The sequence below is a fragment of the Pongo pygmaeus genome, chromosome 8 (assembly GCF_028885625.2).
Source record: "Pongo pygmaeus isolate AG05252 chromosome 8, NHGRI_mPonPyg2-v2.0_pri, whole genome shotgun sequence".
Taxonomy (NCBI): Eukaryota; Metazoa; Chordata; class Mammalia; order Primates; family Hominidae; genus Pongo; species Pongo pygmaeus.
The window spans coordinates 96532329-96676507 of record NC_072381.2 but is presented as its reverse complement, the minus strand read 5'-3'; the positions used below and the strand labels follow the sequence as shown (position 1 = coordinate 96676507).

At 37.5% G+C, this 144179-nt stretch overlaps 1 protein-coding gene across 3 annotated transcripts; it reads right to left on the bottom strand.

Moving 5' to 3' along the window:
- Positions 1–27211: 27211 nt before the first annotated feature.
- Positions 27212–126477, bottom strand: HECTD2 (HECT domain E3 ubiquitin protein ligase 2). Of its 3 annotated transcripts, none has more exons than XM_063669983.1 (21): positions 126335–126477; positions 110213–110342; positions 77004–77142; positions 76201–76303; positions 75369–75458; positions 57299–57363; positions 54424–54469; positions 52490–52599; positions 50912–51060; positions 50263–50386; positions 47793–47889; positions 44581–44688; positions 43398–43530; positions 42361–42449; positions 39504–39671; positions 37714–37788; positions 36941–37028; positions 36750–36856; positions 35288–35403; positions 34571–34714; positions 27212–29698 (listed from the first exon to the last, which is right to left on the bottom strand). In XM_063669983.1, the coding sequence occupies exons 3-21, from the start codon at positions 77087–77089 to the stop codon at positions 29578–29580; spliced, it is 2019 nt and encodes a 672-aa protein (XP_063526053.1). In that variant the 5' UTR covers positions 77090–77142; positions 110213–110342; positions 126335–126477; the 3' UTR covers positions 27212–29577. The 3 variants fall into 3 exon arrangements, with proteins under 3 accessions (XP_063526053.1, XP_054291570.1, XP_054291571.1); XM_054435595.2 differs by lacking the exon at positions 126335–126477 and adding an exon at positions 125154–125459; XM_054435596.2 differs by lacking the exon at positions 126335–126477 and adding an exon at positions 125154–125459 and having other exon boundaries at positions 39504–39662.
- Positions 126478–144179: the final 17702 nt, after the last annotated feature.

Below are 144179 nucleotides of genomic sequence, written 5' to 3'. Positions count from 1 at the left end.
CCTACGTGTGACCTCTCTGTGTGGCTTGGGCTTCCTCATAGCATGGCAGCCTCAGGGTAGTTGGACTTCTTACATGGCTGGAACTGTTCCAGTAGCAAGACAGAAGCTGCATCACTTTTTATGACTCAGCCCCAGATGTCACACCAGTCATTTCCTGCCATACTCTATTAGTCAAAGCAGTTCCAGGGCCACTGAGATTCAAAGGGAAGGGAAACTGACACTGCCTCCCGATGGGGTCATGGCAAGGTCACATTGTAGAAGAGAATGTAGGATGGGTGATATTTTTGTAGCCATCTTTGGAAAATACAATCTGGCCCACTCCCTCAAGCTTCACTTGCTGATAGGTGGGTAACCAACTTCTATGTGTCGGACACTGGGGGATGAGACATTCAAATCACCTAAATCACCTGCAGTCAAGGTAATGCCAGGCTCATTCTGAATCTCTGTGGGGTGTGGGGAGGGTTATGTTTTTCTTTTCAAGAAAGAGTCCCTGTCTTTTTCTTCTTAATCATGATTGATTTTGGCTTAGAAAATGATGTTTTTAATGCAAATACGTAGGCAAGATGAAACCAATATTTCCTACCTGTGTTATTTACTAAGACTTTAATAAATGTACTGATATGGTTTGGCTGTGTCCCAACCCAAATCTCATCTTGAATTGTAACTCCACAATTCCCACGTGTTGTGGGAGGAACCCAGTGGGAGGTGATTGCTTTATGGGCGCGGGTCTTTGCTGCACTGTTCTTGTGATAGTGAATGAGTCTCACAAGATCTGGTGGTTTTAAAAATGGGAGTTTCCTTGCACAAGCTCTGTCTTTGCCTGCTACTATCCATGTAAGACATGACTTGCCACTCCTTGTCTTCCACTGTGATTGTGAGGCCTCCCCAGCCACTTGAAACTATAAGTCCATTAAGCCTCTTTCTTTTGTAAATTGCCCAGTCTCGGGTATGTCTTTATCAGCAGCACGAAAACAGACTAATATATGCACCTTAGGGACAAAGGGTAAAAAGTTTGGAAAAAGTTTTATAAATGATACTTTCCCCTTAGAAATTAATGCACATTATTATCATGAAGACTCTAAGAATTCTGTCAGTAAAGAAATCTTTCAATTTTATTTAATTTGGGCACCTACTGGGTGGTCAACAAAATATTTATTTCCACCCCTGGCATGATCCCTGATGAATTGGGGCTTTCTGGGCCTTGATTTCTTCATCTATAAGGTGTGATTTGAATGTCTCTTTAGAATAACGTCACTTGTAAAAGATGCCCAGTAAATGGTAGCTCTTATTAGCATTATTAAGCTGTTCTGGCTTCTTTTTGCAGGAAATCAACTGCCCCTTCATTCTTCCCCAGGCCTTCACAATGAACAGAAAGCTGCAGTTTCCTCCTCTGTATTCTTTCTCCACTCCCACTCGCCTCATGTACCCCACTGACCCAGGTATGAGAAACCCAGCCTGCACCTTCTATAGCACCACATGCCTAGACTCAGGAAAGATCCACAAATGCCACTTTTCTTCAAATAGCCTACCTTCACGAAGTCTTACCAAGTAAGTGGGACCATTTTGTGAAGACAAGATACCTAATGAAAGGAAATTGTGGAGTGGAAGGTGCTTAATTCCATCTGCTTCACATCCTCCCACACCTACTCCTCAGGCCCCAGAGCACTTTCCCCACCTCCTCCGAGCAGGAGCTGCAGCCTCGCTATGCTCTGTCACAGCTGGGTTCATCCCCATCAAGGGGCCTTGGTTTTCCAGGGAAACAGGCAACCAGGGAGACTGCCACACATACAAACAATATGGCGGGGTGAGAGGAGGGTCTGCAGGGCACACCTGGAGCTGAGCTTTAAGGCTCGAGCTGATACATGGGGCAGGAGTAACCGGGCAGGAGAAAGAACACAAATCTGGCCCAGGATACCTGGATACCTGTCCAACTTTGCCCCTTCCTGGGTGTTGACCCAGGGCAAGTCACCTGCCCTCACTGGACCTCAGTTTTCCTCACCTTAAAATAGTGCTGGGGCAAGACTTTGACACACAGATGATGGATTAGTTTAACTTTTGAAAATAGTGTGGTATTACCTCGTAAAGATGGGGTGAGCATCTGCACACCCCATGACTCAGAAATTCCAAAAGACACCTACAAGAATGTGCAGAGCAGCACTTTTGTAATAGCACCAGACTGGAAATTACCTGAATGTCCATTTACTGTGAATGGATAAATATGTTGTACTATATTCAGACAGTGAAATGCTATGTAACAATGAAAAAGCTATGAGCTACAATTATATGCAAGATCACTGGAAGAATCTCACAGTTGAGAAAAAAGTACAAATATTAATACTACATGATTCCATTTATATAAAGATCCAAACACAGAAAAATACGTCAATTTCAGACGTGAGAAATAAGGACGGTAGTTATCTTCAGGGTCTAGCATCTGCAAGGAGGTATAGTGGTGCTTCTAGGGTGATGTTCTGTTTCTTGATATGGGTGCAGGTTACTTAAACTTTATTAAAAATTTACCAAACAAAAATGTTCTGGGTGATGTAGTGATTTAGTGGGAAAATCTCAGAAGTGGAAATTAGAGACCAGAGTCCTGTTCCCAGCTCTGCACTGACCATCTCATGACCTTGGTCAAGTTGCTTCCCTTCTTTGGGCCTCATTTTCTAACATTTGTAAAGTGAGAGAGTTGAGTTAAATGACATCAAAGGTCTGGTGGTCTCCACGGCAGCTGTCAGTTCCCTAAAACAACCCCAAATCAACCCGCAGCAGCATGTTTGTCATGCATACCACACATCAAGACAATTCCCCTTCTAGATCACTGACCCTAAGCAACACCAATTTAGAAGACCTAGAGTGGTCACTGAAGGTCCATTTACTCTTGCCCATCAGTCACATGAGGTTGTTGTGAGGAACCAATGTGACAGTGTGTGGCAAAGATGCTGTGTAAACTAGACAAAGATGATTTATTATTGTGTTACCATAACAGCTCTAAGGCAAGGTCATAGTCTAACTTGTCTTTAGCATGATTGAGTTGAGGAGTGGGTGTACTATTGATGATACCATTGATTACTTGAACTTGTAAACAGTCTTTTGGGAAGAAAATTTTAGACAAACAGGCTGGAATTCATGGGATGGAGATGGGTGTTGAAATCAGTTCAGCAAACAGAAATTTCCACAAAACCTTTGCAACATTGCGCAGAATATTCTCCCGATGAAAGGGAGCAGATAGTTGTGGCTGTCCTGTCTGTGGTCCCTATGAGACCCTTATCTTGTGACCCCACATAGAACATTTGGGATTTGGCCAGTGAGTGACACCTGCCAGTCAGCCCAGGCTGTGTGAGCTCCCATGCAGTGACAGTTGCCAATGTTTATTAAGTGCTTACTAAATGTCAGGGCCTATGCTAATGTCTTACAAGCTTGTTCCATTTAGCCCTCCTAATGGCCCTCTGAGTTGGGTCCTATTATCATTCCCATTGTATAGGTGAAGAAACTGAAGTTCAGAAAGGGCATATACTTTGCTAAGATTTGAATCCACATCTTCTGACTCCACAGCTCATGTCCTAGATCCTCCTGTAGCCCTTGGCCTCAGAGAGTTTACACTGTTGCCTCCACCATGGAAATAATGCCTATTGAGCATCCACAAGGAGGCAAGCACAAAATGCACAATCCCTAGATCTTCAGGCCCTGTGAGGTTCAGGTGGGTATTGTTATCCTTGCTTTATAGGTGAAACTGGGTCCAGAGATGTTAACAAGTACAAAGTCACACACAGGAAGTGAACATTTTAAATCTGCTTGGCCTAGCCCAGGAGTCCTTGCTCTTCATCCCTCTGCCCTCCTGATCCTCCCTGAGCCTTCACTTAGAAATGATTCCTCCCTTCTTGGGCTCTGTGACTCTTTTAGTCTCTCCTACAGGGCATACAGCCATGAACTGTATGTAAACCAGTGCATATAAATTCTATCTTCCTACTAGGTGGAGAGCTTTGAAAGGGTAAGGCTAGGGTTATTTCATCTTTGTGTTTTCTTTGTCCCCAGGCCAAGGGAGCAGAGAAGACATGCTAAGTTGCATGGGGTTCAGAGCTGGACTATAGAGAACCTGGTTGTAGAGTTCTTGGGAAGAATTTTGGGGGTTGAGACTACCAAGAAGGATCCTGAGATCTTATTGGCAGAGGGTAATGAATTGGGACAAAGATCTCTGTCGGAGGGAGGGCAGTAGGAATTCTAGTGCTTTGGGGATTAACTGCCTGGACAAGCACTTTGGAAGAAATAGGGAAAAGTAGTAGGGATGGGGGTGCAGGGAAAAGACATGGAAGAGGCTCGAACAGTTGATGCCAACCAATAGTCACAGTGTGAGGTGCTTCGTAGAGACCCATCACTCTCACATTCTTTTCTCTTTGGACTGCCCTTTCAGAGACACCAGGAAGACCGTGGCTTCACCCCACTGTCACTCCTCTGTCCACATGGTTTTCCCTCAGTGCTGTGCAGAGGCTTGGCTGGAGGCTTCAGGCACACTGAGCAGAGGCAGAAGGTGGATCATGGAGAAAGAAAAGGCAGAGGCCATCCTAATCACGTGATGCAGCGCTGGCCACCCTACACTGAGGAGCCAGGGCTGCAAAGCCATCTGGCACACTGTCTCGGGCCAGTAATGATACAACTGCAGGCCAAGCTGTTGCAAGTTGACATGGCTCCAAGAGATCTTGAAAAGAGGAAAAGCAGCTTTTTAAAATTTTATTTTATTTTTATTTTTTAAATACTCAACAAATTTAATCATCTGGGAAATGCAAATCAAAACCACAATGAGACATCACATCACAACTCTCAGATTGGCTATTATTATGTATATTTCAAAACAGCTAAAAAAGAGAGGATTTTAAATGTTCTCACTACAAAGAAATGACAAATATTTGAGATGATGGATATGCTAATTACCCTGATATGATCAATTCACAATGTATACATGTATCAAAATGTAATATTGTACCCCATTAATATATACAATTATCATTTATCACTTAAAAATAAAATAAAACTTTAAGAATCGTGAGGTTAAATACACCTTATACATTACTAGAGGAGCATAAAGCATACTTACATTGGTTAAGGATTTGCTCATGTCCTTAACATCTTTTCTTTAATTTATATATATACTTTTTATTATACTTAAAGTTCTAGGGTACATGTGCACAACGTGCAGGTTTGTTACATATGTATACATGTGCCATGTTGGTGTGCTGCACCCATTAACTCGTCATTGACATTAGGTATATCTCCTAATGCTATCCCTCCCCACTCCCCCCACCCCACAACAGGCCCTGGTGTGTGATGTTCCCCTTCCTGTGTCCAAGTGTTCTCATTGTTCAATTCCCACCTGTGAGTGAGAACATGTGGTGTTTGGTTTTTTGTCCTTGCTATAGTTTGCTGAGAATGATGGTTTCCAGTTTCATCCATGTCCCTACAAAGGACATGAACTTATCATTTTTTATGGCTGCATAGTATTCCATGGTGTATATGTGCCACATTTTCTTAATCCAGTCTGTCACTGTTGGACATTTGGGTTGGTTCCAAGTCTTTGCTATTGTGAATAGTGCCGCAATAAACATACGTGTGCATGTGTCTTTATAGCAGCATGATTTAAAATCCTTTGGGTATATACCCAGTAATGGGATGGCTGGGTCAAATGGTATTTCTAGTTCTAGATCCCTGAGGAATCACCACACTGACTTCCACAATGGTTGAACTAGTTTACAGTCCCACCAACAGTGTAAAAGTGTTCCTATTTCCTCACAGCCTCTCCAGCACCTGTTGTTTCCTGACTTTTTAATGATTGCCATTCTAACTGGTGTGAGATGATATCTCATTGTGGTTTTGATTTGCATTTCTCTGATGGCCAGTGATGATGAGCATTTTTTCATGTGTCTGTTGGCTGCATAAATGTCTTTTTTTGAGAAGTGTCTGTTCATATCCTTTGTCCACTTTTTGATGGGTTTGTTTGTTTTTTTCTTGTAAATGTGTTTGAGTTCTTTGTAGATTCTGGATATGGGCCCTTTGTCAGATGAGTAGATTGCAAAAATTTTATCCCATTCTGTTGGTTGCCTGTTCACTCTGATGGTAGTTTCTTTTGCTGTGCAGAAGCTCTTGAGTTTACTTAGATCCCATTTGTCAATTTTGGCTTTTTGTTGCCATTGCTTTTGGTGTTTTAGCCATGAAGTCCTTGCCCATGCCTATGTCCTGAATGGTATTGTCTAGGTTTTCTTCTAGGGTTTTTATGGTTTTAGGTCTAACATTTAAGTCTTTAATCCACCTTGAATTAATTTTTGTGTAAGGTGTAAGGAAGGGATCCAGTTTCAGCTTTCTACATATGGCTAGCCAGTTTTCCCAGCACCATTTGTTAAATAGGGAATCTTTTCCCCATTTCTTGTTTTTGTCAGGTTTGTCAAAGATCAAATAGTTGTAGATGTGTAGTATTATTTCCGAGGGCTCTGTTCTGTTCCATTGGTCTATATCTCTGTTTTGGTACTAGTACCATGCTGTTTTGGTTACTGTAGCCTTGTAGTATAGTTTGAAGTCAGGTAGTGTGATGCCTCCAGCTTTGTTCTTTTGGCTTAGGATTGACTTGGCAACGTGGGCTCTTTTTTGGTTCCATATGAACTTTAAAGTAGTTTTTTTCCAATTCTGTGAAGAGTCATTGGTAGCTTGACGGGATGGCATTGAATCTATAAATTGCCTTGGGCAGTATGGCCATTTTCACGATATTGATTCTTCCTATACATGAGCATGGAATGTTCTTGCATTTCTTTGTGTCCTCTTTTATTTCATTGAGCAGTGGTTTGTAGTTCTCCTTGAAGAGGTCCTTCACATCCCTTGTAAGTTGGATTCCTATGTATTTTATTCTCTTTGAAGCAATTGTGAATGGGAGTTCACTCATGATTTGGCTCTCTGTTTGTCTGTTATTGGTGTATAAGAATGCTTGTGATTTTTGCACATTGATTTTGTATCCTGAGACTTTGCTGAAGTTGCCTATCAGCTTAAGGAGATTTTGAGCTGAGACGATGGGGTTTTCTAAATATACAATCATGTCATCTGCAAACAGGGACAATTTGACTTCCTCTTTTCCTAATTGAATACCCTTTATTTCTTTCTCCTGCCTGATTGCCCCGGCCAGAACTTCCAACACTATGTTGAATAGGAGAGGTAGGGAGGGCGTCCCTGTCTTGTGCCAATTTTCAAAGGGAATGCTTCCAATTTTTGCCCATTCAGTATGATATTGGCTGTGGGTTTGTCATAAATAGCTCTTATTATTTTGAGATACGTCGCATCAATACCTAATTTATTGAGAGTTTTTAGCCTGAAGGGCTGTTGAATTTTGTCAAAGGCCTTTTCTGCATCTATTGAGATAATCATGTGGTTTTTGTCTTTGGTTCTGTTTATATGCTGGGTTACGTTTATTGATTTGCGTATGTTGAACCAGCCTTGCATCCCAGGGATGAAGCCCACTTGATCATGGTGGATAAGCTTTTTGATGTGCTGCTGGATTCACTTTGCCAGTATTTTATTGAGGATTTTTGCATCGATGTTCATCAGGGATATTGGTCTAAAATTCTCTTTTTTTGTTGTGTCTCTGCCAGGCTTTGGTATCAGGATGATGCTGGCCTCATAAAATGAGTTAGGGAAGATTCCCTCTTTTCCTATTGATTGGAATAATTTCAGAAGGAATGGTACCAGCTCCTCCTTGTACCTCTGGTAGAATTCAGCTGTGAATCCATCTGGTCCTGGACTTTTTTTGGTTGGTAAGCTATTATTGTCTCAATTTCAGAGCCTGTTATTGGTCTATTCAGAGTTTCAACTTCTTCCTGGTTTAGTCTTGGGAGGGTGTATGTGTCCAGGAATTTATCCATTTCTTCTAGATTTTCTAGTTTATTTGCGTGGAGGTGTTTATAGTATTCTCTGATGGTAGTTTATATTTCTGTGGGATCGGTGGTGATATCCCCTTTATCATTTTTTATTGCATCTATTTGATTCTTCTCTCTTTTCTTCTTTATTAGTCTTGCTAGCGGTCTATCAATTTTGTTGATCTTTTCAAAAAACCAGCTCCTGGATTCATTGATTTTTTGAAGGGTTTTTTGTGTCTCTATCTCCTTCAGTTCTGCTCTGATCTTAGTTATTTCTTGCCTTCTGCTAGCTTTTGAATGTGTTTGCTCTTGCTTCTCTAGTTCATTTAATTGTGATGTTAGGGTGTCAATTTTAGATCTTTCCTGCTTTCTCTTGTGGGAATTTAGTGCTATAAATTTCCCTCTACACACTGCTTTAAATGTGCCCCAGAGATCTGGTATGTTGTGTCTTTGTTTTCATTGATTTCAAAGAACATCTTTATTTCTGCCTTCATTTCGTTATGTACCCAGTAGTCATTCAGGAGCAGGTTGTTCAGTTTCCATGTAGTTGAGCGGTTTTGAGTGAGTTTTTTGATCCTGAGTTCTAGTTTGATTGCACTGTGGTCTGAGAGACAGTTTGTTATAATTTCTGTTCTTTTATGTTTGCTGAGGAGTGCTTTACTTTCAACTGTGTGGTCAGTTTTGGAAGAGGTGCGGTGTGGTGCTAAGAAGAATGTATATTCTGTTGATTTGGGGTGGAGAGTTCTGTAGATGTCTATTAGGTCCACTTGGTGCAGAGCTGAATTCAATTCCTGGATATCCTTGTTAACTTTCTGTCTCATTGATCTGTCTAATGTTGACAGTGAGGTGTTAAAGTCTCCCATTATTATTGTGTGGGAGTCTAAGTCTCTTTGTAGGTCTCTAAGGACTTGCTTTATGAATCTGAGTACTCCTGTATTGGGTGCATATATATTTAGGATAGTTAGCTCTTCTTGTTGAATTGATCCCTTTACCATTATGTAATGGCCTTCTTTGTCTCTTTTGATATTTGTTGGTTTAAAGTCTGTTTTATCAGAGACTAGGATTGCAAGCCCTGCCTTTTTTTGTTTTCCATTTGCTTGGTAGATCTTCCTCCATCCCTTTATTTTGAGCCTATGTGTGTCTGTGCATGTGAGATGGGTCTCCTGAATACAGCACACCGATGGATCTTGACTCTTTATCCAATTTGCCAGTCTGTGTCTTTTAATTGGAGCATTTAGCCCATTTACATTTAAGGTTAATATTGTTATGTGTGAATTTGATCCTGTCGTTATGATGTTAGCTGGTTATTTTGCTTGTTAGTTGATGCAGTTTCTTCCTAACATCGATGGTCTTTACAATTTGGCATGTTTTTGCAGTGGCTGGTACCGGTTGTTCCTTTCCATGTTTAGTGCTTCCTTCAGGAGCTCTTGTAGGGCAGTCCTGGTGGTGACAAAATCTCCCAGCATTTGCTTATCTGTAAAGTATTTTATTTCTCCTTCACTTACAAAGCTTATTTTGGCTGGATATGAAATTCTGGGTTGAAAATTCTTTTCTTTAAGAACGTTGAATATTGGCCCCTACTCTCTTCTGGCTTGTAGAGTTTCTGCTGAGAGATCAGCTGTTAGTCTGATGGGCTTCCCTTTGTGGGTAACCCAACCTTTCTCTCTGGCTGCCCTTAACATTTTTTTCTTTCATTTCAACTTTGGTGAATCTGACAATTATGTGTCTTGGAGTTGCTCTTCTCGAGGAGTATCTTTGTGGTGTTCTCTGTATTTCCTGAATTTGAATGTTGGCCTGCCTTGCTAGATTGGGCAAGTTCTCCTGTATAATATCCTGCAGAGTGTTTTCCAACTTGGTTCCATTCGAGGAAGAGCAGCTTTGTAAAGGTCAAGCTTCCTGGGGAAACAGGGTGGAGCCTAGTGCGGCCCTTGCCAGGTGTGTGATGGGGCAGGTCATGCTCTCCTCCCCTTAGGCTCCTCCTGCAGCCTCACAATGAGGAGTTGGATTAGATGGGGGACTTTTTCTACTTATTAGGGCTCTAGAAGCTCTGAAGTTCTGCAAAGAGGCCATGAGAGAAGTGAGAAGCTGGGTGGTAGGAGCCCTGAAACCCTCACCCTCATTTCAATGAAGCAGCCCCTCTCCCACCTGCTTTCTGTGCTTAGCTGATCACGGTCCCAGAAAGACTCTTCCTGCCTGTGTCATCCATAAAACTGACGTGAGGGCTGAGCAAACTTCCTCTCTCTTCTCCCTCTGTGGATAGTGCATGTACACACAAAATCACAAGGAAAATTCACTCAGTTCTCTACTGTAGGCTCGCAGTGATGTATCAGAAAGTTCAGCCACATACAGTGGCTCACGCCTGTAATCCTAGCACTTTGGGAGGCTGAGGTGGGTGGATCACTTGAGGTCAGGAGTTTGAGACCAGCCCGGCCAACATGGTGAAACCCCATCTCCCTAAAAATACAAAAATCAACCAGGCGTGGTGGCCCGTGCTTATAATCCCAGCTACTTGGGAGGCTGAGACAGAATAATCACTTGAACCCGGGAGGCGGAGGTTGCAGTGAGCCAAGATCATACCATTGCACTCCAGCCTGGGCAACAAGAGCAAAACTCCATCTCAAAAAAAAAAAAAAAGAGAATTCAGACTACAGAAAGGAATGAAAGGCTCTTTGTCTAGAGGCCTCATTTGAGGGCAGTTCCATCAGCATGGGGCCTGAGGCATGACATGCCTCAGGTGAGTCAGTCAAGCAGTGTTCCCCAGGCTCCCGCTTCTCTTCTACACACCCTTCTCTGCACCTACTCAGGGCCCTGGACTAGTTTAGTTCACCCCGTAGTCCACTCCCCTAGACCAGGTCATCTTCAAACCTTGGGAAGGGAAGAGAAGAGAATGCTGTGATGCTTCATCCCACTCCAGGGCTGGAGAGGGAGGGGGAAGGCTGGCAAGGTGGCTGGGACCCAGGGAACCACTTGCCTTTTTGTGTTTTCTCACATATCCTGGATGGCAAATGGAAAATCTGGTGCAGCAAAAGCAGTTACTCTCCTGAAAAGGTGACCAAATCTTTATGGGCTTTATTTACCCTAAGATCATCCATCTCCTTTGCAGTCTTGCTTACAAAGTTTCCAGTGGTGTGAATGTTCCCTCCTGGGTGGTCCCTGAGTTCTAACTCAGCCTAGAGGGTCTCTGGTTCTATGGGTTCCATCCTTCCTTGAAGCCAGCCACAGTAAGAGGCAAGAAAGAGAAGGCCTTCAACAAATCAACTTTCAGTGGCACAAAAATGACTTCGGCATAGCCCCTTTGCATCTGCATATAGAAGCTCAGAAGGAACACAGTCCTTCCACTGGAAAATAACACCTCCTGAAGTCCCAGACCTGGTCTTGTATCCTCCCAACACTCCAACGCTGCCATTGCAAATAGGATTTTAGGTTGAAGACCTGGGTGGGGACTGTCTCCCCGTTTATCAAAACTGGCTTTTTAGCCAGTGAGGCAGTGGGAGGCCTCCTTTTCCAAGGCCTTCTCTGTGCTCTTGGGTGGGATGGAAGGACTAGCTCTTTGGTACAGAGATGATCTGATTGTTCCCCCCATCGTTTTGTCCTTGAAAGGTGGAACTGATGAGAGCAAAACTCTAGACAGCTCTGGAGGAGGTGCTTTGGTTGTGAGAGGAGGCTGAATCTGAATAGGTGCTCTGGTTCTTATTCATTTCACCCCTGTAGAAGAAAGCACATGCTTCCAGCTTTCAAGAGAATGAATCAGTGCAGTGGCTGGATCCATATGGTGTCACTGGGATTCGAGTTCATTGGAGACAAAGCTTGATGACTTCCTGGGGACAGACTTTGTTCATAGGTAGTGAAAGCCTGTTTTTTTCCTGGCCCCTTGGGGTGTCACACAGAAGCAATACTGTGCTGCTCACTAATGCTGTATGTCCCCATCATCCTGTGCTGGATGCCCTTTCATGGTTGGGGGAGAGTATGGTGGCTGCACCAACACCAGCAAAGGGTATGATAAAGTGCCAGGGTGGTGCCTCCAGGCTGGTTACCAGCTGGACTGCCTTTCTGCACAGACTCCAGGTCTTTGTGAGCCCCAGGCAAATGACCTCTCCTGAGACACTGGGTGGATCTCGGGCTTTTTATGTGACCCTTCCAGCTCACCTGGTGCTGGGTGGGTGAAGTAAACAACCTCAGTGATTTGTCTGCACCCACGTTCTCATTGGCCAGAACCATTCTGAGGTCCATGAATCATATCACATTCAGTTCTGTCAGGAGAAAGGCCTGGTTGTAAAACTTTAGGGAACCAAGGCTCCCTAAGAAATTGTCAAGACTACAGCGTTAACAAAGATGAAGTGGCTTTGCAGTGGTAACAGCCCAGCCCCTCAAACTTTTGATCCATTTGTTACACATGCATCTCTGAGCTAACTGCTAAATGCTCCCCATCACTCCCCACGATCCTCAGTGTCCCAGCCCAAGGTGAAGAGAGGCATGAGCGGGCCATTACTGCACATCTGGGTCCAGCAAACTCTGAGGAGTCCAGATTGGAATCCCAGTAAGGATCTTATTCAGCAGTTGACCACAGAATAGCCGAGTGGGAAGAATGTGACTTTGGGAGTCCCAGGCATCTGCCTTGAATCCAAGCTCTGCTGCTTGCTAGCTGGTGACCTAGTTCTGGGCCTCTGGGTATGACAACGGAGGCTTATGTTCAGTGACCTCCAGGGTCCCTCCCTCTTGAAAGCTCAGGGGTTCTGCCCCGAGGAGTAGGAACTGACCTATTTTACCCGTATGTACTGAGTGTTTTCCAAAACAAAGTCTGGTTACTAATTACCTGACCTACATTCCTTGTGATTGCAATGGCAGGTGGCATATCTGCACATTTCTAAGGAGGAACTGGAAAGGAGCTAATAGGAAGCACTCAGAGGCGAGGCCCTAAGGCTCGTATTGGTTGGGCAGAATTCTGAAATTCTGGTTGATGCTATTCTCCATCAACAAAAAGGGGATTTTGGAAGATCTCCTTAGTCTTTAAACACAGAGAAGCACTGTCCTAATATTTTCCTAGTTATAAAAAATAATATGAGCTTATTCTATATATTACATCACAGGCATGATGGCTCAGGAAGCCTACTGCTGCCTTCCCCCTGCTTCCTTAGCCCCCGGAATAATGTGGTTAACAGTTTGGCTTATATTCTTGTGGGTATTTTCTCCATAGAAACAAACATATAAATCTATTATCTTATGAAGATGAGATCACAGTACACATGCTGATTTGCAGGTTGCTTTTTATACTTAACTATGTATTTTGGACATTCTTCCATGTCTGTACATGAGATCTATTTTATTCCTTTTAATGAGACATCTTCACCTCTGCCTGGCCGCCGCGTCTGGGAGGTGAGGAGCGCCTCTGCCTGGCCGCCACCCGGTCTGGGAGAAAGTGAGGAGCGCCTCTGCCTGGCTGCCCCGTCTGGGAAGTGAGGAGCGCCTCTGCCCGGGCGCCCTATCTGGGAGGTGAGGAGCGCCTCTGCCTGGCTGCCACCCCGTCTGGGAGGAAGTGAGGAGCGCTTCTGCCCGGCTGCCCCGTCTGGGAGGTGAGGAGCGTCTCTGCGCGGCCGCCCCGTCTGGGAAGTGAGGAGCGCCTCTGCCCGGCCGCCCCGTCTGGGAAGTGAGGAGCACTTCTGCCTGGCCGCCCCGTCTGGGAGGAGAAATTCTTCTGCCTTGGGATGCTGTTGATCTATGGCCTTGCCCCCAGCCCCGTGCTCTCTGAAGCATGTGCTGTGTCAATTCAGGGTTAAATGGATTAAGGGCGGTGCAAGAGGTGCTTTGTTAAACAGATGCTTGAAGGCAGCGTGCTCTTTAAGAGTCATCACCACTCCCTAATCTCAAGTACCCAGGGACACAAACACTGCGGAAGGCCGCAGGGACCTCTGCCTAGGAAAACCAGAGACCTTTGTTCATGTGTTTATCTGCTGACCTTCTCTCCACTATTATCCTATGACCCTGCCATATCCCCCTCTTAACACCCAAGAATGATCAATAAATACTTAATTAAAAAAAAATTCGATATGGCATCTTCTCATATCAGTAAACCATTCATAACGTGATTATTAATGGCTATATAATATTCCACTATATAATTGTTATGGTTTGGATGTGTCCCCAAAGTTCATGTGTTGGAAACTTAATCCCCAAAGCAAGAATGTTGAGATGTGGGACCTTTCCAAGGTGATTAGATCATAAAGCCTATGCCCTCCTGTATGGATTAATGCCATTATTTTGGGAGTGGGTTGGTTCATGGGGTGGGTTCCTGATAAAATGTATGAGTTCCACCCCCTTACTCTCTTATGTATATGCTCTCTTGCCATGTGATGCCTCCTGCCATGTTATGAGGCAGCAAGAAGGCCCTCATCAGATGCAGCCCCTCAGTCTTGGACTTCCCAGTCTCCAGAACCATGTGCCAATGAATTTCTGTTTATTATTAAAAAAAAAAAAAAAAGAAAAGAAAGATAAAGTGATAGACTTAAAAAAAAAAAAGACATCTTAATGCATTGGGAAATCTAGAAAAGGGAAGAAACCATGAAGCATATAAAGCTTTTCTTTCATTTTAAATATTATTTCTGTATTGGGAAGAGCAGAATATCTGAAATTGTTTTCAAATACTTTAAATAGCATTTACATTTTAAAAATCACAAGAATGATAGTTGTACTGTTGTAGAAAATCAGTGAATACATGGGAAAGACTCAGTATGCCATTCTGACCATCCCTTATTATTATGTTCATTTTGTCTTCCATTCAACTATTCAGATAATACAAAACTTTCTGTAGTAGGCAAAATACTGGCCCCCAAAGATGTTCATGCCCCAGTCTCAGGAAGCTGTGAATGTTACCTTACATGGCAAGTGGGACTTTGCCAGTAAGATTGAATGAAGGATTTTGAGATGGGTAAATGATTCTGGATTATCTGAGTGGGCCCCAGGTAATCACAGAGGCCCTTGTGAGTGAAAGAGGGAGGCAGGAGAGTTGATGACACCCTGTGGCTTTGAAGATGAGGAAAGGGGTAACCAGCCAAGGCCAGTGGACAGCATCTGGAAGCTGGAAAAGTCAGGAAGCTGTTTCTCCCCTAGAGCCTCCAAAAGGGACGCAGCCCTTCTGACACCTTGATTTTAGCCCAGTAAGACCTATTCTGAACTTTTCATCTCCAGAACTGTGGGATAATAAATTTGTATGGTTTTAAGCCTCTGAATTTGTGGTAATTTGTTATAGCAGCCATAGGAAACAAGCCCACCTTCATTCATTTGTTTGGCATGCTTACAAATGCTGCGTCTGAAACCATGAAACCACGACACATCTTGTGATTCTGGGTGACCAGGAACTAACTAACCCAGTTCTCCATATAACATGGTCCTCTGGGGGAACCAAAGTTGGTGTGTGGAAATCTTTTTAGGTTATTGAAATCAAAAAGAAAAACGACAGGAAAAGCTATTGACTTCCAGGAGGATGTACACAGACCCTGGAAGCCCATGGACTCAAGGATTTAAAGTGCCAGAAAGGAGGTAGACTAGATATACTCACCCTACTTAATGGATGAATCATGGAGGCTCTGTGAGGTCACTTGTCCAAGGTCAAGAGTGAGCTAGGGCCTGAGCAAAAGATGGTCTTCTCTCTCCAGTTCTGTGATGGTTCCTTTGATCTTTAACGGGAACATGCTGGGGCTTGCCACAGGGCCATCAGCATCTTCTGTCAGCCATCCACTCTCTGCCAGGCTTCCACTGAGGGGTGGCAGGCAGAAGATGGGTGGGCCCAGATTTGCCCATCCTGGGGGGACTTCCTTTGCAACCTGCTTGCTCCTCATCCACCTCAGCTGGCAGCCTGCCAAGCTCCCTGCTCAGAATCACCAGTGTGGGATTTGGTACCCCAATCTTGGTCCCTTGTGGTTCTAGATAACAGAGTGATAACCCAGGCAGTCTCCCTGGGTGGCCACGATTTGTGTTTGGTTTGAATTTCCCAATGCCCTCCTTTGAAGGGTCAGAGCAGGGAGAGCTTGGCAACTGCATCCTCAGCTGTGACGTGCACAGAGAGCTTCCCAAATTTTCATTTGACCACTGGAACCTCAGAGGTGACAGTTGAGAAAGAAAGTAGGTCACTTGGTACAAAGTGGGAGATTTATTCCTAGATCTCCTTGGACCAGGAAAGTGATCGTAGGCTCTCGGCACCTCAGAGGTCAATGCATAATAAACAAGGGCAGTTGTGTAACTTTTACTTAATAAATCACTGAGCACTGATTAGGTGGGCTCTGGTTGGGGCTGTTCATACCCTCAAAGAAGCCCAATTCGGCAACAAAATCTGGAGACAGAAGCCACGTTGATCAGGCACCTTCTGTCTAGGCACTTCACAGGCAGTGTTGCTAGGGTTAGGTATCTGGCATCCATCACCCCTGCTGTGCGCAGGGTTCTAATAGATGGAGTCAACACAAGGCTAACTGAAGAGCAAACTGTCTTCTATAGCATTCAACTCCCAAGTACAGGGCTCTTTTGTCAAATCAGCTTGGAGAAGATCTTGCCTGACTGCTAGCTGTCACTCAAATCTCTTTCCCCTCCTCTTAGATACACAGCTGGACTAATTTTCCAGACTCCTTCACAGTGAGGTGTAGCTGTGTGTGGTAGGCGTGCAGGTATGCCTCCAGATGGGCCTTGCTGCAGCAAGTGCAGTCGGTAGACAGTCTCCTGCCATCACCTCCGTCAGGGCTGGCCTCAGCTACAGAGCCTCATCCACTTTGCCTAATGTCACACCCTTCCAGGAGCCTCCTACCTCTGGGGACCACATGAGGCACAGCTATTTTGGCCCAATAAAGGACACCTCCAATGGGTAGCATCCACTGTAGAGGTCCCCACTGGGTTGGCCGTTGGTTTGTCAGGACTGTGTCATGGCTTGACTTCTCCTTCTGCCCAATTCGGTTTCTTCTCTCTTTCCATTCACAAGTATTGACTCCTAATACTTGGAGTGAATCCATCTTGCTTTCTCCTTCAGCCCGCTGAATATGGACTCCAACGGTGCCCTAGGGGATGGTGGAGCTGCCAGATGGAAGTAGCCTGGTGATCCTGAGAAGGAGAGATGCCTCGCTGACCTGAACATCTTTCCAGAACTGTTAAGTGAGTTAGAAATGAACTTCTACTATACAAAGCTGCTGAAATTTGGACATCTGTTACTTTAGTTGGCCTACTGAAGCTTCTCTCCTCTCCTCACTTACCTCTCCAGATGCAATGGCAGGTCTTTCGGGGTGGGGGTGGGGCATTGATCAGAACTGCCTGGAAGCTCAAGTAGCCGCTATACCTAGGCTCAAGTAGGCCAGAGATTCCCAGAGAACAAGAGAGAAGAAGGCGGCTTGAGGTGCCTTTTCTGTGCAGAGATCCATACTTCATCAAAATGTGGCCAATTGCTACCAGGCTCTCCTCAGTAAAGAAGCAACTGCCCTCCCTTGGGGGCAGCAGTCAGAGTGGAGAGAAAATAAGTTCTCATTCTAACTCTCCTTGAGGGAGAGGAAAATCAAAGTCCTGTGTTTTCTGTAGGAAGGTTGGTATGCAGCAAGAGGAGCCATTTTCCCAAGAATGGGAAAATTCAATTCTTTCAACAATTTATAAAGAGATACATAATGTGGATGGATAGATGGTATATATCAATAGATAGATTATACATAGGTAATAGAGATGGTAGACAGATAAGGATGATAGAGACAGATAAATGATAGGTTGATATGTAGACAGATGATAGGTTGGTAGCTGGATAAGTAAGTAGGTAGGAAATCAAGGCTCAGAGATATTGAGGTAGGTTCTTATGGTCATATAACTAGTATGTGACAGAGGAGGATTCAACTTTAGGTTTAGTTTGACTCAGAAGTGGGATTCAGGCTGGGCGTGGTGGCTTGCTCCTGTAATCCCAGCACTTTGGGAGGCCGAGGCGGGTGGACCATTTGAGGTCAGGAGTTTGAGACTAGCCTGGCCAACATGCTGAAACACCATCTCTACTAAAAATACAAAAAAATTAGCCAGGTGTGGTGGCACATATCTGTAGTCCCAGCTACTTGGGAGGCTGAAGCAGGAGAATTGCTTGACCCTGGGAGGCGGAGGTTGCAGTGAGCTTAGATTGCACCACTGCACCCCAGCCTGGGCTACAGAGCCAGATTCCGTCTCAAAAAAAAAAAAAAAAAAAAAAAAAAGTGGGCAGGTATGCAAAACCCAGCTCCACATCCTTTCTTCTGCTGAGGATGGCAAAGAACGTGTTTCCTTCGCTTCATACACAGGGTTTCATTTGCCCGACATGATGTTTTGTTTGCTTTTGTTCTATTTTATTATGTTAAGAATTCATCTACTTGTAGCTTGAATTTTGTCATCTAGTAGGTTTTGTTTGTTTGTTTGTTTGTTTTAGGTGGGCATTTAAGGGCTGCATTCTCTAAATTCATGCATGTTCAAACATATTTTTTACTTTTTTGTTTGAAGGACAACTCAGGTTAGTGCACAATTTCTTAGTAACCCCTTTTCTCAGAACTCTTGTCATGGGTTTATGACAAGCTTTTGTGCTGTTTGGAAAAATTATGGAATATCTGAAGGAAATGCATGAGAGCTAAGGTTGAACAAATTGGGTTGAACAATTGAAAGCCTTTAATCCCTGGCCAATGTGTTTTGACTTGCTGTTCTTGGCAATAGACAGCCATTGAGAGTTTCTTTTCTTTTCTTTTCATATTATTTTTTTATCAACTTAAATTCCAGGGTACATGTGCAGGATGTGTAGGTTTGTTACATAGGTAAACATATGCCATGGTGATTTGCTGCACAGATGAACCCATCACCTAGGTGTTAAGCCTAGCATCCATTAGCTATTCTTCATGCTCTCCCTCCCTACGCCCCTTGCCTAGACAGACCCCAGTGTGTGTTGTTCCTCCCATGTGTCCACATGCTTTCATCGTTCGGCTCCCACTTATAAGTGAGAATATGTGACATTTGGTTTTCTGTTCCTGCGTTAGTTTGTTGAGGAGAACAGCTTCCATCTCCATCCTTGTCCCTGCAAAGGACATAATCTCATTCCTTTTTATGGCTGGATAGTATTCCATGGTATATATGTACCATATTTTCTTTGTCCAGTCTATCATTGATGGGCATTTGGATTGATTTCATGTCTTTGCTATTGTGAATAGTGCTACAGTGGACATACACATGCATGTATCTTTATAAAAGAATGATTTATATTCCTTTGGGTACATACCTAGTAATGGGATTGCTGGGTCAAATGTTATTTCTGCTTCTAGGTCTTTGAGGAATTGCCACACTGTTTTCCACAATGATTGAACTAATTTACATTCCCACCAACAGTGTAAAAGCATTCCTTTTTCTTGAAACCTCACCAGCATCTGTCGTGTCTTGACTTTTTAATAATAGCCATTCTGACTGGTGTGTGAGATGGCATCTCTTGTGTTTTTTTTTTTGAGACGGAGTCTTGCTCTGTCTCCCAGGATGGAGTGCAGTGGCATGATCTTGGCTTACTACAGCCTCTACCTCCCAGGTTCAAGCAATTCTCCTGCCTCAGCCTCCCAAGTACCTGGGGTTACAGGTGTCTGCCACCATGCCCGGCTTTTTTTTTTTTTTTTTTTTTTTTTTTTTTAGTAGAGATGGGGTTTCACCATGTTGGGCAGGCTGGTCGCGAACTCCTGACCTCTGGTGATCCACCTGCCTCGGCCTCCCAAAGTGCTGGGATTACAGGCGTGAGCCACTGTGCCTGGGCTCATTGTGGTTTTGATTTGCATTTCTCTAATGATCAGTGATGTTTTTTTCATATGTTTGTTGGCTACATGAATGTCTTCTTTTGAGAATTGTCTGTTCATGTCCTTTGCCCACTTTTTAATGGGGTTGTTTTTTTCTTGTAAATTTGTTGGAGTTCCTTGTAGACTCTGGATATGAGACCTTTGTCAGATCATTGAGAGTTTCTGAGCAATGTGGTGGTGGGTTGTATGTAGATGAATTTGAGGTGGAGGAGACCTGTCACAGAGAGACCAAAGCTACTGCAGTGATAAGGTGTTAAAGGCCTGTAAACAGGTGTACGTGGCACTTTATGTACAGGTACACTGTGGATACAGAATTGATGGGACTTAGCAACTGCTTGGGTACAAAAGGGACAAGGACAAAAGAGAAGGAGTGGCTAAACAACAATGCCTTGGGTTAACCTGGGGTGAGCAGGTAGATGGTGTCATTTGTAGAGCCAGAGAAAGAGTAGATGAGGAAGAGAAAAGGGGAACAGGACGGGGAGGGGGAGGAGAATGGAATGGGAGAATATGAGATCTGAATGGCTGCATTTTGGAGGAGCTGGTGGAGCTGCCCAGAGGCTGCTGAAATCTGGAACTAGAGTTCAGAGGAGAGGTTAGGGTGAGGAAAAGAGTAGAATTGGAAATAGTCCCTAAGTGTGTTGAATATGTCCAATATAGATTCCTTCTAAAGGGAAATCCTTAGTCATTTTCTAGAAGGCATTGTGAAATCAGCCTCTGAAATTCTGCCCTACCAAACTTGTTTTCTTCTAGGAAGTGACAAAATTGCAGCCCCTGAAGAGCAGGAGAATCCTGGGCTCCATGGCTTCCCCCTGCTGTTTGCAGCTGCATTTGATTCCACTTTTGTGTGTTTTCCCTTTTTCGTGATTAATATTTGCTGGAAATATATTGATTTTTCAGTCTTTTCAGGAAAACTGCTCTTTGGCTTATGTCTCCATTATACTGTTTTTATGTTTCCTCATTTAATTATTTATTGATGCTTTTATCTCTTTTTCTCTTTATTTTTCTTTGCTACCCCTTCCCGTGAATTTTTATTTTTTTTTGTTGATCCATTAATTTTATCTTTTGGTAATAAAAACATTTCGAGCTATAAATGTCCCCATAAAAACTGCTTTGCCTATATCCCAGGTAGTCAGATATATAGGCACTCACTGTCATTTATAAGTAGTCATTATTATAGACATAATTTCTTTCTTGACCCAGAATAAATTATTTTGTATATTTTAAAATTCCAAGAATATACATAATTTGTTTTTGGAAGGCAGAAAGGGAAGCAAAGGGAAGTACATTATACAAGGTTACACAACCATTAAGTGTCATATTTAGGACTAGAATCCAGATTGACTGACGTCTAGTCTAATCAGCAAGAAAATGTTTTCTCCACTTCGGTATGGTTCAAGCTTGGGAGTTTCTGGAAAGCCTCACTACCTGGGGGATCATGTGAAATGGAAAATCATGTTTTGAGTCAGACAGATGTGACTTCAACTTCTGCCTTGGCTCCTTGACAGCTGTGTGACCTTGGACAGGCTCTAGGCCTGAGTTTCAACTTCGTTGTCTGTAATATGGAGAAAATAACATGAATTTTATGCTGCTGTTGTAAAGATTAAATGAAATGTAAAATTGTGTGCATAGAATGCCACATACACCATAAGTGATCCATAAATATTTATCTCTGTTCCTTTAATTAATATCCTATAGATGCCCAAGGTACTGGATAAAAATTAAAGTAAAAGCATGCATAATCTCAGTGATAACAACGGTTAACAAAGTGCAATATCTTTTACAACACACACATATGTATACACACATTCATACATGCACGCTGTCACACACATACACACACTCAAAATTTGGATTGTACCTTAAAGCTACCCTGTAACGTTTTTTTTTTTTCCCCTTCTCAGTTAATGTACAGTGGCCACTGCCACTCACTGCTGCTTCCTTCGGTGAATGAGCAGTTTGGTAATTGGAGATGGGCAGGCTGAGGCTCTGTGTAGTTTGGAGTGGAAAGGCAGCCCAAGACTGATGGGAACACAGGGCCTGGGGTAGGGGTTCGGAGGTGTTTCCTGGAGGTTGACGGTCGGGGTATGAGCAGGTTTGTGTGAGTCAGGGAAACAGGCTATGAATTCAAGATGAAACTACTTACCCATGCAGGTCTCTGGTTCACTACACTGATTTGGTAGGTGTTTCACCTGCCCAGTCAAGTTAAGAAGTCAGGCAAGATTTTACCTGAGTTTACCGTCCCAGCACTGTGCCAGGTGCTAGGCAGGGACATAAGAAATACCTCTGCTCTTGAGCTGCTGATATGCACACATTTAACCACAGACCAGTATGAAAATACTGACATCTGAGAAATGAAAATTTGTGTGAGGGGTATAAAAAAGAAGATTTGCTTTTCAGCTGGATTTTTGTTTGTTTCAGGGGTTGGTGATGGTTCAGAATAAGGTTTGGCAGGGGAGAGAAAATTCTTGTTTTGGGAGGTTGTGGAGGGCAGGAGACTCAGCTAAGTTGGGACAGACAAGGAGAAGAAAGGAACAGAAAGAAGACCACAGAAGGCACTAGGCTGAGCAGGCAGAGATAGGACTGAACAGGATGTGTTAAGAAGACAGTAAAAGACCTATCCTTTTGGAAGTTGGTATTAGGGAACAAAAATAAATTATGCAAAATAAAAGTGGAACTTATGCTATGCTTTGCGGTTAGAAGGTGGCCAAGTAAGCACCAGATACATCTTTGATTTGTAATAAGGAGGCACAGAATAAAAACAGAATTTTATAAAGATTAACTGTAGGGGCCTTAGGAAAACTGGGAAAAGAGTAAGTCTACAGACAAGGAAGTTAGTTAGTTTCGGGTTGAGTATATATCTAAACCACACAGGAGGCTGCAGAAATTGAGCAGAAGGACAATATAAAGATGAAGCTTGCTGACATAGACATTAAAGTCAAAATGAGACTAAGGTTTACAAGCCAAGGAAATCAGAAGAATAAGATTGCCAGTGACAGAAATAGACAAGGCAGGCATATTGAAAGTCTTATAAGTGGAGGTGGCCTATATGGTTGGAAACACAGCACAAGATTGTGCTTGAGAAACTCCTGAAATAATTCTGTATTTTTTAATTGTAATTTGTGTGTGTGCAAGTACACACAGAAAAACTAATCTGGTTGCAGAAAAACCTACCAGCAGTCGGGCACAGTGGCTCACGCCTGTAATCCCAGCACTTTGGCAGGCAGATCACAAGGTCAGGAAATTGAGACCATCCTGGCTAACACGGTGAAACCCTGTCTCTACTAAAAATACAAAAAATTTAGCCGGGCATGGTGGTGGGCGCCTGTAGTCCCAGTTACTTGGGAAGCTGAGGCAAGAGAATGGCGTGAACCCAAGAGGTGGAGCTTGCAGTGAGCCAAGATCACGCCACTACATTCCAGCCTGGGTGACACAGCAAGACTCCGTCTCAAAAAAAAAAAAAAAAAAAAAAACCAAAACCACAAAAACCTACCAGCTTAACTCAGTGGTGACTAATGCTTCTATTGTATGTATGCCCATGTGTTCAGTCATAATCTCTAAAGGGCATGAAAACATTGAGTTGCATAATTGTCATGAAAACCCTTAAGAAATTTTCTTGCTATGATACACATTTAAGGTTTCATAAGACATCAGAATTACATTTGCTGCTTATGTTTATAAAGAATAAGTGAGTATGAAGCTGAGGATTAGCCTCCTACTGAAATATAATGGGCACTCAATAAACAAGTGTTGAACAAATTCACAAACATTAGTGCAATGGGTATGCTTCTACAGACCAAGCTGAAATGGAAGAGGCCATCTAGTACTATAAACTTTCATAAATTTTGGACAACATATATCTATAAAAATATATATCCAAGCTTGAAAGGAAGGGAAAAAATTAGATATAGGAAATAAGGAAGAAATGAAAAGCCGGAAGTAGGAAGCACGTGCTGATATTAGGGTGACTCATGAGGATGAGCTCTCTAATGGATGTTAATGTCCACATGAGCTCAATAGACATGCTGTAGGCCTCTTCAAGGTGAGGAGCCAAAACGAATTCTCTTGCATAAATCCTAGACCTTAAAAGGGTTGCTCTGTCTATGAAAAGAAGATAGAAGAACTCTACTCATAAATCCCAACTGTGCCACTGTAAGTGTGGGGTCCAAATTTACACAAGTGGAGAAGGAACTCTAATTGAAGAAGTTAACATAAAAATCTGTGGGAAACCTGTAAGTTCTTGGTTGAGAACAACATAAAACTGCTTTGCTAGGCTACTTACAGTATTCAGGACACACAGGATGTCCAGTGGAAAAGATCATCCTTTAAGTAGAAATGCAAAATCAAAAATTACAGATCACATAAGGAAATAAACCACTGTGAGACAGTGGATGAACAAATAGAAAAATGAGTGCTTTAAGGACTAAAGAGAGTAGAATAATTTAGAAGAGAACATTAAACAAGTATGCCAAAATTATTAAAGAAAACCATATGAAGAAATGGTATGGAAAAAGAGCATGTGAATTTGAAAAGAAGCCAAAGAAGTTTCTAGAAATCAAAAAATGCAGCCACTGATTAAAACTGAGTTTTTAATCTCAGTGGGTTGGTTGAACAACACATTAGGTATAGAGAAAGAGATGGAATGGTTGAATGAGATGGTCCAACATATGTTCAACAGGAAAAATTAGAACAGGAAAAAGCAATAGCCAAAGAGGAAACAGCTTAAGAATTTTTCCATAATTGATGAAAGATACAAATCTATAGATTCAAGAACCATAATGAATCTCAAGTGGGAGAAAAAATACACATACACATGTTGTCTTTGATGTTCTACCATTTTTTGAAAAAAAAATCTTAAAAGTAGCCAGAGAAAAAAGAGAGATTACCAAGTCATACAATTATGCTAATAGCTAGCTTTATGTCAACAACGAAATCAAAGGTAATGGATTAATATATTAAAAACTATAAAACAATTATCAACCTACAAATGTATGCTTAATAAATCTTTCATGAATAAAGGTGACAGTTATTTAAAATAATTTGCTACCAACCAACCCTCATTAAAATAATTTCTAATAGATGTTCTTTATGAGGAGGAAATTTGATTCCAGAGGTAGGTGAAGGACCATAGAAGAGGGAATGGTGTTTGAAGAAATTGTAAATGTGTGGTTAAATCTAAACATTATCTACATAAAATGATAATAATGACACCTTATTTTATGGATTATATTGACATTAAAAATTCATAGTATAAAAGATGAGGTAAATAAAGTTCAAAATTAGGCCACATACTAGAAAATATTTGTAATGCAAGCACAATAAGAATTAGAATACAGGTAATAACAATAGTAATAATACCAAACATTTAGAGAACTCTTATGGGTCAGGCACAAATGTAAGCCCTTCATATATATGTTCTGTAAGTTTATGTACAAGTATGTAAGTCTATACATATGCATATATCTGATACACATATAAATTTATATATAATATACACATATACATACATATATACAAATATACCTGTATGTAAACTTATTTAACAACCCTGTGAGCTAAGTAGTATTTTCTTTATTTTCTAGATGAGTAAACTGAGACAAAGAAACATTAAGTAATTTGAAGTAATTTGTTCCAAGTCACTTAGTCATTGGCAGATCTCGAATTCAACTGAAGCAATGTAGCTCCTGTTAACAAAGGATCAATATCCAGAATAGGGAAAAAAACTCCTAAACACCAATGAGGAAAAAAAAAATAGAAAAAAACAGGCTAAGAATGTTGAACTGGCCATTCACAGAAGAACTCTGAGTAGCCTGTAAATATACACAAAGGTGTTCAATGCCATTAATAATTATGGAAATAGAAATTAAATCACACTAGTTAAATAAGCCAAGAAAGTTCTGCTAAAACCAAGTGTTGGGGAGAATGTGGACAAAAGACAACTCTTTATAATGCTGATGGAAATTAATGCCGGAACCACCACTCTGGAGAGCAAGTGGACAATATCTGGTAAAGCCGGAGATGTACACCCTGTGATCCAGCAATTCTACATCTGGGCTATAGTCTAGAGAGCCTGGTTCACACTGGAAAACAACTCAATGTTAGTGTGTGGGAGGATGGATCCAGAAAGTGGTACATTCATTTCCTGATTCTATTCTGCAGTTAAAAATGCATTATATCTAAATGTAAATAAATCTATAAAAGACAATATTGAGTGAAAAAAAGTTTTGGAAAGATATATATAGCATGACATGTATGCAACTGTAACAATATTAGTGTTTACACATAGGTACATATATGTAAAGACAGTATGGGAAAGATTCACATGAACTACAGGTTAACAGAGAAAAGAGAGGGAGTAGAGGGGTATTGGAGATGGGCACGAAAGGGGCTTCAATCCCATTTGCAAAATTATTTTTAAAAAACTGGTAATATTAACACATTATCATTTGTTAGGTCTGAGTGTGGCATCATGGTATTTCATTATGTTAATCCTGAAATTTTTCTGTTTACTTGAACTATTTCATTAAAAATAGAATTGTATCTTGTTACACAGCTATAAAATAGTATTTAAAACCCTTGCATCATGAGACATCTATGAGGATAAATCCTAAAGTACTGTTTCTAGAATAAGAGATTCTCCCAACACAATTTTAAGGTTTCAAAAGCACTTTGTGTTCTTTAATCTGTGGTTGAACCCAGCATTTGAGTCAAAAGCCTCCAGAAGGCATCAGAAGCAGTGGTTCTAAGATGTTTCTACATCAGTACCATAATTTGTCTTGCATCACTTTTTATTGCTTATCATGTGCCAGGCACTGTATAAGTGCTTTACACATTAATTCATTTAATCTTCCCTACAACTCTATGAGGTAGGCAGGTTATTTCCATTTTACAAATTATTTCCATTGTACATTTGAGGAATGAGGAAGTTAACTTGCACAGCTAGTAAATGGTGAACCCAGGCAGTCTGGCTCCAAAACCTAGGCACTAGACTAAAGGATTTGCGGCCAGCTGGGTGAATTGATCTTGTGTCCCCTCCTGCGAAAACCCATCCTGGTCTTTTTTCCATCCAGCTACCTATTTTCTTTCTTTCATTAATCACCCATAACATTCTCTCTTACATTCTTATAATCTCCACTCTTCCGTAAGCATGAGACATGTGGACAAGGGGAAAAGGGCCAAATGAATGGTTTTGGAGATGAATACTTAAGAGCTGAAGTTACCTATCATCTACGGCCAATGAAATGTTACACTTGGTTCACTTCTGGGTGTACTCCAAATGGTATTATACATTCATTTGGTGGAATAGCTGTGTGATCTTTCAAATATTGGATATATATTTATTTCATGTTGAAAATATGCTAAAGAGGTTGGTAATACTTAGTGTCAACAACGTACATCTTTTGAAGTTATGTGTCAGCAATTTCCTAAGCACTAGATTAAGAGACAGTATAATGCAAAGAATAGCTTGCATTTATAAAATATTTTAAACATATGGCTTTAATTAATTGCCCAGTGTTCAAAAAATAAACTGAAGCCTGACTGACTGTATAATTTTAATATTTGAAAAATTGCATCCAGAAATTAATTTAATACAATACAGATTTGTACAAAAAAGGAAGGACGTAAAAACTTCTAATCAATCATACAGACAAAAATATGACTAAGTAAAGATTTTAAAAAAGGACAGGACGTTTAAAAAATACTGATAAATACTGTGTAATGCTTTAATTTACTGTGGCAGATACAAAAATCAAGAATTCATCAACAGATTATATATGTAAAAAAGTAACCACATGAATTTTCTAGCTTTTTAAATTAACAAAATGTAACAGTAGTGGTTTTTATTTTTTAAATGAGGTATTATTACACTGTAAACCAAAAACAGAGCACAAATAAATAAAGGCAATGTGCAATTTAGTGATAAATGATTATACATTTCAACTTAACAACAGATAACAAAAATTCTCTAGTTATTTATGGACTTTGTCATCTAAAAATTTGGCTTGCTTGTGTGGACTTCTTATTTAAATGTGACACAGCAATTGATATACAAGCACATCATTAAACATGCAGACCAAGCCAACACAATTTTTCCATGAATCATCTCTACCAAATAAAAACTGTTTACATTTTATTTAAAACACTTAAATCTGGTTTCTTATACATGTTTCTTTTGTGCTTATAAGTGGTAACCTACATTAAAAAGCTGATTTTCTAGTTCAAGCAGTGTAAGAGAGAAGCAGTTTTATTTGCATACGGATTTCAAACAGAGCAAAATGAAACAAAACCAGGATGCCTTTAACTCTCTTAGGCTTTCTAAGATTTTTAAGAAGAAATACCCTTGAAATAATATACCCAAATGGAAGAGCAGAATCACTTCCATCTCAAAGAGAATAGTAAACAAAGTGATCCCTTTTCCTCAAAGATTTGTGGGTTGGCTTCAGAACTGTTTGTTGGAGAACAAGCTGATTAGTTCCTCCACCCTGGAAGAATTCTGCTGGTTGGGTGCAGGAAGCATAGCAAGAAAATAGCCTAGCCCAGAAAGATTTTGGGGAAAGTATTATCTGCATATGAACCATATGCTGGTACTAAATGCTGGTTTCATTATTATTGCAAATATAACTTCAGAGTTTTCTGAAGGAAAGCTGTTAAAGTATGGTAGAGAAGTCTTGGTTTGGCAATATTTGTAACATGCTAATAAAACTGCTTCATTTGCTGTAAATTAAAAAAAACATTTACTGTCTGACTTAAAATGCGGTTTCTTTTTACATACTACTTTATTAGAAACTCTAAAAAAAGGGTACTTTGAATTTATTATATTCAGAATCCAGTGAAAAACAAACATTGTGGCCAAAACGCTGAAATTTTTATACCAGGCTATATCATTTTGACACAAATGTTATTATTGTATTCACTTTTGTCAAATACTTTAACCTACCTTTTTCAAAAATTAGTGTTTTGGTACAACTGGTGATCAAAAAATGTAGATATAAGTCTTGTACATGATTCAAAAGATTTATAAAAGCAGTTATATTCTTTTGTGCTTGTAACTGATATACTTCATCAATGATTATTTAGGTCTGATTTCTTTTCTAATATCTTGAGCCGTAAGAAGAAATGATCATTATACAAATGTTACAGAGTATACAAGTAACTAGTTTACTGCCAATGTGCATGCAGACTAACAACACTTAAAAGAATATAACCTTGAATCCAATTAGTCTGAAAATACTCTTGTACAATCATCTTTATTGATTTGTAAAAGCTGTGTACACATCTAAAACCCTGAATTTACTTTGTAAAAATAAATCTTTAACAATAAATGGCACTATCAAAATCCCATTATTCTCAGGCTATTATGTAGTTATTTACATGCTTTTCAGCAACAGCTGAGAAGAATCTTATAGGTCCCAAGCCGGTATATCAAAAATCCCTGTAAACTGCATTTGCAATGATACTGTGTTGTATACCACTATATGAAAATATGGCTACATGCCTTACGTTAAAGATAATGTAGCTGTTCGCTTTGCTACTGTGTGCTAGCAGTGTACAATCTGCCACTGGGTTCAACTATACCATAAATTCATTCTTCACTGTACTTTGCTTTCCCAGTGGAATGCCTGTGACAAACTACTTGTGGAGAATGATAAAGTGCTATAAAAAAGAGGAACTGGACCATACCTGTCTCTGCCATGTGGACTTTTCCTCACTCAAGCAATTTCTGTGTTTCTAGAAAATTATGCCTTTGCTGAACATACTTCATATTTGATTTTTTAAAAACAATATTTTAAAGTTGGTGAGCTTTGTCAAAGTGTTTTGAGACAGAAACATGAAAAGGCTAAAGGCACAGTAAGAGGGAAGTGAATGCTACATATAAAAGATTATATTTCAAGTCTTCTAGGTTACTCAAGTCCAAAACCTTCTGAATTTGAAATTCCAATGATCAATTTCTGTTTCAGATCCTTTTTGCTTTTGTAGGGGGGAAGGCAAAGTTGATTGAAGCAGGTATGGGCCACAGGTAAGCTAGGGAAAAAAATTAAACAAAATACTAAGTCTTGAAACACACACAAAATGACTGCCATGCAACTTTAAAAAATACCAGGACACACACATTCAAATCTATTTCACTGTTAAGAGATGACTCATCCATTCCTTCACTGAACAGATATTTACCGAGTACCTCACTTTGTATCAGACACCACTCTAGACACTAAGGCTATGGTTACAGACAAGACAACCAATGTTACCACTTTCATGAAACTCATTTAAGAAGCATTTTGTTGGAGTCAGACAGATATGAATTTGAATTCTGCTTTCCCCACTTACTAGCTGTAGGGTCTTGTTCGAGTTGCATAATATCCCCAAATCCCAGTTTCCTCATCAACAATATAGGGTAAACCATCCAATTAGGCTGTTTAATAACCTAATCAGGTTGTTTAATAACCAGGAGTTCCCAACCCCAGGGCCAGAGATGGGTATGGTTGTTGGTGGCCTGTTAGGAACTGGGCTGCACAACAGGAGGTGAGTGGCAGGCGAGCATTACTGCCTGAGCTCTGCCTCCTGTCACATCAGCGGCAGTATTAGATTCTCACAGGAACAAGAATCCTATTGTGAACTGCACATGCAAGGAATCTAGGCTGCATGCCCCTTATGAGAATCTAATGCCTGATGACCTGAGGTGGAACAGTTTCATCCAAAACTACCACCACCTCCCACTCTTCCCACTCCTCCCTGTTTCTGTGGAAAAATTGTCTTCCACAAAACCGATCCCTGGTGCCAAAAAGGTTGAGGACTGATGGTTAAAAAGATTAAAAGAGTGATATACACAAAACATCTAGCAGCCAAGGAGTAGATAATATAATGAATGATACTATTATTCCGGTTTTTAGTATTAAAAAGTAATTTAAAAAAGAGCATTTTGGGGACAGTAGATGCCCCTTGATGCACATGTAAAAATTATCTTCTGAATCCTTTTGGTGTCATCTCCCCAACCCACTATCTGATAATGTTGTTATCATCATTTAGGATTCTTACAGCTATCTTAAGACTCTTTCCTTCAGTCTTTATGAACTTCACAGCATCAGAACAGCTGTCAGAGAAATCAATGAATAAAAATGTGAATACACTACAGAAAAGGAAAACATTTTAAAAGAAGTTTGTAAGATTTAAAACTAAATTTTGAGAGCCCCCTGTATTAAAAGACTTAAAACTACTAGAATCAGCATTTACTCAAGTGTTTGGTCTATGATAATCCTGTGCTGAGTGCATTTACATGCACTGTTTCCTTTAATTTCAGCCTCAAAGCAACTTAAAAGTGGTTGTTCTCATTTTACTGGTGAGGAAAAATAGACATGTAAATATACAAGTAACCTGTGCAGGGATACAGAGCTGGTAAAGATGTAGGCCCAATATTCAAACCCAGATCAGTCTGACTTAAAAAACCAGTGTTGTTCATATGTAAGATTTAACATTCTTAATTTTTTATGCATCAGACATACATTTGTATGAATTAAAAATATCATCAAATAACAAAGCAAAGAAAAAAATGAAAATGCCAACTCAGTTTTTTAATATATTTTTTTCTAAAGTGCTCTGCTGTTTACAAGGTCCTAAGCTACACAACAACTTATTTTTATGCCACTGTTTCATGCATCCATTCAATAACATTTCCCGAGTTATTTAAAACATTTGTCTTCTCTTCATTCTGTTAAGGCTGAGCTTTCCAAGTTTATTTAATACTCATCTACCTAGATACAAGGTCTCTTAAAACTGAAAGAAAACAATGTCAAGATTCTACCAGAAGAATATCTTATGAAAATGTTTATTGAAGAAAAAATGTGTCCAGGATTTTCTTAATCCATCAGGGGCTTCAATAACATGTATTTGATGAGGTGCAGGACCAAATTATGTATATCTTTTAAGCCTGACTCTTTGGATGATTTGCAAAGGAAGCTGCTTAAGGACAACCAGAGATGGAAAAGGATGTAATTTGAAATTTGCTTTGCAATCTTTGCCATTCTACATTACACTCTGTACTAAAGAATCAGGATAACCACAAAATATTGCCAAGGGTTCATGCCCTTTTAGGGGAAAAAAGCATTCTGAATACAATTAATGACTGAAGATTATTTTCTCCATGGACTTTATTCTAAGAGGCACTGGGAGAAGGCATCTGGTCTTACCTATGAATTTAAAATTGAAATCCTGCACTGGCTTATTGTGCCCATTATATGTCTTCATTTTTTTGGCCCTTTTCACTGATACTATTCACTATCTTTTTCTGGACTCCTGTTATCCTCTTCTTCATTAACTGCTAATGAGTTAAGATACAATACAACATGTTTTTCCTCTATCTTTTATTTTAGGTTCAGGGGTACATGTGCAGGTTTGTTATATAAGGTAAACTGCATGTCATGGGGGGTTGGTGTACAGATTATCTCATCACCCAGGTAATAAGTACCAGATAGGTAGTTTCTTTTATCTTTACCCTCCTCCCACCCTACCCCCTCAAGTAGGTCCCAATGTTTGTCATTCCCTTCCTTGTGTTCACATGTACTCAATATTTAGCTGCCGCTTACAAGTAAGAATATGCGGTATTTGGTTTTCTGTTCCTGTGTTAGTTTGTTAGGATGGAGCCTCTAGCTTCATCCATGTTGCTGCAAAGGACATGATCCTTTTTTTTTTAATGGCTGCATAGTATTCCATGGTATATATGTACCACATTTTCTTTATCCAGTCTTTGCTATTGTGAATAGTGCTGCAATGAACAATGAACATATGCATGCATGTGTCTTTATGACAGAATAATTTATATTCCTTTGGGTACATACCCAATAATGGCGTTGCTGGGTTGAATGATAGTTCTAAGTTCTTTAAGAAACCTCCATACTGCTTTCCACAATGGCTAAAATAATTTACATTCCCACCAGCAGTGTATAAGCATTCCCTTTTCTCTGAAACCTTGTCAGCATCTGCTATTTTTTGACTTTTTAATATAACAATAGCCATTCTGACCGCTGTGCGATGGTATCTCATTGTGGTTTTGATTTGCATTTCTCTAATGATTAGTGATGTTGTGCATTTTTTCATATGCTTATTGGCTGCATGTTGTCTTCTTTTGAAAAGTGTCTGTTCATGTCCTTTGCCCACTTTTGAATGGAATTACTATTCTTATTTAACAAAAATCTAGTGAATCTTCAATGGTGGACCTTATAAGATGAATGGAAACTCCTCTTTCAGCTGGAGTGTTGTCCTTGTCTTTTGAGGCATACCATTATTGTGTCAAATTTGTTGTATGTCTTTGATAGTCAGCTTTATTTAATACATGTGAGATTCCACTGGGAATCCTAGAGGTTCTAGATTCATGTTGAAGCCATGTTAGCTCACATATTCTTGAAATAATAATAATTATTGGGAAAGTTTAGAAGTAATGTCACCTTTGTATTAAAACAGATTGCTCAGATTACTCTTTTAAAATTGGAAATGTTTTTAATATAAAATATTCTAAAAAATTAACTTCTGTTAAGCAAATAAATCTATAATCTAAAAAAATTCTCTTGAATTTTTTCATTTTAGGACTTTAATTGTAAATTTTGTTTAGAAATTTCTTAATTATATATGTAAATATTTATTTTGTGTTTTAAATATAATCTTGATGATGACATAAATACTATTCAAGAAATAGCTATTGGGCACTTACCATGTGTGATTACTTGGAGAATACAAATATGTATAAGGCATAACCTCTTTCTTGAAGAACTAAATGACTCCGATATAAAGTGCAATATGGTAACTAGCACATAACTTCTACAAGATATTTGAGAAACTCAATACATAATGACTTTTGGCTTTACAGAGGAAGTCAACATTAAACTGTGTCTTTAATAGTTGTAGCTGGCACATGTCACATGTAAAGGGAACAACTTGAAAGCATGGAGAAAGAAAGGCATAAAATATATCTAAGGAATCAGCAAACAGCCTGTTGACTAAAGCATGGAAAGAAATGAAAACTGGTAGATAGCCTGGGGTAGAAGACTAGAGCTTTATTTTACAGTCTCTGGATTCTAGAACTTAAACTGGCAACAAAGTTATTTCCCACGGAAATATGATCTAAATAGTGTTAAAGCACATGAGTTTAATAGGATAAAATAAGCTAGTAATGAAGATAAAAAGTAACTTTACCAAGGTAAAGGCAATGGAAAGGCAAAGAACAGATTCCAGCTTTAAAATGAAAGGAAGAACTAAGAGCACTTAGGGAATGTTCAATGTATGGGGCAGGAGACAAAAATGATTATAATCAAAGTTATGTCTATTCAAGTTAGCTTTAGAAATTATAAGTTATTTGGGAAAAGGAGTAAATTGATAAGCATTAATGCATTAACACTGCTAGAAAATAATTTAAATCCATCGTCACCATCACTTCATATACAAAAAGCATGAGATAAAAAAAAAGAGGATTAGTATTAGAGGTACTTCTGGTAATAATTGTAGTAACCCCCAACCCCCTAGAAAAGAAAGAAAACTCCACAAACAAACCAGATATCCCAACTTAATGATTTTCCTAAAAATAAAAAACACATTACACATTTAAATAAAAATGAACATTAGACAATATACTACTACAAAGTAACTAGGTTCTAAAAGAGTCTACAAAGCACTTATATGACCTAGCAAAGTAAAAAGTTGTTAGAAATGAATTATTAGTTAGTATGTCTCAAAAACTAGTAAGAGAACTTTTAACCAAAATCTCTTACATTTCAAGGCCATGTTTACTCTGAAGATTTTTCTATGAAAATAACTTCAAAGGGAGTAAATATCCTGATTCCATATGTATTATTATTAGCAGTACTAGCAGTAATCTTTAGATTTAAAATAAAATTAGATCCAGAAATTTACCAGTTAGTAGAAGTTTCATTCTTTGAGATTTTAAAGTTCAAATCAGCCATCCCTCCTACAGGTACTCTGTCACTCCCTGTAGTAAAATGTAGCAACTTCTTTTGAAGATCAAGAGGAAATCCAAGCACGACATCCCAAAAGTATCTAGAGAATACCAAAGGAAATTAACATCAAATGTCTTGACAAAAATCCTGTAATAAAGTAATATAAAGGAAGCTCTAAGGAAAGGACTTTCCTTAAGCATACATAACATCCTGAATTTCTGTAAAATTAAGGAATGGTGAGCTTCTATATATGTATTAGACTTTTGACTAACATTATAAAATAATATTTTTATAAAAGTATATAAGTTCAGCAGTGGATAGTACAGGAACCATTTTTCTCCTGCATAACTTTCAAGTCTTATTTTTCAACACAGTGCTATTAAACTGTTATTTATAAGGACAGCATCTATGAAATTCTAGGAGCAAAGTCATTTTTTTAAAAGTAAAATCTCTACACTTTTGTAGAAACTTGTTTATAGAATTTTCTCCCAAAGGGAGTGATTTCATATTAAAATTCTCATAGATTTTCCAGAGATAAAATAAGACTGTGGGACTCTCTAATATTTTGACTAACTTAATTGATTCAAAGATTGTAAGTTATGCAAATAAATGAACCACACTGTCTGCTGTTCCCTCTCCACATCCCCCACTATCAGAAGTATAAAGAGCTCACTTTATAGTTAAGTCCGTTTTTGCATAGCCATCATACTGAGTACTTCTCTGCAGAGCATGCATATCCAGGTCAGGACTTCCACAGACCAAAATTTCAACCTCTTCTGGACGAAGCAGCTGCCAATAATTATCAAAAACAATAATTAAAGAGTGATGGTTTTAAGTGAAACTAGAACTATTTTCACTGGATCAAATCACAAAAGTCATGATTTCTCATAGTAAATCAAACCATTTTTGTTGAAGAAAAATCTACTCTGGGTATATTTTTCCTACGAAGGCAAGATATTTTTGCTTCTGAAGTTTATAGATCTTGTAAAATAGTAATTAGCCGTTTGCCAGAAAAACAAGCAAATGACTTTGCACAAATCCAAATTACTCTTCTCCAAAACCCAGCATGAAGCTCCAACATCTACTGATCCGCCTAATATCCCATATCCTAATATCTCCTTCCAATATCCCATAACACCTCCTGTGTGCACTGTAGAGTTTGGGTACTTGGTTATAGTCTGTCTTGTGTCTCTTGTTTTTTTCAACTTTCAGGTGGGTTAGTCTACCGCCTACAGAGATTAAAGCTCTAAAAACAGAGACCATGCTATGCTATTTAATTCTTATTTTCCCTCTGTCCACTCCCATAATTACCAGAGTGTCATAAACAAAACTTAACTAGAGCTCAATAAAGTGTTTCTCTTTCAAAGGTATTTTTGACAACAAACATATTACAAAGGTTTCTCTAAAACAAGCTGGCAATAATGTAAGCCACTTGCTTTTGCCCCAAACAACTTCTATAGTCCATTTCTCTCTCCCATGAAAAATAATTCAAATGAAAGACCTTACTCCAATCCCTCATAATGAAACTAAGGGAGATACAAATGGCATGATGAAGTGTGTGCTGGGTAGCTGGGGTGACTGAAAGGTATCCTATGATACTTCTGACATGGTATTCTAAATAGTAGCTGACCCATATTCACATGGCTAAGACAAGTCAGACCAATCTCTAGAGTCCACCATAACTCGAGATAAACTACTTGCTAAGGGTAAAAGGCAATGCAGAGTTGCTGAGGGAGCCCTGAGGTAGCAGGAAGCAGCTATACATATGTTCCTTAATCATTAAGAAGTTGTAACTTTTGCCCTGGAGCTACATGTTAACTGCGTTGTGTGCCTTGTCCTTCAGTATTAAGATCCTGAGTCCATGGATCCCTTCATCCACTCTACTTGGAGAAAGTTTGTAAAGCTCTAAAAGACTTAGTAGAAGGGGAGAGAAAATGAACTGACTGGGGTGTTTTTCCCCTCTAAAGAATTAAGACTGAAATGAGAGAACTATTTTTGTTTTTAGTTCTACTTTTAAAAAGTAGAAAATATTTTCCATTTTAAAAGCTTATCTACTAAAATATTTATTAATTATTTGTTAACATGATAGTACCACAAAAGCTAACTGAAAGCTTGACTTAAAGTTATAAACTCACCATTAGGGCATTTGAAGCACACACACTATGAAATCCATAATAAAATGCAGCAAACTGCTTATAGATGGATTTGTTCAGAAGGAAGTCAGTATAAAGCTGTACATATTCTGAAAAGCAATTTTACATCTCTTAAATAGTAAAAGTAAATGGCAAATGCTAATTCATTTTAATTAAAAAGGGTATTAACTTACCTTTCCTATTTTGATTGGTAACTGAAATTTTATCACCACCGGGCTTTAAATTATAGGACTTGATTATTCCAAATTCTTCTTGAAAAACCTGATGGGAGATGCCATTACACATATTAATATGGTTGATATAATAACATACTTTGGTGAACAGGTTTGTAAAATTGAAAAAGAACAGTTTTTTTCCCCTTCCTTCTAAATACATAAACTATAAAAGGCTAAGCTCTTGCAATATCTGTATTAAGAACGAGGGATCATAAAAGAATTATGGGGTTAAAAAATAGTGCCTTAACTTAACCCTGCCTAATACAGTTAGATACTTTAATGAAGTCCACAAAACTGTGTGGCCATCTAGATAATACACGGGTCCCTGGAGCTCTGCAGATCACTGTAATGTCCATTTCCCAAATACTGTAAAAGGAGTGGTAATGAGAGTTTTGGTCTGACTCATTAATTTCTACTCCTAACTTCTAATGTTGAAGTTACAGGAGAGGCTTATTTTTAGAAACTAAAGAGCTCTGAGAAAGTAGCCAACTCAAGGGGATATGTAATTGCCTAGAGAGTATCCTAAAACCTTAGTGAATTTCATTAAGCACTTTCATTGACTGCTCATCTACACATGTCTACTTTATCAGGTTAAGGTCCTTTAAGACAGAGGATTGTATGTATTGGTTAATCCTTGTTCATCTTTTCTAACAGTGGGTATTTAATAACAAATTGCACTGTTCATATATGAAATATATGACTAACAGATAACTACTTGCCCTTAATAGTACCTGAAATGTTGAATAGAAATCTTCTTCAACATTGCCTTCATGTGATAAGAGTTCACTTAATCCATGGGCCAACTCCTATAAAAAGAAATCTGTTAATGACTTTTTCAATCGAATAGCATTAGCTAGGATAATTAAGTGGCTTTTCTATAGCTCATGCATATGTATATAAAGATCATATTTGACATGTATTTTCCAGGGCACAAAATGCTTAATGATTTCTACCATCCAGAGGCTAAGAAAAAAATCATTATAGGTCATAGATGGGGAAACTATCCAGTTCAAACTACAGGGGCATAACTCTGAGGTCTATTCTTAAGCAGCAAGCTAAGCATACCTCTAATGTAGTGTCTGTCATAATTCACTGCTATCTGCCACATTACTGTTTATGAATTTGTAGTATTTCTCACTTTCAATCTATATTCCTATGAAAATCTGCTGTTTTAGGATTCATATTTTAAACATAAAACACACAGTTCATTCATATGCATGCATGAATATACAGTTCATATATGCACAGTGCCCTCCCCTCCCAAGAAAAAGTTAAGTACACTGAAAGAAACATTTTCTGGTTAGCCGGGCGCAGTGGCTCATGCCTGTAATCCCAGCACTTTGGGAGGCTGAGGTGGGCAGATCACAAGGTCAGGAGTTCAAGACCAGCCTGGCCAACATGGTGAAACCCTGTCTCTACCAAAAATACAAAAAAAAAAAAAAAAAAAAAAAAAAGCCAGGTGTGGTGGCTCGCACCTGTAATCCCAGCTACTCGGGAGGCTGAGGCAGGAGAATTGCTCGGACCTGGGAGGTGGAGGTTGCAGTGAGCTGAGATCATTCCACTGCACTGCAGCCTGGACAACAGAGCAAGATTCTTGTCTTGGGCAGAAAAAAAAAAAGAAACATTTCCTGGCTGGGCGCAGTGGCTCATGCATGTAATCCCAGCACTTTGGGAGGCCGAGGCAGGCGGATCACTTGAGGCCATGAGTTCGAGACCAGCCTGGCCAACATGGCAAAACCGCATCTCTGCTAAAAAAAAAAAAAAAATTAGCCGGGCATGGTGGCACGTGCCTAAAATCCCAGATACTCAGGAGGCTGAGGCACGAGAATCACTTGAACCCAGGAGGCGGAGGTTGCAGTGAGCCAAGGTGGAGCCACTGCACTCCAGCCTGGGTGACAGAGTGAGATTCTGTCTCAAAAAAAAAAGAAAGATTTTCTTACATTATAACTGAAATTATCCATAAATAAAGATTTAAAAATAGAAAAATTGATCCAATATTTCAAAATTTTCAATTTAATTTTTTCATAAAAATTAAAGTTTTATTTTAAATTATTAGAAAAAGGTAAATAATAGCATGATTAGAATGATTTTCTATATTTTACATAATAAATTTTCTATTCCTTTAAAACCACAAATTTTCATACAAATCTAGGCCGGCATAGATTTGATATAATTGTCATTATTTAAAAATTATTAATAAAAACTATCCCATTGTTCACATAAAGAAACTAAATTGAAGGGTTAAATAACTTATCCAAATTCACAGAGCTAGTAAGTGGCAGAGCCTGGATTCGAATTACTGCTTCTCTGACTATGTTGTAAAAGCTTAGGAGCACTGCAAAGTGGGTAACATGTGTCTGTAAGGAAAGAAAAAGCTAGATGAAAAAAGGAGATGAGTTATAAAGGTAGAAGGAAACCATATTTAAAAGTAAGAATAGCATTAGGAGGAGAGAGACTGTGCAGGTAGAAAAAAAAGATGATTTAGCATTAAAGGACAAGATATTAATAACTTTATACTTACAGGCATAATTTGACATAAGTCGTCAACGGTAACACTGCAGATGCCTACTGGTATATTTTGATCACTAGGAATGATGGGAGGGCTCAATAATTTCTTGTAACAGCAGGGAGGGAAACGAATATCCAAGGTGATGCTGTTATAAACAGCTAGTCCCATAAGCTTTGCATACTAAATGTTAAGCATTAACATAAAATCCATGACAACAAATGAGTTCTGAATTATGCATCAGTCTATTTTTTGCATACTTCTTTCAGATTTAACACTGACTTTCTAATTAGTATCACATATTTCCTTTCCCCTCTTTATTTCCCCTTTATTTTACATAATATAATTCCTTGATTACAAAAAGTCATGTAAAAAGGAGTGGTTTAGTTGATAGTATGCAATGATTTCCCTAGAAAAGTTTATCTAAGGTCACAACAGGCAGCAACTTAAGACTTGCCTGTAATTATTTTACAGAAAACATTTTCTAAATTTAAACAAAGGTGTTGGCAATTTTATAAGCAGCAGCAATGGTTTATTCAGTAGATCTCACTGTAGAATACTGATTTTGGAGATAGCCATTTTATTTATTTTAAAATTAAAAACAGACTATGTGTGAAGAAAAGAGCTAAACTGAATAAACATATGGATATAAACATGCTATTGATAAGCTAATAGGATAGGTAATTTCCAACAGTAAAACTTGAAAGACTTATGTTACTTGGAGTTTCAGTGTCAAAGTTAAAAAGCTACATGTTACAAATTTTGCTCAGGATTATTTATTAGTTATATGGTGGAATGTAACTTATCCATTTATGGAAAGAGAGGTTTTAGATTAAATTTCATAGTATTTCAACAGTCAATTATTATATAAAGTTATTAAGGAAGTAATTCATTTTATAGGATCATAAGGAAATCTAAACATATGAGCTGGGTAAATTACTGAAAATAACTTTTAAAAATTGGAAGACCACCAAAATTTCAATTTGCTAAGGTGTAATGAAGGCTGATAATAAGGCCTTATACTTCAAAATAATTGTATTAGAAACACAATACTGTCAGAACTACTAGAACGACACATCTTTGGTCCTGAAATTTTAAAACTGGAGATATATATGAAACCAACTATATTTCTCAATGTTCATACCTGTTATTTCTCAAATTTCAGTTCCCAACCCCTTACCTGACCACAATCCACTCTCATCTCACATTTCTCCTATATAGTATTACGCTTTTTACAGCATCAATTTAGCTTTCTATAGGTTTTATATCTGTGTGTGTGATAAACACACATAATAATGAGAGTAGCAATTATAATTTTTAGATTTAATTGTTTGACTTGAAATATAGAATATCTAAACATGCTTAATATACTCTTTTGGGTAATGACTAAATAGAAACTAATATCTATTGCAAAAAAACAATGAGCAATTTCATGATTTTATGTATAGTATCACTTAAAAATATAACTAAGCTATAATACTTTAGTGTAAATATTAGAGTCAAAATATCATCCAAATCTAAATTGTGATATATGAATATAAAGCATGACAAACATATATGTATGAACATATAAATAGCTCATAGCATAGTGACAAGCATCAATGATTAGGCCCTTCAATGAAGATGAAACATTCAACAAATGATTACTGCAGATACTAGAATATAAACAGGAGTCTCAGAATTGTTAAGCGTTATTCTCTTTGTAGAATTTAGCACTTTGGACCTTTAGACACAACAATATATACAAAATTTCAAGTTTAGTTTACTATCTTAATGTGTAGTTTGTTCCCTACTACCCTTTCTTTTATTAATCTGGTCTCTCAGTTTCCATATATATGTCTCATAATTTATTCCAAAAGATTTAACAAAGGCAGACATTCAAAGATGGCTCTTCATTCATTTTCTGATGGCATTTTCTGTAACTTTCAGTGCGCTTGCTGCTGCTTCTCTACCAAGCCCAGCACAATTTAGCCTTTTTTATTCTCACCATTCTCTCAGCTTATAATGTCCCACCACTCTCACCAGCCATATGTTAATCAAATGTAATTGTTCCATTTTTTAAATCTCTATCCTCTCTGGGAGAAATACATTGTATATTTTCCTTCTCAGAACTCCTTAGTACTTACTGCCATATGGTCATTTGACTCTGAGAACAGATTAAGAGTTCCCCCCCACCCCTTTTATACTTTCTTATCTCCAGTGCTTATTTATTTACTCTTCCCTCCTTTCTTCCACAAACAATTACATTTCTTGGAATCTAAAAAGCTAATGTAGAAGGCATCTTGTCCAATCTCCTACCCAATGCAGAAATGCCCTCTACAATATACCTGATAGGAAATCAGAGGATTGCAAATGGATTTATAAAATTTTTAAAAATACTACAAAATAATACTATATGCTTTAAATATTCCCATTCCATTCAATTTTTATGGATGCTTCCTTTATGTTTCAGGATTTGGAGGCATATTAAAGAGCTAGATTTAATTCTCCCAATTTCAATTCAGTAAACTGAGGGAAATGAGCACAAAGTGAAAGAACAGAAAAAAAATACTTCATTATAAATGGGAAATACTTTGATTTTTTTAAAAAAATGCCTTAAATTAGTGATAACTTCAATTATATGTGAAATAGGAAAGAACCATTTTTATTTTGAGATAAGGTTTTCAGAAAAAAATCAAACTCTCATTTCTTTCAATTAAGTCTACTGACATATATTACACATAATGAAGATTACTGAAAATCTAATAGTACATTTGACAATAATATTTAATTTGGATAAAACGGCTAAAGAAAACAGTTTTCTAAAATACAGATAAAATCTTTAAAAATCTCTAATCTATTAGCACCTCCTAGTGGAAAGTTTAAAGGATACAATTCCAACCAATCGGAATTCAGAATAGTTATCACATTTAAAGCTGCTAAACCAATGGCAGTGTGAATCCTTGTGATATGTAAACATGCCTAAAAAAGCACACAAATAATTTTATTATTAACATGATTGACTTAAAAAAATCAAAGTGGTAAACATGTACATGACATCTCATCTATTAGAAGCTAATCAATTCAACAATAATTCTGTTACAAACCATCTTTCAAGTTAAAAATTTTGGATTATTTATGGGACTATATATTTGCAAATCTCAGCAAATATAAATATATATATTAAATATATAGGGAGAACATTTTATTTTCCTGAACCAAGGGTAGAAACAGGGTAAAAAGATAGAAACTAAATGAATCAGATAACTTTATAAAAAGTGTAGTTTCATAGATTATAAATTATGATCAAAATTAATTTTGAGGATATCTGGAGACTTCAATTTATCACTGTCATCCCTATTTCCCATCACATACACATATAGAAAAGAAAACTAAAGAATAAGGAAAACACTGAAAATTCTCCTTTGAAAAGTTTAACAGATAGTAAGGATTATACAGCTAGTTTCTGTAAAATAAAAAATTTCAAAGGCTTATTTTTTCTTAAAAAATTAATTTTTATTAATTAATGAATTCTTATTTATTAAAATGACCCATTAATGAAAGAGGCTTTAAATGTTACTATAGAGCAAACTATAGTTTTGTGTTTTAATTTCAAATGTTTTTTATTTCAATGACAAATTAAATTTTCATGCATTTGACTTTTTCAGAAAAGATATGGATGTTTCCTCATAAATGTTTACTTTTAATCTTGATACATTTTGTGTAGGATTCCCAGTAAGAGAATCAACTCATCAACAATTAGGTCAAACAAGTTTTTAAAATGTAAATAACAGTCTTTAAACAATTATTCAACATTTATGATGGACAAAAAGTCTGTAAAATCATAGAATAGGTTAAAAATAAGGGTGACTACTTGACTCTAACAATTATGAAGAAACACAGTTTATAAAAATTAGATTACATACTTACCATAATCTGGATGAAAAATTTGACGAATTAGAAGAAGGAACCATTCTTTAGTCAAACCACCCATATCCAAACCAGCTTCCCCTACAAATGTAACTTTTAACTTCTTTTTCAAATCTGCTCTTTTCCGGGTTAGCTATTTGAAGACATTATACAGTAGAGGAGAACAAAGAGCAGTGAAAAGAGAATTAACATTTTTAATTCTGGGAAATGTGTTAGGCAGTCTTTAACTTATTTGCAATGCTACAAAACTCCATCCCTCCATTTATCCAATAAATCTGCCAGACACTGTGTGAGCTAGGTGTTTACTATGTCTTATAGATCAGGAAACAGAATTAGAGAGGTCAGGTACTTCGCCCAAAGTACTACCTCCTGGTATCTACTGCCTTCAAATTTTTAATTTAGCACAATATAATTCATTTCTTTTTTTAAAAAAACTCCCCTTCAATGCTAAACTTTAAAAAATCACATAGCTAGGGCTGGGTGTGGTAGCATGAGCTGGTAATCCCAACTACTTGGGAGGCTGAGGTAGGAGTATGGCTTGAGACCCTGAGACCAGGAGTTTGAGGCGGCAGTGAGCTTTGGTTGTACCACTACACTCCAGCCCGGGTGACAAAATAAAACTTGTCGCAAAAAAATAAAAAATAAAATAAATAAATCACATAGCTGAATCAGCCATTATCTTCTAATAACCATATTAACATCTAGCTGAAGCATTTTTTATGATAATACATGAAAATGCAATCGAAGTATGTTAGAACCTGTATAGACCCAATATACCCTGTAGGTCAGACCTCTAATTTTATAGATGTGTAGTCTGAGACCTGGAGAAGTTAAATGACTTGTTACACACATAACCAGGAACAAAGGTGGGTCTGGAATCTAGGTTATATACTAAGAAACATGAATTACTCATTTAAGTGTTCTACATCAAATCCTTTTCTAGGGAATTAACAAACTATTAATAAACATACAAACATGAATATAAGACAATTATGAATACAGATCTGATTTTAACTATGGTATCAAACTTTACAGAAGCTTGGTATGCAACAAGATCTTCAAAAAAATTTAAGGAAGTACACTTATTGGCATACAGAAATAAAAAAGTTTACTACGATTTTTATAATAAATCATATTATAGAATTTTAAGCTTTAATTAATATCATTTTGGAATAAATTATACCTCATCAAGTGAATCGCTAACCAGATGTGTCCGTCTTACTTTCATATTTAGAAATAGCATATTCATATCAGGTCTCTGTCTTCGAGATACTTTATCCACCAGACTTTGCTAATTAAATAAGAAAGTAAACAGTTTTGCTTTTACTTATACTATAATTTCATTTAAAACATTTAAACACTTTAGTAAAAATAACAATTATTACCTATGCCATTTCTTATATAAACAATTTTATAGAAATCAATTATACACATTTTGATTTGTGAAAATGGCTTATTATTATTTCATTTTGTAACAATGATAACCAAAGGGGATCCAAAGTGGAGGACCAAAAATAATTCACCTTCTATAATAAAAAATGTTGCATCACAGTTTCCATATGTCTCATCTCTTAAACAGCAAAGTTTTCTGTTTAATAAATACAAATATAAAATGGGAACATTCAAAACAAGGTATATATTCCTGATGATAAACCTGGACTTAGGATTTTTTAGATATTGAATTTTCTTTAAAGGTACAATTAGTCTACTTTACAAAAGTGACTTGTCAACATGTATCAAAGACCATAACAATATTTATATCCTTTATCCCAATAATCCTTCCACTGAGAATTCTAACTTAGAACATATTTTATACAGTACAATGTTTATCACAGCATTATCTATAAAAACAAAACTTTAGAAATATCTTAAGTACATATCCAACTAATGAAAAAAATGATGGTCATAAAAACTATGTAAATAGTACAAGGAAGGTACACCTGAAGAAAGTAGGAAATAAAATTGTGTTTACAATACTATTTCAACTCGGTTGTCTTTTAAAGATAATATAGAACAAATATCAAAAGAAAATTTACTAAAATGTTAATGGCTTTGCTTGGGGGATAGAGATATGAGTGATTCAAAATTCTTTTGTCACCGTTTTTCAAAATATAAGCAATGAATAGGTAAAAAACAATATATTTAAAAATATCTATAAGGAATATATGTCATTTGTCATATAAAATCCACATGCTTATATATTTATCTAGTCTTTATTAGACTATATCTTTTTTTGGTAACAATGAAAACTATTGTGCAGATTAAAGATAAACATTTCAGACATTTTAAATACATGCAGCAATTTGCTTTAATAGATAAAATTTTAGTATCACAAATCTACAATTTAAGGCTACATATGATTTTGAAGATTAGTATAATAAAACACTAATTTGGAGCCTTCCCCATTTCTCCCATATACAATGCTAAATGCTATTAACAGCCTTTTATTTCTGTGTCCTCACTTATCAAGGAAGTCTGCATTCCTAGCATAGTGTCCTGTGTTACAGACCGTTTTTTCCTACCTTTTCCTATCTTCTGTTCCCAGTCTAGCTCTTGGGCAGCTGTCACATTGGAAATAACTAATAAACAAATTTATGCTAGGATGCTAATGGCAAACAAGATTAGTAGCTACTCCTCCCATCAGGAATTCATATTTACTGGAAAATGCTCCAAATGAAAAAATAACCCAACAATGATACAATTCTCGACAGTGTGACTGAGGAACTTATTTTAGGTTAGGAAACCAATTTTGTATATTTAGATTGTACCATATAAGCTCTTGCTTACACTGACTATTTGTAAGATTGTCCTTGTGTCAAAATAGTCACCAGTCATTAATTCCAAGTGATATGGCAATTTATGAGTTAAAATGTTGGGAAACACCCATAAAAAACCGATAATGCCACTTAGCTCTCAATGTCAACTGTCTACTCATTCGTTTGCATGCTCTGTAGAAAACTTAGCCTGTCACAGAGTCTACACCTGCCATTCTCCTTCTTTAAAGTAGAAGAAAAATTCCACAAAAAGATATTTGATATCCTGTGAGTGACACAGAAAAAACTGTTTAGTCTTGCTAGTTTAATACAAACTAGCTCATTCTGTTACGTACAAAAGCACTGTAGATTTTGTCTTACAAATATAAAAAAGTCATAGACCAAGGTGAAAAAATACTAAAAAGGCACATGACATTGTACGAGTACAACTAACAGAAAATGTCAGAATGAGTAGCTATACAGCTAATCATTGAGCCAATATCTACCCAAGATCAAGTAACAATTCTGGTGCTGAATATACCTGTTTAAACTCATTCTTCAGGGGGGTAGTGTGGCTTTGGAATTCCCTTGATAGGCATAGGCAATAAAATTTCTTCTAATATTCCCATATTCAGTATAAGATGACTTTGGGATGTCACCAGTTACTCAAATCTTTTGTCCTTCTCTGTGATAGAAAGAAATACTCACCTTCTGGGAACTGAATTACTGAAGAATAAACATTCTTATTTTTTATAGCATTTTGAAGTATTACAATTTATGCTTTAGGATTCTTTTTATACTCTTGAACAAGATGGAAATCATTTCTTTTTACTCTATATTTCTTTTTCAATTAAGAAGACCACAGCCAAGCTTCCCTCTTTTAAAATTGTGAGCAATCATGTAACACAAGCAGATGTTTGAAATACATAAGCACTTAAACATATAGTTTAGAGTTCTAACAGAAAAACTCACTGAATCTGATATTTATTAGATAAAGTACATTACTGTGCGGAGCTGAAACACAAGGGATAGGAAGTGGTAAGGACAGACTGAGAGATAACTTTATACTGCTCTACAATTTGCCTAAACTCAGTCTGATTGCTATCCCCAGCCTCTTTGGGTCTCCATGCATTTTGGTTTTCTAAGAACCAATAAAACATCTTTCACCTTCTTTGGGCATATTTCTCAGTTCTCCAAGACACACTTTTTGTTACATTTTCTAATTTTTCGGTTGTTTCTGATTTTCATAAAACCTAGAAAATGTTTCAGTAGTTTTGAGTGGTTTGCCTAATGACACTCTGCCTCACTGCAGTTCTCAATGCTCTGCTGGTTATCTAAGGTTGGTGGTATGGTATCTGCAAAACGAGGTCCAACAAGCTCTCAGTAATTTGAATCTGTGAGAAGCATTTACTCTTCCTACTCTATTTATAATATAATGAGAAGTTGATCAGAAGAGATGAGAGTTATCTTGTCTCCCAAATTGTAAATAGTTTTTAAGCACTTTTTGGGTGAGTATAACACGAATTTTGCTTTTAACGTTCCTGATTATGCTAGAACAATTCACAAGACATTTAAATTATTTATTAAATTATTTACTATACTGATTATAGTCAGCATAAATATGTTTTTATAGCTGACTTACCCTTGCGATGTTTATCATCTGTTGCTCTGAGTCTCTTTGAATAATGATTTTTTTTGCAGCTACAGAAATAACGAATGGGTACTGACAGAAGGAAAACCTGCTCAACAAGTGAAAAAAAGAAAAAGCAAAATGGTATATTTTTAACAAAATTATACTAAGGGAATCTAAGGTACCCCTTGTAGCAATATAAAACATTACTTTTGGATTGTGTTTTACCATATACAAAATGATTGTATGTGTATAATTTCTTTTAATTCTCACAGCCATGTGAAGAATGTATCATTACTAGATGTGCAATGCCTTTATTCTCTGCAGAAGCTACATCAAAGGTTCTGAATGTGTGCTAACCACTTACATTGTCTATACAAATGATTTCATTGCATATCATCACCTGTGAACAACATGGCCAGCATCAGAACCAGGAGGGAGAAGTGTTGATTAAGTAGTACAGAAAACCCAGGTGCTCAAAATTAATATAAGAATCCATCATTATATGGTGACTTCTGATGTGTGAGTTCCAGAAATGAAAAAATCTAACAATAACTACAGTATGTAAAAAGTAAAGTAATATATTTAAGACCAATAAAAAGAAATCAGAAATGTATGTTACATTTAGTATTATATTTAATGGTGTGGTAATAGGAAATGGTATGTATTTGTAATTACACATTATAATCAAAGGTTATGAAAATAACCCCGCCTGGGCTAGAACATTCTATGCTACGCACAAAAGCCACAAACTACAGAGATAAATGCATTTAGAAAGAATGAATATGGCAGCAATGACACTTCAGGAGTTAGAATGCCATTCAAAGTGACTACAATGAATCTATCAGTTACAGCTGGAATCCCTCTGGGCATAGTCAGGTGGTACAACTGTGACCACTGAGAAAAAAGGCATTATTAGGAAAATGGATATAGCCTTAGTGTAATGAAAGTGAGATGGCTTTTACCATGGGACAAAATTGTTAATAAAAGTTGAGGGTTCAGTACTGGTGTATAATTAGTTTGAATCATTAATGCTAACAAAAAAATTGGAAATAAAAAGAAAATGCAATGAACTCAGTAAGATATATATTAGTTTTATTATGTACTTTAGGACAGGGGTTCTCAACCTTTCCCTTGTTATGCACAAGAGAAATGATACTTTGTGAATGATACACTGAAATGAACAGATGAGGCTGCTCATGGCCAGAGGTCACTTGCCATAGGGCTACTGTTCCCCTCTAGGTTCAGGCTGGCTACCCAAGGGTTGATGGGATCCTAGGATTAAAACCCTAATGTAACTCATTCTTGGTACACCAGTGTTGTGGCACAGTGGTTAGAGGAAGCTCTATATTAAAAGATGTTGTTGTCAGTGAAATATGCATAATAATTCTTGGCGTTGTTTTGTGGTTGTATCTACAACACATTACAATTATATTAAAATGGAAGGAAAAAGTATCTTTGTAAAATAAACGTTGCCAAGAAAATATCCATCTGGGACTAGGGTGCCCAGAACTTAAATTCTTATGCTTATTCAGTTCTGAGTGTTCAGATGTGAACTGAGATGTGTCTAGAAGGCCATTCTATGTTTCAGGCCAATTCTGATAAAGAGGGTCCCTGTAAAGTTTAACCAATTTACAAACTAATCTGGGGTTTTGAGGTTACTTATATCCACACTGTATCTCTTTACTCAGATTCCTCTACAATTAAATGCAATCTCCTGAACATCTCATGACCTGAGGATAAATTATGTTTGGAATAGTCTTGCTAGTTTAATCCAAACTAGAAGTGTGGATATAAAGTGCAGTGTATTAAATAATTTGGTGACTGTTTTACAAATCTATTAATTATTATAATAAATAAGCTGTGGTAAGGCCCTTTCTCTGTAACATCTACTGTTTTTACATTGCACCTAATGGACAACCACTTTTTCTTACAGAAGAAATGAGAAATGAATGTATGTGTGTGTCTGTGTGTGATCAATATATTAGATCATGCATCTGCAAACCATGGGCCTGAGACAAATATGGCCTACAACCTGTTTTTGTAAATAAAGTCATTTGGGACACAGACATATCTATTCATTTACATCCTGTCTAAGGCTACTTTTGTGCTAAAATAGCAAAATAGAATCTGTGTAACCTATAGTGTTGAAAATATTCACCATCTAGTTCTTTACAGAAAAAGTTTTGCTGACCCCTGTGCATAGAATAGTAAGAGATAAGAGACTGCATATTAAGATAGAACCTCTCCCTTCTTGAAAAATGCTATTAACCAAACCAAAACCAAATTAACATGTACATAAATTCAAAATGTAGCAGAAAAAGAAAATACTTTAATAAATATGATATTTCAAGGCTATCTGAACTATATTTATACATTTATATGTAAATGTATGTGTAAACTTTATATAAACTTAAAATCTAGTCATTCTTCTGAATAGTATTTCATTTAGGTGGATAATCAAAGGAACTTTTGTTCATACCTGTGAGAGTTTCCAAAGTTTTGCCAAGTATGATATTCTTCCATGAGATCAATGTGATCCAATGTAGAATTATAGAAATCAGTATAAGGAATAAGGGGAGGGTGAACTAAATTGTTTGCAGTATCTGTAAAGATAAATTCTAACATAAAGTCTTTTTCCAACATGTACAAGATTCATTCTAATAATAAAAACATCATTTTAATGTCTACAAGACAGCCTTGACCTAGAAACTCCTATTTTAAATAAATGTAGCTCCAAATGAAAGGGGTAATTTAAAAATTGTGGTTAAAATGCAGCCAATAGTTTCTTGCTTAAAAAAAAAAACTTGTGGTGAAGGATTATAATAGTATTAAAGGGAATATGCAGATGGCCATTTACTCCTATTTCTGTGTGTTCTCTCTTAGGGGTCCTAGCTCATATGCACTTAATTGCCATAATACAGAACACTGTCCACTAAAAGACATAAAGCTTTTTTCATGCTTATAAATTATGAAATCTATTATCAAAGTAGAAAATAAATTACAATTCTTTCCTTCACAGAAATGGTTTAAAATTTAAGAATGCCTCTATAGTCTTTTGAAATCCTTAAGAAATATCCCTAATATGTAACAAAAGAAAAGTAAAAAATGATAGAATAATAAAAACCTACTAAGTAAAGCCAACACTTTAGCAGCTGATGGAATCCACCAGGAACACTTTGTTACAGGTGGAAATTCTTCAGGCTTTGCAGGAAACAGGCGTAAAGAAATAAATTGCAGCAATCTCTCTACCAATTGTTTGAACCTCTTCTGGGACAATCTGGTAAAGATTTCAAAATAATTGCAATCAAAATTCACATTTTCTATTTCCAAAATTATCTGTTAGATATTAAACTACATCCTAAGCCACAAAATTTTAGACTATTCCCCAAATTCTATTTCTTAAATTGCCAAACATTTGAAAAGATACAAAATCTTACCTTGAATACTGTCTTAGTTAAATGAGAAATAAACACCAAAATTACTATAAAGTTAGTAACAAACATTTTAAAGACTTTCAATATTCAGTCTTCATTATTCACAGATTCTATATTTCCAAATTTGCTAACTTGGTAAAATTTAATTGTTAATCCCCAAATCAATACTTGTGTTTTCATGGTCATTTGGGGACATGTGAAAAATGTTAGTCTCCTGACATGCACATTCCCAGCTGAGGTCAAAGTGATGTTCTGCCTTGTTTTAGCTCAATACTCTCTCTTTGTAAGTGTCCTTTAAGCAATCCATTTAGCTTCATGTTTTTCACATTTTGGTGCTTTTTGTTGGTGATTTTGCAATTTCAAAATGGCCAAGCGTAGTGCTAAAATGCTGTCTAGTGTTCCTAACAAGAAGGTTGTGATGTGCCCTACAGAGAAAATATGTATGTTAGAGAAGCTTCATTCAGGCATGGGTTAGAGTGCTGCTAGCCATGAGTTCAATGATAATGAATCAATGACTTCTATTAAATGAAGTGTGTCTTTAAAAAAAACACTCATAAAGCAAAATTATATATTGATTGGCTGACAAAAATGTGATCAGAGGCTCACAGGAACCTAACCCTGTATTTCCCCTTGAAGCAATGGTTCTGTATTTATTAATTCCATGTTTGTGGTGACATTATAGAATATAACTACTATGAATAATGATAATTTACTGCATTTAAAATTTCTTTTGGAAGTATTTTGCCTTTCTACTTTTATCAGTCATGGAGAAGTCATTGTTCATGCGGGTATAGTTCTGTGAAAAAAGTATTATGCTTTTACAAATTGATATTGATGGCTAGCCTATATTTTACAATGACATTTTTAGGTAAGGAGAAAGCGCCATTTAAATAATGGTGAAATTTATGAATTTACAGATAGAAAATAAAAAGACATACATTAAAATAGTAGTGTCTGAGCAAATGCAGTCACCATCTTTGAGATACATAAAAAACCAATAATAGGAATGTGCTATATAAAAAGTGAAAGCAGTAGACAGAAATTCTCAACAGCTTGTGCAAACAAATTGGTTACTTACATTAAAAACAGATTTTTAATTATCCTTTATGTAGTACTAAAGTAGATTTTTGTAACTGGCTTTTGAAGCATTGTGAATATAAGCACCATTTCTAAAGACCTGAAAATATTTAAATATATTTTATTGTAAAATTACTAATACCAAACTTAAAACTGTGAGACTATAAAAGTTCTTAATATCATAGAATGATTTACTTTTTAAACCAGTGAACTAGGAAATGATGGTCAGCTTCCACTAAGGTAGCTATCTGTCGTAGCAAGTGAGCATAGATGACATACGTAGATGTGTTATTAAACTGAGGATTCTGAAAAAGATATTAAAGATAATTGTGTTAAAATTCTGTTAACATGTAAAAGGAAAGACAGTAAGCTTAATAAGTAAGTGGTAAATTCAGGAAACAAAATTTGAGATTATAAAATAACAATAACCTATTTGTTATTTAATTAACAGAGACTTTCATTTACACTGCGGCTATATAGTGAAAAGAGCATGGGCTTTAGAGTTAAGACAGATCTGGGTCTGAGGGCTAGTTCTACCACTTACTAGCTATATGCCCTTAGGCATGTTCCTTACACTTTGATTCTCAATGTCCTCATCTGTAAAATGGGATTGATATTCTCTATCTTAAGGGTTGTTTTGAGTATTGAAAAAGAAAATGTATATAAAGCACCTTCATAAAAAGTGCCTTCATAAATGGTACCAATCACTATCATCCAATTAAAAGCAAAAAACCTGGGTGTTCCTTGATTAAAAGCTAGAAAAACGAAGTAAAAGTTGGTTGTGAAACTTTTGCCATTGTAAAATGAGTTAGCCTCATATATCACAAAGAACAAGGTGGAGAACCACATACAGCTTCTGACAACTTTTAAATAATAAAGGGACACTGAAGGAATACTTGTAAACTAAGAAAAACCTTTAGTTATGTTTCCAAAATCTAAAATTCTAGCACAATGTACATTTCAGCACATCATGGAAAAAATAAATATTATTGAAAAAACCTCCTGAAATTGTGAAAAATAAGAGAGCACCATGTGTTTTTCAAAACTGACTTATTGACAGAACAACTCAAAATCTGGGACTGACCTCAGCTGATAACTTCATCAGGTAATCGCTCTTGAGAAGAACAAAATATGAGCAGAGCTTATGGCTGACCAATATACTCACCTAAAATCTGAGCTTCGTGTCATGTTTCTAGCTTTTACTATCTCTACATATGTTTATTCTTGAGTTTTGGCTCTTTCTCCTCTTACCTCTCTATTTTCCCTCCTTACATTTCTCTTCTTAACTACCTCTTCGTCATTTTCCCCCCTTTTCCACTTTTTCCTCTTTCCTCACTTTCTCTATCCCTACCCTGTATATGTTCTTTCATTAGACATATTGATATTATAATATCATAATACTGTACTAAACACTATACTTATTTAATATAGTTTTCCTTACTTTTAAATGAGATAATATACATGGACAACTTTTATAAATTGTAAAGAATAATGCAAATGTATTAATAGTATGCTAGCTATGGTAATAATGTATTTCTTCCTCAAAAAATAATAAAAAGTAAAAATTGCTTTTCATTTGTCTGGATCTTAATTTCTTTTTGTATCTATTAATCTGTATCTATCAAGAGGAAAAAGTTCATCATCTTTGCTTTATAACAAATTAAAAAAAAACCTTTTATCTTTCCATGAGAATTCTAATTGAAGTTACTGAAAAATACATAGTGAAGTGAAAAACCTACTAGATGGGAAAATAAAAGAAAATCCTGAAGCCTGTTAAAACTAGTTACAAGAAACAGGTTTGAAAGGAGGAGGAAGTGCTTCCATTCTGTTTGTTCCTGAATACTCTCGCAGGAAGTAAATCAAAATTTTAATCTCACATGTAATTTAGCTTCTGATTATTTATTTGTTATGGCTTTAATCTTATTTTTCTTACTTTTTAAAATCTTACTTATCTTTTAATCTTACTAATCCTGCTTTTAAAAAAATCTTCTGGTTACAGGTAACTATAATTCTAAAAAGAATCAATAATGTTGCCCAAAATTATATTTAATATTTAATATCATTTCACATACACATGTAGAGATTGAGATCTGACTTAGACAACTTCAACTAGGTTCTGGTTCTCTTACCTGTAAAAGTATAAAATATGCTCTAAGATCATCTTTTGTTCGTGGACTGAAAAAGAAACAAGGGATGAATGTTTAATCTCATAGCATCTAATGAAAAAGAACAATAAACTTTTCTATGAAGATTGAGTTGAGAAAAGCCAAAAACTAGGATTAAATTAATATGCATTATTATTGAGACAGTCCATAATATGCTGAAAATACAAGTGCTTCTGTGCCTCTCCTAAGCTGATTCTGAAGATAACTAAAGACTGAGCTAACTAGGCTATAACATTTTGTGAGGTAAATATGATTAACTCTGGAAGTAGTTAGGTGTGTAATAAAAAAATCATCAATTCTAGAATACTTATGTTTTTGTTTTAATAAAGGATAATCTTAAGAACATTTATGTATTAAAGAAAGAAAATATGCTTGTGTTTCTAGGTTCATTCCTAAAGTGATGTAGAAATGTCTGTAAATCAAATCATACTTTAAATACATCCAGTATGCTTCTAATGGAAAGAATCATGAAAAGTAAGTAATTTTTTCCATCTTAATATGAATTCTCATAGTATCAGATTTGACCAAGAGCTTTCATTATTCTCAAGGCTAATGAGTGTTTCTTGCCTGCTCAAGATCTATTTGGTACATTCTCACAGATATCTGGAAGTAACTTCTTCAATTGAAAATGGTTCACCTCTATGACAACCAGATGCAATTCATGATTCCTAACTGGGTCCTGGATTGAAAAACAAAACCCAGATATTAAAGCTTTTGTTATTCTCTATGCTGACAAGTGTTTCTTTCTTGCCTGCTCAAGATGTATTTGTATATATCACCTATTCCTCCAAGTCCTTTCCTATCCTACCTAGAGCTTCATAATCTTGGCAAGGTCATTTATGCCTGCATAAATTATCAGGCATGCACAATAAATTGTACGAGTAGGTTTGATTTCTTAGATTTTTTTTAATGATATTTTTACTATAATATTCAGGAAGCAGCTAACTCCCAGTTTGGCCTTAACCCTTCAGTCCTCAGACACTTAACTGAGATGTAACAGGGGTTTCATCTTTCTGAGGCTAGTAACTGATTTTCTGAAACGTGAGATATAGGAAAATATAATACAAAAAGGTCAATTTTCTTATAATAAGCAAGAGTTTCTAACAGAAAATCAGGCAAATCTGCAATAAAAAATGGCAAAAGTAGGTGGAAAACTTATAAAAGGATAAATAAAAATAGCAACAAATGATAAAATGTTAAGCTTATTAGTATTAAGGAAAAGTAAATAAAAATGAGATCCACTTTTCATTTATTAAATTAGGCCAAGTTTTGTTAAAAGAAGATACCAATGAAGTCTCAGGCCCTCTGCTGTTAGAAGTATACATTATCATAACTGCTTTGTAAATAAATCTGACAAAATGTATTAAGTGTCTTAAAATGTTTATACTCTGATGCAGTAATTATATTTCTAAAAAAATTTTTACATAAATGCTCAGAAAAGAAGATTTTTGTACAAAATGTTCACTGTGGAATTATTCACATTAACAACCATTCTTGGAGAATGGTTAGGTAAATTACAGTACATTCCTATTCTAAGTTATTAGTCAGACATTAAAAGTGTGGTTTAAGAAGGAAAATGCAAACAAATTACTAGAGTAATAAACTAAGAAAAAGACCATTAAGTTAAAAGTCACCTGAAACGATACAGTATGGTTTTTAAAAGATGACTAGAAAAACACTGTAAAATGTTAACATTTTTTACTTTCTTCTTTTTTTTGAGACAGTCTCACTCTATTGATTCTGAAATTTATGTTACAGATAGAAAATAAAAAGACATACATTAAAATAGTAGTGTCCAAGCAAATTCAGTCACCATCTTTGAGATATATAAAAAACCAATAATAGGAATGTGCTATATAAAAAGTGCAGGCAGTAGACAGAAATTCTCAACAGCTCAACAGGCTGGAGTGCAGTGGCATGATCTTGGCTCACTGCAACCTCTGCCTCCAGGATTCAAACGATTCTCCTGCCTCAGCCTCCTGAGTAAGTTACAGGACTGTGCAACCACGTCTGGCTAATTTTTGTATTTTTAGTAGAAATGGGGTTTCACCATGTTGGCCAGACTGATACTTTCTTCTTTATACTTCTCTGCCTTCTCTATATTTTCTATAATAAGCGTGAATTTCTTTCAAAATCAGAACAATTAAAATATTATTAAAATATATATGGTACATGTAACATTACATTTAAGAATTCTACTAGGTATTACTTTTAAACCAGACTTGGCATTCCTTTGGCTTTAATAGAAGTTATTATTTAAATAATACACTTTTAATATAAATTTAAATATGTATTTTTAAAAGTACATTTTTATATTATGCATATTCATGGTTCAAAATATTACCAATTAAATTGTGCATGATTCCTTATATAAGAATCTAATACCTAGTTCTGAGAGAAAAAAATATTTTAGTAGCTGGCTTTAGGTGTCCCTATAATAGAAATAAGAAAAATTTAACTCTGGCTACCAGGAAGCCCAAGGCTAAATTTAATGCTAATTATTTCAGTTAGGTTACTGATGTAAGTACTCATTCCATTTTTGTAAAGCATATATATCTGCATAGAAAAAACTTTACATACAATTTAAAAGAATTCACAGATCTTTTTATGCCCATCTATAGATCCTACTGAGAGGTCACAAATCTCAAGTTACACAGCTTTGTTGTAAATGGCTTATAATTCTTTTCTCATCTATGTTATTATAACTCAACTAAAATATTTTCTGAGAGTAAAATACATACACATATCCCTAAAACCTAAAGTATAATAAAAAAAAGATATATGATGTGTAAGTTAGACATCTATATTGATTAGCTAAATATCGAAAATATTAGTTTACCCTTTCCATTCTCGTAACAGGCTGTTAATGATTCCCTTTAATACTGTCTTCTGAATGTCTTGAGGCTGTAGGCAAAAGAAAACAGTAAGGTAATTAGGATTACCAACTTAGGTGACGTTTATATGTTAATTATATTTACAGATCTGTTTCAATAATTAAAATCAGACTTGATGACTCAGGACTGACACTTATAATAGTACTGATTTTACATTTAAGAACTCTAGAGAGCATCAATGACATAAGAATATAATGAGAATATCCCTGGTATGTGTAGTGTACAACATGCACAAACATATATGGTGGTGGTTGATGACCAACAGAATTTTTATATAACTGGAAAACAATTTCACTTTCCTTGACCTGACAGGACAGAGTAATGAACATGAATCCAAGACTAACATGTTTATTAACATAATATTACCATTCTAGTTTAATAATCCAAATACTAAAAATCTTATTTACTATCAAACATCCCAAGAATAAATGAAAATAAAATACATCTAGATAATACTTTAGTTTATAAGAGAATAGAAGCTTTATTAACAAGAAACTTCAAATAATCAGTAAACTTTGTGTCATGTTATATGAAAGAGGCAAATGCCAATACACATATATTATGCTTTTATTTAAAACCACAACCATTACTTCCAAGACATGTCTATCAGCACTCATTCAGCCTAGCTCTTATGTCATATACACATATACGTATATATATTTAATACAGCATTCCTTTCTCTTCCTCTGCTTACAGTAACCCTGCACACCCAGAGAGTACCCCTGCTCAACCACTTAGTGTTTACCCCTGAGCAACAAAAGCTGCAGGAGAAAAACCAAACAAATGTGCTGACTGGACATACTTTATGACCACAAATCTCAAAAGGACACTCAATACCACTGACAGTCCCACAACATTTCTATAGTTCACTTACTTCTCTACACTTCAAGACAACTATATTTCAAACCTTCTCATTCCTCAAATCTATAACACCTCCTTCCCAGCATCATTCCTAGCTATGACCTTGCTACACACTTGGCATCTGCGTTGGACCCACAGGGGTTTTCATCCCCTCCCCATCCCGAGCAGCCTCTTTGCTAGGATCAAGACGACCACGCCCCAGCCAAGGACAAGGCCTCACAGGTGCTCATTGTCCACCCGCAGGCAGGTGCCCACAGAACTTCAAGAAGACGGTTCTCATCTCACTCCTCTCGCCCTTTGCCCTCATTGAGAAATCTAGCCACAGTTTGACACAGGGACGGAGAAAGAAGCCAGCAACAGGAAAGGGCAAGCATCTCTGTCACTCAAATGCTGGCCTTCCTGGCCAAGTCCCCTGTTTGGCACTCCTCCCCGGATGCCCGCGGTGGTGGCATTGTGCCATATCCTGCCTGGGCTCTGGCCTCTGTTCTGTCCTCCCTCTTGCTCTGTCTGCCCTGTTTCTGAGAAGCCTAGGGGCTTCTTAGTCTGGCTCAATGTCTTCAACAAAGAAGACTTCCCAGTCCATCAGGGAGAAACTTCATGGGGGTCCTTGTCATGATTGTTTCCCTCTCCCAACCTATTTCTGGGTGATTGGGCAGGTGTGGTGATCCTGGAGCTCTGGGCTTCCATACCTGTCTGGGACAGGGAAGCTTTCTGGGTCTCAGATGCACCCAGCTAACAGATTCACTGTCCCAATGTAAATTCTACCAATTTGCCTGCAACTGCACTTGACCAAGGCCAATCCCTTCATTTGAGTCCTACATCCCATCCCCTCTCATAACTTTGTCAAGGACATGGTTATTAAAGCTTTTTCTTATCTCTCCTGTATCATCCGTTTCTCTCTCTCTACTAAAACATTCCTATCAGTATAACAATACAGACTACATCACTGGCACTGATTTGCCATTCTTCTCCACTTTGCTCTATGCCCTCAGAGGCCAATTCTGAAGGACCTTATCAAAAAGACTCCTTTGCCTTCTTATTGGGGTCAGCTAACAGAAAGTACTAGCAGAAAAGAAAAGAGAGTGAAGTTGGGGTATTTGTTCCCTCAGGTCCCCACCTGCAGGGTCACCATGGGATGGTTGTCATGGGTCGGCTGTGTCCCTAGAGTGAAAGTCCCATCTCCTGTAAAGCAGCCCCCTCACCCACGGTTCATCTCTAGATTCTCCCCTGGGCACTGTGCTGTCCTTATGGTCTCACTTACTCTGCTAACTTTGTAAATAACCCAATTTACCAATTTGAGTGTGTTGTCTGTTTACTACCAGGACCCTGACTGATGTATTGCCTTTATTTAAAACATCTCGTTTGGGCCATCTTCTAGCTACCACCTCATTTCTCTGCCTCCCTTCATAGTGAAAGCTCTCAAGAATTATCCATACTATCTCTTCTCATTGTCTGTCTGTCAACTCATTCCAAATGGGCGTATTAAAGTCTTACTAGACTCTTATTAAAGTCATCAATTATCTATAGCTTATGAAAGACAATGGTCAATTCTCTGTCCAAACCTTACAAAATGTCTCAGCAACATCTGACAAGGTGGACTACTCTTTTCTTTTTTAAACACTTTGATCTCTCCTTCGCAAATGCCTTATCCATCTAATTAAATGGCAACAGCATCCACTCAGTTTCTTGTCTTTCTTGCCTTTGAGTGCCACATTCAATGTACCGGAAGTTTTACTAGCTCTACTCCATAATATATGAGTCTGAACATTTCTATTTTCATTGCCAAAATTGCTAATCCAAATATCAACTTTTGCTTCAACTACTACAAGGCCTTCCTAACTCCTTTCTCTTGACACACTACAGACCATTTTCTGCTAATCATCTAGAGAGATCCTTCTTAACTATAAATGATCCCTGCTTAAAACACTCAATGACTTTCCATTACAATACAATTAAACTTGCATGGTCATATGCAGTCTCATCTCTTACCAACCTAGTCTCCTCCTTTCTCCCTAATTCACCAAGCTTTAGTCTCACAAGCCTTATTTCTGAATTTGCCAATTGTGTTCCCTTCTCAGGGCCTTTTTATTAGCTGTCACTTCTGTTACTGTGCTGCTCTCACAGATATTCTCATGGTTTGAGTTATTTTCATCATTAAGACCTCAGTTGTTGCCTTACAGAGGCCCTCCCTGAGCTTCCTAGCTAAAAGCAACCACTAATCACTCCTTATTACATTGCCCTATCTTCTCGAAACACTTATCAGTATCTGAAATTATCTTTCTTCACATTTGTTTTCACATTTATTTTCTATCTGTAACCTGCCCCCAATAGAAATTAGAATATAAGCTACTTAGAGCTGTATATGACATGCATTTTTGTTTAACACTGTATCTCCAACGCCAACACAATACATACTCACTAACTGCTCAACTCTTTGCACACTTAAGTTGAATCCTTCCAAGGTGCAAATAAAAATCAACCTCTTCTGTACAACCTTCCCAATTCCAGTGATTTCTCCCTCATCTGATCATCTGTAGTATTTACTTTCCTAAAGGCCGTATCTTCTGAAGTTAGTAACAATGATTTCAACTTCCTTTGGGTTAGAAGGTGTCTGGTATATATTCTATATACCCCTACTTTCAACCTTTTTAGGTATCTCTTGTGCTTAGCATGGAATATAATTTTTAAAAATCCAAAGTGATAGTCTCTTCTAACCAGTGAGTTTAGTGCATTTATATTCGTTATTCAATTACTTATTCCTAGATTTGGACTTGTTTCTGCAATCTTACTTTTTGTTTTCGTTTAACTCACTTTTTAATGCTTCTTTTTCCCATTCCCCTACTCTCCAGTTAAGAAAGTTATTTGCTCCATTTGCACTATCTTAGAGGTTACATTCAATTTCTTATTATTCATAGTTAACAAGCCTAAAGTTAATATCCTACTCTTTCTTTAGAGCATCTTACAATACTTTTAATTCCAATAAGCTTCCTCTACTTATGTGTTGTTATTCTCCCATCTTTTGGCTTTTTCTTCTTAATCACACACATTAGACATCAATTTTATGCAGGCATTTTTTAGGGTGACACATAAATACAGTTGACCCTTGAACAACATGAGAGTTAGGAATGCTGACCCCCAATGCAGTAGAAAAATCCATGTATAACTTTTGACTCCCCCAAAACTTAACTATCAATAGCCTACCGTTGATCAGAACCTCGCCAATAATATAGTCTATTAACACATATTTTATATGTATTGTGTATTATACACTGAATTCTTATGATAAAATAGAGAAAAGATAATGTTATTAAGAAAATCACAAGAGAAAATATATTTACTATTTATTAAGTGGAAGCAATCATCATAAAGGTCTTTATCCTCTTTATCGTCACATTAAGTAGGCTAAGGAGGAGGCTGAAGAGGAGGAGTTGGTCTTGCTGTCTCAGACATGGCAGAGGCGGAATAAAATCTTGTGAAGAAAGTCATTGGTAGCTTGATGGGGATGGCATTGAATCTATAAATTACCTTGGGCAGTATGGCCATTTTCACGATATTGATTCTTCCTACCCATGAGCATGGAATGTTCTTCCATTTGTTTGTATCCTCTTTTATTTCATTGAGCAGTGGTTTGTAGTTCTCCTTCAAGAGGTCCTTCACGTCCCTTGTAAGTTGGATTCCTAAGTATTTTATTCTCTTTGAAGCAATTGTGAATGGGAGTTCACTCATGATTTGGCTCTCTGTTTGTCTGTTATTGGTGTATAAGAATGCTTGCGATTTTTGTGCATTGATTTTGTATCCTGAGACTTTGCTGAAGTTGCTTATCAGCTTAAGGAGATTTTGGGCTGAGACAATGGGGTTTTCTAGATATACAATCATGTCATCTGCAAACAGGGACAATTTGACTTCCTCTTTTCCTAATTGAATACCTTTTATTTCCTTCTCCTGCCTAATTGCCCTGGCCAGAACTTCCAACATTATGTTGAATAGGAGTGGTGAGAGAGGGCATCCCTGTCTTGTGCCAGTTTTCAAAGGGAATGCTTCCAGTTTTTGCCCATTCAGTATGATATTGGCTGTGGGTTTGTCATAGACAGCTCTTATTATTTTGAGATACATCCCATCAATACCTAATTTATTGAGAGTTTTTAGCATGAAGGTTGTTGAATTTTGTCAAAGGCCCTTATTTAATTGGAAAAAACTACTTTAAAGTTCATATGGAACCAAAAAAGAGCCCGCATCGCCAAGTCAATCCTAAGCCAAAAGAACAAAGCTGGAGGCATCACGCTACCTGACTTCAAACTATACTACAAGGCTACAGTAACCAAAACAGCATGGTACTGATACCAAAACAGAGATATAGATCAATGGAACAGAACAGAGCCCTCAGAAATAACACCGCATATCTACAACTATCTGATCTTTGACAAACCTGAGAAAAACAAGCAATGGGGAAAGGATCCCCTATTTAATTAACGGTGCTGGGAAAACTGGCTACCCATATGGAGAAAGCTGAAACTGGATCCCTTCCTTACACCTTATACAAAAATTAATTCAAGACGGATTAAAGACTTAAACGTTAGACCTAAAACCATAAAAACCCTAGAAGAAAACCTAGGCATTACCATTCAGGACATAGGCATGGGCAAGGACTTCATGTCTAAAACACCAAAAGCAATGGCAACAAAAAGCCAAAATTGACAAATGGGATCTAATTAAACTAAAGAGCTTCTGCACAGCAAAAGAAACTACCATCAGAGTGAACAGGCAACCTACAAAATGGGAGAAAATTTTCGCAGCCTACAAAATGGGAGAAAATTTTCGCAACCTACTCATCTGACAAAGGGCTAACAGCCAGAATCTACAATGAACTCAAACAAATTTACAAGAAAAAAACAAACAACCCCATCAAAAAATGGGCAAAGGATATGAACAGACACTTCTCAAAAAAAGACATTTATGCAGCCAACAGACATGAAAAAATGCTCATCATCACTGGCCATCAGAGAAATGCAAATCAAAACTACAATGAGATACCATCTCACACCAGTTAGAATGGCAATCATTAAAAAGTCAGGAAACAACAGGTGCTGGAGAGGATGTGAAGAAAAAGGAACACTTTTACACTGTTGGTGGGACTGTAAACTAGTTCAACCATTGTGGAAGTCAGTGTGGCGATTCCTCAGGGATCTAGAACTAGAAATACCATTTGACCCAGCCATCCCATTACTGGGTATATACCCAAAGGACTATAAATCATGCTGCTATAAAGACACATGCACACGTATGTTTATTGTGGCACTATTCACAATAGCAAAGACTTGGAACCAACCCAAATGTCCAACAACGATAGACTGGATTAAGAAAATGTGGCACGTATACACCATGGAATACTATGCAGCCATAAAAAATGATGAGTTCATGTCCTTTGTAGGGACATGGATGAAATTGGAAATCATCATTCTCAGTAAACTATCGCAAGGACAAAAAACCAAACACTGCATGTTCTCACTCATAGATGGGAACTGAACAATGAGAACACACGAACACAGAAGGGGAACATCACACTCTGGGGACTGTTGTGGGGTGGGGGGAGGGGGGAGGGATAGCATTAGGAGATACACCTAATGCTAAATGACGAGTTAATGGGTGCAGCACACCAGCATGGCACATGTATACATATGTAACTAACCTGCACATTGTGCACATGTACCCTAAAACTTAAAGTATAATAATAAAAAAAAATCTGTGTGTGAGTGAACTCACACAGTTCAAACCCATGATGTGTAAGGGTCAACTGTATTTATGAATTTCTTTTTCATCATTCTTTCTTATATCTCAGATCCTTCTGCTTCTCTCTAAAATATATCTTTTAAAGTTTAAGTATACGTCTGTTGGTGGTAAAGGCAGTTTTTGTTTATTTTAAATATCTTTAAGTCAACCTCATTCTTGAAAGTCAGTTTCTCCGGCTACATCAATCAATGTTTATATTCTTTTCTTTTAGTATTTTGAAAACATTACTTCAGGTTTTTGGCTCCCAGATTGCTGTGGAGCAGTCTGCTGACAACCAGATAATTTTTCTTTATGAATGATTTGTCTTTTCCCTTTGATTACTTATAAGCTATCTTTATTACGATGTTCCAATTTCACTACTTTGTCTGCATGTCTTTTATCTTGCTTAGTATATATTTTGTTTCCCCTGTTATTTGTGGATTCACATTTTACATCAGTTATGGGAAACTCCCAGGTATTAAATATACACCCCCATTCTTTCTGTGCCATAATTTTTAGACTCCAAATACAATGAAGTTTAGTCTTTCTTATTCTATCCTCTATATATCTTTACTATTTTTATAGTTTATCTCTTTTTCCCTCTGAGTTCTACTCTGAGAAGTTTCTTCTTCACTTCTACCTTCCAGTTTACTAATTCTTTTTCCAGCAGTCTCCAATCTGCTGTTTAATCTATTAATTTCTCGACTTCTAAAAATTTATTTGGTATCAAAGATATTTTAGACAGTCTTATGTTCATAATCTCAATATCTGTAACAGCCATTCTGACTGGTGTGAGATGTTATGTCATTGTGGTTTTGATTTGCAATTCTCTGATGATCAGTAATGCTGAGCATTTCTTCATATGCTGGTTGGACACATGTATGTCTTCTTTTGAAGTGTCTGTTCATGTTCTTTGCCCACTTTTTAATGAAGTCATTTGCTTTTGCTTATTAATTTATTTCAGTTCTTTACAGATTCTGGATAACAGACCTCTGTTGGATGCATAGTTTGCAAATATTTTCTCCTATTCTGCAGGTTGTCTACTTACTGTGTTGATAGTTTCTTTTGCTGTGCAGAAGCTCTTCAGTTTAATTAGGTCACATTCATCAATTTTTGTTTTTGTTGCAATTGCTTTTGGCATTTTTATCATGAAATCTTTGCTAGGGCCTATGTCCAGAATGATATTTCCTAGATTATCTTCCAGGCTTTTTATACTTTCAGTATTTACATTAAAGTCTTTAATTTGTCTTGAGTTGATTTTTGTACATTGTGAAAGAAATGGGTCCACTTTCAATCTTTTACATATAGCTAGCAAGTTATCCCAGCACTATTTATTGAACAGAGTATCTTTTCCCTATTCCTTTGTGGACTTTGTCAAAGATCAGATGGTTGTAGGTGTGTGTCATCAGTTCTAGGCTCTCTATTCTGTTCCATTGGTCTATGTGTCTGTTTCTGAACCAGTACCATGGTGTTTTGGTTGCTGTGGCTTGTAGCATAGTTTGAAGCCAGGTAATGTGATGCCTCCAGCTTTGTTCTCTTTTTTTTTAGGATTGCCTTGGCTAATCAAACTCTTTTCTAGTTTCATATGAATTTTAAAATAGTTTTTTTCCTAATTCTGTGAAGAATGCCATTGGTAGTTTGATTGGAATAGCACTGCAACTGTAAATTGTTTTGGGCAGTATGGCCACTTTAATGATATTGATTCTTCCTATCCTTGAGCATGGAATGTTTTTCCATTTGTTTGTTTATCTCTAATTTTTTGGAGGAGTGTTTTGTAATTCTCATTGTTAATGCTCTCTTACCTCACTGGTTAGCAATATTCACAGGTATTTTATTCTTTTTGTGGCTACTGTGAGTGGAATTGCGTTCTTGATTTGGCTCTCAGCTTAGATGTTGGTGTATAGAAATGCTACTGATTTTTATATATTGATTTTGCATTCAGAAACTGCTGAAATTGTTCTTCATGTCTAGGAGCTTTTGGGCAGAGGGTTTGGGGTTTTCTAGGTATAGAATAATATCATCTGCAAACATTTGACTTCCTCTCTTCCTATTTTGATGCCTTCTATTTCTTTCTCTTGCCTAACTGCTCTGGCTAAGACTCCCAGTACTATGTTGAATAGGAGTGGTAAGAATGAGCATCCTTGTCTTGTGCTGTTGTCAAGAGGAAGACTTGTAGCTTTTGCTCATTCAGTATGATGTTGGCTGTGCGTTTGTCACAGATGATTCCTATTATTTTGAGGTATGTTCCTTCAATGCCTAGTTGTTCAGGGTTTTTAACATGCAGGGAAGCTGAATTTTATCAAAAGCCTTTTCTGCATCTATTGAGATAATCATGGGGTTTTTGTGTTTAGTTCTGTTACGTGATGAAATCACATTTATTGATATGTGTAGGATGAACCAACCTTGCATCCTAGGGATAATGCTTACTTGATCATGGTGGATTAGCTTGTTGATGTGCTTTTAGATTGAGTTTGCTAGTATTTTGCAAGGGTTTTTGCATCAATGTTCATCAAGAATATTGGCCTGAGGTTTTCTTTGTGTGTGTGTGTGTGCGCGCATGTGTGTGTGCACACGTGTGTCTGTGTCTCTGCCACACAGAAAAGATGATATCAAGATGATGCTGGCCTCACAAAATGAATTAGGGAAAAGTCCCTCCTCTTCAATTTTTTGGAATAGTTTCCGTAGAAATGGTGCCAGCTCTTTGTACATCTGGTAGAATTCGGCCATGAACCCACCTGGTTCTGGGCTTTTTTTGGGGTTGGTAAGCTGTTTCTTACTGATTCAATTTCAGAGCTCATTATTGGTCTATTCAGGGTTTCCATTTCTTCCTGGTTCCATCTTGGGATGGAACTCTTTCAGTTCAACTCCGATTTTGGTTATTTCTCGTCTTCTGCTAGCTTTGGGGTTAGTTTGTGCTTGTTTCTATAGATTTTCTAGGTGTGATATTATGTTTACTTGAGATCTTTCTAACATTTTGATGTAAGTGTTTAGATCTATAAAATTTCCTTTCACAGTGCTTTAGCTGGGTCCCAGAGATTCTGGTATGTTTTATCTTTGTTCTCATTAGTTTCGATACATTTCTTGATTTTTGCTTTAATTTCACTGCTTACCCAAAAGTCATTCAGGAGCAGACTGTTTTAATTTACTTATAATTGTATGCTTTCGAGTGGTTTTCTCAGTATGGATTTCTATTTTTATTGTGCAATGGTGGTTGATATGAATTCGTTTTTTAAAAGTTTGCTGAGAATTGTTTTACGATTGTGTGGTCAATCTTAAAGTATGTGTCATGTACAGTTCAGAAGAATGTGTATTCTGTTGTTTTGGGGTGGACAGTTCTGCAGATTATCTGTTAGGTCCATTTGGTCAAATGACAAGTTCAGGTCCCATGTATCTTTGTTAGTTTCTTCCTCAATCATCTAATATTGTCAGTGGGGTGTTGAAGTCTCCCACTATTATTTGTGGTTATCTAAGTCTCTTTGTAGATCTCTAAGAAGTTCCTTTATAAATCTAGGTGCTCCTGTATTAGGTACATATATATTCGGGATAGTTAAGTCTTCTTGTTGAACTGAACTCTATACCATTATGTAATGCCCTTGTCTTTTTTGATTGTTGTTGGTTTAAAAGTCTGTTTTGTCTGAAGTTGCAATAACAATCCCTGCTCTTTTTTCTTTTCTATTGTTCTTGCTAGAACTTTCTCCATTGCTTTACTTTGAGCCTATGGATGTCACTGTACGTGAGATGGGTCTCTTGAAGACAGCATATAGTTTGGTCTTTCTTCTTATACAACTTGCCACTCTGTGCCTTTTAAGTAGACATTTAGCCTTTTTACATTCCTGTCATCATGTTGTTAAGCTGGTTATTACGCAGACTTGATTTTGTGGTTGCTTTATAGTGTCAATGGTTTACGTGCTTAAGTGTGTTTTTGTGGTGGCCGGTAACAGTCTTTCCTTTCCATATTTAGCACTCCCTTAAGGATTTCTTGTAAGGCAGGTTTGGTGGTAACGAATTCCCTTAGCATTTACTTATCAGAAAAGTATTTTATTTCTCTTTCAATTATGAAGCTTTGTTTGGCTGTATATGAAATTCTTGGTTGGAATATCTTTTTGTTAAGAATGCTGAATATAGGCTCCCAATCTCTTCTGTCTTGAAGGGTTTCTGCTCAAAGGTCTGCTGTTAGCCTGATAGGTTTCTCACTAGAGGTGATCTGCTCCTTCTCTGTAGCTGCTTTTAACAATTTTTCATTCATTTTGACTTTGGAGAATCTGAGGACTATGTGTCTTGGGGATGGTCATCTTGTATACTGCAGGGGTTCTCTGAATTTCCTGAATTTGAATGTTGGCTTCTCTAGTGAGGTTTGGGGAAATATTCATGGATGATATCCTCAAATATGCTTTCCAAATTGCCTGCTTTCTCTCCCTCTCTTTCTGAGCTGTCAATGAGGTGTAGATTTGGTCTCTTTACATAATCCCTTATTTCTTGGAGCCTTTGTTCATTCTTCTTTATTTTTTATTTTTGTCTGACTGAGCTATTTAGGAAAATCAGTCTTTGAGCTCTGAAATTCTTTCTTTAGCTTGGTCAATTCTGCTGTTAATGTTTGCAACTCTACTCTGATTTTTTTTTTTTTTTTTGAGTGAGACAGTGTCTAACTCTGTTGTTCAGGCTGCAGTGTGGTGGTGCAATCATAGCTCACCGCAGTTTTGAACTCCTGGGCTCAAGTGATCCTCCCACTAAAGCCTCCCAAGTACCTGGGACTATAAGCATGCACCACTACACCCAGCTAACTGAAAAAAAATTTTTTTTGTAGAGATGGGGTAAAATTTGTGAAGTGAGTTTTTCAGCTCTGTCAGATCAATTTGGTTCTTTCTTAAAACAACCCATTTCATCTTTTATCTCCTGTATTATTTTATTGTATTCCTTAGATTCCTTATATTGGGCTTCTACTTTCTCCTGAATCTCAATGATCTTTGTTCCTATCCATATTCTGAATTCTACTTCTGTCATTTCAGCCTGGTTAAGAACCATTGCTGGGAACTAGTGTGGTCATTTGGAGGTGAGAAGACAGTGGCTTTTTGAGTTGCCAGAGTTCTTGTGCTGGTTCTTTCTCATCTGAGTGGGTTGACGTTCCTTCAGTTTCTGGAGTTACTATCCTTTGAATGGGATTTTTTTTTTTTTTGCTTTTATCTTCTTTGATGCATTTGTGGGTTTGACTGTGGTATAAAGTGGGTTCAGCTGAATGGCTTTGTTTCTGGAAAATTTTAGTGGGCCAAGGCTCAGCTCAGCACTCCTGGGCTGCATGCTCTAACTCTGGGGGGTGCTGGTACCGAGCCCTGGCTTTGTTCTCTGGCCCCTCAAGGTTAGCAACCTGCTGTGCCAAAAGGGCTGAGGTCTTCTTGATCCACTGGCAATAACATTCTGATGGGTGGTGTCAGACAAAACACTTGACTGGGGTAGTGGCAGTTGGATCCATGCTTGCTTGCATGTGCCAGCAGCCACTCAGAGCCATGTGGTGGGACGCACACACATCTGCTGGGGCAAGGTACTAGTGGGAGTGGGCTTGTGGCATTGCTCCATGCTCTTGAGCTGGCAGCAGTGGTGGTGTGGTAGGTGTGAGGTGCTGGTGGGGGGCAGGAATGCTGGACTCTGTGCACATGCATTTGAACCAGCAGTGGTGTCAGCATGGGGAGGGGGGCAAGTTGCTAGTGTCTGTGTGCATTTTTGCACAGCAATGGTGGCACGATTGGGTGCCCACATGCCAGTGGGGGCAGCAGTGTGTACTCATGCAGCAGTAGCATGGTGGGGTACGCATGCATACTGGTGGGGAGAAGTGAGGTCCACTCACTTGCAAACCTTGGCAAAGCAGTGGGAAGGTGGCTGTGGACAAATGCATGCTGGCAAAGCTACGGAGGGGAGGTTGTGATGGGGGGAAGTTGCAAGTAGGCTGGTGTGTGTTGGTGGGGGCCACTCTGCTGGACCCTATGATGGTCAGGAGTGGTCTGCTGGTGAAGGAGCTATGCCCCAGGAAGTACCCTGGTTGGGCATCGAGGGTGCACTGCAAGTGAGTGTGGCAGGCTGGGGCCCTGGGAGACGCCAGCAGTCAGGGGGACACTCACATTGGTCTGGCACCATCTCACAAGAAGACCGCCCTACTCTGTCCAGGTCTGACAGTCTTCTCAAGGCTAAAGTCTCCAGGACGAGCACAGCGTGCCTTGAGGGATGGGCAACCCTGGCCATGCTCCACTGCAGATGTTCCCACACCAAACCATCTGGGCGCCACACAGGCTGGAGTCCTACCCCTCCCACATATGTAAGCAGTTCACCCTGCCAGCTCAAGTGTCCATAGGGGTCATGGACTCTCCTGTTGCCAGGATTCCGGAGGCCTGTGGCAAGAGCAGGCTGCTCCCTGCCTGTTCAACTCACCCTTTCCACAGGAGCTGCTGGTGGTCATGAATGAATCCCATTACTTGGTAGCCCCACCCAGCTTTCCCAGCTCCCTTCAGCCCAGCTTCTGTGTCCTCCATCTGTCCAATCTCAATGCCTTCTCTCTGAAGATCTGCTTGGAGTGTGCCAGTCTTCCTGATGTCCAGTCTCCGTGGCACATGTTCCTCCTGGCTGCATCTAGTTGGCCATCCTGGCTCCAAATCTCCATTACTGTTATTTTTAACAGCCTTTTAAGACTAGCTTCCTTCACGTAGCAATATGTATTTAAGGTTTCTCCATGTCTTTTTGTGACTTGGTATCTCATTTCTTCTTATCACTGAATAATTTCCATGATATGGAATGTACCACAGTTTATCCCTTCACCTATGGAAGGACATTTTTGGTAATTATTAATAAGGCTGCTGTAACCATTTGTGTGCAGGTTTTTGGGTGAACATAAATTGTTAACTCATTTGGGTAAATACATATGAGTGTAAGTGAGGGATCATATGGTAAGCCTATGTTTAGCTTTGGAAAACAAATGAAAAATACAACCTATCAAAATTTGTGAGATATAGAAAAAACAGTGTTTAGAGGGAAATGTATAGCACTGAATGAATATATTAGCAAAAAAAATCTGAAATTAATCATTTAAGTGTCCACCTTAGGAAACTAAAACAAAAGAGCAAATTAAATCCAAGGTAAGTAGAAGACAAGATATAAAAACTAGAAGAGAAGTCAATGAAACTTAAAAAAGGGAACAGGGAAAATCAACACAACAAAATGCTGATTTTTTTGAAGAGAACAATAAAAGTGATAAGCCTCTAGCCAGACTAATCACAAAAGGAAGTGAGAAAACACTAATTACTAAACGAAAGATCATTCTCACACTGATTCTATAGACATTAAAAGGATAATTTATGACTATTACGAACAACTCTATGCTCACAAATTTGATAACCTAGATATGTTACTGAAAAACACAATCTACCAAAATTAATATAAGGAGAAACAGATAATCTGAATAAGCCTGTGTCTATTAAAGGAACTGAATCAATAATTGTTAACCTTCTAAAACAGAAAGCACCAGGCCCAGATGGCTTTAATGGTAAATTCTACCATATATTTAAAAAATAAATGATACCAATTCTGTAAAATTTCTTCCAGAAAATAGAAGCAGAGAGAATACTTTCTAAGTCCTTCTGTGAGGCCAGCATTAACCTAATACTCAAAAGAGAAAGATATTACAAGAAAGGAAAAGTATAGATCAATACCTCTCATGAACACAGATGCAAAAAAATCCTCAACAAAATATTAGCAAATTGAACCAAAAATACATAAAAAGAATTATACAACACAACCAAGTGTGATTTATTTCAGGTTATGCAAGTCTGGTTCAACACCTGAAAATCAACTAATGTAATTCATCACATCAACAAGCTAAAAAAGGAAAATCATGGGATCATAGCAATAGATGCAAAAGAAACAGTTGATAAAATCCAATACCCATTCATGATAAAAATTATCAGTGAACAAGAAATAGAGGAGAACTTCCTCAACTTGATAAAGAACATCTAAAAAAAAACCCTACAGCTAACATCATAATTAATGGTGAGATACTAGATGAGCCAGGTTCATTTGGTACTTTCCCTGCGTTGGTCTTAGAATTAGCCATTTCTCTAGGGAGCTGTGGTTCTTTCAGTGTGACATGGTATTTAGGAACCAAGATAAGCATAGTGAAGTGCTCAGTATAGTGAAGGGATGTTATTGCTGTAGGCCCTTTCAGTGCACAGGGCTAGAACATACACACTCGCATGCACACACATGTATCTACATCTATTAAAAACCATGAGATCATTACAATGCCTCCAATTCTAATTCAATTCCCAGAACTGTTTTTAGCCTCCCTCATCCCATATTTATATCTCCCTTTTCTGAAATGAGAAACCTGACTCCCAGCAACATTGATATATTTACTCATTTGTTTAGTTCAACAATACATAGAATGTAATTTCAGAATTATTTGTCTATACCCCTGAGGGGGGACAAAAAACCCCAAACTACTAAAAGTTAAAGATTTGTTTACAGTCTTTGCATGTGTTTTTTAAGTTAGGATTATATAGTTAAACTACTATGTATGAAAGTTTTTTAGCGAGTTTTGGAAAATATGGTTATAGTATTCATTCAAAATACAGTTAGGTTTATTTTCTGTTTGTATTCCATTTTAGGGTTTTTTCCCTCATATCTGTATATTAAATTTTTTAACATATGTAACACATTAATATTCCAAGTCAAAAGAACTCAGAGAGGACTGGTCCATGCTGGGGTAGGCTGAGTGGCTGTGAGGTGGGCTGTGTCATGGGGCCTCAGGCCAACTATGGCCAAGCCCTTGGTGCACAGGTACATGGTGTGTGCTCCAACTGTAGCTGTGTCAGCATGTTATGATGGCATCCAGTACCAACCTGGCTACCAGAATCCCCAATAGTAAAGAGAAATACTCAAGGCTCTGCAGCACAGATGATGGCTACATTGACCTTTAGTTTAAGGAAAGCTCTCTTGGCCAGTCTCAGTGGCTGACACCTATAATCCCAACACTTTGGGAGGCCAAGGCAGGAGGACTGCTTGAGGCCAGGAGTCTGAGACCAGCCTGGGCAACATAGTGAGATAAGGGATAATTATCTTATACCTTATACTTATCTCTACTGTCATGTTCCAGTGAAAGACCTTGGTAAAATCAAGTATCAGGGTGGGTCCATCTGCAATATTTTTTACTTGCTTTCTTACTGATAGCAACCAGGAATTTTTTAAGCCACAGAGAAAGTGTTCGAAATGTAAACACCTTATCTGTTTACCAATCCTTGGCCAGCTCTGATTTGGTTCACCAATAGGTTGTTCAGTATATAACGGGGTCATTCTGGCCTTTGTAGATTAGGATGTTTTGTATGTCATCCCTTTAAGAATTGGGCTTTTGGCTGTTTCCTAATAAAAAATGTAGGGAAGTGGTTATCATTTAGAATTTACACCCTATTGCTAGCACCTTGTATTATGATGTCATTCTGCTGAAGATCTAAGACTCAGCCTGGAACCCTCAAGGACTAGATTGCCTTAGGTTAATTCTGTTTCTTAGTTTGCAAAAAACGACTTAAATTCAAAAGAAATTAAAATATCAAAAAAAAAAATCAAGTTCAGAGAAGTGTACCTAGGAATGGAATTGTTGGGTTACAGAATATGCATATGCTTCATGTTAGGAGATCATGCCAAGTATTTTTCCAAAGTGGTTGTACCAATTTATACTTACATCATCAAGGGATGAAAGTTCCAACTGTTCCACAATATTGCCAATACTTGGTAAGGTTTTTGAAACAATTTTATTAATTTTGATGGATACGTAATGTTATTTTCATTTCTCCAATGACAAAGGATGTTTATATTTAATAGTGAAGTACTCAGATTGGGAATAAGACAAAGAGGTCTATTACTTCTTTTATTCACAATTGTGAAAGAGGTCCCAGTCAATGCAAACACATACATACAGCCATATAAGATACAGGATTAGAAGGAGATAAAACTCTCCTTTTTCACAAATGACAAGATTGTGTACACAGAAAATCCAAGTTAATTTACTGATGCACTATTAGAATTAATGGATGAATATAGCAAAGTACAGTTGACTCTTGAATACAGGTTTGAATTGTGCAAGTCTGCTTATATACATTATTTTCTTTCACCTCTGCCACCTGAGACAGCAAGACCAACCCCTCCTCTTCCTCAGCCTACTCAATAAGGATGAAGACCTTTATGATAGTCCACTTGCACTTAATAGATAGTAAATATATTTTATCTTCCTTATTTTTTCTTAATAACATTGCCTTTTCCTTAGCTTACTTTATTGTAACAATACAGTATATAATACATATAAGATAAAATATATGTTAATTGACTGTTTATGTTATCAGTAAGACTTCTGGTCAACAATAGGTTATTAGTAGTTAAGCTTCTGGGGAGTCAAAAGTTATACACAGATTTTTTTTTTTTTTTACTGCATAGGGGGTTAGCTCCCCTAACCCTCACATTGTTCAAGGGTCAACTGTATTTAGATAAAGATAAATATATGAAAGTATTTCCATATATTAGTCACAATTGGAAAATAAAATTATAATAGGATCAAAAAACATAAAGTACCTACAAATACATGTAATGAGAAATGTGTAACATCTCTACCCAGAAAACTATGAAACATTACCAAGAGAAATTAAAGAAGACCTAGGTACCTAAAAGGATACAGTATGCTTATGGATTGAAAAGATGTCAATTTTTCACAAATTGATCTATAGCAGTATGGTTCTCAAAATGTGGTCATTCTTAACATGTCTCTTTCAATTATCACTCTTTCCTTCCCTTCATAGCTAAACTTCTGGAGACTTTGTTTACATTCTGTCTTTATCATTCCCACTTAGTCCTTCAAATATGCATCTGGATTTTTTGAATGGTGACATAACTTTTATAGTATGTGTCACATCATAAATGAACTCATAAATCAACATATCCTGGGAACTTGTTACAAATGAAAATTCTTGGGCTTCGCCCAAGACCTACTGAATCTGAAATTCTGTATTTTAACAAGCCCTTCTTGTGATTCTGATACAGGCTAATGTTTAAGAACCACTGATCTACAGATTCAGTGCAATTCCAATATAATTAAATAACTTACCTCCTTTTGCTAAGTAAAGCATGATTTTAGCAAGTCTTTCTAAAAAAGGATTGGATGTAAAAGTATTTGCTGCTTAATTCATAATTAAAAAATAAAAGAATAAAATAATCTAACTTTATGAGAATTCCAGCTACATTTACTATAAAATTGTATCAGAGTTTCTAAGGTAATTATAAGGTGATTTTTACAATATTTGTGTGGCTGCTTTTGAAATACAGAAGAGACACAGAATAATATTACTTGCATGTCATAATACTTACAGTATTAAGTAAGGTATCATACACAGCATTCACAAACTTAGCATTAATCCCAGAGTCTTCAATGGTGTTAAATGAGGCAGTGGCATCTTTCTGCAAATTCAATTTAAGAATTAAGTATATTCAACATTTTAAAGACTACTCTTAGTAAAATTTGAACCACACTATTATTCCTTCATAATTTTGATTATTTTTTAGTCTGATAATAAAAAAGAACTGTTAGGGCAAAATTTCTGAAAATAAAAAGAAATATACAAAGATTATTTTAATAACTTTCTTTTTTAAAAGTGAAGGAATGGAGTTAAACATGAACATTAGAGCAAGTAAAAACAACATTTAAGGGCTGGGTGTGGTGTCTTATATCTGTAATCCCGGCACTTTGGGAGGCTGACATGGGAGGATCACCTGAGGTCGGGAGTTCGAGACCAGCCTGGCAAACATGGTGAAACCCCGTTTCTACTAAAAATACAAAAGTTAGCCGGGTGTGGTGGCAGGCACCTGTAATCCCAGCTACTCAGGAGGCTGAGGCACAAGAATTGCATGAACCCGGGAGGCAGAGGTTGCAGTGAGCTGAGACTGCACCACTGCATTCCAGCCTGGGCAACAGAGTGAGACTCTATCTCAAAACAAAACAAAACAACTCCCCCCAAAAAAGCCCATATACTTATATAATATTTAAAATATTACATAATTGTATGTATTGTATAATTTCTGAAATCAATACATAATATATGCATGTTTAAATCAATATTAGGTAGAAAATGAGGTAAATTTATAATTTTTGGAAAATTTAAAACTAAAAGTGAAATGAAAAGTGTGTTTTATGTATAATTACCTTAAATGCAGCATTTAATTCTGGGAAAGAATCAAATGTTGTTAGATAAAAATCATGTACTGCTTTCCAATCTCCTGATGACTTAACTTTTTCTACATCTTCCCTAAAATGAAAACACATTAACCGTATATACATATAAAATGTTATTCAGATAAACTAGTATTACTTTTTAATAAATGTCACCAAACATGCAATACGAAATACTGAAACCAAATAAAGAAATATGTCCCAGTTAATATAGTTTATGGATTTATAATTCATAATTGGATTAAGATATTAATCTAGCTTCAACTTTCCCATTTACTTATTTTTAAAAAAGATCATCCTTAACATGTCTCTCAATTATTGCTCTTTCCTTCCTTTCACAGCTAAACTTCTGGAGACTTTGTTTACATTCTATCTTTATCATTCCCACTTAGTCCTTCAAATATGCATCTGGATTGTTTGAATGGTGACATAACTTTTATAGTATGTGTCACATCATAAATGAACTCTTATTTTTAAAAATGGTAACAGTCCATTATTTAATTACCACCTTTATCTCTTTTTGCCTGTTTTGACTCATAGACTCTTACTTAATGTTTCCTTTATTTTGCTGCAGCCTATCTAACTCTTCCTGTTATTTATATATTTGTTTTCTTTCACCTTCAACTTGAGACATATAGTCTTTTGAGGTCCTCTTGGCTAATACCTTATAATGATCCAAAAGTTAAATTAATTTCTCAAATAAAGATATTAAATTATGTGAAGTGCTGACATGCAGATGACTATACATTTACATATAATGGTGAGCTGAAACTTACTGAAAGTCTTTCACAGTTTTGGGCTGGATAGGATGAATAGGTTCTGGAAGGACCGGGGCCTTCATTTCGGATGATGATGCATCCATAGATGTACGCTGTTTTTGTCTAACATCAAGGCAAATTGGTGGTTGGTCTCTCACTGTGAAGTATAAAAACACATTCAAAATAATGAATCATTAAACTTTTCAAAATTATAAAATACGAGATTAATTCAACATGAACAGAAAACAAATGAATTATTTTGTATTACATTCACTTTGAGATTAAAGAAAAACCAACCATAGTGAAGGACATTTACTGGAGGGCTTATTCCCCCACTTCACTCACAACACATATTAGGCTGTATCTTACATGGATGTGCATACTTAATATAGAGCTTCTTCCCTTTTTCCCTTCCCCCTCAAAATTGTTTGTTAATGTAATTTAGCATTTCTTTCCTCTCCCGTCTTCCCAAAAGTCATCTTTCCGGGGATATTTCAATGAGGCTCAATGTTTTTAATGTTTATTAGCTTTTTGAACACAGTCACACATTGCTTAATGATGGAGACACATTCTAAGAAACATGCCGGTAGGCAATTTTGTCACTGTGTGAAGATCATACAATGTACTTACACAAACCTAGATGGTATACCCTACTACACACTACACACCTAGGCTATATAATATAGCCTATTGCTCCCAGGCTACATATCTGTATAGCATTTTGTTGTACTGAATACTGTAGACAACTGTAATACAATGATAAGCATTTGTTTATTTAAACATATGTAAACACAGAAAAGGTATAGTAAAAATATAGTATTATAATCTAGGGGACCACTGTCGTACATGTGGTCTATTCTTGACTGAAATGTCATGACTGTATATGCACTTACATCCTCTATAAGTCTTTTAATTTTTATTTCTGGAAACAGAAAAGTACATTATTGGATTCTCCACTTTTTTTTTTTTTTTTTTTCTTTTATTATTATTATTATTATTATACTTTAGGTTTTATGGTACATGTGCACAATGTGCAGGTAAGTTACATATGTATACATGTGCCATGCTGGTGCGCTGCACCCACCAACTCGTCATCTAGCATTAGGTATATCTCCCAATGCTATCCCTCCCCCCTCCCCCCACCCCACAACAGTCCCCAGAGTGTGATGTTCCCCTTCCTGTGTCCATGTGTTCTCATTGTTCAATTCCCACCTATGAGTGAGAATATGCGGTGTTTGGTTTTTTGTTCTTGCGATAGTTTACTGAGAATGATGATTTCCAATTTCATCCATGTCCCTACAAAGGACGTGAACTCATCATTTTTTATGGCTGCATAGTATTCCATGGTGTATATGTGCCACATTTTCTTAATCCAGTCTATCATTGTTGGACATTTGGGTTGGTTCCAAGTCTTTGCTACTGTGAATAATGCAGCAATAAACATACGTGTGCATGTGTCTTTATAGCAGCATGATTTATAGTCCTTTGGGTATATACCCAGTAATGGGATGGCTGGGTCGAATGGAATTTCTAGTTCTAGATCCCTGAGGAATCGCCACACTGACTTCCACAAGGGTTGAACTAGTTTACAGTCCCACCAACAGTGTAAAAGTGTTCCTATTTCTCCACATCCTCTCCAGCACCTGTTGTTTCCTGACTTTTGAATGATTGCCATTCTAACTGGCGTGAGATGGTATCTCATTGTGGTTTTGATTTGCATTTCTCTGATGGCCAGTGACGGTGAGCATTTTTTCATGTGTTTTTTGGCTGCATAAATGTCTTCTTTTGAGAAGTGTCTGTTCATGTCCTTCGCCCACTTTTTGATGGGATTGTTTGTTTTTTTCTTGTAAATTTGTTGGAGTTCATTGTAGATTCTGGATATTAGCCCTTTGTCAGATGAGTAGGTTGCGAAAATTTTCTCCCATTTTGTAGGTTGCCTGTTCACTCTGATGGTAGTTTCTTTTGCTGTGCAGAAGCTCTTGAGTTTAATTAGATCCCATTTGTCAATTTTGGCTTTTGTTGCCATTGCTTTTGGTGTTTTAGACATGAAGTCCTTGCCCATGCCTATGTCCTGAATGGTAATGCCTAGGTTTTCTTCTAGGGTTTTTATGGTTTTAGGTCTAACATTTAAGTCTTTAATCCATCTTGAATTGATTTTTGTATAAGGTGTAAGAAAGGGATCCAGTTTCAGCTTTCTACATATGGCTAGCCAGTTTTCCCAGCACCATTTATTAAATAGGGAATCCTTTCCCCATTTCTTGTTTTTGTCAGGTTTGTCAAAGATGAGATACTTGTAGATATGTGGCATTATTTCTGACAGCTCTGTTCTGTTCCATTGATCTATATCTCTGTTTTGGTACCAGTACCATGCTGTTTTGGTTACTGTAGCCTTGTAGTATAGTTTGAAGTCAGGTAGTGTGATGCCTCCAGCTTTGTTCTTTTGGCTTAGGACTGACTTGGCGATGCGGGCTCTTTTTTGGTTCCATATGAACTTTAAAGTAGTTTTTTCCAATTCTGTGAAGAAAGTCATTGGTAGCTTGATGGGGATGGCATTGAATCTGTAAATTACCTTGGGAAGGATGGCCATTTTCATGATATTGATTCTTCCTACCCATGAGCATGGAATGTTCTTCCATTTGTTTGTATCCTCTTTTATTTCCTTGAGCAGTGGTTTGTAGTTCTCCTTGAAGAGGTCTTTCACATCCCTTGTAAGTTGGATTCCTAGGTATTTTATTCTCTTTGAAGCAATTGTGAATGGGAGTTCACTCATGATTTGGCTCTCTGTTTGTCTGTTATTGATGTATAAGAATGCTTGTGATTTTTGCACATTGATTTTGTATCCTGAGACTTTGCTGAAGTTGCTTATCAGCTTAAGGAGATTTTGGGCTGAGACAATGGGGTTTTCTAGATATACTATCATGTCATCTGCAAACAGGGACAATTTGACTTCTTTTCCTAATTGAATACCCTTGATTTCCTTCTCCTGCCTAATTGCCCTGGCCAGAACTTCCAACACTATGTTGAATAGAAGTGGTGAGAGAGGGCATCCCTGTCTTGTGCCAGTTTTCAAAGGGAATGCTTCCAGTTTTTGCCCATTCAGTATGATATTGGCTGTGGGTTTGTCATAAATAGCTCTTATTATTTTGAGATACGTCCCATCAATTCCTAATTTATTGAGAGTTTTTAGCATGAAGGGTTGTTGAATTTTGTCAAAGGCCTTTTCTGTGGATTCTCCACTTATAAAATGTTGTCATTTCAAGAACGTTATATGAAAGAAATCACACCTATGTAACCTTTTCATACTGGCTTTTAGTTAGCATAATTTTCTGGAGATTCATCCAAGTTGTTGCATTAGTTCATTCATTTTTATTGCTGAATAGTATTCCACTATTTGGGTGTACCGCTATATGGTTAACTATTCAACCACTGAAGGACATCTATTTTTAGGTTATTGTAAATAAAGCTGCTAGAAACATTTGTGTAGAGGTTATTGGGTAAAATAATTCCTCATTTCTTTGAGGTAAATATATGGCAGTTGCATGTTTAGTTTTTTAATAGACTGCCAAACTTGTTTTCCAGAGTGGCTGTACCATTTCACATTCCCACCAGCAATATATTAGTGATCCAGTTTCTCTACATACTCACCAGCACTTGGTGTTGTCACTATTTTTGATAGTTGTGTAATACTTCTGTGTGATTTTAATTTTCATTTTCCTAACGGTTAATGAAGTTGAACAGCTTTTAATGTGCTTATTTTCCATCCATATATCTTCTTCAGTGAAATGTCTCTTTACATCTTTTGCCTGTGTTCTAACTGGATTACTTTTTTGCTGTTAAGTACTGAAAGTTCCTTATACAGTTTCGATAACAGTCCCTTGTCACTAAAATAGTTTGCAAATGTTTTCTCCACTTTGTAGCCTGTCTTTTCATCCTCTGCACAGGGTCTTTCTCAGGGCAAAACTTTTAAATTTTGATGAAGTCAAATTGATAAATTTTTCTCTTATGGATTGTACTTTTGGTGTCAAGTCTAATAACTATTTTCTAGTTCTAGAGCCCAAAGATCGTTTTATTTTTTTTCTAAAAGTCCAATAATTTAACATTTAAGTCCACTATCCATTTTAACTTAATTTTTGTATAAGGTGTGAGTTTGGGGTTAATGTTTATTATTTTTGGTCTATAGATGTCCAATCACTCTGGCACCATTTATTGAAAAGGTTATTTTTCCTCCACTGAATTGCTTTTGCACCTCTGTCAAATTACAACTGGGCATATTTGTGTAGATCTATTTCTGGGCCCTCTATTCTATCAATCCTTGTATCTCTTCCTCCACGGTTATCTCAGTATGATTATTGTAGCTATATAATAAAAACCAGGTAGACTGATTCTTTCAACTTTATTCTTCTTTTAAAAAACAGTTTTACCCATTCCAGTTCTTCTGCCTTTCCAGGTAAATTTGAAAATAATCTTATCTATATCAACAACAAAAAACATACGGGAATTTTGACAGGAAATGCATAAAATTCCTTTTTGTATCAATTGGGGGAGAATTGGCATCTTTACTACAGTAAGTGTTCTAATCCATGAACACAGTATGCCTTTACACTTACTTAGATCTTAATTTCTTTCACCAGCATGGTATAATTCTAAGCATACATATTCTGTAATGTTTGCTAGATTTAAATCATTTATTCTTTTTTAAGTGATTACAAATGACATGCATTTTTATTTTAGTGTCCATGTGTTCACTGTTAACATAAAGAAATATAACTGATTTTTGTATGTTTATCTTGTATTCTTCAACCTTACTGAACTCATTTATTAATTCTAGGAAGGTTTTTTTTTTTTTGAGATTTCATGGTTTTTTTTTTTTTTGCATAGACAATTATGCCATCTGCAAATAGGGAAAGTTTTATTTCTTATTTTCTAATCTGTATGTCTTTTTTCTTCTTTTTGCCTTCTTGTATTGGCTAAAATTTGCAGCACTGAGATGAATAAGAGTAAGAGCAAACATCCTTGCATTATTCCCACTATTAAAAGGGAAAGCACTAAGTCTTTAGCCATTAAGAAAAAGGGTAAGCTTTACCAATATAAGGGTACTCCCTTTGATTCTTACCATGTTGAATAAGAGTGCTGAGAGCAGACATCCTTGCCTTGTTCCCAAACTTAAGGTAAAAGCATTCAGTCTTTCACAACTACATAAAATGTTAATTGCAGGTTTTTTCTAGATGCTGTTTATCAAGTAAAAGAAAATAGTCTCTTTTCCTATTTTTCTGGGAGTTTCAATTTTTTTCATTATGAATAGGTGTTGGATTTTTTCAAATTATTTTACTGCATGGAATCCTTCTTAAGCATGTTAGTATGGTGGATTACATTAATTGATATTTTTAAAACTGAACCATCTAGCATCCCTGGAGTGACCTTTTGGTCATGGTGTATAACTCTTTTTACATATTGCTGAATTTTATTTGCTAATATTTTGTAAAGGACTTCTGCCATCTATATTCATGAGGGATATTGGTCTGTAATTTTCTTTTTCTTTTATTTTTTTTAAACTATTTTTGTCTGGTTTTGTTATCAATGTAATACCAGCTTTGTAAAACGAAAAAGAAGTGTTCCCTTTTCGTCTATTTTCTGGTACACACTGTACAGAAATGGTGTTAATTCTTTAAACATTTGGTAGAATTCTCCTGTGAGACCATCCGGACGTGAATATTCCTTTTTTAAAGTTTTAAAACTAGAAATCCTTAGTGGTTATAAAACTAGGCAAATTAACTATTTCAAACTGGATGAGCTGCAATAGCTTTTGTTTTTTGAGAAATGGTCCACTTCATCTATAATTTATGTGTGTAGAGTTGCTTGTAGTATTCCCTTATTATTTTTTCTGATGCTTACAGGGCCTGTTGTAATATCTCCTATTTCATTTATGATACTGATTATCTTTTTCTGTCAGTCTTCCTAGAGGTTTATCAATTTTATTGATCTTGTCAAAGAGCCATCTCTTTGTTTCATTGATTTTCTCAATTTTTCTGTTTTCAGTTTCACTGATTTTATATTTCCTCCTTCCTGCTTGCTTTGGGTTGATTTTCTCTTCTTTTCCTACATCCGTGACTTAAAGGCTTAGATATTTGTTTTGAAACTTTCCCCCTTTTCGACGTATCTCAAAATAATAAGAGCTATTTATGACAAACCCACAGCCAATATCATACTGAATGGGCAAAAACTGGAAGCATTCCCTTTGAAAACTGGCACAAGACAGGGATGCCTTCTCTCACCACTCCCATTCAACATAGTGTTGGAAGTTCTGGCCAGGGCAATCAGGCAGGAGAAAAAAATACAGCATATTCAATTAGGAAAAGAAGAAGTCAAATTGTCCGTGTTTGCAGATGACATGATTGTATATCTAGAAAACCCCATTGTCTCAACCCAAAATCTCCTTAAGCTGATAAGCAACTTCAGCAAAGTCTCAGAATACAAAAATCAATGTGCAGAAATCACGAGCATTCTTATACACCAATAACAGACAAACAGAGAGCCAAATCATGAGTGAACTCCCCATTCACAATTGCTTCAAAGAGAATAAAATACCTAGGAATCCAGCTTACAAGGGATGTGAAGGAACTCTTCAAGGAGAACTACAAACCACTGCTCAATGAAATAAGAGAGGACATAAACAAATGGAAGAATATTCCATGCTCATGGATAGGAAGAATCAATATTGTGAAAATGGCCATATTGCCCAAGGTAATTTATAGATTCAATGCCAACCCCATCAAGCTACCAATGGCTTTCTTCACAGAATTGGAAAAAACTACTTTAAAGTTCATATGGAACCAAAAAACAGCCTGCATTGCCAAGTCAATCCTAAGCCAAAAGAACAAAGCTGGAGGCATCACACTACCTGACTTCAAACTATACTACAAGGCTACAGTAACCAAAACAGCATGGTACTGGTACCAAAACAGAGACATAGACCAACGGAACAGAACAAAGCCCTCAGAAATAATACTACACATCTACAACCATCTGATCTTTGACAAACCTGACAAAAACAAGAAATGGGGAAAGGATCCCCTATTTAATAAATGGTGCTGGGAAAACTGGCTAGCCATATGTAGAAAGCTGAAACTGGATCCCTTCCTTACACCTTATACAAAAATTAATTAAGGTGGATTAAAGACTTAAATGTTAGACCTAAAACCATAAAAACCCTAGAAGAACACCTAGGCAATACCATTCAGGACATAGGCATGGGCAAGGACTTCATGTCTAAAATACCAAAAGCAATGGCAACAAAAGCCAAAAGTGACAAATGGGGTCTAATTAAACTAAAGAGCTTCTGCACAGCAAAAGAAACTACCATCAGAGTGAACAGGCAACCTACAGAATGGGAGAACATTTTTGCAATCTACTCATCTGACAAAGGGCTCATATCCACAATCTACAAAGAACTCAAACACATTTACAAGAAAAAAACAAACAACCCCATCAACAAGTGGGTGAAGGATATGAACAAACATTTCTCAAAAGAAGACATTTATGCAGCCAACAGACACATGAAAAAATACTCATCATCATTGGCCATCAGAGAAATGCAAATCAAAACCACAATGAGATACCATCTCACACCCAGTTAGAATGGTGATCACTAAAAAGTCAGGGAACAACAGGTGCTGGAGAGGATGTGGAGAAATAGGAACACTTTTACACTGTTGGTGGGACTGTAAACTAGTTCAACCATTGTGGAAGTCAGTGTGGCGATTCCTCAAGGATCTAGAACTAGAAATGCCATTTGACCCAGCCATCCCATTACTGGGTATATATCCAAAGGATTTTAAATCATGCTGCTATAAAGACACATGCACATGTATGTTTATTGCGGCACTATTCACAATAGCTAAGACTTGGAACTAACCCAAATGTCCATCAATGATAGACTGGATTAAGAAAATGTGGCACATATACACCATGGAATATTATGCAGCCATAAAAAATGATGAGTTCATGTCCTTTGTAGGGACATGGATGAAGCTGGAAACCATCATTCTGAGCAAACTATCGCAAGGACAAAAAACCAAACACCGCATGTTCTCACTCATAGGTGGGAATTGAACAATGAGAACACTTGGACACAGGAAGGGGAACATCACACACTGGGGCCTGTTGTTGGGTGGAGGGAGGGGGGAGGTATAGCATTAGGAGATATACCTAATGTCAGTGACGAGTTAATGGGTGCAGCACACCAACATGGCACATGTATACATATGTAACAAACCTGCACGTTGTGCACATGTACCCTAGAACTTAAAGCATTAAAAAAAAAAAGACACTTTCCACCTTTCTAATGTATGCATGACTGCTATAAATTTCCCTCTCAGCACTGCTATAGCAGTATCCCACAACTTTTGATATGTTGTATTATGTTTTTATTTTCATTCCATCTCATCGATTTTTTAACCTCCCTTGAGACTTCATCTTTGACCAATGAATTATTTGGAAGTTGTTTAATTTCCAAGTATTTTGGAGATGCTCCTGTTATTTTCTGTTACTGATTTCTAATTTGACTACAGTCAGAAAACACACTTTACATTATCTCAATTCTTTAAAATTTCAGTTGTTTTATGGCCCAGAATATGATCCATTTTGCTATATGTCCCACTGGCACTTGAAATGCCACGTGTATTCTGTTGTTGGGTACAGCGTGCTGTAAATGTGCTGTTGGTTGATGGTGGCACTGAGTTATTCTATATTCTACATACTTGTTGATTTTCTAGCTAGTTCTATCAAATATACACTTACAGTTGGAGACTTCAATACCTAATTGTGGATTTTTTTGTTTCTGGGTTCAGGTCTACCAGTTTTTCTCCCGCAGTTTTTACAGCTCTGCTGTTTGGTGCGTACACACTTGTGATGACTATATATTTTGGGTGATTATCCCTTTTATCATTACATAATGTTCCCCTCTGTCTCCATGAATTTTCTTTGTTCTAAGTCCCCTTTATCTGATATTAATGCAGTCATTTCTGTTTCCTTCAATTGATGTTTGCATAAAATGTCTTCCTCTATCCATTTACTTCCAACTTGCTTATACTGTTATATTGAAGCGAATTTCTTATAAATAGAAAACAGTTGGGTCATGTTTTTTGTTTACTCTGACAATATCTTTTATTTAGACCATTTACATTTAATGTAATTTTTAATAAGGTAGAGCTTAAGTCTGTGATTTTATTTTTTATGTGTTCTCTCTGCTTATCATTTCTGTTATTTTCCCTGCCTTTCTGCAGGTTAAACATGTTTTAGAATTCTCTTTTGATTTATATATAGTGTTTCTGAGAGGTTTCTCTAGATATTACATTACATATACTAATTTATCACATGCTACTCATATCGTCATTTTACCAGTTGGAATGAAGTGCAGAAATCCTACCTCCTTTACCATCCCGTTTATAATTTTCTTTTTGTGTGTGTGACACGGTCTTGCTCTTTCACTCAGGATGGGGTGTGGTAGTGTGACCATAGCTAACTGCAGCCTCAAACATCTGGGCTCAAGTGATTTTCCCATGTCAGCCTCCTGAGTAGCTAGGACTACAGGCATGCACCAAAAGCCTGACTAATTTTTAAATTTTTTATGGAGACAAAGTCTTGCTATGTTCCCCAAGCCTGTCTCAAACTCTTGGCCTCAGGCCATCCTCCTGTCTTGGCCTCCCAAAACACTGGGATTACAGGTGTGAGTCACTGCACTCAGCCATAATTTTCTTAAGTATTTCCTTTACATACATTTAGAACCACATTGGCGTTATAATTTTTGTTGCAACTACCAAATATAATTTAGAAAACCTAAGAGGAGAAGAAAAGTCTATTGTATTTATCCATACTTCTGTTTATCACCTTCTTTCCCCTTTCCTCACATCTCAAGTTTCCTTCTTTTGTTTCCTTTCTGTTTAGAGAACTCCTTTATTCTTTTAGAGTAAATGTAGTGGCAACAAATTCTTAGTTTTTCTTCATCTGAAAATGTCTTGATTTCCCTTCCCTCCATTCCTGAAAAATATTTTCATCAGGTATAGGATTCTGCATTAACAGTCCTTTTAGCACTTGAAAAATTTAGTGGCATATCCTTCTGGTGGCCTCCATGGTTACTGATGAGAAATCTGTTAATTCAATGCCTTTTTTTTTTGAGGTGCTGCATCTGGTGAAGGCCTTCTTGCTAACAGGGACTCTGCAGAGTCCTGAGGGGGTGCAGGGCATCACATGGTGAGGGGGCTGAGTATGCTAGCTCTAATATCTCCTCCTCTTCTCATAAAGCCACCAGTCCTATTCCCATGATAACCCATGAATCCATTAACCCATGAATGGATTAATCTATTCAAAAGAGCAGAGCCCTCCTGACTCAATTACCTCTTAAAGGTCCCACCTCTCAACACTGCTACACTGGGGATTATATTTCAACATGAATTTTGGTGGAAATAAATACTCAAACTACAGCATTTTCTTTAATGTGTCATTTTTTCCTGGCTGCTTTCAAGATCTTTTTGTTGGTCTTCAGTTTTGACAAGTTTAATTATGATGTTTCTTGCTGTGGATTTCTTCTGAATGCGGTTTGTTTAGCCTCTTGAATCTGCAGGTTTATGTCTTTCACCAAATGTAGAAAATTTTCAGTCATTACTTGGTTACTTTTTCAGCCCTACTGTCTTTTCCTCTCCTTCTGGGACTCTGATAATAGGACTGTAACACCTTTTATTATAGTATCTGAGGTCCCTGAGATTCTGTTGATTTTTCAGTCTATTTTCTATTGTTAAGACTGGATAATTTCTATTGTTCTGTCTTCCAGTTCATTGATTCCTATCCCCTCCATTCTGTTGTTGAGCCCATCTACAAAGCTTTTTACTTTGATTGTTGTATTTTCTCAAATATTAATACTTCTAAAACAACAGGATGATTAATATCTTATAGATTTTAAGGTCTACAATAATGAAATATACATATATAGAATTTAATTCTACTGTAATGTAATCAGGATATATTTTCAACTATGCAAACACAGGCATATTAATAGTCACAGAAGTAACATAGCTAATAAGGTCTTCCTTCCTTCTTTACCTATCCTCCTATTCAAGCATCTATCCTTGGCTCTACCATCAACTTTAATAAGCAAAGATAAATTTCATTAGTGTGGGGGTTTAAACTTCCAAATTAGAAGATAGTATAAACATGCTAATTTTTTTATACAACAGCAATGGTTTCCAAACTTTACTGTAAATCAGAATAACCTGGAAAGCTTGTTAAAACATGGACTACTGGGCCCTCCCCAAACTTTGTGATTCAGTAGGTCTGGAGTGGGGCAGAAGAATTTGTGTCTTTTTTTTATTATTATACTTTAAGTTCTGGAATACATGTGCAGAACGTGCAGGTTTGTTACATAGGTATACATATGCCATGGTGGTTTCCTGCACCCATCAACCTGTCATCTACATTAAGTATTTCTCCTAATGCTATCCCTCCCCTAGCCCCAATCCACCGAAAGGCCCCAGTGTGTGATGTTCCCCTCCCCGTGTACCTGTGTTCTCATTGTTCAGCTCCCACTTATGAGTGAGAACATGTGGTGTTCGGTTTTCTGTTCCTGTGATAGTTTGCTGAGAATAATGCTTTCCAGCTTCGTCCATGTCCCTGCAAAGGACATGAACTCATCCTTCTTTATGGCTGCATAGTATTACATGGTGCATATGTGCCATACTTTCTTTATCCAGTCTATCATTGATGGGCATTTGGGTTGGTTCCCAGTCTTTGCTATTGAGAACAGTACTGTCATAAACATACATGTGCATGTGTCTTTATAGCAGAATGATTTATCATCCTTTGGGTGGTAAAGGGATAAAACCCAGTAATGGGATTGCTAAGTTAAATGGTATTTCTGGTTCTAGATTCTTGAGGAATCACCACACCATCTTCCACAATGGTTGAATTTACACTCCCACCAACAGTGTAAAAGCATTCCTATTTCTCTGCATCCTCTCCAGCATCTATTTCCTGACTTTTTACTGATCACCATTCTAACTGGCATGAGATGGTAACTCATTGTGGTTTGATTTGCATTTTTCTAATGACCAGTGATGATGAGCTTTTTTTCATATGTTTGTTGGCTGCATAAATGTCTTCTTTTGGGAAGTGTCTGTTCATATCCTTTGCCCACTTTTTGATGGGGTTGTTTTTTTCTTGTAAATCTGTTTAACTTCCTTGTAGATTCTGGATATTAGCCCTTTGTCAGATGGATAGATTGCAAACATTTTCTCTCATTCTGTAGGTTGCCTCTTCACTCTGATGATAGTTTCTTCTACTGTTTAGAAGCTCTTTAGTTTAATTAGATGCCATTTGTCAATTCTGGCTTTTATTGCCATTGTTTTTGGTGTTTTAGTCATGAAGTCTTTGCCCACGCCTATGTCCTGAATGGTATTACCTAGGTTTTCTTCTAGAGTTTTCATGGTATTAGGGTTTACATATAAGTTTTTAATCCATCTTGAGTTAATTTTTGTATGAGGTGTAAGGAAGGGGTCCAGTTTCAGTTTTCTGCATATGACTAGCCAGTTTCCCCAGCACCATTTATTAAATAGGGAATCCTTTCCCCATTGCTTGTTTTTATCAGGTTTGTCAAAGATCAGATTACTGTAGATTTGTGGCATTATTTCTGAGGTCTCTATGCTGTTCCTTTGGTTCCTTTGTTTTGGTACCAGTACTGTGCTGTTCTGGTTACTGTAGCCTTGTAGTTTGAAGTGAGGTAGCATGATACCTCCAGCTTTGTTCTTTTTGCTTAGGATTGTCTTGACTATATGGGCTCTTTTTCGGTTCCATATGAAATGTAAAGTAGTTTTTTCTAATTCTGTGAAGAAAGTCAGTGGTAGCTTGATGGGGATAGCATTGAATCTATAAAAAATTACTTTGGGCAGTGTGGCCATTTTCACGATATTGATTCTTCCTATCCATGAGCACGGAATGTTTTTCCATTTGTTTGTGTTCTTTCTTATTTCCTTGAGGAGTGATTTGTAGTTTTCCTTGAAGAGGTCCTTCACATCCTTTGTAAGTTGTATTGCTAGGTATTTTATTATCTTTGCAGCAATTGTGAATGGGGGTCACTCATGATTTGGCTCTCTGTTTGTCTATTATTTGTGTATAGGAATGCTTGTGATTTTTGCACATTGATTTTGTATCCTGAGACTTTGCTGTAGTTGCTTATCAGCTTAAGGAGATTTCTGGCGGAGAAGATGGAGTTTTCTAAATATACAATCATGTCATCTGCAAACATGATTTGACTTCCTCTCTTCCTATTTAAATGTCCTTTATTTCTCTCTCTTGCCTGATTGCCCTGGCCAAAATTTCCAATAATATGTTGAATAGGAGTAGTAAGAGAGGGCATCCTTGTCTTGTGTCAGTTCTTAAAGAGAATGCTTCCAGCTTTTACCCATTCAGTATGATATTGACTGTGGGTTTGTCATAAATAGCTCTTATTATTTTGAGAAACACTCCATCGATACCTAATTTATTGAGAGATTTTAGTACAAAAAGTGTTGAATTTTATCGAGGCCTTTTATACATCTATTGAGGTAATTGTTTTTTGTCATTGGTTCTGTTTAAATGGATTACATTTATTGATTTGTGTATGTTGAACCAGCCTTGCATTCCAGGGATGAAGCCAACTCGATCGTGGTGGATAAATTCTTTGATGTGGTAGATGAGCTTTTTGATGTGCTGCTACATTTGGTTTGCCAGTATTTTATTGAGGATTTTCACATCCATGTTCATCAGGGATATTGGCCTGAAATTTTCTTTTTTTGTTGTGTCTCTGCCAGGTTTTGGTATCAGGATGATGCTGACCTCATAAAATGAGTTAGGGAGGAGTTCCTCTTTTTCTATTGTTTAGAATAGTTTCAGAAGGAATGGTAACAGCTCCTCTTTGTACCTCTGGCAGAAGTCATCTGTGACTCTGTCTGGTCCTGGGGTTTTTTTGGTTGGTAGGCTATTAATTACTGCCTCCATTTCAGAACTTGTTATTGGTCTAATCAGAGATTCGACTTCTTCCTGGTTTAGTCTTGGGAGCATGTGTTTAGGGCTACAGTTAGCTCAGAGTGGTCAAGTTGAATTGAAATCTCCCAAGTGTAAGCCAGGTGCTTTATGTTAAGCTACTCTCTGGTTCGTCCAAGTGCACTTTCCAGTACACTTACCATGTTACGACTTGCCTCCAGGAATTTATCCATTTCTTCTAGACTTTCTAGTTTATTTGCGTAGAGGTGTTCGTAGTATTCTCTGACGGTAGTTTGTATTTCTGTGGGATCAGTGGTGATATCCCCTTTATCATTTTTTATTGTGTCTATTTGATTCTTCTCTTTTTTCTTCTCTATTAGTCTGGCTAGTGGTCTATCTAGTTTGTTAACCTTTACAAAAAACCAGCTCCTGGATTCATTGATTTTTTTGAAGTGTTTTTCATGTCTCCGTCTCCTTCAGTTCTGCTCTAATCTTAGTTATTTGTCTTCTGCTAGCTTTTGAATTTGTTTGCTCTTGCTTCCCTAGTTATTTTAATTATGATGTTAGGGTGTCGATCTTAGATCTTTCCCACTTTCTCCTGTGGGCATTTGGTGCTATAAATTTCCCTCTAAACACTGCTTTAGCTGTGTCCCAGAGATTCTGGTATGTTGTGTCTTTGTTCTCATTGGTTTCAAATAACTTATTTATTTCTGCCTTAATTTCGTTAGGTACCCAGTAGTCATTCAGGAGCAGGTTGTTCAGTTTCCATGTAGTTGTGCGAGTTTCTGAATCCTGAGTTCTAATTTGATTGCACTGTGGTCTGAGAGACTGTTTATTATGATTTCCATTGTTTTGCACTTGCTGAGGAGTGTCTTACTTCCAATTATGTGGTCAATTTTCGAATAAGTGCAATGTGGTGCTGAGAAGAATTTACATTCTTTTGATTTGGGGTGGAGAGTTCTGTAGATGTCTATTAGGTCTGCTTGGTCCAGAGTTGAGTTCAAGTCCTGAATATCCTTGTTAATTTTCTGCCTTGTTGATCTAATATTGACAGTGTGATGTTAAAGTCTCCCACTATCATTGTGTGGGAGTCTAAGTCTCTTTGTAGGTCTCTAAGAACTGCTTTATGAATCTGGGTACTCCTGTATTGGGTGCATATATATTTAGGACAGTTAGTTCTTCTTGTTGCATTGATCCCTTTACCATTATGTCATGCCCTTCTTTGCCTTTTTGGATCTTTGTTGGTTTAAAGTCTGTTTCATCAGAGACTAGGATTGCAACCCTTGCTTTTTTTTTGCTTTCCATTTGTGTGGGAAATATTTCTCCATCCTTTTATTTTAGCCTATGTGTGTCTTTGCACATGAGATGAGTCTCCTGAATACAGCACACCAGTGGGTCTTGACTCTTTATCCAATTTGCTGGTCTGTGTCTTTCAATTGGGGCATTTAGCCCATTTACATTTAAGGTTAATATTCTTATGTGTGAATTTGAGCGTGTCATTATGATGCTAGCTGTTTATTTTGCCCATTGGTTGATGCAGTTTCTTCATAGTGTCAATGGTCTTTACAATTTGGTATGTTTTTGCAGTGGCTGGTACCGGTTTTCCTTTCCATATTTAGTGCTTCCTTCAGGAGCTCTTGTAAGGCAGGCCTGGTGGTGATAGAATCTCTCAGCATTTGCTTGTCTGTAAAGGATTTTATTTGTCCTTTGCTTAGGAAGCTTAGTTTGGCTGGATATGAAATTCTGGGCTGAAAATTCTTTTCTTTAAGAATGATAAATATTGGCCCCCACTGTCTTCTGGCTTGTAGGGTTTCTGCAGAGAGATATGCTCTTAGTCTGATGGGCTTCCCTTTGGGGGTAACCTGACCTTTCTCTCTGGCTGCCCTTAACATTTTTTGCTTCATTTCAACCTTGGTGAACCTGACAATTATGTGTCTTGGGGTTGCTCTTCTCAAGGAGTATCTTTGTGGTGTTCTCTGTATTTCCTGAATTTGAATGTTGGCCTGTCTTGCTTAGGTTTGTGGAATTCTCCTGGATAATATCCTGAAGGGTGTTTTCCAACTTGGTTCCATTCTCCCCGTCACTTTCAGATACACCAAAAAAACATAGGTTTGGTCTCTTCACATAGTCCCACATTTCTTGGAGGCTTTGTTCGTTCCTTTTCATTCTTTTTTCTCTAAGCTTGTCTTCACGCTTTATTTCATTATGTTGATCTTCAATCTCTGATATCCTTTCTTCTGCTTGATCGATTCAGCTATTGATACTTGTGTATGCTTCATGAAGTTCTCATGCTGTTTTTCAGGTCCATCAGGTCATTTATGTTCTTCTCTAAACTCGTTATTTTGGTTAGCAATTCCTCTAACCTTTTATCAAGGTTCTCAGCTTCCTTGCATTGGGTTAGAACATGCTCCTTTAGCCCGGAAGAGTTTCTTATTACCCACCTTCTGAAGCCTACTTCTGTCAATTCGTCAAACTCATTCTCCATCCAGTTTGGTTCCCTTGCTGGTGAAGAGTTGTGATCCTTTGGAGGGAAAGAGGCGTTCTGGTTTTTGGAATTTTCAGCCTTTTTGCGCTGGTTTTTCTTCATCTTCGTGGATTTATCTATGTTTGGTCTTTGATGCTGGTGACCTCTGGATGGGGTTTTTGTGTGGACATCCTTTTTGTTGATGCTGATGCTATTCCTTTCTGTTTGTTAGTTTTCCTTCTAACAGTTAGGGCCCTCTGCTGCAGGTCTGCTGGAGTTTGCTGGAGGTCCACTCCAGACCGTGTTTGCCTGGGTATGGCACAGCAGAGGCTGCAGAACAGCAAAGGTTGCTGCCTGTTCCTTCCTCTGGAAGCTTTGTCCCAGAGGGGCACCTGCCAGATGCCAGCTGGAGCTCTCCTGTATGTGGTGTTGGTCAACCCCTGCTGGGAGGTATCTCCCAGTCAGGACACATGGGTGTCAGGGACCCACTTGAGGAGGCAGTCTGTCCCTTAGCAGAGCTTGAGCGCTGTGCTGGGAGATTCGCCCCTCTCCTCAGAGCTGGCAGGCAGGAACGCTTAAGTCTGCTGAAGCTGCGCAAACAGTTGCCCCTTCCTCCAGGAAGAATTTGTATTTCTATATGTTCCCAGGTGATGCTGATGTTGCTAGTCTGCACAAAATACTATGAAACACTCTTCCGTGGTTTTAAATGAGAGAACAATGGTGCTGATGACACAGAAGAGTTTATTAAATCTACTTCAGTGTTATAATTTTATATCCTTTATTAAATACGGAAACATCCAATGTCTAGTAATTTCTACTGCAAACATTAATTGGACAGAGGTTCAATTTATAAACAAGTAAAATTAGGTATCTCCACAAATGGCTTCTTATAGATTATATTTGGCAATCTGTATTAAAGGGAAAGAAAAGGGCATCTCAGCAGAAAATAAATAAATGATAGTCATCTCCTCTCTTCAACACCAGTCTTATTACTATTATCTTTTGTGGCTCCTATAGAGTTTTTCTTCCTCTTTACCAGGCTTACTTACCCTTTCTTATCCCTTCCCACACACTTTTTCCCAACCTGGCTATAAACACCTACAATTAAATACAAACAGATTCATTCAAATATAAATTAACCTATTCACACACAGAGCATATATACACAGTTTTATATCCACTCATTTTATTAATACCATGCTGAGGTGGAAGAGTGAAATTTGCATTAGTAAAAGAACTGGATTTTGGCAGAGCCTGAGAGTGGAGAGATTCTTACATAAGAGAAATAGTAATGCCAAGGCCAAGAGGATTATAGGGTAAGTTTGGAAACCAGAAGCCCAGATGGGATGTATTTTTAGTTGAAAAGGTAACTTAAACTGAAGAGTCATGCAGAATGTTAACACACTATGTTAATGGAACTTGAATTAGAAAGAAAGGCAGAATCCTTTGCTCAGATTAGTGAATGAAAACCAAACTACAGGATGTGACATTCAGCTATTAAGAAAAGAAAAATAACAGACTGCAGCTGTTCTCAAGTCCCTGAATATCAAGGCATTGTTTCCAGAGACAGGCTTTCTGCCTGTTCTCACAGACGGTTATTAAAATATAATTCAAAAAGAGAAAATCAATAACTATGGTGATGAGGGATTAATTAGATCTCAAACTGACATTATAAATAGAGGCAAATCTTTGTTCTATCATACGCAACTTTTTCTGCAATACAGAATATCATAATACAGTGAAAAAAGCCAAAATATATTTATCAGTGAAAATCTATCATTTAGGGTTCATTCAGCGAATTTATGAACACAGTGCTGAACTGATAAGCAGTAATTGTTTTCCCTTTCTTTTAATATACTGTTGCCAATTTTAGTTGGTTGCTTAGAAACATTAAGTAAAACACTAGAAGCCAATGTAAGAAGAATAAGGGCTGTGGTAGGGGTTGGCAGTATATTCAAAAATGTGAAGATCAGAATATAACTGTGTGTAAGCGTGTGAGATTATCAGCCAAATTTTGCTAGCTCACTGTTTTCACAGACGTCACAACTCTCGTTGGAAACTTGGAAAATGCAGCTTTCTACAACTACACCCGAGAAAACAAAGACTGACATTGTGAATTGTCCGCATGATTAGGGGATTGATAACTGTTCCTGGCTAGCCAGCACAGATGGCAACAGCAGCATTGGAGGTAAAGGAGAGTCTTTATGAAGATTGGAGGTTCAGTAGGAAGAACCTGGGCTTCCCTTCCTTATCCCTCTGCTGCTAGAGAGGAAATAGTGATATAAAAAAGTTTGCTGCTGGTTACACGCTCCTGCAAAATGCTGTGCCTTGAGTTTCGTTATAAATAATTTTTAATTAAATAAGTAATAAGTAACGGAAAAGCAGTCTTAGAAGTATGGGACTGGATCATATTGCTGGCTGGGTTGTGAAATTTTTAACTTTAGATAAGCAATTAAAGTCCCTGGGCCTTAGTTTAGACATTATACAATGAAAGAAGAGGGAGTGGCTGGCAAGTCAGCCTAATAGGAACAGCTCCAGTCTGCAGCTCCCAGTGAGATCAACGCAGAAGGCAGGTGATTTCTGCATTTCCAACTGACGTACCCAGCTCATCTCACTGGGACTGGTTAGACAGTGGGTGCAGACTGTGGGGGGCAAGCCGAAGCAGGGTGAGGCATCGCCACATCTGGGAAGCACAAGGGATCAGAGAACTCCCTCCCCTAGCTAAGGGAAGGCGTGAGAGACTGTGCCCTGAGGAACGGTGCACTCTGGCCCAGATACTACACTTTTTCCATGGTCTTCACAACCTACAGACAAGGAGATTCTCTTGGGTGCCTATGCCACCAGGGCCCTGGGATTCAAACACAAAACTGGGTGGCCATTTGAGCAGACACCGAACTTGCTGCAGGAATTTTTTTTTTTTATACCCCAGTGGCACCTAGAACACCAGAGACACAGAACCATTCACTCCTCTGGAAAGGGGGCTGAAGCCAGGGAGTCAAGTGGTCTAGCTCAGCAGATCCCACCCATACAGAGCCCAAAAAGCTAAGATCCAATGGCTTGAAATTCTTGCTGCCAGCACAGCAGTCTGAAGATGACCTGAGACACCAGAGCTTAGTGGGGGGAGGGGTGTCCACCATTATTGAGTCTTGAGTAGGCAGTTTTCCCCTCACAGTGTAAACAAAGCCTCCGGGAAGTTAAAACTAGGCAGAGCCAACCTCAGCTCAGCAAAGCCACTGTAGCCAAACTGCCTGTCTAGATTCCTCCCCTCTGGGAAGGGGCATCCCTGAAAGAAAAGCAGCAACCCCAATCAGGGGCTTATACATCAAACTCCCATCTCCCTGGGACAGAGCATCCGGGGAAAGAGGTGGCTGTGGGCACAGCTGCAGCAGACTTAAGCGTTCCTGCCTGCCAGCTCTGAGGAGAGGGGCGAATCTCCCAGCACAGCGCTCAAGCTCTGCTAAGGGACAGACTGCCTCCTCAAGTGGGTCCCTGACACCCATGTGTCCTGACTGGGAGATACCTCCCAGCAGGGGTTGACCAACACCACATACAGGAGAGCTCCAGCTGGCATCTGGCAGGTGCCCCTCTGGGACAAAGCTTCCAGAGGAAGGAACAGGCAGCAACCTTTGCTGTTCTGCAGCCTCTGCTGTGCCATACCCAGGCAAACACGGTCTGGAGTGGACCTCCAGCAAACTCCAGCAGACCTGCAGCAGAGGGCCCTAACTGTTAGAAGGAAAACTAACAAACAGAAAGGAATAGCATCAGCATCAACAAAAAGGATGTCCACACAAAAACCCCATCCAGAGGTCACCAGCATCAAAGACCAAACATAGATAAATCCACGAAGATGAAGAAAAACCAGCGCAAAAAGGCTGAAAATTCCAAAAACCAGAACGCCTCTTTCCCTCCAAAGGATCACAACTCTTCACCAGCAAGGGAACCAAACTGGATGGAGAATGAGTTTGACGAATTGACAGAAGTAGGCTTCAGAAGGTGGGTAATAAGAAACTCTTCCGGGCTAAAGGAGCATGTTCTAACCCAATGCAAGGAAGCTGAGAACCTTGATAAAAGGTTAGAGGAATTGCTAACCAAAATAACGAGTTTAGAGAAGAACATAAATGACCTGATGGACCTGAAAAACAGCATGAGAACTTCATGAAGCATACACAAGTATCAATAGCTGAATCGATCAAGCAGAAGAAAGGATATCAGAGATTGAAGATCAACATAATGAAATAAAGCGTGAAGACAAGCTTAGAGAAAAAAGAATGAAAAGGAACGAACAAAGCCTCCAAGAAATGTGGGACTATGTGAAGAGACCAAACCTATGTTTTTTTGGTGTATCTGAAAGTGACGGGGAGAATGGAACCAAGTTGGAAAACACCCTTCAGGATATTATCCAGGAGAATTCCACAAACCTAAGCAAGACAGGCCAACATTCAAATTCAGGAAATACAGAGAACACCACAAAGATACTCCTTGAGAAGAGCAACCCCAAGACACATAATTGTCAGGTTCACCAAGGTTGAAATGAAGCAAAAAATGTTAAGGGCAGCCAGAGAGAAAGGTCAGGTTACCCCCAAAGGGAAGCCCATCAGACTAAGAGCATATCTCTCTGCAGAAACCCTACAAGCCAGAAGACAGTGGGGGCCAATATTTATCATTCTTAAAGAAAAGAATTTTCAGCCCAGAATTTCATATCCAGCCAAACTAAGCTTCCTAAGCAAAGGACAAATAAAATCCTTTACAGACAAGCAAATGCTGAGAGATTCTATCACCACCAGGCCTGCCTTACAAGAGCTCCTGAAGGAAGCACTAAATATGGAAAGGAAAACCGGTACCAGCCACTGCAAAAACATACCAAATTGTAAAGACCATTGACACTATGAAGAAACTGCATCAACCAATGGGCAAAATAAACAGCTAGCATCATAATGACACGCTCAAATTCACACATAAGAATATTAACCTTAAATGTAAATGGGCTAAATGCCCCAATTGAAAGACACAGACCAGCAAATTGGATAAAGAGTCAAGACCCACTGGTGTGCTGTATTCAGGAGACCCATCTCATGTGCAAAGACACACATAGGCTAAAATAAAAGGATGGAGAAATATTTCCCACACAAATGGAAAGCAAAAAAAAAGCAAGGGTTGCAATCCTAGTCTCTGATGAAACAGACTTTAAACCAACAAAGATCCAAAAAGGCAAAGAAGGGCATGACATAATGGTAAAGGGATCAATGCAACAAGAAGAACTAACTGTCCTAAATATATATGCACCCAATACAGGAGTACCCAGATTCATAAAGCAGTTCTTAGAGACCTACAAAGAGACTTAGACTCCCACACAATGATAGTGGGAGACTTTAACATCACACTGTCAATATTAGATCAACAAGGCAGAAAATTAACAAGGATATTCAGGACTTGAACTCAACTCTGGACCAAGCAGACCTAATAGACATCTACAGAACTCTCCACCCCAAATCAAAAGAATGTAAATTCTTCTCAGCACCACATTGCACTTATTCGAAAATTGACCACATAATTGGAAGTAAGACACTCCTCAGCAAGTGCAAAACAATGGAAATCATAATAAACAGTCTCTCAGACCACAGTGCAATCAAATTAGAACTCAGGATTCAGAAACTCGCACAACTACATGGAAACTGAACAACCTGCTCCTGAATGACTACTGGGTACCTAACGAAATTAAGGCAGAAATAAATAAGTTATTTGAAACCAATGAGAACAAAGACACAACATACCAGAATCTCTGGGACACAGCTAAAGCAGTGTTTAGAGGGAAATTTATAGCACCAAATGCCCACAGGAGAAAGTGGGAAAGATCTAAGATCGACACCCTAACATCATAATTAAAATAACTAGGGAAGCAAGAGCAAACAAATTCAAAAGCTAGCAGAAGACAAATAACTAAGATTAGAGCAGAACTGAAGGAGACGGAGATATGAAAAACACTTCAAAAAAATCAATGAATCCAGGAGCTGGTTTTTTGTAAAGGTTAACAAACTAGATAGACCACTAGCCAGACTAATAGAGAAGAAAAGAGAGAAGAATCAAATAGACACAATAAAAAATGATAAAGGGGATATCACCACTGATCCCACAGAAATACAAACTACCGTCAGAGAATACTACGAACACCTCTACGCAAATAAACTAGAAAGTCTAGAAGAAATGGATAAATTCCTGGACACATACACACTCCCAAGACTAAACCAGGAAGAAGTCGAACTCTGAATAGACCAAGTTCTGAAATGGAGGCAGTAATTAATAGCCTACCAACCAAAAAAACCCCAGGACCAGACAGATTGACAGGTGAATTCTACCAGAGGTATAAAGAGGAGCTGTTACCATTCCTTTTGAAACTATTCTAAACAATAGAAAAAGAGGAACTCCTCCCTAACTCACTTTATGAGGTCAGCATCATCCTGATACCAAAACCTGGCAGAGACACAACAAAAAAAGAAAATTTCAGGCCAATATCCCTGATGAACATGGATGTGAAAATCCTCAATAAAATACTGGCAAACCAAATGTAGCAGCACATCAAAAAGCTTATCCACCACAATCAAGTTGGCTTCATCCCTGGAATGCAGGGCTAGTTCAACACACACAAGTCAATAAACGTAACCCATCACTTAAAAAGAACCGATGACAAAAACCACACAATTTTCTCAATACACATTCAAAAGGACTTCAATAAAATTCAACACCCCATTCATGCTAAAAACTCTGAATAAACTAGGTACTGATGGAATGTTTCTCTTAATAAGAGCTATTTATGAGAAAGCCACAGCTAATATCATACTGAATGGGCAAAAGCTGGAAGCATTCCCTTTTAAAACTGACACAAGACAAGGATGCCCTCTCTCGCTACTCCTATTCAACATATTATTGGAAATTTTGGCCAGGGCAGTCAGGCAAGAGAAAGAAAGGGCATTTAAATAGGAAGAGAGGAAGTCAAATTGTCTCTGTTTGCGGAGGACAGGATTATATATTTGGAAAACCCCATCATCTCAGCCCAGAATCTCCTTAAGCTGATATGCAACTTCAGCAAAGTCTTAGGATACAAAATCAATGTGCAAAAATCACAAGCATTCCTATACACCAAAAATAGAGAGCCAAATCATGAGTGAACTCCCATTCATAACTGCTATAAAGAGAATACAATACGTAGCAATACGACTTACAAAGGATGTGAAGGATCTCTTCAAGGAGAACTACAAATCACTGCTCAAGTAAAGGAGACAGGACACAAAGGGAAAAACATTCCATCCTCATGGATAGGAAGAATCAATATTGTGAAAATGGCCATACTGCCCAAAGTAATTTATAGATTCAATGCTATCCCCATCAAGCTACCATTGACTTTCTTCACAGAATTAGAAAAAACTACTTTACATTTCACGTGGAACCAAAAAGAGCCTGTATAGCCAAGACAATCCTAAGCAAAAAGAACAAAGTTGGAGACATCACGCTACCTGACCGCAAACTACACTACTAGGCTACAGTAACCAAAACAGCATGATACTGGTACCAAAACAGATATATATATAGACCAATGGAACAGGATAGAGGCCTCAGAAATAATGCCACACATCTACAATAATCTGATCTTTGACAAATGTGACAAAAAAAAGCAATGGGGAAAGGATTCCCTATTTAATAAATGGTGCTGGGAAAACTGGCTAGCCATATGCAGAAAACTGAAACTAGACTCCTTCCTTACACCTCATACAAAAATAAACTGAAGATGAATTAAAGACTTAAACATAAAACCTAAAACCATAAAAACCCTAGAAGAAAACCTAGGCAATACCATTCAGGACACAGGCATGGGCAAAAACTTGATGACTAAAACATCAAAAGCAATAGTAACAAAAGCTAAAATTGACAAATGGCATCTAATTAAACTAAACAGCTCCTGCACAGCAAAAGAAACTATCATCAGAGTGAAGAGACAATCTACAGAATGGAGAAAATGTTTTCAATCTATCTATCTGACAAAGGGCTAATATCCACAATCTACAAGGAACTTAAACACATTTGCAAGAAAAATCAACCTACCCCATCAAAAAGTGGGCAAAGGATATGAACAGACACTTCTCAAAAGAAGACATTTATGTAGCCAACAAACATGAAAAAAAGCTCATCATCACTGGTCATTAGAGAAATGCAAATCAAAACCACAATGAGATACCATCTCATGCCAGTTAGAATGGTGATGAGTAAAAAGTGTCAGGAAACAACAAATGCTGGAGAAGATATGGAGAAATAGGAACACTTTTACAGTGTTGGTGGGAGCGTAAATTAGTTCAACCATTGTGGAAGACAGTGTGGCGATTCCTCAAGGATCTAGAACCAGAAATACTATTTGACCCAGCAATCCCATTAATGGGTATATACCCAAAGGAAGATAAATCATTCTACTATAAAGACACACACACACATATGTTTATTACAGCACTGTTCGCAATAGCAAAGACTGGGAACCAACCCAAATGCCCATCAATGATGGACTGGATAAAGAAAATATGGCACATATGCACCATGGAATACTATGCAGCCATGAAGAGGGATGAGTTCATGTCCTTTGCAGGGACATGGATGAAGCTGGAAACCATCATTTTCAGCAAACTAACACAGGAATAGAAAACCAAACACTGCATGTTCTCACTCATAAGTGGGAGTTGAACAATGAGAACACATGGACACAGGAAGGGGAATATCACACACCAGGACCTGTCAGTGAGTGGGGGACTAGGGAAGGGATAGCATTAGGAGAAATACGTAATGTAGCTGACGGGTTGATGGGTGCAGGAAACCACCATCGCACATGTATACCTACGAAACAAACTTGCACGTCCTGCACATGTATCCCAGAACTTAAAGAAAAAAAAAAAAAAAGATGGCTTAAGTCAGTTGTTGCTAAGGTTTCAAAAAAGAACTTCAAGGTCTGCCTCAGGGGAATGGTGCTGAATGAATAGGTTTACTCACAGCAACTCCGCTTCATATAATTATGCTCTAATAAATTGTTTTTTTAAAAAAAGTGTTTTGTCACAATCAAAAACAAGAACAAAAATAAGTTTAAAAACCACTAGTTTATATCATTTCTTAGATCACTTTCGTCTCTACAACTATTCAAGAACAAAATGGAAAAGATTCATAAACCTACCAAAAAGTTTTAAAATTCTCTAATAGTGTGACCTAGATAACGGCCTGTAATAGAGAAATTCAGGAAGTATGGAAACTTACAATGTATATGTCATCTATTATAAAAAACTGATTTTTAATTATGAATTTCTACCTTAAATACGGTATAAGAAAATATCTGAAAACAACAACAACAAAAAACAAAACAACAACAACAAAAAAGAGAACAACCATCCAACCAAACTTGTCTTCTTTTTCTGGATCTACATTATGTCTATAAATTATTTTATACTCCCACCAACAAAGGATGGAGTCTAATTCTCCTCCCTTTGAATATAAGCCAGCCTTAATGACTCCTTGCTAATCAACAAAAGTGGCAGAAGTGAAGCTGCATGAGTAGGCTATTAAAAGGCAATAACATTTGTGCTTGGCTCTCTCTTTCGAGATGTTTGTCTTTGGAATTCTGTCACCATGCTGTGAGGATGCCAAGAGCCACCTGAAAAAGGCCATATGTAGGTGTTTCATCTAAGGTCCAAGCCTACAACCAGCATCAATCATCAGGCATGGAAGTGAGCAAGCCTTCAGGTAATTCCAGCTCTCAGTATTCAAAGCCCCCTCAGCTAATGCTCAGGAGAACCAAGATGAGCCGTCCCCACTGATCCCCACACAAATTACATGTTTGTGAATGAAATAAACATTGCTGGTATTTTAAGCCACTAAGTTTAGGGGAGGTTTATTATTATATATTCAATAGATACTGGAACATGTATAAACAGAAATCACGTAATCTCTCAGAATCTCATACTCCTTATCTGTTAAAGAAACAAATGGAGGTTTTTCGGGTTAAGATGTCAGACTGAGCATATTTTAATTCCTCCCGAAATTCCACTTTAACTACAGTAAAAGGTTCTGTTGTTGTTTTAAAGATATAAGTCTATAAGGACAAACAGAACAGGTGAAATAGCCATACCTCAAAGGTAAAAAACTAGGAAGCAGAGATATCAGTGAAAATTGGTTTAGTAGACCTGAGACAGCTAAATACCAAGCCCCAATAAGGAAATCACAAAGTAACTGATTTATACTGCAGAATTCTTAAAGAGCACAGAATCAGGAACTGGGAATATAAGGGGGAAGGCAAAAATAGGAACTATGGTAAAAACTGAATAAAAAGTTAGCTCCCTAGATCTCTTCCTTGCCACTACATGACTATCCCTCCTCCATCCCTACTCAAGCAGAAGTCTGGAAATTCCTATCATTTGGAGAGGGTAAAAAAGAGGTGCTTTGGACTAGGGAATGCCAGACACAGATGAGGTTATAAAAACTATACCAAGACATAGTGGCAGTAAACGACTAATTACTGAATACTAAGTGATTGACCAATCAAGAGAGACACCCAATCTCCTTCTCCCCACAAACAGAATACTTACCCTGCCCCTCCCTCAGACAGAAGACTGGAAGACACTTACGTCGGGAATCTGATTAGGCCAAGAAGAAATAACTAAAGATACGGACATCAGGGTTCCTCAATCAACAGGCCACCCAAATTGCCTCATAATAAAGCTTATGGTCAACAAATCTTATTTATGCCTCACCTTCCAATCATCCATCTTGGTTCCCTCATTAACTATGAGCAGAAAATCAAAGACTACCAAACTTCTGATGACAGCCTCCAATATGGAGGACAGAGACCAAAACAGACAGACAAAAGCAACGTGGAAGAATCAGACACCATGCAGGGACAAGAAAAAAAATTTTAAACTTATTACTAGCTTTCTCAGAGAAATAAAAGATAGTACAACCATGAAATAAAAGGGTACTATAAAAAAGAAAGATTCAGAGGAGAAAAAATTCTTCACAATTAAAGGCATAATAGCAGAAGTAAGATACTCAATAGAAGAGTTTTGAGAATATTCCCTAAATCATAAAGCAAGAGAAGAGAAATACAAGTAAAAAAGAAAATTAGGAGTCCAGAAAGTCTGGCTTTTGAATAACAGGAGATCCAGAAAGAAAGGATAGAAAAAACAGAGGAGAGAAAATCATCAACAAAATAATTCAAGAAAATTTTCTGGAATTTAAGGACATGAAGCTGCTAGACCGAGTATATAGCACAAGGGATGAATACAAACCCCACACCAAGGCACAACACTGTGCAATTTCAAAACTTCCAAGATAAGAGATGGCTCAACAAGCTTCCAGAGAGACAGAGACAGAGGTAGAGAGACATTTGATTCAAAGGAACAGGAATCACAGCGGCCTGAGGTGGGAGCTGCACTCCATACAGACTGGAACTGAGTGGCCTGAAATTTAGCAATGTTGATACTTGTCATCACCAAGACCCTGACTGCCTTTGTACTCTTTTTTAACTGAAGACAGAATGTACAGGTGAGCCTACTTCTTATTACTGGCTTGCCAGCAGGGTCATGAAGTCCCTGCTCTCCTCTTTCTCTGCTGACTCAGCTGAGGACACTCAGGTCACCTCACAGATTGAACCTATAGTACTCTTGACAGTTGGAGGAGTCTTTCTGACAGACATCTAATAGTCTCAACTGCAGCTCTGCCACATGTCCGAAGAGGTGTCCTTTGTTTCTCAGGACTCAGTCATACAGAGGGAATTATAAAAAAGGGAACAATAGTTAACCTCTGGACAGAAGGGTAGAGCAAAGTGATTGGGGTGGGTTCCCTGGGGCTTTTATAGTGCCAGTAGTGGTGCTCTTGAGTGCTGAGTTCTTGGGTTTTATTATTAAAATGTATAGAAATGTTGATTGTAGTCTTCTGCATGTATAACACATTTTGGATTTTTAAAGTGTGTGCCATCAGTTGCTAAGAGTAATGTTCCTGCCCCATGATACCTTCCTCCACAACTAAACTGCTCATCTACATACATTGTCATAACATGTACTGAACTTCCTAAGACATAGAATTAAATACTTTTTAAATGATTTCATCCATATCTTTACAACTTCATAAGGTAGCTTCTTTATTACCCAGTTTTACAGATGAGAAAATAAGCACAGAGACGTTAAATAAATTTTCTAGGATTGTACAGTTTGTATGTTACGGAGCCAGAATTCAAACCCAGCCTGAGAAGCTACAAAACTCATGTTATTCCCACTATTGAACAATGCCAAACCTTATACTATGTATAAAAACAAATAATAAAATGGAAAACTAAATTCACATGGGTGTAGGAGCCACTAAACTATAAGATGTCCCAAAAAAAGAAGAACAAAAAAAATTCAACAAGCATCAAGCAAAATCAATATAGTGGAAAATTAACCATTTAAATAATAAAACTTAGGTGTAAAATGGCACTTTACAAGTCAACATGCCCAATTTCCTCATTCTATAAATGTTTTGACAAAATAAAAGAGAGGGCTAAGTTATCTGTTTAAGGTCACATTGGTAGTTACAGGTAGTAGTTGAGTCAAAGACTCAGTTCTTTTATTTTTTATTTATTTTATTTATTTATTTATTATTATTATACTTCAGGTTTTAGGGTACACGTGCGCAATGTGCAGGTTAGTTACATATGTATACATGTGCCATGCTGGTGCACTGCACCCACTAACTCGTCATCTAGCATTAGGTATATCTCCCAATGCTATCCCTCCCCCCTCCCCCCACCCCACAACAGTCCCCAGAGTGTGATGATCCCCTTCCTGTGTCCATGTGTTCTCACTGTTCAATTCCCACAAAGACTCAGTTCTTAACTGACAATGTGTGAGTACCAGCCAGGTAATAATAAATGAGCTACAAGTTGAAGGATCCCTGTATCAGTTTAGTACTTTGGTACTGCTTATGACTGCTTCAGTAGTGGCAGGCAGCTGAAACAAGGAAAGACCAGAATGGATTAGTCATAACAAGTGGTTTTTACATCATTGTCTATAGGATGACTTTTCTGAACATTTGGCAAAAAATAAAATTGAAGGTGGGAGAGAGAAAGGAAGAAAGACAGGAAAAAAAAAGTCTGACTCACAGGACTTTAACCATCAGAGCCAAATAAAGCAAATACATTCATTAGATTTTAGAGATGTACTTTTTACTAAGTTCAACGATGTGTGTTTGTAAAACTGTAACAAAAGCAAGGGTGAAATGTTCTTTTATGAGCCTAGTTATAGAAATATTTGAAAGTCCCCTCTCTATAAAGTTATCTTTAGTGAAACAGATGTCTTAATCTGGACATATCTTACAGAATTTATTACAGCCTTGAGATAGGTTTGACATCCCAACAGGGTAAACATGCCAGAAACCCAGAAAAAGTGCCTCCCATTCATTACCTCATTCAGTAAATTATTAACTAAGTATAGACTACATGCACCACAAATGCTAGGTCCTGGAAACAAACAGATGGATTCAAACTCAAGGAGACTGTACATGCATTTACTCCTGGGCCCAACAACCCCACATCTAGAAATATCCTATAGATAAACCTGCAGATGAACAAAACAACATATGTATAGAGTCATTCATTGTGGCACTGTCTGCAATAACAAAATAATGAACACAAATCATTTATTTTAATAGGGATCTGAATAAATAAATCCAGTTTACTTACTCCAATACAAATGTACATCCAATACAATGAAATACATTTGTAAAAAATAATAAGGAAGTTTTCTATGTACTGATACAGAAAGATATCTAGAATACATGAACTGGACAAAAAGCAAGGTTCTGGACAATGCATACACAGTTATCCACCAAAGGTGGAAAATGATAATATTTATTTATATTTGCTTGCGTTTGCCTAAAAAACCACAGGAAAGAATACAAGAGATAACAGAAAAGAGAGTGAAGGTGAGATGTCTGAAACATATTTATTTTTATAGTTTTGATTTTTGAAACACATAGATGTGTTACCTATTCAATAAAAAGTTATCTTAATATAAAAAAGAAAAAATAACTCTTCCCATAGGAACAGTTAAGAAAAGTCAAATCCAAGTTACCCACTCTGACCTAGGGAAAGATCTTAGAGATTTAGTCTAAAATCAGTTCATTCTTTAAGGAAACCTGAGATGGAGTTATTTGGGCCTTGAAAATACCTCTTCTAAGGTAGGAATCCTTATGTGGCAAGTCCTTTGCTTTCCGCAAATAGCAAGCCCTGTGCTAGGTTTCTTCTAACACCTGCCCCTCAAGTTGCTCTTAGAGAAAATGTGAAACTCTGGAGTACTTGACCTGTGAAGATCACAGGACTCACACACAGATCCAATCGCAACTTCAGCTGAAGACCACTTGTTCTTCCCTGGCTATTTCAGAGTGACAAAGATCACAGTATGCTTTTCTCCAGGGTGTGTAAAAACCACACAATTCATTATGTCATATCAAGGTTCTACTAAACTCATGAAATGGGCTGAGCTGGCTATGAGCTTGCTCTCAAGGTAAATGTCAGAGTTCATAGCTACTCTTTTCTGAACTACCTAGGCTGAAAAGATATTTTTAAAAGTTTGGGGAAGAATTGCTTCATTTCTTTTAAAGATATTCTGTGCTGCTTAAAAATGTTTCAGTTAAGTGTGAAAGGGGCATCATAACTTTAGAAAGGAAGACACAAGAGAGTAAGGGAGTAGTGCTAACCTCCTCTCCTCTATCATTTATCATCCAGGTTGTTTCTCTGAAGAGATATCATCACTAGCAGAGCTGTTACAGTAGGTAAAACTCCTACACTTCTCACATATTTTTAAAAGGACAGCCAATCTGACAGGCATGCCTAGTCATGTGATCCACAGGGAGGAAAGGCATTCCTCAGCTGTTAGGTGAACCCACGCTGGGTTTTTGCAGTTTCCCTAGTATCACTTGAAGATCAGACGGGGAAACAAGCTGTTAGAGAATACCCAGCATAGGTCCTGCTACCAGAGAAGACGGAGGAAAATTATAATAACTGCCAAGAATGAGGCATCTTTGAAAAAACAATCTTATTGGCAAGTAAGAGAGGCTTCCCAAAACATCAAGGAACTATAAACATGTTTACATTTGGAAGATGTAGTCTAACTTTCTATTCAATAAAAGAATTACTCTGCAGTGCCCCTAACAAATAAACTCCATGCCACACCTGAATTCAGGTGGCATCCAGATAGAACAGCTAGGAAAATTCAGTACCAGGAGTTCTAATAAGATAAAGGAAGTCTGCTAAAAGGTCTACTCATCTAGAGTCAGAGTCATTTATGCAAATACCCCAAGTTCAAGTTGGGTTAAGTCCAGATTCCACAAGACTGGCACAGATGAGAGGGAAGCAGACATTGATGGAAGCTCAAATAAGTGGACCATATTGAGAGTCAATATGGCCAATCAAAAACTTGTAGGCATACGAGTTGGCAAACTGACTTCAGAGATCAAGCTATTAGTACAGAAATAATGGAGTAGATAGAAATCAGAGTGTGAACTCAAAGGTGCCTCCTTAGGGCAATATTGGCATGATGGAGGGGTGTGTGTGTGTGTGTGTATGCAAATAAAAGAAAGAAGTTATCAAAGGCAAATGTTCAAAAATGAAGCAATATAAATACTAACCTATAAGAATGTAGAATAGGTCTAGCACTGGCTTAGAGTGTCAAAACAGAAAATCTTTGTGCAAGAATAATTTATACCACATGCAGCTTAGGGACACGGGTGATTTAGCAGAAACTATGTCCTTAAATATTTCTAGGTTTGTTTTGTTTGGTTAGGGTGTGAGGGGCATTTAAACCTTTGAAGGTTTGTTTTGTCTTGTTACAAAGTGAGGGCACTTAGAAGCATTTAAGTAATGTACATTTCCCGTGATAAAACAATATAGAGTTACATAAGAAACATTAATAATATATACACAATTCTACCTCCCTGAGGAAACCATTAACAGATTGGTAAGCACCCTTCTATGCTCAAAGTACAAAAGGATTCCCTGCACTTAAAAACGTTGGATTCATATTCTACCTATAATGATGTAACTTACTTTTTTCATTTTACAATGTATTGTGGGCATTTCTCCTAGTCACTTTAGATACATATCATATTCTTCTTAATAGAAGCATAGTATTTGCAGTATAGATTAACATAATTTAGTTAACTTAGATTGCTTCCAATATCACTACTATAATGTACATTTTTTCCATTTATCTTTTTACCTATGTTATATCTTTATAATATCTATAAGCTTTTCCATTCAAACTACCTTTTGGTCTTTAGATAACAGTTTTATAGCTTTATCCAAATAGATTTTACACATTTCCTTTTAGGTTTATTTTTACGTATTTCATATATTTTCCATAAAGTCTTCTAATTGATTATTGCTCAAATATGGGATATCCATTACATATTTGTATACATACATTTATATAATATAGAAAATATATATGTATATTATTTTATTTATAATGTAGCCACCTCTTTAATCAAATTTGCTTATTATTCACGAGTTTTGTATTTCATTCTCTTACTCTAGGTAACATTCACCTAAAAATAAAGATTTTGCTGCTTCTGGTAAATACATATACAGCTTCTTTTTGTTGTATTAACTAGACCTATCAGAACAATGCTGAATAATTAATGTCTACTTTTTAAATAATTTAATAATATACTTTTAGCCAAAATATATTCAAAAATTATTTACCATTCTTGATGTTAGGGAAAACAAGATGTGCAGGTGAACTTCTGTTTTCAGCGGCTTCTTTCTTCGGGCTAACAGCTGAAATAAAACTGCTGAAAGTGGAAATTTGGCCTTTGGCTCCTCTGTCCAAACCCTAAAAACAGAAAAGTTAACACTGCAGTATACTTCCTACTACCTATAAATTATTTTATTTAAAATAAATAAATAAATAAATAAATAAATAAATAATTTTATTGCAAAAATCACAAACATTTATAAGAGATTTTAATTTGATGATGAGTAGATAACAGATAAAAATTTATATAAATTTGACTTACCTTTTCTAGGACTTAACTGTCTCATATATAAAACAGCCTTATTATCTATCCACTTACAAATTGAGAAGTTTGGAAATGGGAATAACAACAGTACCTATCTTATAGAGTTATTGTAAGATTTAACAGAGATAATGCATATAATTAGCATTGTTCCTTGCACATTATACACCCTCCATTAATGTTAACTACTATTTTAACTGTGTATTTAAATAATACTATTTTTGTGACCTCCATAAATATTATTTTTAATAAATAGGATGCATGTGATACCTTACAGGCTGATTCACTGAAGGCTATCCTCTCATTTGATGCAACTTTACAAGTTCAGGTAAAAAGATAACCCTTTAGAGTTTATGTTTTTCTAAGCACTGTGATTGGGCATAGCAGGATTTTTTTTTAGAAGTAGTGCTAAGCACTTGGGATCCTTAGGCACAGGTAATAGCAATCTTCTAAAACATGGAATCTATCCATTATCACATCTTTCACAAAATAACAACTATAAAATTCATAGTACTTATTTAATTAATCAGTATTTTATAATTATACAAAAAATCTTCACACATACTTTGAAGCGCAAGATTAAACTATAGAGCTGCCTCAGGGCTTATTCTCAGCTCTCTGGGATCTTTTTATACTATGTTCCAATTTCCAGATGCTTAAGAGAATACAGTAGTTAACTTCTTTAACATCCACTTTTTAATTCTAAAGGTAACGTCTTCACTTTCACAGTAGAGGAAGAGTTTCTTTTTCATCTCCTCCTTCTTAATTCACCAGACTGCTGTTTACCTTTTCAGAATTCACTCATATAATATAGCAGAAGCATTTATGCTCACTAAGTTCCCCATTCTCTTACAGTTAGGTAGAGCCATCTGATTCATTCTAACAGTCCACAAGTGGAAATAACGTCTATCATTTCTGAGTCAGAAAGTACTAATGCATTTAAGACTGGGGCAAAACTCTAGCTCTTCTCTCTTTTCCTCGACTGTGGCAACCATCCAGGCTGAGTTGACATGTTAGAGCATCTGTTAGCTTGTGTTCTTGAGTGACTATGTGAAACACAGCCAATCCTGACCAATGTTAGACTATACCATTAGCAATAATAAATCTTAATAGTTTTCAAACACTGAAACTTGGGGCTAATTTGTAACTGCAGAATAGCCTATCATAACTTGTTTCTGAAGCTTTTTCCAGTGTTCACCATTTCTATAAAACCAATAATTCTTATTTATTCTTATAATTTATTTACATTGTTCCACTAAAATTATAATCATTCTAATGTTGGCCCTTCATGCTGGACTAGAAGTTCATTGCAGAGCTTGTCATACAGTGAATCTTGTGTATAGGTGCTACACTTTAAATTTACTTTTTAAAGAAATTAACATAAAAGAGCCCAAAGAGAATAAATTTCAGACACTATACACATAGAATTAAAAAGTCTCTGGAATTAAGAGACTTTTAGAAATTAGTTAATTCCTTCATTTCACAGAAAGGAAAGTGGAACTGTCTGAGACTCACCTAAAGTGACCTAACAAGCAACGGAGATGTAATGGACACTAAATGGGAACCTGAGGGACACTTCCATGAGTAAAGTGAAAACACATATGCATTTTTTTGGTGTAACATTTTTGCCTGTTCATAGATTTTACTGTAATTTGTTTTTGCTTGGTCCTTGATTCTTGGCCAGATTTCAGCTCAGTAATGTCTAGGTTAATATTTCTGTGTTAGGAAACAAGTCATTTGTTGAGTACTTGTCATATACCTACTACTACAGTATCTACTTTAATACATTATAACATTCCGATATGTATTTACACCCCATTTTATAGATGGGAAAATTGAATTTCCATGCCCATGTTCACAGAGCTGATAAATGGGAAGCCAGGATTCAAACTCCAGTTTGAATGACCATGAAATCTGTATTCTTAACACCTATATTACAGTCTCCCACTATAGCAGCTGTCACTAATTAAGGGCTTAGCATGTGATAGTAGGTGTGTTGAACACATCAGCCTATTTTCACAACAACCCTTTGTGGCTGATGTAATCTCTACTTCTATAGATGTATGTTGAGTTAAATTTAATCGCTTTAGGAGCAATTCACCTAACCAGAGAATATTACATAAGCAGAACAACTAAGTGTACTTTAGGGAAACTTCTGATGTCCTAAGCCATCTAGGAAAGACTAACATTTTCTTTTCTTGCCCCTTCCTTCACCTCTTCTTAATAAAAGAGGTCTCAAAGAACATTGCTTTGTTCACTTGTGGGATCTCCAAACAATAAAAATTAAGAATTCAATTAACAGTTATTCAACAACTATCAGTTCTAATGTCTAGTGGATTTACAGTCTCAAAGATAAGAGAGAAAATTGAAAAGAGAGGTAAGACAGTGATACACAATACCTTTCCATAAAATAGTCAGTAAATTATGTAATTTGCATAATATTGGTAAATTAAAGCAATTTGTTCAAGTACACAAAACTAGTGTGTTGATTAGGAAAATGAAATATAAACAGGTTACATATTTGAAAAAGTAAATCATTCTTTATTATATACATTAGGATGCTTAAATAAGAATTTTATTAATGACTGGGGCTAAGTTTGCTTATTTGTATATTTTGTTCTGTCAGAAAATCTTAATAATAGTGTGAACAAATGCCAAATTGGACACACAAATTTGACGGTTATAAGAAAATAACCAATTTGTAAAATAAGGTTAGCCATGCTTGTATAATAAATGGTCCCTCAGCAACAGACCTTCGTTAACTTAGCTGTAAATAGCTACAATAATTTAACACATAGAGGGCATTTTTTCATTGACAACTGTCATGAATGTTATCTAAGACTAAGCAACAGTAGGATTTAGGGAGCAGTGTAGTTGGAATATAGAAACAGAAAGGGAGAATGGTCCAGCAAGATATGACTGAGAAGGTAGGTAGTGGCCATATTATGAGGCCTTCAGGCCACAGAGTATAGATTCTATACTGAACAGAGATAGAGAAAAATCATTGAGGACTTCTAAGCAAGAAATGACATGATCATATCTGTATTTTAGAAAAAAATCACTATGGTAGCAGTCTAGGGAATAGAATAAAGGGCAGAAATACTGGAAGCTAAACCAGGCCTACTGGAAGAAATGAAATTTGAATAGAGATAGTAATAATAGGGAATGAAGAGGAATGACAGCCTGGGCCAAGAAATGACCAAATTGTTAACAGCTATTTCAGGTGTAAGTCTGAAGCATAATGAGAATGAACAAACCCTCCTATAAATTATAAAGTAAATGAAATAAACAATGTAAAATGCTTTCTTCAAATTTCAGAAGAATAGGCATATTTTGACACCTCACTGTATAGAAGAGGGCATCTTTGAAGTAAATTCTAGACTGGGTTTTATCAACATGATTTGTGAGTAACTAGAAAAGGAACCAATGCTCACTAGGCAAAAGTATGCTTCGCATGACGAAATAATGAATTTTTGTAACAGGGTTATTGTAATATAGCAACAGAAAACCTATAACAAGCTTGTCCAACCCACAGCCCCCAGGGTGCATGTAGCCCAGGATGGCTTTGAATGCAGCCCAACACAAATTCATAAACTTTCTTAAAACATTATAAATTTTTTTTGTGATTTTTTTTTTTTTTTTTTTTTTTTTTAGCTCATCAGCCATAGTTTGTTAGTGTATTTTATGTGTGACACAAGACAATTCTTCCAATGTGGCCCAGGGAAGCCAAAAGATTGGACACACCTGATAATATAAGGACAGAACTGTGGGAAATATTGGCATATATGATGTGAGCTGGCAAAAGAGATTAAGAATGAATGACCAAAGAAATCCAGAAGAAAGTGATGTGTTAAAAATAAGGGAGGATAAAGTTTCAAGAAAAAAAAAAAGGTCAATAATGTTAAATAATGAAGAGTGGTTAGGTCTAAAATGTGCCTAACTGAAATGGGCAACTATGAAATCTTGAGGACAGCTGAGATAACAGATTTAGGGTAATGGTGGTGGCAGGGACTACACAAAATAAACTGACAAACGAATGGGAAGTTAGAAAATGAAAGCAATGAGCAAGGATGACTCAGAAGCTTTACTGAAGGGGAAAAAAGCCTGAGGGGGGAAGAATGTAAAGGTTTGAGGGAAGATCTACTATGCACATTACCATGGCTGCCATCTAATGTTCCCTTCTATTTAAATTGCCCCACTCATGGTCCCCATAGCATTGCTGTTATTCTTTGTGCAGGAATGGCTGTGGACTAGAGTAGAGGTAGGCACTCAACTAAGGGGCAACCCATCTGCAATTAGGGTAGCCATGTATTAGCTGGCTTGGCATAATGGACATTGATGCTTCCTAGTATGTCAATCAGAGGTCTTTCCAGATTTTAGACAGAGGAATATAGAAAAGACTGACTAGCTAAAAGAGAATAGCAGAGGCACAAAAAACAGCCAGTCTCTGTTCCTTTGCTTTCTGCTTCCAATCTATGTGCCTCACTCCAATAAATTCTTTTGCCAAAAGGAGGCATAGTAGACTGATTTTCATTTTTTCTTTTTTTTTTTTTCTTTTGAGATGTAGTCTTGCTCTGTCGCCCAGGCTGGAGTGCAGTGGCACGATCTCAGCTCACTGCAACCTCCGCCTCCTGGGTTCTACTGATTCTCCTGCCTCAGCCTCCTGAGTAGCTGGGATTATAAGCACACGCCATCATGCCCGGCTTTTTTTTTTTTTTTTGTATTTTTAGTAGAGATGGGGTTTCACCATGTTGATCAGGCTGGTCTTGAATTCCTGACCTCATGATCTACCTGCCTCGGCCTCCCAAAGTGCTGGGATTACAAGTATGAGCCACTGCACCCAGCCTGATTTTCTTTTTTTTGTAATCATAAAAGCTTAAACAACATAGAAAAAAATTCCTTGGTCTAATAAGTCTCTTGTGTGTAAAATAATTGTGCTCTTGACACGTTATACTTGAGATGACATGAAATTAATCATAGACACTTTCACACATTGATAGAATAATAAAAGTCAATCCTCAAAACACTGGTTGCCCCACATCAGCTTATACAAGAGAAATCTTACAACCTAAGACTTTCATGAGAAAAAAAACGGGCATCATTTTGTGCAATGGCAAAATGATTAATATTAGAGAATCAAATCAAGAAGTTACTGGGTATTAACATGACACCAAACTCCAGACTAAATTAAACGTTAAAGAACATTACTTTACAAACCTTCTGAAATTTGGACCACAGCTATTACATCTGGCTTCGTGAGTTTTGTATATGTTATCTATGAGTCCTACAGAAGAACACTAAAGATGATGGCCTGGAATGTGACCAACCTACAAACAGTGGGCTGGGGGTGTTGAGGAACAGTAGCAGGATATTCAACCAGCTGTTCCAGATTGAAGGTAAGTACAAATAGAGAACATAGGGAAAAACACTAAGAATTCTTTGAGGGAAAGAAATACTCAAAATATTTCAACCTTTAAATAATAGATATTTATTTATTTCAACCTAATAAATAATAGACCTGACTCTCTAGGCAGAGGCTGACCATACATTTATTAAACTTGAATTCAATAAATGTTGCAAACAACAGAAAAACATAGTAATTACAATAACTAATCAAAAATCTTATTTCACAAGTACCTAATGTGGGCTTCAATGGTCTTTTTGATGATATAATCACATAGATTATATGTAAGATTATAATATAAAGTAATATCAAGATATTTAAACAGACAAATACTTACGGTACCTGTTCTGCTATTAACATATAGTTAAATATTTTCAACCTTATTTTACATTTTATTCGAATACATGAGTTCCTACTTTCAACCTCTACTGAGGAACAGACTGAATCTTAAATTTCCGATTTCTTCATCATATTTTTCTACCAATGCCAATAAGAAGAATAACCACGGTTTTCCATGATCACTTCTGAATTGACTAACAAGTGCTACCATATTCAAAATTCTGGTGAAATTTACTTTGATCATCCTCTATACTCCAAAAGTTGCCTTAGAAGATCAACATTTTTCTTCATATTCTAACCCAATCCTTGAAAAAAGGAGTAAGTGCTGGCTGTTCCATCATGAAATGCTTTAAAAGCCGTATCTCACTATCTTAGAGTTTCTGAATTAAAATATTTTAAATTGAACGTCTATGTCTATAAAATTCACCCTTTAGTCTCAATGAGTCCAAGAATCTGTGATGCATATAAAAACTACTTTTTCAAAAAAATGAGTAGCTTCCTGAGATACTGAGCAAAGGTTATTATGACAAAAGACTGACAAATAAACATATATTTATAGGTTTCAAGTTAAAATAGAAAACATTTAAGATACCCTACTTTACCAATTTTTAATAAACTGACCTAAACTACCAATCAGAGCCATCCTGGAGCCAACGATATAATTTAGAGTCTACAAAGAGACTATTTTAGGCCTTGATCCTGGGTAAAGATATTTTGTTTCTCTTTTTGCATGTTTTTTTTTTTTTTTTCCACAGTTCCCTATTAGGAACTAATAGGGAATTCATGAAATGCTGACTTTGTTCTATATCCTTCTACTAAGACATGAAAAGTTAGCTATTTTCAAGGTGCAAACTTCCCTCCCAACCTAAATAGCACCAGCCCAAGTGGAATTGGTTTAAGTGATATAAATCATATCTTTAAATGGAGACTAGGAAATAAGAATGTGGATTCTGAAACAAAATTTTGTCACAAAAAAAAAATCAACGCAATTGATCATATAGATGACTGAAAATCAGCCCTACAAACATTAGTCCTGAAGCTCAGAAATTTCAGTTCATTTATCACTAGGAAGGCAAGGTGGCATTAGAGATTTTATTCATTTATTTTATAATATAGGAAAAGATAAAAATACATGAATACATTATGGTTATACAGTAAAATACTACTTTTAAAATGTGCAATTTGATCCAGTCAAAATTCCTCAACCAATTTTAAGAGTCTTGTTCTTTTTTTTAACAAAAACATCTAGAACAAAACCAAGTTAATTTGAAATATATTAAGCAGACTCAAATTTCACACTGACTTTTTCAATTCAGCTGAATTGGTAAAATCTCAATAATTTCTATTTTTAAAAGGCACATTCATTGGCGATCATTAAAAAGTCAGGAAACAACAGGTGCTGGAGAGGATGTGGAGAAAAAGGAACACTTTTACACTGTTGGTGGGACTGTAAACTAGTTCAACCATTGTGGAAGTCAGTGTGGTGATTCCTCAGGGATCTAGAACTAGAAATGCCATTTGACCCAGCCATCCCATTACTGGGTATATACCCAAAGGATTATAAATCATGCTGCTATAAAGACACATGCACACGTATGTTTATTGTGGCACTATTCACAATAGCAAAGACTTGGAACCAACCCAAATGTCCAACAATGATAGACTGGATTAAGAAAATGTGGCACATATACACCATGGAATACCATGCAGCCATAAAAAATGATGAGTTCATGTCCTTTGTAGGGACATGGATGAAGCTAGAAACCATCATTCTCAGCAAACTATCGCAAGGACAAAAAACCAAACACCGCATGTTCTCACTCATAGGTGGGAACTGAACAATGAGAACACATGGACACAGGAAGGGGAACATCACACACCGGGGCCTGTTGTGGGGTGGGGGGAGGGGGGAAGGATAGCATTAGGAGATATACCTGATGTTAAATGATGAGTTAATGGGTGCAGCACACCAACATGGCACATGTATACATATGTAACAAAACTGCACGTTGTGCACATGTACCCTAAAAGTTAAAGTGTAATAAAAAAAATAAAAAAGTAAATGAATAAATGCAGTCTCTAAAGCAAAAAAAAAGGGCACATTCATTTAATTATTCATTTCAAAAAATGTTTTTTGATGGCTCACTAGAATGTCACACAGATATCCTCCAAGTTACACATATCAACTTAAGAGTAAGTAGTTATTCATATAGCTCATCAGTGTAACAATTTACCACTCAAGAAGGGATTCTTCACTCAGAGTTAACTATAAAACTATAAAAAAAAGGAGAAAAAATAGGGAAATCAAAGCTTCTCAGAGCTTTCTCAGCTCCACCTACTTCCTCATTCATCTTCTGTTGATCTTTCTCTACTCTTCTTCAACTCTAACTAAAAATAGTTAATTTCCAAACACTATGCCAAAAGAAGTTGCTACCCTGGCAATAGTAATACTGTACACCTTTTGAAGGCTCTTTCTTTTCCCTTTCAAAAGAAATTAATATGAACTGAGACATATACCAGCCCCAAAGAGTTCAGAGAGTGCATGACATCCCTTAATTCTGGGGGGTGGTGGGAAGGATAATAACTTGGAGGTGAGGGGGACGGTGGAGGTTTATAAAGGCAAAGGCAATACATACAGGGCCTGAGGCTAGATATAGAAGGCTGTGAAGGAAAGTACCAAATCCACAGGACAGGAGTAGAGGAGAAAGGGCTGGCTGGCTTACAATCAGCTTTTCAGCTACAGATGTTGCTTTATAAACACAATCATGTGTCGCTTAACAATGAGGATATTTTCTGAGAAATGCTTCATTAGGCAACTTTGTAGCTGTGCAAACATCACAGAGTGTACTTATACAAATCTAGACAGTACAGCTTACTACACACCTGGGTTATATGATATAGCCTATTGCTCACAGGATACAGACACCTATAGAGCATGTTACCATGCTGAATACTGTAGACAACTGTAACACTAAGTATGCATCTAAACATATTTAAACAGAAAAGGCATTAGACTGCCTTCAGATTATGTGATCTGTCATTGACTAGAACATTGTTATGTGACACACGACTTTAATAATCTCATCTAACACTGAGTGCTTACTTTGTACAAGGTTTTTTTCTAAATGTTTTATGTGTATTAATTTAGACTTCATTTCTACCTTATGCAGTAGGTTCAATTATTATTTTCCCCATTTTATAGATGGAGAGTTATAAACAGCAAAGCAGAATCATACTTGACTTTTTTGGAGGTTCTCTGGCTCACAATTTATAATGACTGCTTTTCTCCAATTGTTAAATATAGTTATAAATTATTTGTGTCCTAATGGGTTATTCATGAAGGGGAAAATAAGCAAGCACTACATTATGGCTTTGTTGTTTAAAAAAAAGTTGACAAAGAGACTTTACAACCCACACAAACTTAGAGACATGCTGGGTATGTATTTATAAAGCCATAGCCCTCCCTTTTTATGTATTAAGTCTCTTGGACTATTTTGCTTCAATCAGATTGATTTTACATATAATTTAATGATCTATTCATACCATAAAAAAAGCAATTAGATATCCTAGAACATATCTTTCCCATGATTGTTCTATCTCTAGTAACAAATATTTGAACAAATTTGTTACTGGACGACATGCTCTTTTTCAAACTAGAAATACTGCCATAGGTGCAGCTTCTTTGTACCACATGGTCCCTATTACCTATGACCGCAGATACAGACTGTTCAAAATTGGGCAAAGAACATGAGTCACAAACATCTCTGTTATAAAGCAACCACTGTCCCTGACTAGCCATTTTACTCCTTAGCAAGGTACACATAACCTGACTCTCAGATTCTTTTTCTGTGAAGTGGAAAAATATCTTCCTCACAGGGTTGTTATGATTGCTTTTGGTTGCATTATTTAACTAAATAACAGAATACATGGCAAATGTTTAGCACAGAGTAGGCACTCAATAAGTAGCTATTATTGTTATAAACACTTATTTTGTATATTTGTAATATCTGTAGTTTATTCAATTACTTAAACATCATCACCATAGCATTCATTCTTTCCCATCTCACCTCTTGTTTAGAACATAATGAACAAAGAGCACAACATTTTCCATACAAGATTGTTCCAAATACCTAGCTGGGCATATTGTTGTTAAGTACACACACACACACACACACACACACACACACACACACACACACACACACACACACACACACACACACACACACACACACACACAGTCTTTCTCTCTCTAATTTGGAATGCTATTGACCTCATCTGGAAACCTGAGTCCTTTTCCTTTATTAATCTTTCTTCTCTTTCATTTCTGCTGTCTAGTTAGGTTCTACATGGTGTATATGCTCCCATCCCTTACACTCGGTCCTGTGGCCACCACCTTAGTGAATGCACTCATTGCCTCAGGCATGAACTACAAAGCTCTTTTCTTCACTTTCTTCCTCCTCTAGTTTAACTATACACTACCACTGATTTCATTATGTTGTTCCTCTATTTCAGAAATTCCAATAGCTTCCCACTAACCACAGGGGAAAAAAAAAAGAAAACTGTCTAAGCTTTTCTGCCTAGTGATCTGGCTCCAGCCCCCATGCAATCTTTCTTACCTCCCACAAGTTCCCAGCATGCTTCCATTGGGCTTGCTTTATTACTCACTAATTTTTCCTTTTAAGCCTTGCTCATGTTGTTTTCGTCACTGGGTTACTTTGCCCATTTTCTTCTGCCTATCCAAATCCTATCATTTTTCGATGACCAGCCAGCTTAAATAATTACCTTTACTTCAAGGCCTTTCTTCACAGTTCTGCACACAGTGATCTCCTTTCTCTCATCTCTGATAGTACAAATTGTTTCTATGGCTCGCTGTGGCTTTTACATATTGCTTTGCTTTTCATGTGTTAACCCTGCATACCCTGAGGCAGAGACCATTTTTTAAAACCTTGTCTTTTTGCATTTTTTGTAGCACCTAGCACAAAGCTAAACATAACAGATGTTCAATAATTGGTAGTTACATTTTGTCCCAGGGACTCCATCAACCCCATTTATACACACCTGATAAGCAAACTTCTCATTCTTGTTACTAAACTTTCCACCAAATTCTCTCGACACACCTTATGCTCACCCTCAAGCTCTTCCCCTTGTCTTCCATTATAGGCTAACATCCCTTTAAAATTCTCAACTAATTTCCTCCCATTTCTCTTCACCTCCCTGACCTAAGTCAAATCTAGCTCTTTCTTGAACCCACTGTACTCGTACCCTATCCAGAGGGTTCTACCCCATGTAGAACCTCTCTTTTCTGTTCACCTGATTAGGTGTAGAAGCAGTCAAATTCGTCCTCACTGCCACTGTTATTTCTGCCCCACCTCTAAGCATTTTCTTCTTTCTCATTCACCACTTTTTTTAAACATCTGTAATACATCAGTAACTAATTTACAATATTCCACTCCAATCCATCAACCTCAGTAAATTTAATATTCACATCATCAGCCCTTCATATCCATACATTACTTCAAATTATTTATTCTGTTTGACTCCATGGATTTGCATCACCTCTCCACAGCAGCAAGGCCAAGACCCAAACACTGAAAGTCTCTGAGGGCTCCATCTTGAGCCTCTTGAGCATCTCTAACTGGAACGACTGTCACTGCCATTTCTTTCAATTCCCCACCACGCCTGATTTCTACTGTCTCTCGTTCACTTAATCCACACCTGTAACAAGTCCATTTCAAATGCTGCTCCACAAACTAAGTAGATTTGGGAGATGGTAATTAAAAAATACAGATTTCTACACCTTGCCCATGGAGCTTTTAATTCAGTATATAGAGTGTCAAGTTTCAATCTTGGTACACCCAGGGAATTAAATAAAAAAAAAGATGCCTGAGCAACATCGCCAGAAATTCTGATTTAACAAGCCTGCATTTGGGCCTGGATAATGATGGCTTTAAAAGTTTCTCAGTTAATTCTATTCTGCATCTAAGGTTGAAAACCGGTGCTCTAGGGTGAGATGTAGGAATGAGGACTTTAACATGCTACCAGGGTAACTCTGTGGTCAGTCAGGCTTGAAACCACTGTGTTAGGCACCTCCTCACTAGCTGGAATGGACTTCCTTCATGTTTAGATGGTCTTAGGATAAAACACTTCAGGGCTGCCCTTTCCAGCATTCTTTCTCCCACCCCTGTACCTTTCTGTAAACATAAAGGATACAGCCTAACTCTTCAACCTTAATTAGGGTCACTGTAAACTGACCTTCTACTTATTTATAATATTTATATTATTTTATTCACATATATTCATTTATAAAGGTGGTACAATGATTTTCTGAAAAAGCCACTATTGTAGGGTCACGAATTGAGTCATAGACACAAACTAGACAGGCAGAACCATTAGGCTGGGGCAAAAAGGAAGAAACACTGGAGTGTCTCAAAGCAAAAGTTATTGATGACAATTAGGTTCATAAGCAAACCTCTAGGAGCTCTATTTAATCTACAGGAGGCTGAAAAACAACTCAAGAGGCCACAAGCTGTATTTCCCTGCCCACCTACCTCACACATCAAGACCTCCTCCCCCTCCCCACACATACCAAGGCCTTCCTAGCTGCTGGGAAAGTCAATCACCACCCCAGTTCTCCTGGATTTCTTATCCTTTGGATGGACTAAAGACCAAGCACAGATTTTCTACACTTAAGCTTTTCAGTGCTATAGCTCTGAATTCTAGCTTTGAAGTCTCTCTTTGACAAATACACACACACACACACACACACACACATTCTGCCACAGATCTTGTCATAAATTAAAAAAAAAAAAAAACCTCATAAAAAATCAGTGGTACTGACTCTGAAAGACTTTATAAGGCACAAGCAAGGCTGAGGCAGGAGAATGGCTTGAACACGAGAGGCAGAGATTGCAGTGAGCTGAGATCAGGCCACTGCACTCCAGCCTGGCGACAGAGCAAGACTCCGTCACAAAAAAAACCAAAAAAACAAAAAAACCCCTCAAGTTTTGTATATTTGTCCTTATCCTCTTCTATTCCAACTCATATCTTTTCAAAGTTTAATTCAAGATTTAAATTTTTTTCTTGAATATATTCTTCTCTTTGTCTAGTAGCACAAGTCCATAATCCTCTATTTACAATTTCAAAGTCCTATAAATTCTTGAAACTGAAGTGTCTTTGCAACTCATTTCGTGGCAAAAACATGCACCTAATCTGAAATGACATGACGCTACTGACTTTTTCCCTTTAGCATTAACACATACATTTCATTACAGTTATTAATATGCTTGATTAGAGAGAACTGGCTAGGACCTTACTGTGGGTATTAAATAATATGATATATGTACCGAATTACCTTTCTAAAATCTGAAAAACTTGAAATCCCAAAGCAGACTATAGACTTGTATCCACACTTGCAAATTTTTATTCCAAAATGGCAATTTTTCAGTTACACTGAGATGAATAGGTTTTTGGGAGAGCGTCTGCTTGAGGACCTAAACCCACTCATTTAACTGTTTCTATAAGTACATACATTTACTGTTTTAAACAACCAACTTAGAAATGAACTGCTGGAATTCTGTGAGTTAAAGAGTTCCTATATAAAATCTGAAAACCTAGGGTACCAGCAGCAGGAACCAGGTCTCCAAGCAGCTGGGTGACAAATTCCATCAAAGCATTTTCTAGGGTAATCCCTAACCCCAGCTCCAATCTACCAATCAATTGTAGCTACGCTTTTAAACGTGTATCATTACTGTTCGCAATTTGCTGCATTGATTTAAAGAGCTTGTTTTAACAATTTCCAGTTATCAGGGCCCTCAGACGTTTTTGAAAAACCTACCGAATCCAAAAATTATTCCTAACACCAATACAGTACTTAACGAAGAGTGAGCTATTTTAGTAAGTTCTTAGTCATTTAAGAGGGAGGTTTTAAGAAATGAATTGCAAGTAGGAATAAAGAAAATGTATAATGTTCACTAAACTTTTACTATTTTGTCACACACAGCTGCATGACAAGTCATGATCTTTAAATATATCAAAGCAAACTTTCAAAAAGTACTTAAATATTATGTCAAAATAAAAAATTGCAAAATCCGAGGTTTTTTTTTTTTTTAAATTGTGCTTCAAATTAACCAGTCACAACCACCAGTAAAAATAGGGAAAGAGGGGGAGGGGGCTGTCCCATGACATCATCTGGCAATATGTAGTTTGAAGCTTGAGAGCGCTCTCCAAATAACCCTTACGAAGATACAGCTGGGAAATCATCCCTGTCAAGCTTAGATAACTTGGGTTTAAATAAAAGGTTCAAAAAGCCTCCCCCCACCTGAGTCACATGTCTGTACCATATGAAAAATAAAACCGTCACTGATGCATCTACCTCCCACTACCCTGATAGCAACGGAAAGGTCACAATTAAGTGGAAACTCGCCGCAGAGCCTGTTTAATCTGAAGGGGGAAGGGAAAGAAAAGCGAAGAAAAGGACAAAAATCTGCGCGCCTCCAAGGCAGGCAGGCAGGCACCTCTGTGGAAAACCCACTCCCGCCTGCTGACACCTATGCTCATCCAACAGATCATGCCGACTCAAGATGCAGGTCATTCTCTTAGAGAAAGTGGGGGCCCAAGCCCCAGAAAATAACCCAAACATCCAGCGGAACCGATCACCCCCAACATTTCCCGAGGGTGGTAGGTGTAGCTCGCGAAGTGTTCGGGGCTGTCCACGAGGCACAACTCTTTTATTTCTGCCCAAGGAAGGGCGGCCTGAGTGCGTCTCCCTGGAGTGCCAGGGGGTGCCCAGGGTAGACGCGGGCCTCCTGACGGCCCTCGCCCAGCCGCCGTCCCTCCCGACTCCCGCCGTCGGGGCGCCAGACGGCCCTGGCCCACCACCTACCGCGGTCGCGCCGGCGCCCGCCGATACGATGGGCGGCAGCTTCTCGCGCTCTGACTCCTTCCCTTTCCTCTCCTCAGGCGCGGCCGCCGCCACCACCAGCGGAGTGGCGGGCGAGGGTACCCGAACCGCCTCACTCATGTCGGGCCAGGCGGCGGGAGCGCCAGGCGGCGGCGGCGGCGGCGGCCTCAGTGCTGCTGGGGCTGGCGCTGCTGCTGCCGCCGCGGCCGCGAGAGGGCTCTGGGCTGCCGCTTCTAGCCGCCGCTGCCGCCGCCACTCCGCCCCCGCCCGCGCCCGCGCCTCTGCGCGCGAGCCCGAGGCCGCCCCCGCGCGCGCCAGCCCCGCGGACGCGGCTCCCCACAGGTCCCACAGGTCCCACAGGTCCCACAGGTTTCTTGCTCTCGCCTCCCCCGCCCGCGCGGGGCTCGCGCGTCGCGGGTCGGGAGCGCCGGCGGTAGCCCCCCTCGTCAACCCCGAAGGCCCGCAGAGAAGGCGCCACGGTCGACGCCCGACCGCCATATTGTTTGCAGAGTGTCGCCCGAGATGACGAGGAGACCCCGCACCCGGGCCGCGCAGGAGAACCTGGACTAGGGACGGACGGTGGGGGAGACAAGTCGAGCCCTGTAAAGGGTCGGACGGGGATAGAGTGTCCGAGTGGTACCAGTAGGGCAGGACACGTAGGCACAGACTACACTTCACGGACGGCTCTGGCCTGCGGCGCCGAGTCCCGCGGGCAGGCGCCCTCGGGGTCTGGGCTGGTGGCCTTTTGCCTTCTTCCCGGCGCCCACAAAGCTGTCCGCCTTGGGCCTTCTGCCTTCTTATCATTGCCCGCCCTCCTGAGCCCAGGAGAGGCGGCCCCGAGCTTGCGCAGCCCGGGGAGACAGCCTTCCTGGCTCAGCAACCGACCCTTTTGTACACGCCTGGATGGCCTCAGCCTACACAGGAAAAGCCTGGAGGTGGGGAGGAGTGCGACGTGGTGGGCCCCCCTTTCCCCTTCCCCCATAGGATTGGACGGCCAGTCCACACTTTCCATTCCTGTTCCTCTCGTCCCTCTTTGACTGCCAAATCCGCCTCTCCCTTCCCGTCCCCACGCGCCTACGTTTTGCTCTCTCCCCGCAACCCTTTGCTGCCTCCTATCCATCCCTTCCTTGTTCCTTTCCGTTTATGTTAAGAGATGTACATACCCAAACTCTGCTGCACAGTCCTCAATCAAATCATTACAAATAGGAGTAAAAACTTGAAAGCCGAAGAAGAGAGCTTTTAATTAGGAAATTAAAATACCCCCCACCTCCACCACCAGGACACATAGACAATTTCCTTTCTTGTCGCCCCCTCCTTTTCCTTTTTCTCAGTCTACTGGTGCGGCGGGGACACCTGCTGATCTAGGAGAAAAGGGAGAGTAAGAATGCGCTGTATCGCCTGTTAAAAGCAAGGAATTTCGATATTCAGGTCTATCAGATTTTTTAATCTGTGCCTTCATTATTTTATTCGAGGTTGAGTGAATTTTTAGATCAAGAGTAACTAAATCCAAATATAAGAACCAAAAATATATCTGAAACAAACCCAAATATGATTTCGGGGTATCTATTGTTTACATAATTTGGAGTTATTAGTATAACTAAATACTAGTTATGGTGCATCATGAGATAAGGTTGCATGTTTTCAAACCCACAATTTGTGACAAGTAGATCTGAAGCAAACAATGTTGCCTTCTAAATTTTGAATTCTGACTTTCATTTATAGAAAGGCTTTCTACTTTAATATAGTTGCTGTTGCCACCTATTTACTTGTTAATTAACAAAAGGTGTAGAATAAGTGCCATATAGTCAGCAAAAAGTATTTCAGTGCTAATAGCCTTGGAGGGAAAATGATGTATGTCGGCATTACTTTGAAGCATCCTCCTCTTTTCTATTAATATTTTTCTTAAATTCTTTTTCAGGATTTTCTTTCCTTCTTAAAACTACGGAAATACTCATCCCATAGAGAGGAACATAACATTTTCTGCTTTTAGCAGGTCTGTATGCTGATCATGGATACAGCAACAACTCAAATGTTATTTTATAAAATGAAGGCTTTATTTTAACTGCAATTCTAGATATTCTGTGCTGCTGAGTCTAGGTTGATAGAACAAATACTAGAGGGAAAAGTATCCTCTTTCCTATTGTTTTCAACTAGATTTAGTAATTTGCTATAAAAATGCTTGGATGAGAAACCACTTGGATAACAGGCCTTCTGCTTTCTTTTTTCATGTGTGAGACTAAATAAAAGTGTGTCTGTACATGTAGTCACATTCAATAGAACAAAATGCTTAAATATTGGCAAAACAAGGCAAGTCAGAAATGTTAATTTCTGCTACTGCACCAGAGTAGATAACCCGTTTCTTAACAAATTCTTTGATTAATTCGCTTGTGAGTTCCATATAAAAAATGATAATTTGTTCATGTTTCCTTTTACTTCTCATTAAACAAATGTCCTCAATCCATCACCTCATCCCTCCCTCATACATAGTCCAGGAGGGGGCTGGAGTATGGGAATGGGGCCTGCTGGAAAGCTGTAGAATTATAGCTCTGGGGGAACTTGTGGTGTGCTTGAGAGACACATTCCCAACTGCCATCAGTGTGCTTCTGGAGACCCAGGTGGGAGAAGAGAGTGTTGTAAAGCAGGACATACAGAGAGCTCTGGCCATTCTGTACAGAGGTGTGGAGAAGATGCTTTTTAGCTATGCCAAGTGTCAGACGTGCAACAGTGAGGGTATCCAAGTATAAACTCATTCACTTTGGAAAAACTAGGAGTGAGGCAGAAGAAGCATTTCCTGTTTCTAAGTCCAGATGGAAGACCTGAGCTCATTAATTATACCTATGGGGAATAGGGTTTGGCAGGGTGAGAGTGAGGGTTAGAGAACTCATTATTTCCCTGGAAGAAAAAGAAAGACAATTACAAGGTAATGGAAGGTCGAAATTATAGATAACTTCTATTTTAATTATATATAGTAATACTAATGTAGTGAACAATAGCAAAATAGGTGCACAGGCCACTTAAGAATGGTTTATACCACTAATACCTTAATTTTAGAAGGTATAGGTATGAAATAGTGCAACTTATTTTAATATTTCAACTGAGTGTTGTCCTAAAGTAAACTTGGGGAAATTATTTTAGCCATGTTGACCTTGTTAAAAAGATTTTTAGAACTCTTTCTTAGGCATAATGGTTGTGGATTTTTAAAATTACTATTTAAAAAATAACTTGGCTGGGTGTGGTGGCTCATGCTTGTAATCCTAAAACTTTGGGAGGCCAAGGCAGGTGGCTCACTTGAGGTCAGGAGTTTGAAACCAGCCTGGCCAACATGGTGAAACCCTATCCCTACTAAAAATACCAAAAAAAAAAAAAAAAAAAATTTAACCAGGTGTGGTGGTGGGCACTTGTAATCCCAGCTACTCGGGAGGCTGAGGCAGGAGAATCGCTTCAACTCGGGAGGCAGAGGTTGCAGTGAGCTGAAATCGTGCCGCTGCACTCCACCTGGGTGACAGAGTGAGACTCCATCTCAAAACGAAACAAAACAAAACAAAGAAACCTTTTCTTTGTTAAAAAAAAAAAAAAAAAGGATGCTTTGTCATTACAGAAAAACAAAATACAGATTAGCAGAATCATTTAAACTAAGTTTAGATACTAAGACCTTGCTCTGTATCTTTACAAAATCTCTCGTATGTATCTACACACACACACACCCCCCACGGTGTTTCTTCCTTTGTTTTTATAAAAATTGAACATACTGAAACACTTTTGAATCTTTGCAACTAATTCTTTAGAATAACCCCAGTGATGTGATAAATCTTTATCTTTAGAGAATGATTTTTTAAAATTGCACAATGCTATCTATACACAGCCAAGACTGAAGAATAAAGTAGATGATGATCAAGCTTTGTATTTTTAATCAGACTTCTTTTGAATCTGTTCTCTCTCTGGATTCCCATTGCCATTGACCTAATCAAGGCCCTTAAGATCTCTAACCCCAATTATTTCCGTAGCCTGGCAACTGGTCTTGCCTTCAGTTTCTTACCTGCTCTAATGGCTGCCAGAATGACCTCTTCAGAATATGTAATTTCTTGCCAGCCCTTTGTTTTAAAATACCGTAGTAGACTTTCAAAACCTTTATGCTAAAAATTTTCCCCCTAGTGTGGCATTCTGCTGAATTCTTTGCAAAAGAAGGCATTTTCTTAATGTCCTAAATAGAATCATTCCTTTCTTTCTGTTTCCAGATCATGTTGTACATACTTACCTTTATAGACCTATTACATTACATCTTAGTTTTTTGTTCCCCAAGTAAGTCATGGCACAGAGGGAAAAGACTATGTCTAATTAGTCCTTGAGTCCCCACATGTAGCACACTACCTGGAGTGTGCTGTTGAGGAGGCACTCAGCAAACTCAGAAGAAACGAAACAAGATGTTTTATTGAAGTGGTTTGTACAGGGGCTGTGAAATCCTTTCCAAAGATAAATTATAAAAATGCTCTGAGTGGTGGACTATACTCATTCAGATGATTTGGTCTTGATATTACTTCTTTAAAATCTTAATCTTCTAGAGCAGTGCTATCAGTAGAACTTCCCGTAATAGGGGAAATGGTCTGTATCTGCACTGTCCAATATGGTAGCCAATAGCCTCATGTAGTTTTTGGGCACTTGAAATGTATCTATTTTCAGAGGAATTGAATTTTTAATTTTAGTTCATGTTATGTAAGTTGTATTTGAACAGCCACATGTGACTAGTGGCCACCATATTGGACAGTAAATTTTAGAGCTGCATCTCAGCTGTAAAAGAGCAAGTCCAAATTAGTGGCACACTAATTAATGAGCCTCATTGTATCTTAACCTCATTCTTCAGAATACATGCAAACAAAGTTCACCAAAGTAATGAGGGCAGGTTTAAAAGAGCTCTGATAAAAGCCTGAAAGGCTAAGTAACTTCTTCATTTTTTTATTGTTTCTTTTTAAATATTGTATTCACAGGAGTTTGCATTTGTTGGTGAAACCACATTTAGCTATATCTTGATTTGACCAACTCCTATAGAGGAGTGACCTAAATTAGAAGAAAATGTTAGTAACAGTAAAAATTGAGGTGGCCGTGTGTGTTTTCAAGTTGGTTTTGGATGTCCTCTTTAGATATTTTCAAAGGAAATGCTAATTAAAGAGTTCTAATTAGTTCTAATGCTAATTAAAGAGTTGTGCTTGATAAACTAGTTCTATAGAACTGCCACATGTGAAATTCTAATGGTCTGACCTGGATATATTGATAACTCTTCTAAATCCTAACCCCAGTTTTACATTTGTTTTCTATGCGAAACCAAGAAAAATGACAACAACAAAAGAGTAAATTGTACATCAGAAGTATCCTATGCATGATGTACCTATTTAAATTTTTATTGAGTCTAAGTTAACTTGTGTATTCTAAGGCTGCTGAAGTCATCAAAACAAGTCAGAATGGCATATACTGCTATTCATTTTTACCTTTTGTCTTGCTAAGAGCACCCTGATTTAATTTGACATAACAGTATGCTCAAATAAAAGTGATTTCTTTTCTGGACTTTCTCGCAGCTAGGGGTGGCCATGTAACATTATTCTAGCCAATGAGGTGTATGCTGACATTTTAGGGAAAGTATTTGCTACCTTTATTCTGCCTGAAATCAAGATATGATATGTCAACGTGGTGTTACAATCTTGTAACAGGAAGCTGCAAGCATAAGGATGAATGTCAAAACACTAAGGACAGGGTGATGGAGAGAGAAAAGGAATCTGGAACAGTCCTGAAATTGTAGAACTGCAACACCAGGTTGGACTGCCTATATCTGGATTTGTTTTTTGTGAGACAAATGAATTCCTATCTTGTTTAAATCCATATTAGTTCTTCTGTCATTTGCAGCTAAACAAATTCCTGTCACACTTAATGCACACGCATACGTGCACATGCATGAGTGCACCCACACACATACAAACCCATAGTTTTTTTGTCTTAGTTCATCCCCAAACTAGTCAGTTGGTTAAAATTCTACTGGTTTAACCTGTTGTTTCAGGCACAGCTTTAATCAAGTAGAATAGCTATCTTCTTGTCTCCATTCTATGGTTAATAGTAGTTCAGGAATTACAATAACCTTTATAAAAACATGAATTTTCTTCTTCAGAGTTGGAAAAGATGCCTCTACACTTCAACTCAAAGTATTAGAAAGAATAAAATTAGGAATTCTGAAAATTGGCTTTAGTCCTGGCTCTTCCAACTTTTAACTAATTATGTGGCTTTGGCAAAATCACTGTATTTGAATTAATTTGCTTAACGTTGCATGAGTGTTGTGGAAAAAAGTGAAAAAATATGCAAAAGTGCTTCGTGAACTATGCTGCATTTTAATAAATCCAACTTAATGAGCACTGTTGGTTACTAGAAACTGTGCTAAGCACTTTCCATGGATTTGTTCATGTCTCCTCAGAAACCTGCTTTTTTTATAGAGTATTTTTATAGTAATACTCTATAAAATACTCTGTAGAGTATTTTTATACTAATACTCTATAGTATTACTACAGAGTAGGGAGTCATTCCCATTTCGTAGATGGGCAAATTAAGGAAGTATACCTAGTAAACTGTTCAGATTCATCTCCATACTCGCCAGAAAGCATAGACTAGCTGTTCGATAAATGTTTATGGGAAGAATAAATGTTGATTTATTTTGCTATCCTATAATTGCATACCATTTAGGGTATTATAAACCCATAGTAGATTTGGCCACATAATAAAGGACTTCTATTGGAGGCCTACTCAGCACTTCCCTGTTGTCCAGCATCCTAACAGAACATTTTCTACTAGAGATACTGAAATAATCAGCTTTTATTGAGGTGAAAATCCAGTCTAAGCATCTTTGGCTAATAACTTCTCTTGCCTACAGAGGGTTTTGAGGACATATACAAAGGATCCCTAGTCTTTAGCACACTTCCTAGCCTTCAGGCTCAACAAATATTGTTGAATGGGTAGATATTAAATGCTTCACAGATACTGCTTTTGGGGACCCTGCAACTATTAATATTATTATAATCATGCTGTGGTCAGTAGGGTGCATTCTGGAAAGATTTTAATAAATCTTGTATTCTTTAAACACATCAGGTATTGGAGTTTATTTACTTTTTAGTTTTTTCTAGCTTTATTGAGGTATAATTGACAAAAATTGTATAGATTTGAGGTATACAATGCAGTGTTTTGATATATGTATATCTTGTGAAATAGTTACCACAATCAAGCTATTATTTCCATCATCTTACATAATTACCTTTTTGTGTGTGTGGTGAGAGCATTTAAGACGTACTCTCTTAGCAAATTTCGAGTATACAATATAGTATTATTAACTATAGTCACCATGCTGTTCATTAGATCTCCAGAACCTATCCGCTATGGTTCGAATGTGTCCCTAGGAGTTCATATGCTAGAAACTTACTCACCATTGTAGCAATGAGACTTTCAAGAGGTGGGTAGGCCATGAGGGCTCTGTCTTCATGTATGGATTGATGCTGTTATCACAAGAGTGTATTTGTTATTGCAGGAGTGGGTTTGCTATCACGAGAGTGCGTTTCCTTATGGAAGATTCAGTTTAGGCTTCTTTTGCCTCTCTCTCACTCTTTCTCACCCATCTGTCTTCTGTAATGGAGTGACTCAGCAAGAAAACTCTCACCAGATGCTGGCACCAGAACTTTTAGCCAATACATTTCTGTTCTTTATAAATTACCCAGTCTGTAGTGGGTATGTATTATATGCATTATTTGTCCTGCATAACTGAAACTTTCTACTTTTTAATGAATATCTCCCCATTTTTCCTGCCTCCCAGGCCACGGAAACCACCCTTTCTACTCTCTGCTTCTCTGAGTTTAACATTTTTAGATTCCATATGTAAGTGAGGATCATGCAGTATTTGTCTTTTTGTGCTTAGCTTATTTTACTTAGCATAATATCCTTTAGGTTCATCCGTGTTGTCCCAGCTGACAGGATTTCCTTCTTTTTAAAGGCTGAATGACATTCCTGTGTGTGTGTGTGTGAGCTTGTCTTTATACATTCATTCATCCCTGGACACATAGGTTGATTGCATATCTTGGCTATTGTAAATAATGCTGCCATGAATGTGAAAATGCAGATATCTCTTCAAGATACTGATTTCATTTCCTTTGCATATGTATCTATTAATAGAAATGGGATTGTTGGATTATATGGTAGTGAGGAACTTCTATATTAATTTGAATAATAGTTGTACCAATTTCCATTCCCACCAACAGTGCATAAGGGTTCACTTTTCTCCATATCCTCACCAACACTTGTTATCCTTTATCTTTTTGATAATAGCCATTCTCTTTTTTTTTTTTTTTTGAGACAGAGTCTCACTTTGTCTCCAGGCTGGAGTGCAGTGGCGCGATCTTGGCTCACTGCAACCTCCACCTCCTGGGTTCAAGCGATTCTCCTGCCTCAGTCTCCCAAGTGGCTGGGACTACAGGCGCACACCACCACACTCAGCTAATTTTTGTATTTTTAGTAGAGACTGGGTTTCACCATATTGGCCAGGATGGCCTCAATCTCTTCACTTCGTGATCTGTCCGCCTCAGCCTCCCAAAATGCTGGGATTACAGGCGTGAGGCACCGTTCCTGGCCAATGATAGCCGTTCTAATGGGTGTGAGCCAATATCTCATTGTGGTTTTGATTTGCATTTCTCTGATGATTAGAGATGCTGAGCATTTTTAAATATAACTGGACATTTGTGTGTCTTGTTTTGAGAAATGTTTTTTCAGATCCTTTTCCCATTTTTAAATCAGGTTATTTGTCTTCTTGCTATTGAGTTGTTTGAATTCCTTATGTATTTTGTATATTAACCCCTTATTAGATGTATGGCTTATAAATAATTTTTCCTACTCCATAGGTTGTCTCTTCACTCTGTTGATTGTTTCCTTTGCTATGCAGAAGCTTTTTAGTTTGATGCAATCTCATTTATCTATACTTGCTTTTGTTTCTTATACTTTTGGAGTAATATCCAAAAAATTCATTTCCAAGACCTATTTCCAGAAGATTTTCCCCTGTATTTTCTTCTAGTAGTTTTACAATTTCAGGTCTCACATTTAAGTCTTTAATCCATTCTGACCTGATTTTTGTAGATGGTGTGAGGTTAGGGTCTAATTTTATTCTCTTTTTTTTTTTTTTCTGAGATGGAGTTTTGCTTTTGTTTCCCCAGCTGGAGTGCAATGGCATGACCTTGGCTCATTGCAATCTCTGCCTCCTGGGTTCAAGCAATTCTCCTGCCTCAGCCTCGCAAGTAACTGAGATTACAGGCATGTGCCACCACTCCTGGATAATTTTGTATTTTTAGTAGAGATGGGGCTTGCCATGTTGGTCGGGCTGGTCTTGAACTCCTGACCTTAGGTGATCTGCCCACCTCGGCCTCCCAATGTGCTGGGATTATAGGCGTGAGCCACTGCGCCCGGCCTAATTTTATTCTTCTGCATGTGAATATACAGCTTTCTCAGCACCATTTATTGAATAGATTAACCTTTTCTCATTGTGTGTCCCTGGCACCTTTGTCAAAGAACAATGGACTTTAAATGAGTGGAATTATTTCTGAAGTGTCTATTCTGTTTGATTGGTGTATATGAATGTTTTTATGCCAGTATCATACTGTTTTAATTTACTATAGCTTTGTAGTATATTTTGAAATCAGGTAGTGTGATTCCTCCAGCTTTGCTCTCCTTGATCAAGATCACTGGCTATTTTGGTCTTTTGTGATTTCATGTGAATTTTAGGATTGCTTTTTCTATTTATATAAAAAATGCCATTGGAATTTTGATAGAAATTATATTGAATCTGTAGATTGCCATGGATAGTGTGGACATTTTAACAGTGTTAATTCTTCCAATTCATCAACATAGGATATCTTTTCATTTATGTGTGTCTTCTTCAATTTCTTTTATCAGTGTTTTATAGTTTTGACTGTACAAAATTTTCACCTCCTTGGTTAAATTTCTTCCTAAGAATTTTGTTGTGTAAACTATCGCAAGAACAAAAAACCAAACACCGCATATTCTCACTCATAGGTGGGAATTGAACAATAAGAACACATGGACGCAGGAAGGGGAACATCACACTCTGGGGACTGTTGTGGGGTGGGGGGGCGGGAGGGACAGCACTGGGAGATATACCTAATGCTAGATGACGAGTTAGTGGGTGCAGCACACCAGCATGGCACATGTATACATATGTAACTAACCTGCACATTGCGCACATGTACCCTAAAACCTGAAGTATAATAATAATAATAATAATAATAATAATAATAAAAGAATTTTGTTGTTTTTGAATGGTATTGTAAATGGTATTGTTTTCTAAATTTATTTTTTAAATAGTTAATTGTTAGTCTACAGACTAATAATTTTGTATGTTTATTTTGTATCCTGCAACTTTACTAAATTTATTAGTTCTAAGATTTTCTGTGGTGTCTTTAGAGTTTACTATACACACCATCCCTTATGATCATATTACTTATTAATTTTTGACTTTACAATGAGTTTATTAAGATATAATCCCATTGTAAATAGAGGAGTTTCTGAATTATGATGGTTCACCTTATGATTTTTCAATCTTTTGATTTATTGGCACATAACTTGATGCATTCCAACTTAGAATATTTTCAACTTACCATGGGTTTATTGGGATGTAACCATGTTATAAGTTTAGGAGCATCTGTATATAAGATCATGCTACCTCCAAACAGAGAAAATTTTACTTCTTCCTTTCCTATTTGATGAATTTTGTCTTCATCTTGTGTAATTGCTCTGATCAGGACTTCCAGTACTATGTTGAATAGAAATGGTGACAGTGGGCATCTCTGTCTTGTTCCTGATCTTAGAGGAAAAGCTTTTAGCTTTTCACCATTAAGTATGATGTTAGCTGTGGGTGTGTAATATGGCCTTTATTAGGTTGAGGTACATTCTTTCTATACCTAATTTGTTGAGAGTTCTTATCATAAAAGGATTTGAATTTGGTCAAATGCTTTTTCTGCATCTATTGAGATGATCATATGATTTCTATTCTTCATTCTATTAATGTGGTATATCACATTTATTGATTTGCATATGTTGAATGATCCTTGCATCCCAGGGATAAATCCCATTTGATCATGATGTATGGTACCATTAATATGCTGTTGAAATTCATTTGCTGGTATTTTGTTGAGGAATTTTTGTATCTATGTTCATCAGGGATATTGGTCTATATTTTTCTTGTAGAATCCTTGTCTGGCTTTGGTTTCAGGGTAATGAAGACCATAAAATGAATCTGGAAGTGTTCCCTCCTTTTCAATTTTTCAGAAAAGTTTGAGAAAAATTGATGTTAATTATTCTGTAAAAATTTGATAGAATTTACCAATGAAGCCATCAGGTTCTGGGGCTTTTTTTGTTGGGAGGTTTTTGGTTGCCGATTCAATCTCCTGTTCGCATTTCCTACTTCTTCATGTCTTCAGTCTTATTAGGTTGTATGTTTCTAGAAATTTATTCATTTCTTCTAGGTTACCCAATTTGTTGGTATAGAATTGTTCATTTTAGTCTCTTATGATCCTTTGTATTTCTGTACTATCGGTGTAATGTTTACTCTTTCATTTGTGATTTTATTTATTTGAGTCTCTTCTTCATTAGATTTGTCAATTTTATCTTTTCAAAAAGCCAACTCTTAATTTCATTATTTAAAAAAAAGTTTCTTGTCTCTATTTTATTTATTTGTTTGTATCTTCATTATTTCTTTCCTTCTGTTAACTTTTGTATAGTTTGTTCTTCTTTCTAGTTCCTTGAAGTTTAAGGTTAAAGTGTTTGAGATCTTTTTTTTTTTCTTAATATAGGCAGTCAGCACCACAAACTTCCCTCTTAGAACTGCTTTCATTATAAGTTTGGTATATTGTGTTTCTATTTTCATCTCAAGATTTACTTCTAACATTTTAAAGAATTTCTTCTTTGAATCATTGGTTGTTTCAGAATATGTTAATTTCCACATATTTATGAATTTTTCAGTTGTTTTCCTGCCATTGATTTTTAGTTTTATACCATTGTGGTTGCAAAAGATAATTTAAATCTTATATTTGTTAAGACTTACTTATCTATTTTGGAGAATGTTCACAGAACATGCACTTGCAAAGAATATGCATTCTACTGCTGTTGGATGGAATATTCTGTGTATGTCTGTTAGGCCCATTTGGTCTATAGTGTTGTTCAAGCCCTCTGTTTCCTTAGTGATTTTCTGTACAGATGATCTATGCATTGTTGAAAGTGGGGTATTGAAATAATCTACTATTATCAAATTGTTATATGTTTCTTCCTTCAAGTGTATTAATATTTTGCTTTATTTATATTTAGATGCTCTGATGCTAAGCACTTATATGTTTATAATTGTTATATTCTCTTGATGAATTGACTCCTTTTTCATTATATAATGACCTTGTTTGTCTTGTTACAGTTTTTGACCTATGGTTTATTTTGTCAGACATAAGTATAGCTACCCTGGCTCCCTTTAAGTTACTATTTGCATGGTATATCTTTTTCCATCTCTTCACTTTCAGTATATGTGTTGTCTGTAAACCTAATGTGAGTCTATTGTGGGCAGCATATAGTTGGATCTTGTGTTTGTTTTATAAAATTCTTCATTCAGCCATCTATGTCTTTTGGTTGGAGAATTTAATCCATTTAAAATTAAAGAATTATTGATAGATAAGGACTTAGTACAGGTTGAGTATCCCTAATCTGAAAATTCAAGATCCAGAATACTCCAAAACTTGAAACTTTTTGAAAGATGACATGATGCTCCAAGGAAATGCTCAGTGGAGCATTTTGGATTTGGGATTTTCAAATTAAAGATTCTGAGCTGGTATGTATAATGCAAATATTCTAAAATCCAAAAAAAAAAAAAAAAAAATCTAAAGTACCTCTAGTCCCAAGAATTTCACATAAGGGATACTCAGCCTATACTGCCATTTCGTGAATTCTTTTCTGTTTTTTAGTTCCTTTGTTTTTTTTCCTTCTCTCTTGCTGTCTCGTTTTGTGATTTGATGGTTTTGTATAGTGATATGCTTTAATATCTTTCTCTTTTGTGCAACTACTACAGGTTTTTCTCCTTGTGATTACCATGAAGCTTGCACAAGACATATTATAGTTATAACAGTCTACTTTAAGCCAGTAAGAGCTTAACTTTGCATGCAAAAACTCTACACTTTAACTTCTCTCTTCCCTGCTCATAATTTGTTACTGATGCCACAATTTACATCTTTTTTACATTGTATGTCTGTTAGCAAATTATTGTAGCTATATTTATTTTTAATACTTTTGACTTTTATACTAGAGTTAAAAGTGATTTATACACCACCCCATTACAGTATTACAGTATTCTGAATTTGACTATATTATTATCTTTACAATGAATTTTTTACTTTTGTATATTTTAATGTTACTAATGAACATCCTTTCATTTCTGTTTGAAGATTTTCTTTAGCATCACTTATAAGGCAAGTGTAGTAGGAAGAAAATCCCTCAGCTTTTGTTTGTCTTTATCTCTCCTTCATTTCTGAAGGACAGCTTTGCCAGGAGTAGTATTTCCGGTTGGAAATCTTACTCATCTTATTCTTTCAGTACTTAGAAATATGATCTCACTCTCTTCTGGCATATGAGGTCTCTGCTGAGAAATCCACTATTAGCCTGATCCACTGAAATCCCTTTTATGTGACAAATTGCTTTTCTTTTGCTGCTTTCAAAATTCTTTCTCTTTGATTCTTGACAATTTGATTATAAGGTGTCTCAATGATTATCTCTTTATGTTTAATCTATTTAAAGTTCTTTGGGCTTTGTAAAGCTGGAGGTTCATTTCATCTACATATTGGGAAGTTTTCTGTCATTATTTCTTTAAGCTTTCTTCTCTCTTTCTCTGCTTCTATTTGAGTCTCTCATAGTGCATATATTGGTTTGCTTGATGGTGTCCCATAAGTCCTGTAGACTCTTTTCATTCTTTTGTTGTTGTTGTTCCTCTGACTGGATAATTGCAAGTAGCCTGTTGTTGAGCTCACTGATTCTTTCTTATGCTTGATTTTGCCAGCTTGTTGAAACTTTCTATATAATTTTTCAATTGGATAATGTTTCTCAGCTCCAGATTTTCTGTTGGGTTTATTTTGGTGTGGCTTCAATCTCTTTGTTGAACTTCTAATTTTGTTCATGAATTGTTTTCCTGATTTTGTTTCGTTATCTATCTGCATTTTTTGCAGCTCACTGAGTCTCTTTAAGACAATTATTTTGAATTAATTGTCAGGCAGTTTGTAGATTTCTATTTGTTTAGGATCAGTAACTGATGCTTTATTTTGTTCCTTTAGTGTTGTATGTTTTCTTGATCTTTTTGGCCTTGCTTTGGTGTCTGGCATTTGAAGAAGTAGGCATGTCTTTCAGTCTTTACAGACTGGCTTCAGCAAGGAAAGTACTTCACCAGTTAGCCCATCCACAGATTCTGGGTGGGCTGACTGAAAAGGTCTATTGGTGGGCTTCATACTAGAGTCCCTGACTCTATTGATGGGCTTCATACTAGAGTCCCTGAGTGGTCTGAATTGGTGACAGTTTCCATGGGTGGATGGGCCTGGTGCCTCAATCCATGGAGACTGGCCTGGTACTGGTACTGGTACTGGTACTGGAGTCTACTGGAGAGAACCTAGTGACTAGATCTGGGAGGATGGGCCTAGAGCTTGGGTCCAGGAGGGCAGGCCTGGAGTCTAGGCTTGTAGGGGCTGGCCTGAAGCCTATGTTAATGGAGGCTGAACTGACACTGAGGCAGGCCTTGATTCTGAGTCTGTAGAGGCTGGCCTGTGGCTGGGGTGGGCTTGGAGCCTGGGTCCTCAGAGTCTCAGGGGGCCAGTGTAGCCCTAGTGTTCACTGGGGCAGGCCTGGTGCTGGGGTTTGCAGTGACATTTGATGCTCATTGCACTCTCCTTCCCCACTCACAGAGGGCCTTTCTATCCGCACTACACTACTCAGGCCACTACTACTTGGGGGTGGAGTGATATAGGTAACGTGAAACTGTCCTTTCTACTCTTTCCAATGCATCCTTCCCCATCTCTGTGCTCCACCAGGTGCCATAATCTCTCAACTAGATTTTCCAGCTACTGTGAAGGTATTCTCATGTATGGATGGTTGTTCAAATTGATGTTTCTGTGAGGAAACTAGTGACGGAAGCTCCTATTCCACCATCTTACTGATGCAACTCTGGAGTTTACTTTTTAAAGAGCGGGCAAATATGAGATTGATTTACAGTATCACTATTTAGGCAAAGGCATTGATATTCATGAGATGCACTCACATGGTAAATCTCCACAAAAAAAGGAAGCACTTTAAGCCTTTCTGGGGCTACTCCATTTCTATTATATTTTTCTTCAAAGGAGGCTGATGTACTGAGTTATTTCATCAGCCACAGGATAACAGGATCCTGTGGTAGAGGATTGCCCACATGAGGACACCTTCCAGGATGTCAAGGAGTTCCTGGCTTCATGGTCTATGCTAATGCATTCTAATGATCATGGACCGCTATTTCCTATCTTTGACCCTTCCGTTCACTGTGAAGGAAATTTTCTTAGTCACAGAATGCTAAATGGCACTAAAATACCTACTTTTAAAAAATTGCTACCAATATAGAGGTATTAATGTATTAGTAAAGAAGCTCATAGTGAAAGTCCAGAAGTCCCATGATGATCTTGAAACTTAGATGCTTTTGTAATTTATACTGATTATAAACCTCTTTTGGAAACACATTTCTAAGGAGAAATCTGAATTCTTGGTGATGTCCATAACAATTTATATTGTTAGATTCTTTTGTTCATTGCTGCTGATGAGACATTTTTCTATAAGCCCAGAAAAGCCAGGCTGAAGGTCAGTGCCCTCTGCTATTTCCCACTGTAGATATTGTGCCACTGAAAGTTTTAATTTTAGAAGGTTTTCCTGACCAACTTTTTCTAATGGGCAAAAGCAATAAATTAATCACTAATTGACTGACATTATTGATCACTTACTGTATATTAGGCCACATATTTGACTTGGTTCCTAGGATATGAGAATTATTGAAACTATCCTTAAGAAGTGTTACAGTACAGTGCAGTAGTCCTCAAACTTTTGTGTGCAGCAGACTCACTTGGGTAGCTTATTAAAATTTCTACTTTTAGACTTCACCCAGAGACTAGGGCTGTCAAGTTGAGAAATTACCAAGGGAGGATAAGGGAGAGGGTGGCCTTCACATTGTATTCTAAGAGAAGGGTGCTCCCTGAAATGTCATGTACTGTTTGTGTGAATGTAGAGTCTGAGAAATATGGGCTTTGTGATGTCTTCCCATCATCAATTTCTCCATCTCTTGGTGCATATACATCCCCCCATTCCCACCCAATGTGCTTTAGGAGAAGATGTCTCCATGTCTGCTTTTAAGAGGGCACATGGCTCAAAGTAAATCTGTGCAAGTACGTCTCTTGAGTGATTCGCTCAGGAATGGGAACTTGACCTGATTCAGGTTAGCAAGATGTGAAGTGTTTTTCCTGGAACTTTTAAGGCAGGTTGCTTCCTTACATAGAAAACTTGGAGGAACGAGCTCTTCTCTCTTCCAAGATGTGGTGGAGGAAGTAAGTTCCCAGGGAATTGGGGATAGTTCTCTTCAGAATGAAGCTGATGCCATGGAGGGCAGAGAGGAAGAAACAAAAGGAACCAGATGTTTGATGATATTGATGAGCTCCTGAACCCCTTTGACTCATTAAGTCCTCTTTCTTTGAAGAAAGAGTTTGAGTTTTGTTATTATTGTTGTTGTTACTTGCAACAAAATAAGCCCTAGTTGGTATGGCAACTTTGGGAGTGGGCCCAGAAATCCTAATTTTTAATAGTCTACTCCAGGTGATTCTGAAGTAGACAGTGGTAGATCTAGTCTAATATATTTGGCCAGAATTATTTTCAGAGAGTAGTGGTGTTTACTTCATAATCTTAGTTTTGAAGCCTTTTAAGGAGAACACATAGGTTAGTTAAAACATTTAACTAAATTATATTTAATGAATTGTATTTTGATGGATTGAGTCATTTGTCCATAGTACATCTGCCAGAGATAAATGCTTTTGAAAAAAATCCTACATTTTCTGCTTTTCTCATAAGACATGATTTGATTGCAGCCACAGTGACACCAATTATATATTTTTTATCTGTTGAAGTGGAGAAAATGGGCTTTGAGTAATCATTACTTAGTGAAAATTGAACTGTCATCTCAAATTGTCAATACTCAGATTAGAAAATGTAAACAAAACTAAGTTCCTTTACTCTTCAACTCCACACAAGTGAAAATGCTGCATAAAATTTGATAGGCACAATTATCATCATTTTACCCTTTCAGATGTCAGCTCATTCTATTGATCTATATTCTGTTGATGTAATAGTTGAATATTAAAATTTAATGAATGCCAGTTAAGAATGGACCCCCCCAAAATGTATTGTTTATTAACCTGTATCTTAAAGGATTAGGCATAAAAAGATTTTATAAATGACAGTTCATGAATATTCTTAATGTGAATTGAATTAATATTCATTTACTTGAAGCTGCTCATTATATCTGTGATTAACCTTTTACCTTCCTAAAGAGATGATGTTTTATAAGGAAAAGACATAAAGGGAAAGAGATTAAAATAATCTTAAAATAGTCTCATAAAGGGCTGGGTGTGGTGGCTCACACCTGTAATCCCAGCACTTTGGGAGGCCGAGGTGGGTGGATAACTGAGGTCAGGAGTTCGAGACTGGCCTGACCAACATGGCGAAACCCCGTTTCTACTAAAAATACAAAAATTAGCTGGGTATGGTTGTGGGTGCCTGTAATCTTCGCTACTAGGGAGGCTGAAGCAGGAGAATTGCTTGAACCCGGGAGGCAGAGGTTGCAGTGAGCCGAGATTGCACCATTGCACTCCAGTCTGGGCTACAGAGGGAGACTCCATCTCAAAAAAAAAGTCTCATAAAATTCCAACCTGCATTTTTTTTTATTTTAATTTTTTTCGAGACAGAGTCTCATCTGTCCAGGCTGAAGTACAGTGGTGTGATCTTGGCTCACTGCAACCTCTGCTTCCCAGGTTCAAGTAATTCTACTGCCTCAGCCTCCTAAGTAGCTAGAATTACAGGCACCTGCCACCATGCCCGGCTAATTTTGGTATTTTTAGTAGAGACGGGGTTTCGCCCTGTTGGCCAGTCTGGTCTTAAACTCCCGATCTCAAGTGATCCGCCTGCCTCGGCCTCCCAAAGAGATGGGATTACAGGCATGAGCCACCATGCACCGCCCCAACCTGCACTTTTAAAAGACCTTCATTCCATTAAATAAAATGTTATATGATTCTAAAACCCTTATCTGTGGCAATGAGTCTCTTAATGACTGTTTGAGGGAAAAATTCCACTGGTCAGTACAGTAGGCAGAATTTCTAAAATCATCCCCCAAGATGTTATATCCAACTACCCAGACCCTCTGCATGTGATGAGATTCAGTCCTGTGATGGTGTTGTATTATATGGCATAGTTAAGCTTAAGATAGGGAGACTATCCAGGTGGGCCTCGTCTAATCAGGTAGGCCCTGAAAACGGGAATGCTTTCTCATGCTGCCAGCAGAAGTCAGAGAGATTCTTAGTGTGAGAAGGGCTCCCTGTGCCATTGCTGGCTTTGATGACAGAGAGAGCTACCTGAGAATGTAAGCGGCCCTAAGGAGCTAAAAGAGAGGCCCCTGGCTGACTGCCAGTCAGGAAACAGGGATCTCAGCCCCACAACTGCAAGGAACTGGATTCTGGCAACAACCTGAATGAGCTTATAAGTGGGTTCTCGCTAGAGCCTTCAGATAAAAGCCCAGATGGCCCACACCTGGGCCTCAGCCTTGTGAGCACCTAAGTAGAGAAACCGGTCAAGCCTACTTCTGACCCACAGAACTATGAGATCATGAAATTTTTTAAAAATTAATCTACT

Coding starts and splice junctions, on each gene's coding strand:
- HECTD2 (XM_054435595.2), bottom strand. CDS start 125,291: ATGAGTGAGGCGGTTCGGGTACCCTCGCCCGCCACTCCGCTGGTGGTG. Junction 47,890..50,262: donor AACTTTGGAAACTCTCACAG/GTATGAACAAAA, acceptor CTTGTTGAGCAG/GTTTTCCTTCTGTCAGTACC. Junction 43,531..44,580: donor TTAGCGATTCACTTGATGAG/GTATAATTTATT, acceptor GTCTTCAAATAG/CTAACCCGGAAAAGAGCAGA.